The 132,636-nt window shown below is 42.1% G+C and overlaps 1 protein-coding gene across 1 annotated transcript; it reads left to right on the top strand.

The window, feature by feature from the left end:
* The first annotated feature begins 23,500 nt into the window (after positions 1–23,500).
* Positions 23,501–105,681, top strand: LOC128705197 (uncharacterized). The gene is made up of 5 exons (XM_070095616.1): positions 23,501–23,842; positions 62,835–63,185; positions 65,699–65,832; positions 93,460–93,697; positions 103,864–105,681. The coding sequence occupies exons 1-5, from the start codon at positions 23,785–23,787 to the stop codon at positions 103,932–103,934; spliced, it is 852 nt and encodes a 283-aa protein (XP_069951717.1). The 5' UTR covers positions 23,501–23,784; the 3' UTR covers positions 103,935–105,681.
* Positions 105,682–132,636: the final 26,955 nt, after the last annotated feature.

Here is a 132,636-nt window from a genome sequence, read left to right as displayed (position 1 = left end):
CAGAACAAGTCATTCTGTGCACCAGAACAAGTCATTCTGTGCATCAGAACAAGTCATTCTGTGTATCAGAACAAGTCATTCTGTGCACCAGAACAAGTCATTCTGTGCACCAGAACAAGTCATTCTGTGCATCAGAACAAGTCATTCTGTGCATCAGAACAAGTCATTCTGTGCACCAGAACAAGTCATTCTGTGCATCAGAACAAGTCATTCTGTGCACCAGAACAAGTCATTCTGTGCACCACAACAAGTCATTCTGTGCACCAGAACAAGTCATTCTGTGCACTCAGAACAAGTCATTCTGTGCATCAGAACAAGTCATTCTGTGCATCAGAACAAGTCATTCTGTGCACCAGAACAAGTCATTCTGTGCATCAGAACAAGTCATTCTGTGCATCAGAACAAGTCATTCTGTGCATCAGAACAAGTCATTCTGTGCACCAGAACAAGTCATTCTGTGCATCAGAACAAGTCATTCTGTGCACCAGAACAAGTCATTCTGTGCACCACAACAAGTCATTCTGTGCACCAGAACAAGTCATTCTGTGCACTCAGAACAAGTCATTCTGTGCATCAGAACAAGTCATTCTGTGCATCAGAACAAGTCATTCTGTGCACCAGAACAAGTCATTCTGTGCATCAGAACAAGTCATTCTGTGCATCAGAACAAGTCATTCTGTGCATCAGAACAAGTCATTCTGTGCATCAGAACAAGTCATTCTGTGCACCAGAACAAGTCATTCTGTGCATCAGAACAAGTCATTCTGTGCACCAGAACAAGTCATTCTGTGCACCACAACAAGTCATTCTGTGCACCAGAACAAGTCATTCTGTGCACTCAGAACAAGTCATTCTGTGCATCAGAACAAGTCATTCTGTGCATCAGAACAAGTCATTCTGTGCACCACAACAAGTCATTCTGTGCACCAGAACAAGTCATTCTGTGCACTCAGAACTAGTCATTCTGTGCACCAGAACAAGTCATTCTGTGCATCAGAACAAGTCATTCTGTGCACCAGAACAAGTCATTCTGTGCACCAGAACAAGTCATTCTGTGCACTCAGAACAAGTCATTCTGTGCATCAGAACAAGTCATTCTGTGCATCAGAACAAGTCATTCTGTGCACCAGAACAAGTCATTCTGTGCATCAGAACAAGTCATTCTGTGCATCAGAACAAGTCATTCTGTGCATCAGAACAAGTCATTCTGTGCATCAGAACAAGTCATTCTGTGCACCAGAACAAGTCATTCTGTGCATCAGAACAAGTCATTCTGTGCACCAGAACAAGTCATTCTGTGCACCACAACAAGTCATTCTGTGCACCAGAACAAGTCATTCTGTGCACTCAGAACAAGTCATTCTGTGCATCAGAACAAGTCATTCTGTGCATCAGAACAAGTCATTCTGTGCACCAGAACAAGTCATTCTGTGCACCAGAACAAGTCATTCTGTGCACTCAGAACAAGTCATTCTGTGCACCACAACAAGTCATTCTGTGCACCAGAACAAGTCATTCTGTGCACCAGAACAAGTCATTCTGTGCACCAGAACAAGTCATTCTGTGCATCAGAACAAGTCATTCTGTGCACTCAGAACAAGTCATTCTGTGCACCACAACAAGAAATTCTGTGCACCAGAACAAGTCATTCTGTGCACCAGAACAAGTCATTCTGTGCACTCAGAACAAGTCATTCTGTGCATCAGAACAAGTCATTCTGTGCACCAGAACAAGTCATTCTGTGCACCAGAACAAGTCATTCTGTGCATCAGAACAAGTCATTCTGTGCACCAGAACAAGGCCATTCTGTGCACCAGAACAAGTCATTCTGTGCACCAGAACAAGTCATTCTGTGCACCAGAACAAGTCATTCTGTGCACCAGAACAAGTCATTCTGTGCATCAGAACAAGTCATTCTGTGCACTCAGAACAAGTCATTCTGTGCACCACAACAAGACATTCTGTGCACCAGAACAAGTCATTCTGTGCACCAGAACAAGTCATTCTGTGCACTCAGAACAAGTCATTCTGTGCATCAGAACAAGTCATTCTGTGCACCAGAACAAGTCATTCTGTGCACCAGAACAAGTCATTCTGTGCATCAGAACAAGTCATTCTGTGCACCACAACAAGTCATTCTGTGCACCACAACAAGTCATTCTGTGCATCAGAACAAGTCATTCTGTGCATCAGAACAAGTCATTCTGTGCACCAGAACAAGTCATTCTGTGCACCAGAACAAGTCATTCTGTGCATCAGAACAAGTCATTCTGTGCACTCAGAGCAAGTCATTCTGTGCATCAGAACAAGTCATTCTGTGCACCAGAACAAGTCATTCTGTGCATCAGAACAAGACATTCTGTGCACCAGAACAAGTCATTCTGTGCACGAGAACAAGTCATTCTGTGCACCAGAACAAGTCATTCTGTGCACCACAACAAGTCATTCTGTGCATCAGAACAAGTCATTCTTTGCATCAGAACAAGTCATTCTGTGCACCAGAACAAGTCATTCTGTGCACTCAGAAGAAGCCATTCTGTGCACTCAGAACAAGCCATTCTGTGCACTCAGAACAAGTCATTCTGTGCACTCAGAACAAGTCATTCTGTGCACCAGTACAAGTCATTCTGTGCACCAGTACAAGTCATTCTGTGCACTCAGAACAAGCCATTCTGTGCACTCAGAACAAGTCATTCTGTGCACTCAGAACACGTCATTCTGTGCACTCAGAACAAGCCATTCTGTGCACTCAGAACAAGCCGTTCTGTGCACCAGAACAAGCCATTCTGTGCACCAGAACAAGTCATTCTGTGCACCAGAACAAGTCATTCTGTGCACCAGAACAAGTCATTCTGTGCATCAGAACAAGTCATTCTGTGCACTCAGAACAAGTCATTCTGTGCACCACAACAAGACATTCTGTGCACCAGAACAAGTCATTCTGTGCACCAGAACAAGTCATTCTGTGCACTCAGAACAAGTCATTCTGTGTATCAGAACAAGTCATTCTGTGCACCAGAACAAGTCATTCTGTGCATCAGAACAAGTCATTCTGTGCACTCAGAACAAGTCATTCTGTGCACCACTACAAGACATTCTGTGCACCAGAACAAGTCATTCTGTGCACCAGAGCAAGTCATTCTGTGTACTCAGAACAAGTCATTCTGTGCATCAGAACAAGTCATTCTGTGCACCAGAACAAGTCATTCTGTGCACCAGAACAAGTCATTCTGTGCACCAGAACAAGTCATTCTGTGCACCAGAAAAAGTCATTCTGTGCACCAGAACAAGTCATTCTGTGCACCACAACAAGTCATTCTGTGCACCAGAACAAGTCATTCTGTGCACCAGAACAAGTCATTCTGTGCACCACAACAAGTCATTCTGTGCACTCAGAACAAGTCATTCTGTGCATCAGAACAAGTCATTCTGTGCATCAGAACAAGTCATTCTGTGCACCACAACAAGTCATTCTGTGCACCAGAACAAGTCATTCTGTGCACTCAGAACTAGTCATTCTGTGCACCAGAACAAGTCATTCTGTGCATCAGAACAAGTCATTCTGTGCACCAGAACAAGTCATTCTGTGCACCAGAACAAGTCATTCTGTGCACTCAGAACAAGTCATTCTGTGCATCAGAACAAGTCATTCTGTGCACCAGAACAAGTCATTCTGTGCATCAGAACAAGTCATTCTGTGCACCAGAACAAGTCATTCTGTGCACCAGAACAAGTCATTCTGTGCACTCAGAACAAGTCATTCTGTGCATCAGAACAAGTCATTCTGTGCACCAGAACAAGTCATTCTGTGCACCACAACAAGTCATTCTGTGCACCAGAACAAGTCATTCTGTGCACTCAGAACTAGTCATTCTGTGCACCAGAACAAGTCATTCTGTGCACCAGAACAAGTCATTCTGTGCATCAGAACAAGTCATTCTGTGCACCAGAACAAGTCATTCTGTGCACCACAAGTCATTCTGTGCACCAGAACAAGTCATTCTGTGCATCAGAACAAGTCATTCTGTGCATCAGAACAAGTCATTCTGTGCACCACAACAAGTCATTCTGTGCACCAGAACAAGTCATTCTGTGCATCAGAACAAGTCATTCTGTGCACCACAACAAGTCATTCTGTGCATCAGAACAAGTCATTCTGTGCACCACAACAAGTCATTCTGTGCACCAGAACAAGTCATTCTGTGCACCACAAGTCATTCTGTGCACCAGAACAAGTCATTCTGTGCATCAGAACAAGTCATTCTGTGCATCAGAACAAGCCATTCTGTGCACCAGAACAAGTCATTCTGTGCACCACAAGTCATTCTGTGCACCAGAACAAGTCATTCTGTGCATCAGAACAAGTCATTCTGTGCACCACAACAAGTCATTCTGTGCATCAGAACAAGTCATTCTGTGCATCAGAACAAGTCATTCTGTGCATCAGAACAAGTCATTCTGTGCATCAGAACAAGTCATTCTGTGCACCACAACAAGTCATTCTGTGCATCAGAACAAGTCATTCTGTGCACCACAACAAGTCATTCTGTGCACCAGAACAAGTCATTCTGTGCACCACAAGTCATTCTGTGCACCAGAACAAGTCATTCTGTGCATCAGAACAAGTCATTCTGTGCATCAGAACAAGCCATTCTGTGCACTCAGAACAAGCCATTCTGTGCACCAGAACAAGTCATTCTGTGCACCAGAACAAGTCATTCTGTGCACCACAACAAGTCATTCTGTGCACCACAACAAGTCATTCTGTGCATCAGAACAAGTCATTCTGTGCACCAGAACAAGTCATTCTGTGCATCAGAACAAGTCATTCTGTGCACCAGAACAAGTCATTCTGTGCACCAGAACAAGTCATTCTGTGCACCAGAACAAGTCATTCTGTGCACCAGAACAAGACATTCTGTGCACCACAACAAGTCATTCTGTGCACCAGAACAAGTCATTCTGTGCACCAGAACAAGTCATTCTGTGCATCAGAACAAGTCATTCTGTGCACCAGAACAAGTCATTCTGTGCACCAGAACAAGTCATTCTGTGCACCAGAACAAGTCATTCTGTGCACCAGAACAAGTCATTCTGTGCACCAGAACAAGCCATTCTGTGCACCAGAACAAGTCATTCTGTGCATCAGAACAAGTCATTCTGTGCACCAGAACAAGTCATTCTGTGCACCAGAACAAGTCATTCTGTGCATCAGAACAAGTCATTCTGTGCATCAGAACAAGTCATTCTGTGCACCAGAACAAGTCATTCTGTGCACCAGAACAAGTCATTCTGTGCATCAGAACAAGTCATTCTGTGTATCAGAACAAGTCATTCTGTGCACCAGAACAAGTCATTCTGTGCATCAGAACAAGTCATTCTGTGCATCAGAACAAGTCATTCTGTGCATCAGAACAAGTCATTCTGTGCACCAGAACAAGTCATTCTGTGCATCAGAACAAGTCATTCTGTGCACCAGAACAAGTCATTCTGTGCATCAGAACAAGTCATTCTGTGCATCAGAACAAGTCATTCTGTGCACCAGAACAAGTCATTCTGTGCATCAGAACAAGTCATTCTGTGTATCAGAACAAGTCATTCTGTGCACCAGAACAAGTCATTCTGTGCACCAGAACAAGTCATTCTGTGCATCAGAACAAGTCATTCTGTGCATCAGAACAAGTCATTCTGTGCACCAGAACAAGTCATTCTGTGCATCAGAACAAGTCATTCTGTGCACCAGAACAAGTCATTCTGTGCACCACAACAAGTCATTCTGTGCACCAGAACAAGTCATTCTGTGCACTCAGAACAAGTCATTCTGTGCATCAGAACAAGTCATTCTGTGCATCAGAACAAGTCATTCTGTGCACCAGAACAAGTCATTCTGTGCATCAGAACAAGTCATTCTGTGCATCAGAACAAGTCATTCTGTGCATCAGAACAAGTCATTCTGTGCACCAGAACAAGTCATTCTGTGCATCAGAACAAGTCATTCTGTGCACCAGAACAAGTCATTCTGTGCACCACAACAAGTCATTCTGTGCACCAGAACAAGTCATTCTGTGCACTCAGAACAAGTCATTCTGTGCATCAGAACAAGTCATTCTGTGCATCAGAACAAGTCATTCTGTGCACCAGAACAAGTCATTCTGTGCAACAGAACAAGTCATTCTGTGCATCAGAACAAGTCATTCTGTGCATCAGAACAAGTCATTCTGTGCATCACAACAAGTCATTCTGTGCACCAGAACAAATCATTCTGTGCATCAGAACAAGTCATTCTGTGCACCAGAACAAGTCATTCTGTGCACCACAACAAGTCATTCTGTGCACCAGAACAAGTCATTCTGTGCACTCAGAACAAGTCATTCTGTCCATCAGAACAAGTCATTTTGTGCATCAGAACAAGTCATTCTGTGCACCACAACAAGTCATTCTGTGCACCAGAACAAGTCATTCTGTGCACTCAGAACTAGTCATTCTGTGCACCAGAACAAGTCATTCTGTGCATCAGAACAAGTCATTCTGTGCACCAGAACAAGTCATTCTGTGCACCAGAACAAGTCATTCTGTGCACTCAGAACAAGTCATTCTGTGCATCAGAACAAGTCATTCTGTGCATCAGAACAAGTCATTCTGTGCACCAGAACAAGTCATTCTGTGCATCAGAACAAGTCATTCTGTGCATCAGAACAAGTCATTCTGTGCATCAGAACAAGTCATTCTGTTCATCAGAACAAGTCATTCTGTGCACCAGAACAAGTCATTCTGTGCATCAGAACAAGTCATTCTGTGCACCAGAACAAGTCATTCTGTGCACCACAACAAGTCATTCTGTGCACCAGAACAAGTCATTCTGTGCACTCAGAACAAGTCATTCTGTGCATCAGAACAAGTCATTCTGTGCATCAGAACAAGTCATTCTGTGCACCACAACAAGTCATTCTGTGCACCAGAACAAGTCATTCTGTGCACTCAGAACAAGTCATTCTGTGCACCAGAACAAGTCATTCTGTGCATCAGAACAAGTCATTCTGTGCACCAGAACAAGTCATTCTGTGCACAAGAACAAGTAATTCTGTGCACCAGAACAAGTCATTCTGTGCACCACAACAAGTCATTCTGTGCACCAGAACAAGTCATTCTGTGCACCAGAACAAGTCATTCTGTGCACCAGAACAAGTCATTCTGTGCATCAGAACAAGTCATTCTGTGCACTCAGAACAAGTCATTCTGTGCACCACAACAAGAAATTCTGTGCACCAGAACAAGTCATTCTGTGCACCAGAACAAGTCATTCTGTGCACTCAGAACAAGTCATTCTGTGCATCAGAACAAGTCATTCTGTGCACCAGAACAAGTCATTCTGTGCACCAGAACAAGTCATTCTGTGCATCAGAACAAGTCATAGTGTGCACCAGAACAAGGCCATTCTGTGCACCAGAACAAGTCATTCTGTGCACCAGAACAAGTCATTCTGTGCACCAGAACAAGTCATTCTGTGCACCAGAACAAGTCATTCTGTGCATCAGAACAAGTCATTCTGTGCACTCAGAACAAGTCATTCTGTGCACCACAACAAGACATTCTGTGCACCAGAACAAGTCATTCTGTGCACCAGAACAAGTCATTCTGTGCACTCAGAACAAGTCATTCTGTGCATCAGAACAAGTCATTCTGTGCACCAGAACAAGTCATTCTGTGCACCAGAACAAGTCATTCTGTGCATCAGAACAAGTCATTCTGTGCACCACAACAAGTCATTCTGTGCACCAGAACAAGTCATTCTGTGCATCAGAACAAGTCATTCTGTGCATCAGAACAAGTCATTCTGTGCACCAGAACAAGTCATTCTGTGCACCAGAACAAGTCATTCTGTGCATCAGAACAAGTCATTCTGTGCACTCAGAGCAAGTCATTCTGTGGATCAGAACAAGTCATTCTGTGCACCAGAACAAGTCATTCTGTGCATCAGAACAAGACATTCTGTGCACCAGAACAAGTCATTCTGTGCACGAGAACAAGTCATTCTGTGCACCAGAACAAGTCATTCTGTGCACCACAACAAGTCATTCTGTGCATCAGAACAAGTCATTCTTTGCATCAGAACAAGTCATTCTGTGCACCAGAACAAGTCATTCTGTGCACTCAGAAGAAGCCATTCTGTGCACTCAGAGCAAGCCATTCTGTGCACTCAGAACAAGTCATTCTGTGCACTCAGAACAAGTCATTCTGTGCACCAGTACAAGTCATTCTGTGCACCAGTACAAGTCATTCTGTGCACTCAGAAGAAGCCATTATGTGCACTCAGAACAAGCCATTCTGTGCACTCAGAACAAGTCATTCTGTGCACTCAGAACACGTCATTCTGTGCACTCAGAACAAGCCATTCTGTGCACTCAGAACAAGCCGTTCTGTGCACTCAGAACAAGCCATTCTGTGCACCAGAACAAGCCATTCTGTGCACCAGAACAAGTCATTCTGTGCACCAGAACAAGTCATTCTGTGCACCAGAACAAGTCATTCTGTGCACCAGAACAAGTCATTCTGTGCATCAGAACAAGTCATTCTGTGCACTCAGAACAAGTCATTCTGTGCACCACCACAAGACATTCTGTGCACCAGAACAAGTCATTCTGTGCACCAGAGCAAGTCATTCTGTGCACTCAGAACAAGTCATTCTGTGCATCAGAACAAGTCATTCTGTGCACCAGAACAAGTCATTCTGTGCACCAGAACAAGTCATTCTGTGCACCAGAACAAGTCATTCTGTGCACCAGAACAAGTCATTCTGTGCACCAGAACTAGTCATTCTGTGCACCAGAACAAGCCATTCTGTGCACCAGAACAAGTCATTCTGTGCACCAGAACAAGTCATTCTGTGCACCAGAACAAGTCATTCTGTGCACCAGAACAAGTCATTCTGTGCACCAGAACTAGTCATTCTGTGCACCAGAACAAGACATTCTGTGCACCAGAATAAGTCATTCTGTGCACCAGAACAAGTCATTCTGTGCACCAGAACAAGTCATTCTGTGCACCAGAACAAGTCATTCTGTGCATCAGAACAAGTCATTCTGTGCACCAGAACAAGCCATTCTGTGCACCAGAACAAGTCATTCTGTGCACCAGAACAAGTCATTCTGTGCATCAGAACAAGTCATTCTGTGCACCAGAACAAGTCATTCTGTGCACCAGAACAAGTCATTCTGTGCACCAGAACAAGTCATTCTGTGCACCAGAACAAGTCATTCTGTGCACCAGAACAAGTCATTCTGTGCATCAGAACAAGTCATTCTGTGCACCAGAACAAGTCATTCTGTGCACCAGAACAAGTCATTCTGTGCACCAGAACAAGTCATTCTGTGCACCAGAACAAGTCATTCTGTGCATCAGAACAAGTCATTCTGTGCACCAGAACAAGCCATTCTGTGCACCAGAACAAGTCATTCTGTGCACCAGAACAAGTCATTCTGTGCACCAGAACAAGTCATTCTGTGCATCAGAACAAGTCATTCTGTGCACTCAGAACAAGTCATTCTGTGCACTCAGAACAAGTCATTCTGTGCACCACAACAAGACATTCTGTGCACCAGAACAAGTCATTCTGTGCACCAGAACAAGTCATTCTGTGCACTCAGAACAAGTCATTCTGTGCATCAGAACAAGTCATTCTGTGCACCAGAACAAGTCATTTTGTGCACCACAACAAGTCATTCTGTGCACCAGAACAAGTCATTCTGTGCACCACAAGTCATTCTGTGCACCAGAACAAGTCATTCTGTGCATCAGAACAAGTCATTCTGTGCATCAGAACAAGTCATTCTGTGCACCAGAACAAGTCATTCTGTGCACCAGAACAAGTCATTCTGTGCATCAGAACAAGTCATTCTGTGCACCAGAACAAGTCATTCTGTGCACCAGAACAAGTCATTCTGTGCACCAGAACAAGTCATTCTGTGCACCAGAACAAGTCATTCTGTGCATCAGAACAAGTCATTCTGTGCACCAGAACAAGTCATTCTGTGCATCAGAACAAGTCATTCTGTGCACCAGAACAAGTCATTCTGTGCATCAGAACAAGCCATTCTGTGCACCAGAACAAGTCATTCTGTGCACCAGAACAAGTCATTCTGTGTATCAGAACAAGTCATTCTGTGCACCAGAACAAGTCATTCTGTGCATCAGAACAAGTCATTCTGTGCATCAGAACAAGTCATTCTGTGCACCACAACAAGTCATTCTGTACATCAGAACAAGTCATTCTGTGCACCAGAACAAGTCATTCTGTGCATCAGAACAGGTCATTCTGTGCATCAGAACAAGTCATTCTGTGCACCACAACAAGTCATTCTGTGCATCAGAACAAGTCATTCTGTGCATCAGAACAAGTCATTCTGTGCACCAGAACAAGTCATTCTGTGCACCAGAACAAGTCATTCTGTGCATCAGAACAAGTCATTCTGTGCATCAGAACAAGTCATTCTGTGCACCAGAACAAGTCATTCTGTGCATCAGAACAAGTCATTCTGTGCACCAGAACAAGTCATTCTGTGCACCACAACAAGTCATTCTGTGCACCTGAACAAGTCATTCTGTGCACTCAGAACAAGTCATTCTGTGCATCAGAACAAGTCATTCTGTGCATCAGAACAAGTCATTCTGTGCACCAGAACAAGTCATTCTGTGCATCAGAACAAGTCATTCTGTGCATCAGAACAAGTCATTCTGTGCATCAGAACAAGTCATTCTGTGCACCAGAACAAGTCATTCTGTGCATCAGAACAAGTCATTCTGTGCACCAGAACAAGTCATTCTGTGCACCACAACAAGTCATTCTGTGCACCAGAACAAGTCATTCTGTGCACTCAGAACAAGTCATTCTGTGCATCAGAACAAGTCATTCTGTGCATCAGAACAAGTCATTCTGTGCACCAGAACAAGTCATTCTGTGCATCAGAACAAGTCATTCTGTGCATCAGAACAAGTCATTCTGTGCATCAGAACAAGTCATTCTGTGCATCAGAACAAGTCATTCTGTGCACCAGAACAAGTCATTCTGTGCATCAGAACAAGTCATTCTGTGCACCAGAACAAGTCATTCTGTGCACCACAACAAGTCATTCTGTGCACCAGAACAAGTCATTCTGTGCACTCAGAACAAGTCATTCTGTGCATCAGAACAAGTCATTCTGTGCATCAGAACAAGTCATTCTGTGCACCACAACAAGTCATTCTGTGCACCAGAACAAGTCATTCTGTGCACTCAGAACTAGTCATTCTGTGCACCAGAACAAGTCATTCTGTGCATCAGAACAAGTCATTCTGTGCACCAGAACAAGTCATTCTGTGCACCAGAACAAGTCATTCTGTGCACTCAGAACAAGTCATTCTGTGCATCAGAACAAGTCATTCTGTGCATCAGAACAAGTCATTCTGTGCACCAGAACAAGTCATTCTGTGCATCAGAACAAGTCATTCTGTGCATCAGAACAAGTCATTCTGTGCATCAGAACAAGTCATTCTGTGCATCAGAACAAGTCATTCTGTGCACCAGAACAAGTCATTCTGTTCATCAGAACAAGTCATTCTGTGCACCAGAACAAGTCATTCTGTGCACCACAACAAGTCATTCTGTGCACCAGAACAAGTCATTCTGTGCACTCAGAACAAGTCATTCTGTGCATCAGAACAAGTCATTCTGTGCATCAGAACAAGTCATTCTGTGCACCACAACAAGTCATTCTGTGCACCAGAACAAGTCATTCTGTGCACTCAGAACAAGTCATTCTGTGCACCAGAACAAGTCATTCTGTGCATCAGAACAAGTCATTCTGTGCACCAGAACAAGTCATTCTGTGCACCAGAACAAGTAATTCTGTGCACCAGAACAAGTCATTCTGTGCACCACAACAAGTCATTCTGTGCACCAGAACAAGTCATTCTGTGCACCAGAACAAGTCATTCTGTGCACCAGAACAAGTCATTCTGTGCATCAGAACAAGTCATTCTGTGCACTCAGAACAAGTCATTCTGTGCACCACAACAAGAAATTCTGTGCACCAGAACAAGTCATTCTGTGCACCAGAACAAGTCATTCTGTGCACTCAGAACAAGTCATTCTGTGCATCAGAACAAGTCATTCTGTGCACCAGAACAAGTCATTCTGTGCACCAGAACAAGTCATTCTGTGCATCAGAACAAGTCATTCTGTGCACCAGAACAAGGCCATTCTGTGCACCAGAACAAGTCATTCTGTGCACCAGAACAAGTCATTCTGTGCACCAGAACAAGTCATTCTGTGCACCAGAACAAGTCATTCTGTGCATCAGAACAAGTCATTCTGTGCACTCAGAACAAGTCATTCTGTGCACCACAACAAGACATTCTGTGCACCAGAACAAGTCATTCTGTGCACCAGAACAAGTCATTCTGTGCACTCAGAACAAGTCATTCTGTGCATCAGAACAAGTCATTCTGTGCACCAGAACAAGTCATTCTGTGCACCAGAACAAGTCATTCTGTGCATCAGAACAAGTCATTCTGCGCACCACAACAAGTCATTCTGTGCACCAGAACAAGTCATTCTGTGCATCAGAACAAGTCATTCTGTGCATCAGAACAAGTCATTCTGTGCACCAGAACAAGTCATTCTGTGCACCAGAACAAATCATTCTGTGCATCAGAACAAGTCATTCTGTGCACTCAGAGCAAGTCATTCTGTGCATCAGAACAAGTCATTCTGTGCACCAGAACAAGTCATTCTGTGCATCAGAACAAGACATTCTGTGCACCAGAACAAGTCATTCTGTGCACGAGAACAAGTCATTCTGTGCACCAGAACAAGTCATTCTGTGCACCACAACAAGTCATTCTGTGCATCAGAACAAGTCATTCTTTGCATCAGAACAAGTCATTCTGTGCACCAGAACAAGTCATTCTGTGCACTCAGAAGAAGCCATTCTGTGCACTCAGAACAAGCCATTCTGTGCACTCAGAACAAGTCATTCTGTGCACTCAGAACAAGTCATTCTGTGCACCAGTACAAGTCATTCTGTGCACCAGTACAAGTCATTCTGTGCACTCAGAACAAGCCATTCTGTGCACTCAGAACAAGTCATTCTGTGCACTCAGAACACGTCATTCTGTGCACTCAGAACAAGCCATTCTGTGCACTCAGAACAAGCCGTTCTGTGCACCAGAACAAGCCATTCTGTGCACCAGAACAAGTCATTCTGTGCACCAGAACAAGTCATTCTGTGCACCAGAACAAGTCATTCTGTGCATCAGAACAAGTCATTCTGTGCACTCAGAACAAGTCATTCTGTGCACCACAACAAGACATTCTGTGCACCAGAACAAGTCATTCTGTGCACCAGAACAAGTCATTCTGTGCACTCAGAACAAGTCATTCTGTGTATCAGAACAAGTCATTCTGTGCACCAGAACAAGTCATTCTGTGCATCAGAACAAGTCATTCTGTGCACTCAGAACAAGTCATTCTGTGCACCACTACAAGACATTCTGTGCACCAGAACAAGTCATTCTGTGCACCAGAGCAAGTCATTCTGTGTACTCAGAACAAGTCATTCTGTGCATCAGAACAAGTCATTCTGTGCACCAGAACAAGTCATTCTGTGCACCAGAACAAGTCATTCTGTGCACCAGAACAAGTCATTCTGTGCACCAGAACAAGTCATTCTGTGCACCAGAACAAGTCATTCTGTGCACCACAACAAGTCATTCTGTGCACCAGAACAAGTCATTCTGTGCACCAGAACAAGTCATTCTGTGCACCACAAAAAGTCATTCTGTGCACTCAGAACAAGTCATTCTGTGCATCAGAACAAGTCATTCTGTGCATCAGAACAAGTCATTCTGTGCACCACAACAAGTCATTCTGTGCACCAGAACAAGTCATTCTGTGCACTCAGAACAAGTCATTCTGTGCACCAGAACAAGTCATTCTGTGCACCAAAACAAGTCATTCTGTGCACCAGAACAAGTCATTCTGTGCACCAGAACAAGTCATTCTGTGCACCAGAACAAGTCATTCTGTGCACCAGAACAAGTCATTCTGTGCACTCAGAACAAGTCATTCTGTGCACCAGAACAAGTCATTCTGTGCACCAGAACAAGTCATTCTGTGCACTCAGAACAAGTCATTCTGTGCATCAGAACAAGTCATTCTGTGCACCAGAACTAGTCATTCTGTGCACCAGAACAAGTCATTCTGTGCATCAGAACAAGTCATTCTGTGCACTCAGAACAAGTCATTCTGTGCACTCAGAACAAGTCATTCTGTGCATCAGAACAAGTCATTCTGTGCATCAGAACAAGTCATTCTGTGCACCAGAACAAGTCATTCTGTGCATCAGAACAAGTCATTCTGTGCACCAGAACAAGTCATTCTGTGCACCAGAACAAGTCATTCTGTGCATCAGAACAAGTCATTCTGTGCACCAGAACAAGTCATTCTGTGCACCACAACAAGTCATTCTGTGCACCAGAACAAGTCATTCTGTGCACCAGAACAAGTCATTCTGTGCATCAGAACAAGTCATTCTCTGCATTAGAACAAGTCATTCTGTGCATCAGAACAAGTCATTCTGTGCACCAGAACAAGTCATTCTGTGCATTTAGAACAAGTCATTCTGTGCACCAGAACAAGTCATTCTGTGCACCAGAACAAGTCATTGTGTGCACTCAGAACAAGTCATTCTGTGCATCAGAACAAGTCATTCTCTGCATCAGAACAAGTCATTCTGTGCATCAGAACAAGTCATTCGGTGCATCAGAACAAGTCATTCTGTGCATCAGAACAAGTCATTCTGTGCACCACAACAAGTCATTCTGTGCACCAGAACAAGTCATTCTGTGCACCACAACAATCATTCTGTGCACCAGAACAAGTCATTCTGTGCACCAGAACAAGTCATTCTGTGCATCAGAACAAGCCATTCTGTGCACTCAGAACAAGCCATTCTGTGCACTCAGAACAAGCCATTCTGTGCACTCATAACAAGCCATTCTGTGCACTCAGAACAAGCCATTCTGTGCACTCAGAACAAGCCATTCTGTGCGCTCAGAACAAGCCATTCTGTGCACTCAGAACAAGTCATTCTGTGCACTCAGAACAAGTCATTCTGTGCACTCATAACAAGCCATTCTGTGCACTCAGAACAAGTCATTCTGTGCACCAGAACAAGTCATTCTGTGCACTCAGAACAAGCCATTCTGTGCACTCATAACAAGCCATTCTGTGCACTCAGAACAAGCCATTCTGTGCACTCATAACAAGCCATTCTGTGCACTCAGAACAAGCCATTCTGTGCACCAGAACAAGCCATTCTGTGCACTCAGAACAAGCCATTCTGTGCACTCAGAACAAGCCATTCTTTGCACTCATAACAAGCCATTATGTGCACTCAGAACAAGCCATTCTGTGCACTCAGAACAAGCCATTCTGTGCACTCATAACAAGCCATTCTGTGCACTCAGAACAAGCCATTCTGTGCACTCAGAACAAGCCATTCTGTGCACTCAGAACAAGCCATTCTGTGCACTCATAACAAGCCATTCTGTGCACTCAGAACAAGCCATTCTGTGCACTCATAACAAGCCATTCTGTGCACCAGAACAAGCCATTCTGTGCACTCAGAACAAGCCATTCTGTGCACTCATAACAAGCCATTCTGTGCACTCAGAACAAGCCATTCTGTGCACTCAGAACTCATTCTGTGCACTCAGAACAAGCCATTCTGTGCACTCATAACAAGCCATTCTGTGCACTCAGAACAAGCCATTCTGTGCACTCAGAACAAGTCATTCTGTGCACTCAGAACAAGCCATTCTGTGCACTCAGAACAAGCCATTCTGTGCACTCAGAACAAGTCATTCTGTGCACTCAGAACAAGCCATTCTGTGCACTCAGAACAAGCCATTCTGTGCACTCAGAACAAGTCATTCTGTGCACTCAGAACAAGCCATTCTGTGCACTCAGAACAAGTCATTCTGTGCACTCAGAACAAGCCATTCTGTGCACTCAGAACAAGCCATTCTGTGCACTCAGAACAAGCCATTCTGTGCACTCAGAACAAGCCATTCTGTGCACTCAGAACAAGCCATTCTGTGCACTCAGAACAAGCCATTCTGTGCACTCAGAACAAGCCATTCTGTGCACTCAGAACAAGCCATTCTGTGCACTTAGAACAAGTCATTCTGTGCACTCAGAACAAGTCATTCTGTGCACTCAGAACAAGCCATTCTGTGCACTCAGAACAAGCCATTCTGTGCACTCAGAACAAGCCATTCTGTGCACTCAGAACAAGCCATTCTGTGCACTTAGAACAAGCCATTCTGTGCACTTAGAACAAGTCATTCTGTGCACTCAGAACAAGTCATTCTGTGCACTCAGAACAAGCCATTCTGTGCACTCAGAACAAGCCATTCTGTGCACTCAGAACAAGTCATTCTGTGCACTTAGAACAAGCCATTCTGTGCACTCAGAACAAGTCATTCTGTGCACTCAGAACAAGTCATTCTGTGCACTCAGAACAAGTCATTCTGTGCATCAGAACAAGTCATTCTGTGCATCAGAACAAGTCATTCTGTGCATCAGAACAAGTCATTCTGTGCATCAGAACAAGTCATTCTGTGCACTCAGAACAAGCACTTCCCTGCACTCAGAACAAGCACTTCCCTGCACTCAGAACAAGCACTTCCCTGCACTCAGAACAAGCACTTCCCTGCACTCAGAACAAGCACTTCCCTGCACTCAGAACAAGCACTTCCCTCCCATACTGAGAAAAATCTGTTGATTCAATGTTTTCGGACTCAGGTGTATTAAATACAACACGTCGTGTCTTTCAGGTCAATATTCTGGTCAAGTGTAAGAAATAGTTAACTAAGAACTGTCAGATGTACTTGTCGATAGATAATTTGCCCCTGTTTTGTACTCACCTGTTTGTTGGTACAGGGGTCGATTCACAGCTCCTGACCCTGCTTCTTCGCTGGTCGCTGCTAGGTTCACTCTCTCCCCCTTCTCCAAGGGCATGCGTGGAGTCATAGCTCCTGGACCCCACCTCTTCGATATGTATAATTTTGAGTGTGTGCGCGCTTGCTTATCCTCGTGGAACACCTGCTCACCACTGACACAGACTGATAAAGTGACAGGTGTTTTACAAGTGTCATTTAAGCTTCACCCTATTATTCCATTAAGAAACATTGAAATAATGAATGGTTTCGACACTAACGTGATAAAACTATATGAATCCAAAACTAAATGAATCCATAACTCGAAACAATAAACTGAAATTCCAAGGCAGAAGATCCATCAGGAATGTGTGCATTTTGTCTTCGCAAAAGAATCACAGAAATATGGAAAATAGTACTGGTTAATGTTGTTAGCACAAAAAAAATGGGCAGTCAGTTTGCTAGTAAAGGCTTCAAGTACAATCCCCGAGTTATAGTTCGTGGAGTTGTCTCAGCCTCCAGGACCACTTGCTTGGTATCCATCTGTCAGCCAAGACTGTTGCCTCAAACCATATTGTTTTACACGTTAGAAAAACGGATAATAAGTTACAGTGACCATTAAGGAATAAGGTACATGAGAGAAAACAGGAGCTAAATGTTGCCATGACTGAGGCTACCTCACCTAGCCAGGTACTCACGATACCCAGTCTTAAATGTTGCCATGACCGAGGCTACCTCACCTAGCTAGGCACTCACGATACCCAGTCTTAAATGTTGCCATGACCGAGGCTACCTCACCTAGCCAGGTACTCACGATACCCAGTCTTAAATGTTGCCATGACCGAGGCTACCTCACCTAGCCAGGTACTCACGATACCCAGTCTTAAATGTTGCCATGACCGAGGCTACCTCACCTAGCCAGGCACTCACGATACCCAGTCTTAAATGTTGCCATGACCGAGACTACCTCACCTAGCTAGGTACTCACGATACCCAGTCTTAAATGTTGCCATGACCGAGGCTACCTCACCTAGCCAGGTACTCACGATACCCAGTCTTAAATGTTGCCATGACCGAGGCTACCTCACCTAGCTAGGCACTCACGATACCCAGTCTTAAATGTTGCCATGACCTAGGCTACCTCACCTAGCTAGGCACTCACGATACCCAGTCTTAAATGTTGCCATGACCGAGGCTACCTCACCTAGCTAGGTACTCACGATACCCAGTCTTAAATGTTGCCATGACCGAGGCTACCTCACCTAGCTAGGCACTCACGATATCCAGTCTTAAACGTTGCCATGACCGAGGCTACCTCACCTAGCTAGGCACTCACGATACCCAGTCTTAAATGTTGCCATGATCGAGGCTACCTCACCTAACTAGGCACTCACGAACCCAACACTGAACCTACACTAACCAATGCAGATCAACACATACTCGTACGTTCAATATTTAATAAAATACCCACAAGTTGATGAGTAAGACACATGTGCAACAACTCGGTACCTTTATTCTTGAGACGTTTGGCCAACACAGTAAGCTTATTGTTGAGACGTTTGGCCAACACAGTAAGCTTATTGTTGAGACGTTTGGCCAACACAGTAAGCTTATTGTTGAGACGTTTGGCCAACACAGTAAGTTTATTGTTGAGACGTTTGGCCAACACAGTAAGCTTATTGTTGAGACGTTTGGCCAACACAGTACGTTTATTGTTGAGACGTTTGGCCAACATAGTAAGCTTATTGTTGAGACGTTTGGCCAACACAGTACGTTTATTGTTGAGACGTTTGGCCAACATAGTAAGCTTATTGTTGAGACGTTTGGCCAACACAGTACGTTTATTGTTGAGACGTTTGGCCAACACAGTACGTTTATTGTTGAGACGTTTGGCCAACACAGTAAGCTTATTGTTGAGACGTTTGGCCAACACAGTAAGCTTATTGTTGAGACGTTTGGCCAACACAGTAAGCTTATTGTTGAGACGTTTGGCCAACACAGTAAGTTTATTGTTGAGACGTTTGGCCAACACAGTAAGCTTATTGTTGAGACGTTTGGCCAACACAGTACGTTTATTGTTGAGACGTTTGGCCAACACAGTAAGCTTATTGTTGAGACGTTTGGCCAACACAGTAAGTTTATTGTTGAGACGTTTGGCCAACACAGTAAGCTTATTGTTGAGACGTTTGGCCAACACAGTACGTTTATTGTTGAGACGTTTGGCCAACATAGTAAGCTTATTGTTGAGACGTTTGGCCAACACAGTACGTTTATTGTTGAGACGTTTGGCCAACACAGTAAGCTTATTGTTGAGACGTTTGGCCAACACAGTAAGTTTATTGTTGAGACGTTTGGCCAACACAGTAAGCTTATTGTTGAGACGTTTGGCCAACACAGTAAGTTTATTGTTGAGACGTTTGGCCAACACAGTAAGCTTGTTGTTGAGACGTTTGGTCAACACAGTAAGCTTATTCGGTTAAATACAGAAGCAATCAGGTGTAGTGGTGATAATAACCACTTCAGATACTATTTCTCCAAGGTTGATGGACTGATTATATCATATTCATATCACTACTACACCTTCTGCCTCTGCATTTAACTGAAGAATCCTGCTGTGTAGGCGAAACGTTCGAAGAATGAAGGTACCCAGCTGTTGCACATGTCTTGTCAGGATACTCTTACATTCACTAGACAGAGCATGAGGAAGTGAAGAAATTACTGATGTCTGTTCAGTAACTGCATTACGATAACCAGTTGACAACAAGATAACCGAATCAGTAACAGTAGAGGTAGAGGCAGGTTGTGACAGTTATGACAGAAATGATGGTAACCAACAGACTTCACCTCCAGCTGCGTGTTAGTGCAGTATAACGTGTAGTGAAGACAGTAACAATACTAAATTAATAGAGATAGTTGTGGCCTACGTCTTCCTTCCATTTACATATCGCCTGTAAATTGTTATGTAATTTTTTTCAATACGAAGTATTTTATTTTTCTTCCCTGTCTTCATGCCGGCCGTGGTTAGAGGGCGCTGAAGGTGGTGAGATAACCTGGTTTTTTCTCCTTTTCTCACACACCAATATAATTCAAAATAGTCCTTAATCTAGTTAAATATACTTGATTCTTCTCAGCATATAGCCTCATGGTGGACTTCCAACTGATCTGCCATTACCATGTTCTCCCATATACAACACTGGTTAAAATCATGTCAAGATTCACATTAACATTATTTTCTATTTCGTATATTTAATGGGCTCTCTGTAGCACATTGTGTTACAGAGTGAAGGGTTAATTAGGTGTCCTGTAGCTCAACCGCTAGAGCACTCAGCTCACACACTGAAGTCCGGATTTCGAATTTCCAATACGGCTGGAAAACATTAGGGACGTGTTTCCGTAAGACACCTGCTGTCCATGTTCACTCATCAATATAAAATGGGTACTTGGGTGTTAGTCGACTGGTGTGGGTCGCATCTTGGGACAAAACTGACCTAATTTTCCCGAAATGCTCTGAATAAGAAGCGGGTTTCTATATAGTAGTAGTATGTTATTGATGTCAGCTGGACTTGTATACCTTGTACATGTACTAGTAGAAATTATGATATAATTATTATGTTCATTGCTCTCTCTTTCACATTGTGTTCGCTGTCCTCTAGAAAATGGTGTCCCATATCATTTTATCACATAGATTCATCTGCTCTCTCTAGTTCACAATACACTTAATCTGACAACTATCAACGCCAAATGGTTCGGATTGGAAAAGAGTCACTTTGTCTGACTTATGTGGGTTATCCTAGGTTCTCTACACATATTTTGCTATCTTTGATAATCTACGTGGCTGTATTTGTGTATATCTGAATAAACTTACTAATCTATTCGTCAATCATGTTAGGTATGGCGTAGTATCACATACTACAATAGAATTATATGCAAGTATATATGTTAGAACATACTTGTATATATACCTGCGTATCTACTCAAGAGCACCGGTGGGCAACAGCACCGGTGGTCAACAGCGCCGATGGTCAACAGCACCGCTGGTCAACAGCACCGGTGGTCAACAGCACCGGTGACTAACAGCACCGGTGACCAACAGCACCGGTGACCAACAGCACCGGTGGCCAATAGCACCGGTGATCAACAGCACCGATGGTCAACAGCTCCGATGGTCAACAGCACCGGTGGTCAACAGCACCGTTGGTCAACAGCACCGGTGATCAACAGCACCGGTGACTAACAGCACCGGTGACCAACAGCACCGGTGACCAACAGCACCGGTGGCCAACAGCACCGGTGGTTAACAGCACCGATGGTCAACAGCACCGATGGTCAACAGCACCGGTGGTCAACAGCACCGATGGTCAACAGCACCGGTGATCAACAGCACCGGTGACCAACAGCACCGGTGGTCAACAGCACCGGTGACCAACAGCACCGGTGGCTAACAACACCGGTGGTCAACAGCATCGGTGGTCAACAGCACCGGTGGTCAACAGCACCGGTGGCCAACAGCACCGGTGACCAAGAGCACCGGTGGTCAACAGCACAGGTGGTCAACAGCACCGGTGGTCAACAGCACCGGTGGTCAACAGCACCGGTGGCCAACAGCACCGGTTCTGCTAGCACCGCAAATATGAAAGACAATGGCCATCAATGCTGCTTTTGTCAGAGTACAACCGGAAACACTTGGAGTGTAGAACCAACCGTGTAACTGGAATCCTCGATGATAATGAATCCAGGCACATCGGTACTAATAGACACCAATGGTTTACTATCATCCTGTTCCAGCATCTTACTGAGGCAATCAATAGTGAGAGTGAGAGTAACACTCTTCCTTACCGCCCGATTTATGAGCTATTGAATAACCACTGTGAAAAAAGAGTGAAATTCCAGGCGCAATCATGATTTCTCACATTAATAGTGTGAGAAATCACGAAAGCACTTTAGAATTTTCCTTTTTTTTACAGTGGTTACTCTCAAAGATATAAATATATGTATGTGTCGTGCCGAATATGTAAAACTGGTCAATTAGCAAGAACTCATTTAAAATTAAGTCCTTTCCAAAATTTTCTCATATACGTTTAAAGATATATTTTTTCCATTAATGTTAATGTAAAAAATTTTAATTTTGCACCAAAAGAATCTTAGAAAACTTACCTAACCTGATCATAACAAAAATAATTTATTTTACCCTAACCCAACTAAATATATTTTAGATTTATTTACAATAATTTAATACTAAACAAACACAGTGAAATATATTTTTTTCGTTATGTTCAGAATGATTTTGGCGAAATTATTGCATACACAAATTTTCACTCATCTTATATGGCAAGATGAACGTTGCTATTTAAGCCAAAATCGCAAGTAAGTTCTGCCTATTCGGCACGACATATATATATATATATATATATATATATATATATATATATATATATATATATATATATATATATATATATATATTTATATATATATATATATATATATATATATATATATATATATATATATATATATATATATATATATATATATATATATATATATATATATATATATATATATTCAATAAGTCGGCCGTCTCCCACGGAGGCAGGATGACCCAAAAAGAAAGAAAATCCCCCCCAAAAATACTTTCATCTTTCATCATCATTCAACACTTTCACCTCACTCATACATAATCACTGTCTTTGCAGAGGTGCCCAGATACAACAGTTTAGAAGCATATAGAAAGATATGTAACATATCTCTCCAAACTGCCAATAGCACAAACCCCTTCTTTAAAGTTCAGGCATTGTACTTCCCATTCCCAGTACTCAAGTCCGGCTATGTAATAACTGGTTTTCCTGAATCCCTTCACTAAATATTACCCTGCTTACACTCCAACACCTCGTCAGGTCCCACTGTGGGTTATTAAGACGTCATGTGGCTCTGGCTTACCATGAGGAGGGCCAGTACAACATATGTAGAAAGAGAGAGAGAAAAAAATATTCACCTCCTTCATGCTTTTACAAACAGGCTTCAGTTATTGTCCGAAACATTCGATGTTTATGAACCTTCCAAAGTCTGGCTTCAAACTAATTTATATATCATAAGCTTAACTGTACGAATGTAAACACATGTATATAGTACATAAAAATAGGAAAAAAAAAATATATAAACAGACAAAAAGTAAAATTCATACAAAGAAACAATAACACTATACAAACCACCATACCACAATATACACTACAATACAGAGAACTCTGCAACAATCATGGCACCATTAACAGTGTCTCTGCACATGTGTTACTGCCAGAACCGTGTCCCTAGTGACTGTCTGACGTACGATAAATTAAAACACTTTATTTGCTGCACTGTTTCGTTGAGCAAAATTACATAAATTCTTCGTGGAAATAGTCATATGTTGATATTTCTGTTGTTAGTGCACTGTCAGAAATAAAGTAATAAATTGTTTAGTGCGAGTTTTTCATGCCACTGGGGAGTTTAAACGTGAATAAGCTTCATTCTTCAGCGGGGGGAAGTGGCACTCACAGCCAGTTGGGAGTCAGACAGTTCAGGTGGTGGGTGTGTGTTGTTCTCTCCCTCAACACACACACTTAACTTCTTCCTTGAACCTCCGCTTTGAAAAGTCAACGAACATGTTGATGTCACCGAGTGTGAAGTGTTTCTGAAAGTTACCCTCATAACCTTTACCTTAATTAGTAGCGTGTGTTATGATATATAGAACAGAATTACTATTATTCTTTTTCTAAATGTATCAACAGGTGTCATTAGTGGTTATTAGCTCATAAAGTAGTGCTAGAAATGGATCTGGCGTATACGTCAACACTTCTCTCCCTGCTTCTCCTTGGCATCACAAACGGTAGGTTGTAATCCGTCAAATGATAATATATAACTTAACACAATGCAAGCGTATCTTAAGATAAGATTTCATAACATAGTTGAACCAGACTTTATTGTGGCTGTTTCTGAACAAATTTGATGAATTTTGTCACACTTAGGTGTCAGGAAGCCTTGGAGTCGCTACAAGTGTCAAGAAACCTTGCAGTCGTTCCAAGTGTCGGAAATCTTGCAGTCGTTCAAAGTGGCTGGAAGCCTTGCAGTCGCTCCATACGTCAGAAACCTTACAGTCGTTCCAAGTGTCGGAAACATTGCAGACGTTTCAAGTGTCGGAAACCTTGCAGTCGTTCCAAGTGTCGGAAACATTGCAGACGTTTCAAGTGTCAGGAAACCTTGCAGTCGTTCCAAATGAGAGGAAGCCTTGCAGTCGTTCTAAATGAGAGGAAATCTTGCAGTCGTTCTAAATGAGAGGAAATCTTGCAGTCGTTCCAAATAAGAGGAAACCTTGCAGTCATTCCAAGTGACAGGAAACCCTGCAGTTGTTTCAAGTGTCAGGAAACCTTGCAGTCGTTCCAAATGAGAGGAAACATGCAGTCGTTCGAAATGTCCGGAAGCCATGCAGTCATTCTAAGAGTCAGGAAGCCTTGTAGTTTTTCCAAAAATCTGGAAGCAACGTAGTCGTTCTAAGAATCAGGAAGCAACACAGTCGTTCCAAGAGTCTGGAAGCAACACAGTCGTTCCTAGAGTCTGGAAGCAACACATTCGTTCAATCAGTCTGGAAGAAACACAGTCGTTCCAAGAGTCTGGAAGCAACACATTCGTTCCATCAGTCTGGAAGCAACACAGTCGTTCCAAAAGTCTGGAAACAATACAGTTGTTCCGAGCGTCTGGAAACAACACAGTCGTTCCAAGAGTCTGGAAGCAACATAGTCGTTCCAAGAGTCTGGAAACACCATAGTCGTTTTAATAATATCGATGAATTGTGTGGAATGATTAGAAAAATGTTTAATTTCTGGAGAAGTGTGAAAATTTCTCAAGGCAAAGTTAGAGCAGCGACGAAGGTCTAGGTAAAGTGAGGGGGAACAAGTGGAGTTACCACAGTTAATGCAGAGTGATGGGAAGAAGTGGACTTAACACAGCAAAGACAAAAGGAGAGGGAAACAACCGGAGTAACTATTGTCAAGACAGAGTGAGGGGAACAACTGGAGTTATCACATCCAGGACAGAATGATGGGAACAAGTGGAGTTACCACTGTCAAGACAAAGTGAAAGAATAAGTGAAGTTATCACAGTCAAGATAGCATGAGCGGAACAAGTGGAGTTAACACTGTCGAAACAGAAGGAAACAAGTGGAGTTATCACAGTCAATACAGAGTGAGAGGAGCAAGTGGAGTAACCACTCTCAAGACAGTGAGGGGAGCTTCCACCAATGAGACTGAATGAGCAGAACTTCCACACTTAGGGTAGAGTGATGGAGGCTTCCCCGCTCATTGTAGAGTAATGGAGGATTCCCCACTCATTGTAGAGTGATGGAGGCTTCCACACTCAGGGTAGAGTAATGGAGGCTTCCACACTCAGGGAAGAGTTATAGAGGCTTTCACACTAATTGTAGTAATGGAGGCTTCCGTAGTTTGGTTAATGATGCGAGATTCCACAGTCAAAGTAGTGACAGAGGCTTCCATATTCAAGAAGAGTGATAGAAGCTTCCACAGTAAGAGTAGAGTGATGGAGGATTCCAGAGTCAGGGTAGACTGATGGGAGATTCCACAGTTACGGTAGAGTAATAGAGGCTTCCACAGTCATGCTAGAATGATGGAAGTTTCCTCAGTCTAGGTGAAGTGTGAAGGCTTCCACAGTCTGGGGAAGAGTGATTGAGGCTTCCATACTCAGGGTAGAGTGATGGAGGCTTCCATAGTTGAAACTAAATGAGGAGAAATTTCCAGTTGAGACTGAGGGAAGCCTTCACAGGTGAAACAGCAAGGGGAGGTTGCACAATTATGAAAACAGCTACCACTTTGAAAACATAATAAGGGAAGCTCTCCTATCTGTGCCTTGACTGTGGAACGCTGAGCACCTTTACGCACTCTCCCTTAATTGTACAAGCTGTTCTCTGCATTTGACAGGTAGCGCACATCAGTGTGTCTTGTTTGTAATCGCTAACAGCATCTCTGGCTCTGCTTTGACAATGGTAACCACGTCCAGTTGTCCTTTCGTTCTTTTCAGACCCCCTTGACCGTAAAAATTCATTTTCAGATTTTTTTTTTTTTTTTTTTTTTTTTTTACACAGGGTTTGACAAGGTTAAGGATCCCTAGCTTTATTGACAGCTATTTACAGGTTAAGGATTCCTAACTTTATTGACAAGCTAAGAGCTGTTACCTACATCAGCTCATTTGAAAGCATTTTTATTGTTATGAGACATACAAGTAGGGAACAGGATGAAGTTGGAGCCATCTGTGGGCCAGCATTTTCATTTGATCAACTGACGTTATCTCGTTGACATCATTATGCTGTACGAATGTGTTCCATACTCGAGTCATCCTGGGTATGTAAGATCTCAGATGGAGTGATGTTCTGGAGAAGGGTACAGCCAGAGTGAAGTTGCTGCTTTCTGCCCGTCTTGTGGCATAAAAGCTTGTTTCACGCTGTCCTCGAAGTGGATCCAAGTGTGGTATTTTGACAATATTGGCCTTGTACATAACAGTAAGGCCACCCACATCCCTCCTATGTTGAAGGCTCTGCTGAAATGACAGATCTATCCAGGATGGGTCCAGGCGAGAGATGAGACGTCTTGCTCTGTTCTCTACTCTGTCAAGCAGTCGCAGATGAGAGGGGGGGCAGGCAAACCAAGAAAGTGGAGCATACTCAAGGTGTGAGCGTACTTGTGCCTCGTACAGAATCTTGCAACCCCTACTGTCAAGCAGATGCGAGATACGGCGAAGTGCTGTAAGCTTCCTGGCTGCCTTGTTTGCAAGATTTACAACATGGTTCTTCATGGTTAGTTTGGAGTCAAATTTCACCCCAAGGATATCAACTTCTTCTCCAGGTGCCAACATCGTCCCATTCATCCTTACTACTGCACCAGCATTACCATCATGGTGCCTAGAGACGATCATCATTTGCGTTTTCTCAGGTGCAAATGTTACTTGCCATCTATTTCCCCAAGCTGATATAGCTCTCAGCTGGTGATTGATGTAGCTTAGAGCAGCTGGCATTTCTTCTCTTGGATAAGTGAATGTCAGTGTATAGTCGTCTGCATATGCATGTGATTCTGGGATGAGATGAAGAAGGTCGTTGAAGTAGACATTCCATAACAGTGGACCCAGCACACTTCCTTGTGGAACGCTTGCCCCAATAGGATGCCTTGCTGATTCCGTTCCATTGAGGACTACACTTAGAGATCTACCATGAAGGTAATCACTGAGGAGACATAGCGTAGAGCCTGCAATTCCCAGTGCTTGAAGTTTTGCTAAGAGGCCCTGGTGCCACACCCGGTCGAAAGCGCCAGCAATGTCCAGTGCTACCACACAGCTGACTTTGGATTCATCCAGTGACTGGTGCCACTTAGTGGAGAGGTTTAACAACAGATCAGCAGCAGAGTAACGGACTGTCGAGGTTTGAGGATCTTTCTTCTCTCTACCTAGACTAAGCTTTACATATTTTGTCTTGGTTGCTGTACTGTAGTAGTTCTCCTTACTCTACCATGTTTATGGTAGCTCCCCTCAATTTTCCTTAACTGTGTTAGCTACAGTAAATTTTCTTACTCTGCCTAGACTGTGGTATCTCCACACGGTCTTCCTTCAACAGATTTTATGAGAAAATCGAGACTCGACCAGTAGCTATTGGCAAATAATATTTTATCCGTTGTAAGTGCTTTAAGACTGACTAAAAATCCTCAATACTCAAATATAACGGTTTAATGGAGTGACAGATTCAATCCTACGGCCTCTGATTATCACTCTGTCACCTTAGTCAACTGAATACTAACAGATATAAGAATTCCCCAACTAGTATTCTAGACAGAATGGTTTTTAGCCATCTGCTGGGATTCGATTATGTATTTCTAAAGATGAACCTTGATAAATTAGACACATGTGCAACTCTTGGGTATCTTTATTGAGGAAACGTTTCGCCACACAGTGGCTTCATCAGTCCATACAAAGGAGAATCTTGAAGAACAGGAGGAGAATGAGGTAATCAGTCCCTCAACCTTGAGTCGATGTGGTCAGTCCATCAATCTTGAATAGAATACGGCATACGTGCTGAGAAGGAGCTTATAAACCGTTGGCAGGAGAGGTGCAGCAGTCATAGGTCGTGTAACATTTGTTCAATGTTGAAGTAGGTCGTGCCCAAGAATTAGGCAAGCGAAGAATTCCCAAGTATTAAGATCCCAAGAAGTTGCAGTGTGTCACCTGTCACTCACCGGGTTACCCAACCATGACTTTCCGTGTCCGTGTCATGACAACGCTCACCGGGTTACAACACCCTGGCTTTCCAGTATACTTCCGTCCGTATCACCTGACACACAACGCTTACCAGGATATACACAGCCTGGCTTCCCACGTGCCCGTCCTCTGACACGTGAGACCTACAGGTCCCTCAGGTCTACTACAGAAGCCTAGGTCAGCAGGCGTTCACTCTGTGAGAGTCTGGTGTATACTGTCAAAGGCCAGTAGATGTCACCATCAGGTGTACTCCGTGAGGCATTCTGGTGAACTCTGTCAATCAGGCCGGCTCAGCTGTCCCCACATTGAGGACAGCTAAGTCACCATTTATACTTAATGAGGTGAGGACATTTATAGATGACAAAGAATCAGTTGCAATTAGAGTGTCAACCTTCGATACATGGACGCATTTGAGCGCAAAGAATATGGCAAACAGTTATGTTTGAAGGGTAGAGGCCCAGTTATTGATGCGTGCTCCAATTTCTTTATGAGAGCCATCACTCTGTATGACAACAGCAACACTGCCAGCTGCACCAGTTGATTGGTGAACACAACCATCAACATAAATAATTTGAGGAAGAGTGTGCGGTGTGACTAAGTTATCAATACACCTTAAGGAATTCTGTTTGGCTTCAAGGCGAAGCTTTGGTTCTGAATGAAGAAGTTTTGTGGAGAAGAAATGAAGGGATGGTAGTTTGGAATGGGTTAATATTCAGTGGAGTAGAGAAGTGCCACTGTCAACTTGATGGATATAGATTATGTATCTTGTTCATGTGGAAATCAATTCCAATTTTTTCGATCTACCTGGAGGGGTGTCAACCAGTGCTGAGGAAAGTTTGAAGGGCTTCTGTGCAAGGGTTTGAATGGTGCTGATGACTACCACTGTGAGACAGTGCATGGACGGCGAGGTCCAGTCAGAGGCAGCAGGAAAAAACATTACTAGTGAGATGGAATGGGTGGAATGCAAGAAAGGGCATAAAGGAAGTAATGATTGTGGTGAGAACAAGAGGAAAATAACAGAAGATTGTTCCTTATTGGTCACACTACTTCTTTCCAATAAACTAAAGAATGTACAAACAGTACCAATATGTTCTGGATAAACTAATACAATTTATCTTATTTTCCTTCGTATTTTTTCTAGATCATATGCTACGATATACTCAATTTTAACTCCAAGTAATAAGAAATATATTTAGATATATTTCTGGATTTATAAGTATATATGTATATACATATATTTTAAATATATCTTAAAGTTTAAATATTAGTAGTTTACCCAACCTTGATATGTCCAGGTGATGATGAGGTCCTAGTGGTAAACTCTTCCCCTCACTACTGAACCATCCTGGGTTCTATCCTGAGAGGTCCTAGTGGCAAGCTCTTCCCCTCACTACTGAACCATCCTGGGTTCTATCCTGAGAGGCCCTAGTGGCAAGTTCTTCCCATCACTACTGAACCATCCTGGGTTCTATCCTGAGAGGCCCTAGTGGCAAGTTCTTCCCCTCACTACTGAACCATCCTGGGTTCTATCCTGAGAGGCCCTAGTGGCAAGTTCTTCCCCTCACTACTGAACCATCCTGGGTTCTATCCTGACAGGCCCTAGTGGCAAGTTCTTCCCCTCACTACTGAACCATCCTGGGTTCTATCCTGAGAGGTCCTAGCGGCAAGTTCTTCCCCTCACTACTGAACCATCCTGGGTTCTATCCTGAGAGGCCCTAGTGGCAAGTTCTTCCCCTCACTACTGAACCATCCTGGGTTCTATCCTGAGAGGCCCTAGTGGCAAGTTCTTCCCCTCACTACTGAACCATCCTGGGTTCCATCCTGAGAGGCCCTAGTGGCAAGTTCTTCCCCTCACTACTGAACCATCCTGGGTTCTATCCTGAGAGGCCCTAGTGGCAAGTTCTTCCCCTCACTACTGAACCATCCTGGGTTCTATCCTGAGAGGTCCTAGTGGCAAGTTCTTCCCCTCACTACTGAACCATCCTGGGTTCTATCCTGAGAGGCCCTAGTGGCAAGTTCTTCCCCTCACCACTGAACCATCCTGGGTTCTATCCTGAGAGGCCCTAGTGGCAAGTTCTTCCCCTCACTACTGAACCATCCTGGGTTCTATCCAGAGAGGCCCTAGTGGCAAGTTCTTCCCCTCACTACTGAACCATCCTGGGTTCTATCCTGAGAGGCCCTAGTGGCAAGTTCTTGCACTCACTACAGAACCATCCTGGGTTCTATCCTGAGAGGTCCTAGTGGCAAGCTCTTCCCCTCACTACTGAACCATCCTGGGTTCTATCCTGAGAGACCCTAGTGGCAAGTTCTTCCCCTCACTACTGAACCATCCTGGGTTCTATCCTGAGAGGTCATAGTGGCAAGCTCTTCCCCTCACTACTGAACCATCCTGGGTTCTATCCTGAGAGGCCCTAGTGGCAAGTTCTTCCCCTCACTACTGAACCATCCTGGGTTCTATCCTGAGAGGTCCTAGTGGCAAGCTCTTCCCCTCACTACTGAACCATCCTGGGTTCTATCCTGAGAGGTCCTAGTGGCAAGTTCTTCCCCTCACTACTGAACCATCCTGGGTTCTATCCTGAGAGGCCCTAGTGGCAAGTTCTTCCCCTCACCACTGAACCATCCTGGGTTCTATCCTGAGAGGCCCTAGTGGCAAGTTCTTCCCCTCACTACTGAACCATCCTGGGTTCTATCCAGAGAGGCCCTAGTGGCAAGTTCTTCCCCTCACTACTGAACCATCCTGGGTTCTATCCTGAGAGGCCCTAGTGGCAAGTTCTTCCACTCACTACAGAACCATCCTGGGTTCTATCCTGAGAGGTCCTAGTGGCAAGCTCTTCCCCTCACTACTGAACCATCCTGGGTTCTATCCTGAGAGACCCTAGTGGCAAGTTCTTCCCCTCACTACTGAACCATCCTGGGTTCTATCCTGAGAGGTCATAGTGGCAAGCTCTTCCCCTCACTACTGAACCATCCTGGGTTCTATCCTGAGAGGCCCTAGTGGCAAGTTCTTCCCCTCACTACTGAACCATCCTGGGTTCTATCCTGAGAGGTCCTAGTGGCAAGCTCTTCCCCTCACTACTGAACCATCCTGGGTTCTATCCTGAGAGGTCCTAGTGGCAAGTTCTTCCCCTCACTACTGAACCATCCTGGGTTCTATCCTGAGAGGCCCTAGTGGCAAGTTCTTCCCCTCACTACTGAACCATCCTGGGTTCTATCCTGAGAGGTCCTAGTGGCAAGTTCTTCCCCTCACTACTGAACCATCCTGGGTTCTATCCTGAGAGGCCCTAGTGGCAAGTTCTTCCCCTCACTACTGAACCATCCTGGGTTCTATCCTGAGAGGCCCTAGTGGCAAGTTCTTCCCCTCACTACTGAACCATCCTGGGTTCTATCCAGAGAGGCCCTAGTGGCAAGTTCTTCCCCTCACTACTGAACCATCCTGGGTTCTATCCTGAGAGGCCCTAGTGGCAAGTTCTTCCACTCACTACAGAACCATCCTGGGTTCTATCCTGAGAGGTCCTAGTGGCAAGCTCTTCCCCTCACTACTGAACCATCCTGGGTTCTATCCTGAGAGACCCTAGTGGCAAGTTCTTCCCCTCACTACTGAACCATCCTGGGTTCTATCCTGAGAGGTCATAGTGGCAAGCTCTTCCCCTCACTACTGAACCATCCTGGGTTCTATCCTGAGAGGCCCTAGTGGCAAGTTCTTCCCCTCACTACTGAACCATCCTGGGTTCTATCCTGAGAGGTCCTAGTGGCAAGCTCTTCCCCTCACTACTGAACCATCCTGGGTTCTATCCTGAGAGGCCCTAGTGGCAAGTTCTTCCCCTCACTACTGAACCATCCTGGGTTCTATCCTGAGAGGTCCTAGTGGCAAGTTCTTCCCCTCACTACTGAACCATCCTGGGTTCTATCCTGAGAGGCCCTAGTGGCAAGTTCTTCCCCTCACTACTGAACCATCCTGGGTTCTATCCTGAGAGGCCCTAGTGGCAAGTTCTTCCCCTCACTACTGAACCATCCTGGGTTCTATCCTGAGAGGTCCTAGTGGCAAGTTCTTCCCCTCACTACTGAACCATCCTGGGTTCTATCCTGAGAGGTCCTAGTGGCAAGTTCTTCCCCTCACCACTGAACAATCCTGGGTTCTATCCTGAGAGGCCCTAGTGGCAAGTTCTTCCCCTCTCTACTGAACCATCCTGGGTTCTATCCTGAGAGGTCCTAGTGGCAAGTTCTTCCCCTCACTACTGAACCATCCTGGGTTCTATCCTGAGAGGCCCTAGTGGCAAGTTCTTCCACTCACTACAGAACCATCCTGGGTTCTATCCTGAGAGGTCCTAGTGGCAAGCTCTTCCCCTCACTACTGAACCATCCTGGGTTCTATCCTGAGAGACCCTAGTGGCAAGTTCTTCCCCTCACTACTGAACCATCCTGGGTTCTATCCTGAGAGGTCATAGTGGCAAGCTCTTCCCCTCACTACTGAACCATCCTGGGTTCTATCCTGAGAGGCCCTAGTGGCAAGTTCTTCCCCTCACTACTGAACCATCCTGGGTTCTATCCTGAGAGGTCCTAGTGGCAAGCTCTTCCCCTCACTACTGAACCATCCTGGGTTCTATCCTGAGAGGCCCTAGTGGCAAGTTCTTCCCCTCACTACTGAACCATCCTGGGTTCTATCCTGAGAGGCCCTAGTGGCAAGTTCTTCCCCTCACTACTGAACCATCCTGGGTTCTATCCTGAGAGGCCCTAGTGGCAAGTTCTTCCCCTCACTACTGAACCATCCTGGGTTCTATCCTGAGAGGCCCTAGTGGCAAGTTCTTCCCCTCACTACTGAACCATCCTGAGTTCTATCCTGAGAGGTCCTAGTGGCAAGTTCTTCCCCTCACTACTGAACCATCCTGGGTTCTATCCTGAGAGGTCCTAGTGGCAAGTTCTTCCCCTCACCACTGAACAATCCTGGGTTCTATCCTGAGAGGCCCTAGTGGCAAGTTCTTCCCCTCTCTACTGAACCATCCTGGGTTCTATCCTGAGAGGTCCTAGTGGCAAGTTCTTCCCCTCACTACTGAACCATCCTGGGTTCTATCCTGAGAGGTCCTAGTGGCAAGTTCTTCCCCTCACTACTGAACCATCCTGGGTTCTATCCTGAGAGGTCCTAGCGGCAAGTTCTTCCCCTCACTACTGAACCATCCTGGGTTCTATCCTGAGAGGTCCTAGTGGCAAGTTCTTCCCCTCACTACTGAACCATCCTGGGTTCTATCCTGAGAGGTCCTAGTGGCAAGTTCTTCCCCTCACTACTGAACCATCCTGGGTTCTATCCTGAGAGGTCCTAGTGGCAAGTTCTTCCCCTCACTACTGAACCCTCCTGGGTTCTATCCTGAGAGGTCCTAGTGGCAAGCTCTTCCCCTCACTACTGAACCATCCTGGGTTCTATCCTGAGAGGCCCTAGTGGCAAGTTCTTCCCCTCACTACTGAACCATCCTGGGTTCTATCCTGAGAGGTCATAGCGGCAAGCTCTTCCCCTCACTACTGAACCATCCTGGGTTCTATCCTGAGAGGCCCTAGTGGCAAGTTCTTCCCCTCACTACTGAACCATCCTGGGTTCTATCCTGAGAGGCCCTAGTGGCAAGTTCTTCCCCTCACTACTGAACCATCCTGGGTTCTATCCTGAGAGGTCCTAGTGGCAAGTTCTTCCCCTCACTACTGAACCATCCTGGGTTCTATCCTGAGAGGTCCTAGTGGCAAGCTCTTCCCCTCACTACTGAACCATCCTGGGTTCTATCCTGAGAGGCCCTAGTGGCAAGTTCTTCTCCTCACTACTGAACGATCCTGGGTTCTATCCTGAGAGGCCTTAGTGGCAAGTTCTTCCCCTCACTACTGAACGATCCTGGGTTATATCCTGAGAGGTCCTAGTGGCAAGTTCTTCCCCTAATTACTGAACCATCCTGGGTTCTATCCTGAGAGGTCCTAGTGGCAAGTTCTTCCCCTCACTACTGAACCATCCTGGGTTCTATCCTGAGAGGTCCTAGTGGCAAGTTCTTCCCCTCACTACTGAACCATCCTGGGTTCTATCCTGAGAGGTCCTAGTGGAAAGTTCTTCCCCTCACTTCTGAACCATCCTGGGTTCTATCCTGAGAGGTCATAGTGGCAAGCTCTTCCCCTCACTACTGAACCATCCTGGGTTCTATCCTGAGAGGTCCTAGTGGCAAGCTCTTCCCCTCACTACTGAACCATCCTGGGTTCTATCCTGAGAGGCCCTAGTGGCAAGTTCTTCCCCTCACTACTGAACCATCCTGGGTTCTATCCTGAGAGGTCATAGCGGCAAGCTCTTCCCCTCACTACTGAACCATCCTGGGTTTTATCCTGAGAGGCCCTAGTGGCAAGTTCTTCCCCTCACTACTGAACCATCCTGGGTTCTATCCTGAGAGGCCCTAGTGGCAAGTTCTTCCCCTCACTACTGAACCATCCTGGGTTCTATCCTGAGAGGTCCTAGTGGCAAGTTCTTCCCCTCACTACTGAACCATCCTGGGTTCTATCCTGAGAGGTCCTAGTGGCAAGCTCTTCCCCTCACTACTGAACCATCCTGGGTTCTATCCTGAGAGGCCCTAGTGGCAAGTTCTTCTCCTCACTACTGAACGATCCTGGGTTCTATCCTGAGAGGCCCTAGTGGCAAGTTCTTCCCCTCACTACTGAACGATCCTGGGTTATATCCTGAGAGGTCCTAGTGGCAAGTTCTTCCCCTAATTACTGAACCATCCTGGGTTCTATCCTGAGAGGTCCTAGTGGCAAGCTCTTCCCCTCACTACTGAACCATCCTGGGTTCTATCCTGAGAGGCCCTAGTGGCAAGTTCTTCTCCTCACTACTGAACGATCCTGGGTTCTATCCTGAGAGGTCCTAGTTGCAAGTTCTTCCCCTCACTACTGAACCATCCTGGGTTCTATCCTGAGAGGCCCTAGTGGCAAGTCTATGTTGAAGTCTATGTTGAAGTCTATGTTGAAGGTTATTCATATCTTATGATGTTTAACGAGAAAAAATGACCCTATTTTACGTAATAAAGTAATAAACTGGCAACAAGAGACTTTAATAACAATCCTAACTTTCTCTCTATTAGGAGCACCTTAACTTAAGGTGCTCCTAACTTGAGCGATAACTTAAGTTAAGGAGCTCCTTAACTTAAGTTATCGCATGCAAACTAAATTTCAGGAATGTGTTTCTTCATCACTTTGATCACAAGGCTCCTACATGTGTTTCTTCATCACTTTGATCACAGGGCTCCTACATGTGTTTCTTCATCACTTTGATCACAAGGCTCCTACATGTGTTTCTTCATCACTTTGATCACAGGGCTCCTACATGTGTTTCTTCATCACTTTGATCACAAGGCTCCTACATGTGTTTCTTCATCACTTTGATCACAGGGCTCCTACATGTGTTTCTTCATCACTTTGATCACAATGCTCCTACATGTATTTCTCCAACACTTTGATCACAGGGCTCCTACATGTGTTTCTTCATCACTTTGATCACAAGGCTCCTACATGTGTTTCTTCATCACTTTGATCACAAGGCTCCTACATGTGTTTCTTCATCACTTTGATCACAAGGCTCCTACATGTGTTTCTTCATCACTTTGATCACAAGGCTCCTACATGTGTTTCTTCATCACTTTGATCACAAGGCTCCTACATGTGTTTCTCCAACACTTTGATCACAAGGCTCCTACATGTGTTTCTTCATCACTTTGATCACAAGGCTCCTACATGTGTTTCTCCAACACTTTGATCACAGGGCTCCTACATGTGTTTCTTCATCACTTTGATCACAAGGCTCCTACATGTGTTTCTTCATCACTTTGATCACAGGGCTCCTACATGTGTTTCTTCATCACTTTGATCACAGGGCTCCTACATGTGTTTCTTCATCACTTTGATCACAGGGCTCCTACATGTGTTTCTTCATCACTTTGATCACAGGGCTCCTACATGTGTTTCTTCATCACTTTGATCACAGGGCTCCTACATGTACAAGTAATTGCATTAACCCTTCCACCAGTACAGTAAATCAACATTGAAAATTGAAGTTTATCTGATGAGACTTTCTCTAGTTACCTACTAAATCAAACAACCCTCAAAATGGGATATTTGTTACAATTATTTTTTCATTAACATTTTACATAATATAATTCCAGAATATTTATCTTCATATTTTCCTATTCTTTCAGTTTGTGGAAGTTTATACATATATTATTCTGTTCTCCAGCACCTGTAACGGGAGCTACTCACGACTTTCTTACTTCTTAATCGAACTGGAAAGATGTTACTTTGAAATCCCCCCGCCTTTTTTTTTAACACAGGATTTGACAAGGTTAAGTGAAGGATCCCTAGCTTTATTGACAAGCTATTTACAGGTTAAGGATTCCTAACTTTATTGACAAGCTAAGAGCTGTTACCTACATCAGCTCATTTGAAAGCATTTTTATTGTTATGAGACATCAGCCGTCTCTCACCAAGACAAGGTCACTCAAAAAAAAGGTCGATTATTTATACAGGCACATTTTCGGTTATAACCTCTTTGTTACAATGCTATATTCCTCTATCTCTCCTGGACTCTGTATGACGTATTCAATTTAAGCTTAATGTTTCCTAATTTTCTATCCATTGTTACCTCTGATTCTTCAGAGAGTCCGCTGCCTCTGTAGAACTCTGTGAGTTGCCGTGTTCTCCTATGGAGTGCACGCCTCTATCTTTCCAGCCTGAACCTTCCCTTCATCCGTCGTAACGGTCTATGTCTGGAACATACTTCTAGTGTTATTGAGCTCATCTTCTCGATATACTGGTTTAGATTATCAATTATGGTATTGTCGTCCCATCGAATTTCAGCAAACTCAAGATACATTAGCTCCCAGTTGATGTCCTTGTTTACCCATTAAATACTGAAGTTATTCGGAAGATATCAGCTTATTGATATTTGACAGAATAAAACAGGAATGAAAAATCACACCATTTTACACATAAAATGGTCAGAAATGCACCTGCTCACTCCAGTTCCATTTTCCATCATCGTCGTGTCGGGAAACACCGAACTCCGTCACTGCGGGGGTTTCGAAGTCGTCTGAGACACTGGAGGATGCTGGGAATGAGTTCAACTTCTCTGGTCTTAGGAAAACTGCACATGCAACTTGTTCCAAGAATCTGGCCTTCTTGACCTTGTACAAGTGTTGAAATTCGAAGCAGATTGCATGAGGAGTTCTCGAGTTATGTGGAAAATAAAAAGGAAAATGATAAGGTAATGTTGGAGAAAGAAAAAAGAAGAAATTCTTGCAACCTATTAAGTTCCAATTCGGGGATACCTAACAAAATATTTTTGTCACAGTTATGCATTCTTTAATTTAAAACTTATTCCACCATAAGCCAGTCTCTTCTTAAACACTGGTAATTATCTCTCTACCTAACACGTACTGTATCAGTCAGTCCTCCTCTCTAGTTAAGTATATAAATCACTGATTTTCACAGAACTTGAGCTTCCTCGTGTATCATACTGGACAATATTTTATGAAGTCCTGCTGCCATTAATGATTAATTTCCATCAGAACACTTCATCAGTAATTCTTTCAGTGCATGACAGTTTAATTTTACTGTCTTCCTTTTATCTCTTCCACTGACTCTTTCGTCAACATCATCATACTGAGGAATTTTCTGTGGAAACTGTTATTTAACTGTCTGTGATTAGCTTTCCAACTTTCGAGAGTTTTCACATATTATGTACCGTAATTTTCATTCTGTTGTAAGTGTGAATATTTTTTTTTTCTGCAGATGAGGACTTGCCTCGCATGGGTCAGTAGGCCTTCTGCAGTGTTCCTCCATTCTTATGTTCTTATGTTCTTATATGTGCAGTTCAAATTGCTTTTCCAGTCCCCTCAATTAAAGATGGTCCTTCCTGCTCCCCTTGTCTGTCTATATTTCAGTTTTATTTTTGTTCCAGAGATTAACTATTTCATATTGTTAACCGATACAAGAGTTTTGCTAGTTTCTTCTGTCTATCTGCAGTTTCTTCTGTCTATCTGCAGTTAGATACAGTCATGTCCTTCCTTGTGTATGTCCTTCCTTTGTTTCCAGCCACAAAAAAAAATCTTAAATTTCATGAGTAATTTCTTCTCTGACATCAGGGTTCTCATGTATTTTTTTATGTGATAAATGGTTTAAAACTGACAAGTTGAAGATTGAGACACTTATGCAACATATGGGAATCTTTACTGAAGAAACGCTTCGCCACACAGTGGTTTCATCAGTCAAATACAAATCAGAAGGGTGAAAGGAGAAAAGGAGTTTGAGGTAATCAGTCCCACAGCCTGGAGTCGATGTGTTCGTCCATCAACTCCTCCTCTCCTTACACTCTTCTCCTTTGTATTGGGCTGATGAAGTCACTGTGTGGCTAAACTTTTCCTCAATAAAGATTCCCATATGGAAACATAAACATATATGCAGTTTAATGTGATCCTTTATTGACAACGTTTCGCCCACACAGTGGGCTTTTTCAAGTCACACACAGATCTACCTGGGGTGGAAGGTACGGGAGTATTTATAGTCAGGTTCAGAATGTTGAGGTCAGGTGGAGAATGCCGCATCTGATGATCTACCGGGCGGGGTTATAGAGTCTTGGGTAGCTTGGCAGGGGTATTGGACAAGTTGTGAGTAGACCTTCTGCAGTGTTCTATGTTCTTATGTGGGATAGCGATGAAGAAGTTTCTTGGCAAGTGGTTCAGCTATGTTATAGAAGCCGTTGTTTTGGTTGAAATTGTTGGTTATAGAGATAAGCGATGATTCCAGGATTCTTCGGTATTGAGTGTTGTCTTCTGTGGCGATAAGTCTTGAGTTTCTGTAGTTAATTAAATGGTTGTGTGAATTGCGATGGTAGGTAAGACACATTGGCAACAGTTTGGCAACTTTATTCCGAAACGTTTCGCCTACACAGTAGGCTTCTTCAGTCGAATACAGAAAGTAGGCAGGAACAGTAGAGATGTGAAGACGATGTAATCAGTCCATCACCCTTGAAGTCGTAGAATTTGAGGTTGTCAGTCCCTCGGCCTGGAGAAGTTCAGTTCCATAGTCAGTTCCTGACTATGGAACCTGTCGGTATTGTATACCATTTTGATATGTGAATTGCGATGTTGTACACAGGCATTCCTTGTATCGTCAGTCCTGCTTGCGTATTGGTGTTCTGAAATACGTTGAAGAATTGAGACACGTATGCATCACATGGGAATCTTTATTGAAGAAACGTTTCGCCACACAGTGGCTTCATCAGTCCAATACAAAGTAGAAGTGGGTAAGGAGAGTAGAAGTTTGAGGTAATCAGTCCCTCAACCTGGAATCGATGTGTTCAGTCCATCACTCTTGTAGGAAGTGCAGCATAGGGCCAGAGAGGTGGCTTATATACTGCGGTGAGATGAGTTGAAGCAGGAGGAGGCGGGATCACAGTGGGACCTGCCACTAGTGTAAGTAGGTCGTCGTCCAAAGGTTGGGCAAGCGTTGAAGTCTTTATACCAAGATCCCATGATTACCTCAAACTTCAACTCTCCTTACCCATTTCTACTTTGTATTGGACTGATGAAGCCACTGTGTGACGAAACGTTTCTTCAATAAAGATTCCCATGTGTTGCATACGTGTCTCAATTCTTCAACTTGTCGGTTTTCAAAACCATTCATCACATCTGTCAGACACTGCAACATCATGGGATCTTGGTACAAAGACTTCAACGCTTGCCCAACCTCTGGACGACGACCTACTTACACTAGTGGCAGGTCCCACTGTGATCCAGCCTCCTCCTGCTTCAACTCATCTCACCGCAGTATATAAGCCACCTCTCTGGCCCTATGCTGCACTTCCTACAAGAGTGATGGACGGAACACATCGATTCCAGGTTGAGGGACTGATTACTTCAAACTTCTACTCTCCTTGTAATAAAGTAGGTAGAATTCTACTCTCCTTACCCACTTCTACTTTGTATTGGACTGATGAAGCCACTGTGTGGCGAAACGTTTCTTCAATAAAGATTCCCATGTGTTGCATACGTGTCTCAATTCTTCAACTTTTCGGTTTTCAAAACCATTCATCACATCTGAAATACGTGTTTGGAGGTCTCTTGATGTTTCGCCCACGTATAATTTGTTGCAGTCATTACAAGGGATTATGTATACCCCTGCAGAGGATGGAAGCTTGTCCTGTCTACTACTGGTGATGTCCTTGATGGTCGTGGTTGTGGAGGTAGATACTTGGAATGATGTATTGGAAAAGATGTTGGAAACATGTTTGGCAATGGAGTTGGTGGGGAGGACTATGTATCTCTTCTCAGCAGTGACCATCAAGGACATCACCAGTAGTAGACAGGACAAGCTTCCATCCCTTGTAATGACTACAACAAATTATACGTAGGCGAAACATCAAGAGACCTCCAAACACGTATTTCAGAACACCAATTCGCAGCAGGACTGACGATACAAGGAATGCCTGTGTACAACATCGCAATTCACACAACCATTTAATTAACTACAGAAACTCAAGACTTATCGCCACAGAAGACAACACTCAATACCGAAGAATCCTTGAATCATCGCTTATCTCTATAACCAACAATTTCAACCAGAACAACGGCTTCTATAACATAGCTGAACCACTCGCCAAGAAACTTCTTCATCGCTATCCCACATAAGAACATAGAACACTGTTGTTAGGTAAGACACATATGCAACAGTTAGGTATCTTTATTCCGAAACGTTTCGCCTACACAGTAGGCTTCTTCAGTCGAGTACAGAAAGGTTGATAGAAGCAGAAGATACTTGAAGACGATGTAATCAGTCCATCACCCTTTCTGTACTCGACTGAAGAAGCCTACTGTGTAGGCGAAACGTTTCGAAATAAAGATACCTAACTGTTGCATATGTGTCTTACCTAACAATCTGTCGGTATTTCATACCATTTTAATGTTCATTCTGTCAGACACTGCAACACAAGGGTATCTTGGTACAGACCACTTCGACAACCTCTACTAGTGAGAACGGCTGGGTTTGAGAAGGACCTGCCCTCCCAAAGCAACCTACGTCTCACCTCCTGGCACTATATAAAGGCCCCATTCTGTCACTTCAACTTCATATTGTTTCAGACAACGGAACAATGCTCTTCTCCAGACTGAGGGACTGACCACCTCAAAACTTTAAGGGTGATGGACTGATTACATCGTCTTCAAGTATCTTCTGCTTCTATCAACCTTTCTGTACTCGACTGAAGAAGCCTACTGTGTAGGCGAAACGTTTCGAAATAAAGATACCTAACTGTTGCATATGTGTCTTACCTAACAATCTGTCGGTATTTCATACCGTTTTAATGTTCAACATAGAACACTGCAGAAGGTCTACTCACAACTTGTCCAATACCCCTGCCAAGCTACCCAAGACTCTATAACCCCACCCGGTAGATCATCAGATGCAGCATTCTCCACCTGACCTCAACATTCTGAACCTGACTATAAATACTCCCGTACCTTCCACCCCAGGTAGATCTGTGTGTGACTTGAAAAAGCCCACTTTGGGCGAAACGTTGTCAATAAAGTATCACATTAAACTGCATATGTGTTTATGTTTCCATTGTGTCGGTATTTTATACCATTTATTTTCATCAAAGATTCCCATATGTTGCATAAATGTCTCAATTTTCTTTTTTGTCTTTTGTTCCTCAGTTTCATTTTTAAAAGGCAGCAAGCAGATCATCACAAATAAATAACAAAAAGGCACAATACCGTGACTGGAACGATACAAAAATAACCCGCAAGCTTCTCTCTTTTATGTACGGGTTATTTGTATAGATCATCACACAAATAGTCAGATCCTAAAGAAGCTCTTTCTAAAAACCTGTTTTGCAAGAGAATACATAGTCCAGTCATGATGGCTGGTCAGCTTCTCTGTATCGTTTCCGAAGTTCTGAACTGTAGAGTTCAAAAAGTTAAATATCCATGTCTTTAGTCTCTTATTTGCTTCGTAGTTCAATCAGTTTATTTCACTACAGACTAAATCTGGAGATGAGTTCTTTCTCTGAATTTTGTTTTACTAGTACATTGATTAGCAGTATCAATATGGGCTTGAAAGTAAAGTGTGAGAGACGGGTTAGAAAACCCATGAGGTCACGTGATTCCTGTGTTGTGAAGTAAGGCTTATCCTAGTTGAGCATAATGTGTGGCAGTGTTTTCTGTTCTGTAGATTCCAGTTATTTGGTTCTCGGTATTGATGAGGGCGATGAGTGAGGCTTCCAGGAACCTTTAACATCTAACTTCGAATAAAGCACAATTCGTCTTCAATGAGCCCGAACACAGAAGGTTCCTAGAAGTCTTACTAATTGTCCTCAGCTACTTCGTGGAAAAAAATTCCGTGAGATGCAAAATTTCTAAAACACCAGCCATGGTAAGACCAACCATGGTAAGAAAAGCCATGGTAAGACCAGCCACGGTAAGACAAGCCATGGTAAAACAAGCCATGGTAAGACCAACCATGGAAATACAAGCCATGGTAAGACCAACCATGGTAAGATCAGGCATGGTAAGACCAGCCATGGTAAGACAAGCCATGGTAAGCTCAGCCATAGTAAGACCAACCATGGTAAGACCAGCCATGGCAAGACCAACCATGGTAAGACCAGCAATGGTAAGATCAGCCATGGTAAGACCAGCCATGGTAAGACAAGGTATGGTAAGATAAGCCATGGTAAGATCAGCCATGGTAAGCTCAGCCATGGTAAGACCAGCTATGGTAAGAGCAACCAAGGTAAGACCAGCCATGGTAAGACAAGCTATGGTAACACAAGCCATGGTAAGGTCAGCCATGGTAAGACCAGCCATGGTAAGACAAGCTATGGTAAGACCAGCCATGGTAAGACAAGCTATGGTAAGATAAGCCATGGTAAGATCACCCATGGTAAGATCAGCCATGGTAAGATCAGCCATGGTAAGACCAGCCATGGTAAGACTAGCCATGGTAAGACAAGCTATGGAAAGACAAGCCATGGTAAGACCAACCATGGTAATACAAGCAATGGTAAGACCAACCATGGTAATGCAAGCCATGGTAAGACAAGTCATTGTAAGATCACCCATGGTAAGACCAACCACGGTAAGACCAACCATGGTAAGACAAGGCATGGTAAGACAAGCCATGGTAAGACAAGCCATGGTAAGATCAGCCATGGTAAGACCAACCATGGTAAGACCAACCATGTTAAAACCAGCCATGGTAAGACCAGCCATGGTAAGGCCAGCCATGGTAAGACCAGCCATGGTAAGGCCAGCCATGGTAAGACCAACCATGGTAATACAAGCCATGGTAAGACAAGCCATGGTAAGATCAGCCATGGTAATACAAGCCATGGTAAGACAAGCCATGGTAAGCTCAGCCATAGTAAGACCAACCATGGTAAGACCAGCCATGGCAAGACCAACCATGGTAAGACCAACCATGGTAAGATCAGCCATGGTAAGACCAGCCATGGTAAGACAAGGTATGGTAAGACAAGCCATGGTAAGATCAGCCATGGTAAGATAAGCCATGGTAAGACAAGCTATGGTAAGACCAGCCATGGTAAGACAAGCTATGGTAAGATAAGCCATGGTAAGATCAGCCATGGTAAGATCAGCCATGATAAGATCAGCCATTGTAAGACCAGCCATGGTAAGACCAACCATAGTAATACAAGTCATGGAAAGACAAGCCATGGTAAGACAAGCCATGGTAAGATCAGCCATGGTAAGATCAGCCATGGTAAGATCAGCCATGGTAATACAAGCCATGGTAAGACAAGCCATGGTAAGATCAGTCATGGAAAGATCAGACATGGTAAGACCAGCCATGGTAAGACCAACCATGGTAATACAAGCCATGGTAAGACAAGCCATGGTAAGACCTGTCATGGTAAGACCAACCATGGTAAGACAAGCCATGATAAGACCAACCATGGTAAGACAAACCATGGTAAGACCAACCATGGTAAGACAAGCCATGGTAAGACAAGCCATGGCAAGAGCAGCCAAGGTAAGACCAGCCATGGTAAGACCAACCATGGCAAAACCAACCATGGTAAGACCAACCATGGTAAGACCAGCCATGGTAAGACCAACCATAGTAAGACCAGCCATGGTAAGAACAACCATGGTAAGATCAGCCATAGTAAGACCAACCATGGTAAGACCAACCATGGTAAGACCAGCCATGGTAAGACCAACCATGGTAAGACCAACCAAGGTAAAACCAACCATGGTAAGGCCAACCATAGTAAGACCAGCCATGGTAAGAACAACCACGGTAAGATCAGCCATAGTAAGACAAACCATGGTAAGACCAACCATGGTAAGACCAACTATGGTAAAACCAACCATGGTAAGACCAACCATGGTAAGACCAAACAAGGTAAGACCAACCATGGTAAGATCAGCCATAGTAAGACCAACCATGGTAAGACCAACCATGGTAAAACCAACCATGGTAAGACCAACCATGGTAAAACCAACCATGGTAAGATAAACCATGGTCAGACCAGCCATGATAAGACCAACCATGGTAAAACCAACAAAGGTAAGACCAACCATGGTAAGACAAGCCATGGTAAGACCAACCATGGTAAGACAAACCATAGCAAGACCAACCATGGTAAGACAAGCCATGGTAAGACAAGCCATGGTAAGATCAGCCATGGTAAGACCAGCCATGGTAAAATCAACCATGATAAGACCAACCATGGTAAGACCAGCCATGGTAAGACCAACCATGGTAAGACCAACCATGGTAAGATCAGCCATAGTTAGATCAGCCACAGTAAGACCAACCATGGTAAAACCAACCATCGTAAGACCAACCATGGTAAGACCAACCACTGTAAGACCAACCATGGTAAGATCAGCCACAGTAAGACCAACCATGGTAAAACCAACCATCGTAAGACCAACCATGGTAAGACCAACCATTGTAAGACCAACCGTGGTAAGATCAGCCACAGTAAGACCAACCATGGTAAAACCAACCATGGTAAGACCAACCATGGTAAGACAAGCCATGGTAAGACCAACCATGGTAAGACCAACCATGGTAAAACCAACCGTGGTAAGACCAACCATGGTATGACCAACCATGGTAAGATCAACCATGGTAAGACCAACAAAGGTAAGACCTACCATGGTAAGACAAGCCATGGTAAGACCAACCATGGTAAGACAAGCCATGGTAAGACCATCCACGGTAAGACCAACCATGGTAAAACCAACCATGGTAAGACCAACCATGGTAAAACCAACCATGGTAAGATAAACCATGGTAAGACCAGCCATAAGACCAACCATGGTAAAACCAACAAAGGTAAGACCATCCATGGTAAGACAAGAAATGGTAAGACCAATCATGGTAAGACAAGCCATGGTAAGACAAGCCATGGTAAGATCAGCCATGGTAAGACCAGCCATGGTAAGACCAACGTTGGTAAGACCAACCATGGTAAGACCAACCATTGGAAGACCAACCATGGTAAGATTAGCCATAGTTAGACCAACCATGGTAAGATCAACCATGGTAAAACCAACCATGGTAAGACCAACCATGGTAAGACCAACCATGGTAAGATCAACCATGGTAAGACCAACCATGGTAAGATCAACCATGGTAAGACCAGCCATGGTAAGATCAACCATGGTAAGACCAACCATGGTAAGATCAACCATGGTAAGACCAGCCATGCTAGGACCAACCATGGTAAGACCAACCATGGTAAGATCAACCATGGTAAGACCAACCATGGTAAGATCAACCATGGTAAGACCAACCATGGTAAGATCAACCATGGTAAGACCAGCCATGCTAGGACCAACCATGGTAAAACCAACCATGGTAAGACCAACCATGGTAAAACCAACCATGGTAAGACCAACCATGGTAAGACCAACCATGGTAAGATCAACCATGGTAAGACCAACCATGGTAAGATCAACCATGGTAAGACCAGCCATGGTAAGACCAACCATGGTAAGACCAACCATGGTAAGACCAACCATGGTAAGACCAACCATGGTAAGATCAACCATGGTAAGACCAACCATGGTAAGATCAACCATGGTAAGACCAACCATGGTAAGATCAACCATGGTAAGACCAGCCATGCTAGGACCAACCATGGTAAAACCAACCATGGTAAGACCAACCATGGTAAAACCAGCCATGGTAAGACCAACCTTGGTAAGACCAACCATGGTAAGACCAACCATGGTAAGACCAACCATGGTAAGATCAACCATGGTAAGACCAGCCATGGTAAGACCAACCATGGTAAAACCAACCATGGTAAGACCAACCATGGTAAGACAAGCCATGGTAAGACCAACCATGGTAAGACCAACCATGGTAAGACCAGCCATGGTAAGACCAACCATGGCAAGACCAATCAATGTAAGACTAACCATGGTAAGATCAGCCATAGTAAGACCAACGATGGTAAGACCAACCATGGTAAAACCAACCATGGTAAGACCAACCATGGTAAGACCAACCATGGTAAGATCAACCATGGTAAGACCAGCCATGGTAAAACCAACAAAGGTAAGACCTACCATGGTAAGACAAGCCATGGTAAGACCAACCATGGTAAGACAAGCCATGGTAAGACCAACCATGGTAAGACAAACCATGGTAAGACCAACCATGGTAAGACAAGCCATGGTAAGACAAGCCATGGTAAGATCAGCCATGGTAAGACCAGCCATGGTAAGACCAACCATGGTAATACCATCCATGGTAAGACCAACCATGGTAAGACCAGCCATGGTAAGACCAACCATGGTAAGACCAACCATGGTAAGACCAACCATGGTAAGACCAACCATGGTAAAACCAGCCATGGTAAGGCCAACCATAGTAAGACCAGCAATGGTAAGATCAGCAATAGTTAGATCAGCCACAGTAAGACCAACCATGGTAAAACCAACCATGGTAAGACCAACCATGGTAAGACCAACCATTGTAAGACCAACCATGGTAAGATCAGCCACAGTAAGACCAACCATGGTAAAACCAACCATGGTAAGACCAACCATGGTAAGACAAGCCATGGTAAGACCAACCATGGTAAGACCAACCATGGTAAAACCAACCGTGGTAAGACCAACCATGGTATGACCAACCATGGTAAGATCAACCATGGTAAGACCAACAAAGGTAAGACCTACCATGGTAAGACAAGCCATGGTAAGACCAACCATGGTAAGACAAGCCATGGTAAGACCATCCACGGTAAGACCAACCATGGTAAAACCAACCATGGTAAGACCATCCATGGTAAAACCAACCATGGTAAGATAAACCATGGTAAGACCAACCATGGTAAGACAAGAAATGGTAAGACCAATCATGGTAAGACAAGCCATGGTAAGATCAGCCATAGTTAGACCAACCATGGTAAGACCAACGTTGGTAAGACCAACCATGGTAAGACCAACCATGGTAAAACCAACCATGGTAAGACCAACCATGGTAAGACCAACCATTTTAAGACCAACCATGGTAAGATAAGCCATAGTAAAACCAACCATGGTAAGACCAACCATGGTAAGACCAACCATGGTAAGACCAACCATTGGAAGACCAACCATGGTAAGGTAAGCCATAGTTAGACCAACCATGGTAAGATCAACCATGGTAAAACCAACCATGGTAAGACCAACCATGGTAAGACCAACCATGGTAAGATCAACCATGGAAAGACCAACCATGGTAAGATCAACCATGGTAAGACCAGCCATGCTAGGACCAACCATGGTAAAACCAACCATGGTAAGACCAACCATGGTAAGACAAGCCATGGTAAGACCAACCATGGTAAGACCAACCATGGTAAGACCAGCCATGGTAAGACCAACCATGGTAAGACCAATCAATGTAAGACTAACCATGGTAAGATCAGCCATAGTAAGACCAACGATGGTAAGACCAACCATGGTAAAACCAACCATGGTAAGACCAACCATGGTAAGACCAACCATGGTAAGATCAACCATGGTAAGACAAGCCATGGTAAGACCAACCATGGTAAGACCAACCATGGTAAGACCAGCCATGGTAAGACCAACCATGGTAAGACCAATCAATGTAAGACTAACCATGGTAAGATCAGCCATAGTAAGACCAACGATGGTAAGACCAACCATGGTAAAACCAACCATGGTAAGACCAACCATGGTAAGACCAACCATGGTAAGATCAACCATGGTAAGACCAGCCATGGTAAAACCAACAAAGGTAAGACCTACCATGGTAAGACAAGCCATGGTAAGACCAACCATGGTAAGACAAGCCATGGTAAGACCAACCATGGTAAGACAAACCATAGTAAGACCAACCATGGTAAGACAAGCCATGGTAAGACAAGCCATGGTAAGATCAGCCATGGTAAGACCAGCCATGGTAAGACCAACCATGGTAATACCATCCATGGTAAGACCAACCATGGTAAGACCAATCATGGTAAAACCAGCCATGGTAAGGCCAACCATAGTAAGACCAGCAATGGTAAGACCAACCATGGTAAGATCAGCCATAGTAAGACCTACCATGGTAAGACCAACCATAGTAAGACCAACCATGGTAAGACCAACCATGGTAAAACTAACCATGGTAAGACCAACCATTGTAAGACCAACCATTGTAAGATCAGCCATAGTAAGACCAACCATGGTAAGACCAACCATGGTAAAAACAACCATAGTAAGACCAACCATGGTAAGACCAAATATGGTAAGATCAACCATGGTAAGACCAGTAATTGTAAGACCAACCATGGTAAAACCAACCATGGTAAGACCAACCATGGTAAGACAAGCCATGGTAAGACCAACCATGGTAAGACCAACCATGGTATGACCAGCCATGGTAAGACCAACCATGGTAAGACCAACCATGGTAAGACCAACCATGGTAAGACCAGCCATGGTAAGACCAACCATGGTAAAACCAACCATGATAAGGCCAACCATAGTAAGATCAGCCATGGTAAGACCAACCATGGTAAGATCAGCCATAGTAAGACCAACTATGGTAAGACCAACGATGGTAAGATCAACCATGGTAAGACCAACCATTGTAAAACCAACCATGGTACGACCAACCATGGTAAGACCAACCATGGTAAGACCAACCATGGTAAGATCAGCCATAGTAAGACCAACCATGGTAAGACCAACCATGGTAAAACCAACCATGGTAAGACCAACCATGGTAAGACCAACCATGGTAAGATCAACCATGGTAAGACCTGCCATGGTAAGACTAACCATGGTAAAACCAACTAAGGTAAGACCAACCATGGTAAAACAAGCCATGGTAAGACCAACCATGGTAAGACCAACCATGGTAAGACCAACCATGGTAAGACAAGCCATGGTAAGACCAACCATGGTAAGACAAGCCATGGTAAGACCAACCATGGTAAGACAAGCCATGGTAAGACAAGCCTTGGTAAGATCAGCCATGGTAAGACCAGCATGGTAAGACCAACCATGGTAAAAGGAACCATGGTAAGACCAACCATATTAAGACCAACCAAGGTAAGACCAACCATGGTAAGACCAACCATGGTAAGACCAACCATGGTAAGACCAACCATGGTAAAACCAACCATGGTAAGGCCAACCATATTAAGACCAGCCATGGTAAGACCAACCATGGTAAGATCAGCCATAGTAAGACCAACCATGGTAAGACCAACCATGGTAAGACCAACCATGGTAAGACCAACCATGGTAAAACCAACCATGGTAAGACCAACCATGGTAAGACCAACCATTGTAAGACCAACCATGGTAAGATCAGCCATAGTTAGACCAACCATGGTAAGATCAACCATGGTAAAACCAACCATGGTAAGACCAACCATGGCAAAACCAACCATGGTAAGACCAACCATGTTAAGATCAACCATGGTAAGACCAACCATGGTAAGACCAACCATGGTAAAACCAACCATGGCAAGACCAACCATGGTAAGACCAATCATGGTAAGACCAACCATGGTAAAACCAACCATGGTAGAACCAACCATGTTAAGATCAAGTATGGTAGAACCATCCATTGTGAGACCAACCATGGTATAACCAATCATGGTTAGACCAACCATGGTAAGATCAGTCATGGTAAGACCAACCTTCATAAGACCAACCATGGTAGAACCAACCATGGTAAGACCAACCATGGTAAGACCAACCATGGTAGAACCACCCATGGTAAGACCAACCGTGGTAAGACCAACCATGGTAGAACCACCCATGGTAAGACCAACCATGGTAAGACCAACCATGGTAAAACTATCATCAGGTTACCACCCATATCTCACACCTCACTGTTTAAAATATAATATGAATGGTTATAATCGTAACATTAATTGACCAGAAAGCCAGTGTAAGGCTTCCGTCTGATTACCAGAGCCTCCAGCATACTAAAACCTTCGTCAGGGCACAATAATCTAGTTTTCTGTCAAATCCTACCTAACCCAGCCTCACTTTTAAGCCTATATATATTGTTATCCTTGACCTTCGCATATTAGAAGTGTTCAGGGTCACTGAACCCAATGTGTTGCTTAAGAAATATATCCTAGTGTTTGGTTTCTTGTCTTGTTAAACCACCTTCAGTATCTGCTCTGACGGTTTGTACTTTAATACTAGTTTGTGTTTTCAGTTTGTTAGCGAGTTTTGAATAAGAGTTTTCAATATATAAATGTTAAAGTCTGGTATTGATATTTCTTCAACACTTGTTCCCCAGCCTTAAGAATATTATATTACCACGTTTTAGTATCATTCTGATTAACTGACATCATTGAATTTCCATGTAAATGTAATATGGAAAACTATAGTATAGTGAGTTATCTATCAATGCGATAGATGAAATAAATTAAAATCCATTACTCTGAAGATAATAACTCTCTGGCAAAGTTTTCCTGATACTCTTGTTTGTTCATTGTTCGATGTTATCACTACTTAACTTTTGTACAGTGAAGCAGCATTCACACTTTCTCGTTTTAAGAAAGGGTGATGTAATCAAATTATTTTATGTATATAATCGAATATAATCGTATATGTAGTAGGTTGGTAGACAGCAACCACCCAGGGAGGTACTACCGTCCTGCCAATTGAATGTAAAACGAAAGTCTGTAATTATTTTACATGATGGTAGGATTGCTGGTGTCTTTTGTCTGTCTCATAAATATGTAAGATTACAGGTACGTCTTGCTACTTCTACTTACACTTAGGTCACACTACACATACATGTACATGTTTATTTATACACACTCATCTGAGTTTTCTTTGATTTTATCTTAATAGTTCTTGGTCTTATTACTTTTCCTTTTATATCCATGGGGAAGTGGAATAAGAATCTTTCCTCCGTAAGCCATGCGTGTTGTAAAAGTCAACTAAAATACCGGAACAATGGGCTAGTAAGCCCTTTTCCTGTAATAATTACTAAAAAGAATAAGAAGAAAATTGTCGAAGTGGGAAGTCAGAATGTGCGTGGATGTTGTGTGAATAATAAGAAAGAGATGATTGTGGATATTATGAATGAAAAGAAGCTGGATGTCCTGGCTTTAAGTGAAACAAAGCTGAAGGGGGTGGGAGAGTTTCAGTGGAGAGGAATAAATGGGATTAGGCCAGGGGTTTCAAATAGAGTTAGAACTAAAGAAGGAGTAACAGTAATGTTGAAGGATAAGCTATGGCAGGAAAAGAGGGACTATAAATGTATTAATTCAAGGATTATGTGGATTAAAATAAAGGTTGGATGTGAAAAGTGGGTTATAGTAAGCGTATATGCACCTGGAGAAGAGAGAAGTGTAGAGGAGAGAGAGAGATTTTGGGAAATGTTGAGTGAATGCGTGGGGAGTTTTGAACCAAGTGTGAGAGTACTTGTGGTTGGAGATTTCAATGCTAAAGTGGGTAAAAATGTTGTGGAGGGAGTAGTAGGTAAATTTGGGGTGCCAGGGGTAAATGTAAATGGGGAGCCTTTAATTGAGCTATGTGTAGAAAGAAATTTGATAATAAGTAATACATATTTTATGAAAAAGAAGATAAATAAATATACAAGGTATGATGTAGCACGCAATGAAAGTAGTTTGTTAGATTATGTATTGGTGGATAAAAGGTTGATGGGTAGGCTCCAGGATGTACATGTTTATAGAGGGGCAACTGATATATCGGATCATTATTTAGTTGTAGCTACAGTTAGAGTAAGAGGTAGATGGGACAAGAGGAAGTTGGCAACAACAAGTAGGAGGGAAGTGAAAGTGTATAAACTAAGGGAGGAGGAAGTTCGGGTGAGATATAAGCGACTATTGGCAGAAAGATGGGCTAGTGCAAAGATGAGTAGTGGGGGGGTTGAAGAGGGTTGGAATAGTTTTAAAAATGCAGTATTACAATGTGGGGCAGAAGTTTGTTGTTATAGGAGGGTGGGTGCAGGAGGAAAGAGGAGTGATTGGTGGAATGATGAAGTAAAGGGTGTGATAAAAGAGAAAAAGTTAGCTTATGAGAGGATTTTACAAAGCAGAAGTGTTATAAGAAGAGCAGAGTATATGAAGAGTAAAAGAAAGGTGAAGAGAATGGTGAGAGAGTGCAAAAGGAGAGCGGATGATAGAGTGGGAGAGACACTGTCAAGAAATTTTAATGAAAATAAGAAAAATTTTTGGAGTGAGTTAAACAAGTTAAGAAAGTCTAGGGAAAGTATGGATTTGTCATTTAAAAACAGTAGGGGAGTTAGTAGATGGGGAGAGGGAGGTATTAGGTAGATGGCGAGAATATTTTGAGGAACTTTTAAATGTTGAGGAAGAAAGGGAGGCGGTAATTTCATGCACTGGCCAGGGAGGTATACCATCTTTTAGGAGTGAAGAAGAACAGGATGTAAGTATGGGGGAGGTACGTGAGGCATTACGTAGAATGAAAGGGGGTAAAGCAGCTGGAACTGATGGGATCATGACAGAAATGTTAAAAGTAGGGGGGGGGGGATTTATAGTGTTGGAGTGGTTGGTACTTTTGTTTAATAAATGTATGAAAAAGGGGAAGGTACCTAGGGATTGGCAGAGAGTGAGTGTAGTTCCTTTATATAAAGGGAAGGGAGACAAAAGAGATTGTAAAAATTATAGAGGAATAAGTTTACTGAGTATACCAGAAAAAGTGTAAGGTAGGGTTATTATTGAACGAATTACATGTAAGACAGAATGTAGGATTGCGGATGAGCAAGGAGGTTTTAGAGTGGGTAGGGGATGTGTAGATCAAGTGTTTACATTGAAGCATATATGTGAACAGTATTTAGATAAAGGTAGGGAAGTTTTTATTGTATTTATGGATTTAGAAAAGGCATATGATAGAGTGGATGAGGGAGCAATGTGGCAGATGTTGCTAGTATATGGAATAGGTGGTAAGTTACTAAATGCTGTAAAGAGTTTTTATGAGGATAGTGAGGCTCAGGTTAGGGTGTGTAGAAGAGAGGGAGAATACTTCCCGGTAAAAGTAGGTCTTAGACAGGGATGTGTAATGTCACCATGGTTGTTTAATATATTTATAGATGGGGTTGTAAAAAAAGTAAATGCTAGGGTGTTCGGGAGAGGGGTGGGATTAAATTATGGGGAATCAAATACAAAATGGGAATTGACACAGTTACTTTTTGCTGATGATACTGTGCTTATGGGAGATTCTAAAGAAAAATTGCAAAGGTTAGTAGATGAGTTTGGGAGTGTGTGTAAAGGTAGAAAGTTGAAAGAGAGAACCCGCAGTAATGGATTTAAATTAGATAAGTTTAGATTTAGAAAGGACATAGGAAAGTATTGGTTTGGAAATAGGGTAGTTGATGAGTGGAACAGTCTACCTAGTTGGGTTATTGAGGCTGGGACTTTGGGTAGTTTCAAATCTAGGTTGGATAAGTACATGAGTGGGAGGGGTTGGATTTGAGTGGGACTTTCACATCAGAGCTTATTTCTTGGGTGGCATTGAAAATTGGGTTGGGCAAATGTTTTGTTAGTGGGATGAATTGTAAAGGACGTGCCTAGTATGGGCCAGCAGGCCTCCTGCAGTGTTCCTCCTTTCTTATGTTCTTATGTTCTTATGAGTAAGGTGATGAGGGTATCAAATGATTTAGATAAAGAATAATTGGATATCAAATTGGGGAGGTGTATGGAAGATGTGAATGTTTTCAGATACTTGGGAGTTGACGTGTCGGCGGATGGATTTATGAAGGATGAGGTTAATCATAGAATTGATGAGGGAAAAAAGGTGAGTGGTGCGTTGAGGTATATGTGGAGTCCAAAAACGTTATCTATGGAGGCAAAGAAGGGAATGTATGAAAGTATAGTAGTACCAACACTCTTATATGGGTGTGAAGCTTGGATTGTGAATGCAGCAGCTAGGAGGCGGTTGGAGGCAGTGGAGATGTCCTGTCAAAGGGCAATGTGTGGTGTAAATATTATGCAGAAAATTTGGAGTGTGGAAATTAGGAGATGGTGTGGAGTTAATAAAAGTATTGGTCAGAGGGCTGAAGAGGGGTTGTTGAGGTGGTTTGGTCATTTAGAGAGAATGGATCAAAGTAGAATGACATGGAGAGCATATAAATCTGTAGGAGAAGGCGGGGTAGAGGTCGTCCTTGAAAAGGTTGGAAGGAAGGGATAAGGGAAGTTTTGTGGGCGAAGGGCTTGGACTTCCAGTAGGCGTGCATAGGCTTGTTCGATAGGAGTGAATGGAGACGAGTGGTATTTGGGACCTGACGATCTGTTGGAGTGTGAGCAGGGTAATATTTAGTGAAGGGATTCAGAGAAACCGGTTATTTTTATATAGTCGGACTTGAGTCCTGGAAATGGGAAGTACAATGCCTGCACTTTAAAGGAGGGGTTCGGGATATTAGCAGTTTGGAGGGATATGTCGTGTATCTTTATACGTATATGCTTCTAAACTGTTGTGTTCTGAGCACCTCTGCAAAAACAGTGATTATGTGTGAGTGAGGTGAAAGTGTTGAATGATGAAAGTATTTTCTTTTTGGGGATTTTCTTTATTTTTTGGGTCACCCTGCCTCGGTGGGAGACTGCCGACTTGTTAAAAAAAAAATCGTATACCTGTTAATCGGTACATGTATCCAATCATTTATCACTCTAGCAACTGCTCCACGAACTAGTTAACATAGTTAATTATAGAACTTATCCTTGTAAACATCGTTCAAACGAACCAAAACATATTTAACAATTCTCTCTCATACAATCCACTAGCTCCTCCACTAAATATATGTCAACAGTAAAAATAAAATGATAGCATCTGTTGTGCTGTAACACGTCAAATATCATGACATGTCGCTTTGTACAGATGTGACATAACGTTTAATCCATGACTAATAACAAATCGAAATGAAATGACGCATTCGTTTCAGGTTATAATCAGTAACCTGAAACATGCTTTCAGTGAGAGTGTTTCAGATAGCTGCACATTCATTTGGCTTAGAGTGTGTAATGACTATTTTTCTCTGATTACATTCCCTTCCAGCCTAGAAAAAGTGTTTTCAAGTATTATTGAATATACAGGTTTTGTATTAATTTATTCTTATTGTATTAATAGATCCATGCTCGTAGTTTCCCCTCAACATATTCTGTCGAATAAGCAGAACGAAAATTTTCATTTATGTTAATGTAAAAACTAATAATTTTGTACCAAAAGAACCTTAGAAAACTTTCCTAACCTTATTATAACAATTGCAATTTAATTTAGCCTAATCCAACTAAATATATTTTAGATAATTTGCAATAATTTCATAAACAAACACAATGAAATATATTTTTTTTCGTTAGGCTCAGAATGATTTTCTCGAAATTTTTGGATTCATAAAATTAAGCTTGCCTTATTAGGCAAAAAGATTATTACTACTTACTACTACGATTATTACTTACTTATTACTACGTACTTCCCATCTCCAGGACTCAAGTCTGGCCTGCCAGTTTCAAATGTTACTTTGCTCACACTCCAACAGCACGTCAAGTATTAAAAACCATTTGTCTCCATTCACTCCTATCAAATACGCTCATGCACACTTGCTGGAAGTTCAAGCCCCTCGCACACAAAACCTCCTTTACCCCCTCCTTCCAACCCTTCCAAGGACGACCCCTACCCCACCTTCCCTCCACTACAGATTTATACACTCTCGAAGTCATTCTGTTTTGTTACATTCTCTCTACATGTCCGAACCACCTCAACATCCCCTCCTCAGCCCTCTGGATACTAGTTTTGGTAATCCCACACCTTCTCCTAATTTCCGAACTACGATTTCTCTGCATTATATTCACACCACACATTGCCCTTAGACATGACATCTCCACTGCCTCCAGCCTTCTCCTCGCAACATTCATCACCCACGCTTCACACCCATACAAGAGTGTTGGTACAACTATACTCTCATACATTCCCCTTTTTGCTTCAACGGACAAAGTTCTTTGTCTTCGCAGACTCTTAAGTGCACCACTCACCCTTTTCCCCTCATCAATTCTATGATTCACCTCATCCTTCATAGACCAATCTGCTGATACGTCCACTCCTAAATATCTGAATACATTCACCTCCTCCATATTCTCTCCTTCCAATCTGATATCCAGTCTTTCGTCACCTAATCTTTATGTTAGCCTCATAACCTTATCTTTCCTATATTCACTTTTAATTTTCTTCTTTTACATACCCTACCAAATTCATCCACCAACCTCTGCAACTTCTCTTCAGAATCTCTCAAAAGCACAGTGTCATCAGCAAAGAGTAACTGTGACAACACTCACTTTGTGTTTAATTCTTTATCTTTTAATTCCACACTTCTTGCCAAGACCCTAGCATTCACTTCTCTTACAGTCCCATCTATAAATATATTGAACAACCACGGTGACATCACTCATCCTTTTCTAAGGCCTACTTTTACTGGGAAATAATCTCCCTCTCTCCTGCATACTCTAACCTGAGCTTCACTATCCTCGTAAAAATTCTTCACTGCTTTCAGTAACCTACCTCCTACACCATACACCTGCGACATCTGCCACATTGCCCCCCTATCCACTCTGTCATATGCCTTTTCTAAATTCATAAATGCCACAAAAACCTCTTTACCCTAATCTAAATACTGTTCACTTGTATGTTTCACTGTAAACACTTGGTCTACACACCCCCTACCTTTCCTAAACCCTCCTTGTTCATCTGCTATCCTACTCTCTGTCTTACTCTTAATTCTTTCAATAATAACTCTACCATACTCTTTACCAGGTATACTCAACAGGCTTATTCCCCAATAATTTTTGCACTCTCTTTTGTCCCCTTTACCTTTATACAAAGGAACTATGCATGCTCTCTGCCAATCCCTAGGTACCTTACCCTCTTCCATTCATTTATTAAATAATAGCACCAACCACTCCAAAACTATATCCCCTCCTGCTTTTAACATTTCTATTTTTATCCCATCAATCCCAGCTGCCTTACCCCTTTTCATTTTACCTACTGCCTCACGAACTTTCCCTGCACTCACAACTGGCTCCTTACTCCTACAAGATGTTATTCCTCCTTCCCCTATACACGAAATCACAGTTCCCCTATCTTCATCAACATTTAACAATTCCTCAAAATATTCCCTCCATCTTCCCGATACCTCTATCTCTCTATTTAATAACTCTCCTCTCCTATTTTTAACTGACAAATCCATTTGTTCCCTAGGCTTCCTCAACTTATTAATCTCACTCCAAAACTTTTTCTTATTTTCAACAATATTTGTTGATAACATCTCACCTACTCTCTCATTTGCTCTCTTTTTACGTTGCTTCACCACTCTCTTAACCTCTCTCTTTTTCTCCATATACTCTTCCCTTCTTGTATCAGTTCTACTTCGTAAAAACCTCTCATATGCTAACTTTTTCTCCCTTACTACTCTCTTTACATCATCATTCCACCAATCGCTCTTCTTCCTTCCCGCACCCACTTTCCCGTAACCACAAACTTCCGCTGAACACTCTAACACTACATTCTTAAACCTACCCCATACCTCTTCGACCCCATTGCTTATACTCTCATTAGCCCATCTATCCTCCAATAGCTGTTTATATTTTACCCTAACTGCCTCCTCTTTTAGTTTGTACACCTTCACCTCTCTCTTACTTGCTGCTTCTATTTTCCTTGTATCCCATCTACCTTTTACTCTCACTGTAGCTACATCTAGAATGTGATCTGATATATCTGTGGCCCCTCTATAAACATGTACATCCTGAAGTCTACTCAACAGTCTTTTATCTACCAATACATAGTCCAACAAACTATTGTTATTATGCCCTACATCATATCTTGTATACTTATTTATCCTCTTTTCTTAAAATACATATTTATAACTAAACCTCTTTTTATACAAAGTTCAATTAAAGGGCTCCCATTATCATTTGCACCTGGCACCCCAAACTTACCTACCACACCCTCTCTAAATGTTTCTCCTACTTTAGCATTCAGGTCCCCTACTAAAATTACTCTCTCACTTGGTTCAAAGATTCCTATACATTAGCTTAACATCTCCCAAAATCTCTCTCTCTCCTCTACACTCCTCTCTTCTCCAGGTGCATACACGCTTGTTATGACCCACTTTTCACATCCACATAATCATTGAATTTACACATTTATATTCCCTCTTCTCCTTCCATAACTGGTTCTTCAACATTATTGCTATCCCTTCCTTAGCTCTAACTCTTTCAGCTACTCCTGACTTAATCCCATTTATTTCTCCCTACTGAAATTCGCCTACCCCCTTCAGCTTTGTTTCGCTTAGGGCCAAGACATCCAACTTCTTTTCATTCATAACATCAGCAATCATCTGTTTCTTATCATCCGCACTACATCCACGCACATTCAAGCATCCCAGTTTTATAAAGTTTTTCTTCTTCTGATTTTTAGTAAAGGTGTACAGGAGAAGGGGTTACTAGCCCATTATTTTAGTCGCCTCATGCGACACACATGGCTTACGAAGTAAAGATTCTTTTCCACTTCCCCATGGACAATAGAGACAGAAAAAAAACAAGAACAAGAGCTATTAAGAAAAAGAAGAAAAACCCTAGATGTATATATATATATATATATATATATATATATATATATATATATATATATATATATATATATATATATATATATATATATATATATATATATATATACATATATGCTTGTGCGTGCCTGTGTAGTGTGACCTAAGTTTAAGGAGAAGTAGCAAGATATACCTGTTATCCACCGTGTTTATGAGACAGAAAAGAGACACCAGCAATCCTACCGTCATGTAAAACAGTTACAGGTTTCTGTTTCACAGTCACCTGGCAAGACGGTAGTACCTCCCTGGGTGGTTGCTGTCTACCAACATATAATTAAATATATATATATATATATATATATATATATATATATATATATATATATATATATATATATATATATATATATATATATATTCCCAAACACTAATCTCGGGTCGACGGAGACTCGAACCTATGAACCTATCGTCGTGCCGAATAGGTAAAACTTACGATTTTGGCTTAAATAGGAACTTACAGTTTTATCCTAAGTAAGAACTTTAGAACACACTTGTCCCACATTCCAAGGGTGTCCAACCTTACTGTGATGAAGTTACAGTAACTGAGCAGCAAGTCATATTTGCAGATCTTCTGGGTCTCCCTGTAACTGGCGGCTCCACCCCCTTCAACTTCAGAGTATGGCAAGTAAATGTCTGCCAACGTGACAGCAAACATATAGCCGCCCCAGGCAATCTTCTTACCATCCTTCCAGGGTAGCATAGTGACTCCATCTGGATGCTTTTAACTTCCGTCGGACCCCCATCCTTGGGGATCCCGTTGAGCTGGGCAACGGGCTGTGTGTGAGACCTTTACCTATCCTGCCTGTTGTATCTTCTCTTTATGATGTCGTTGACCTCCTCGTGTCTAGCATACTTCTCTTCTGATATATGACACACGAGACCATGAAGTCCGAATTGCTCTGCTGACGTCCTTCCACAAATGCATCTATGTTCAGTGAGTATAGGGGCGGCTAGGCGAAGAGCAACACCAATCCGAATGGCCTGTGGGTCGATTCGCGCGCCTAGGGAGAGCTGGGAATAACTAAATGGTAATCTCCTGAATGTTGTGCCTTCACCGCTAGGAGACGAATTTTATCCTCTCCTGAAGTGTTCTTCAGCATTGCGTTGACAATTTTTTTCATGATTTATTTGTCCCAGTGGGACTGTTCGTGGTCTTTGGGAGGAGCTGGTCTGCTTGGATACTTCAATGAACCTCAGCTCTTGAGCGTTCCTGGATAATATCCTTGACTAATCCACTGGAAGCCATACACGAGAACAGAAATGCAGGTAAAGCTACCTGCGTTGCTTTGCTCACCACTGTACCTCCCAGTCACACTGGGAGAGTTTCTTGATCCCATTGCTGATCCTCCACTGACAGATTTAGTGCCTTTTTAAAGATAGCGCTCAGAAGTGAGTCATATTTGCGAAGTGTTGGGTTGTCGAAAGAGGTTGCACACCTCAAGAAGTAAGTCTTGGCAAGATAAGACACCTTATAAGGAGATACAGGGCATCAAGATCACTTGATGCCCATTCTCTTCAGGTCATTCAATTTGTCCTTGACTACTGTGTCGATGTCCTGATGTATTCTTGAGCTTTAAGCACAGACTGTCATCCACGTACCTGTATCACTTAGCTGTATCAGGAATCATTCTGTTAAACATACACAAATAACCCGCACATAAAAGAGAGAAGCTTACGATGACGTTTCGGTCCGACTTGGACCATTTACAAAGTCACACTAACCAGAAGTGGAGCAGGACGGCTATATATAGGTGGTCCAAGTCGGACCGAAACGTCGTCGTAAGCTTCTCTCTTTTATGTGCGGGTTATTTGTGTATCGTTCCAGTCACGGTATTGTGCCTTTTTTTGTTATTCTGTTAAACAGTCTGGTTTCAAAAAAATACCATATATAAATTGCTAAGGACTTGTGAGAGAAAATTTTCCATAGTTATACCAAACTTTTGAGTATAAAACTCGCTATTAATTTCAGACTTTGCATGAACAATGCATAGTATAATAAGCTGAATGATTGTTAACACAGGCAATAGAATATCGTTATTTCAAAGGTCTTCAGTTAGGAAACTTAATAAATCATCAACTGGATATTTAGTAAAGAATAACGTGACGTCAGAACTAACCACACTGTAGTAATTTAAGTCAATCATGTATTTAATCAATTATTAATTCGTGTACGCTCTAACTTGCTAATTTTATTAAATGTTTAATTTCCTCTTCAATAATTGAAGGCTTTTCTGATAGGCTTCAGTCCCTCAGCGCCAGAATATTGTAATTATGTAAGTGTTTTTTGCTTTATCTTGGACCGTGTAGGTGACAGTTTGCTAACATAATTAAACCAATTTTGAGGTATATTTTTCTGTGTGATTCCTTAAGATTACCATCACTTCCATTGCTTCTCAGCAACTTCAAACAGAGAAAATGGTGTATGTTGCTCCTAGGAAGGTTTACCTTTTAAGAGGACTGAGTAAGTTCCAATTTGCCAATTTTATAAACAAATGTCGGTTCTCTGAACCATTCATCTACAAACCTGTCAGACACTGCAACTTCTTGGGATCTTAATACTTGGGAATTCTTCGCTTGCCTAATTCTTGGGCACGACCTACTTCAACATTGAACAAATGTTACACGACCTATGACTGCTGCACCTCTCCTGCCAACGGTTTATAAGCTCCTTCTCAGCACGTATGCCGTATTCTATTCAAGATTGATGGGCTGACCACATCGACTCAAGGTTGAGGGACTGATTACCTCATTCTCCTCCTGTTCTTCAAGATTCTCCTATGTATGGACTGATGAAGCCACTGTGTGGCGAAACGTTTCCTCAATAAAGATACCCAAGAGTTGCACATGTGTCTAATTTATCAACAAACAAATATTACTTAGTGGCAAGCTCAGATTGATATCTAGGCTTTGTAGGTGCCAATTTGCCGAGTATATTGATGAATTTGAGGTATTAGTTTCCATGCAGCAACTCTTGAATGCTTCTTATCAGCTTCAAATCATTAACGCTCACATGAATCATATATATACTTATGCTGCAATCTGTATTCTTCCTTTTGCAAGCATTACTGCACAAGAGGTGATTCCATGGAATGCAAGGCATATCTTGCTGGGTTGCACAACGTCCAAAACTAGTTTATACGGAAGCCTTGATATGACTCATCATTATAACATGCAACGAATATTTCCCTTTACCATTTTTCTGCTATGTTGGGATGGTCTTAAACACTGAAATTCATATTATACATACTATATAATGAATAATATAATAATTCTGTAAATAAAGAATAGGGTAAATACAATATTTTCTACAAAGAAGTCAAGCTTAATAACTTTTATACGTTATTGTAGAAACTTGAACAAATCACACACAGTAATATCTCCACCTCAAAAATCCTATGTTCACTATTATCTTCCAGATGTTGTTGCTGGTTTGCATATCACCAAGGTGACAGTGCCGACTCCCGTTGAGGTGGGAAATGGTGGGTGGCTGGACTGTGAGTTTGTGGACGAGGGAGAGAGCATATACGCCCTCAAGTGGTATTTGGGTCTGGACGAGATCTACCGTTGGACGCCGGCAGAAAACCCGCCCATCAAAACATTTCCAGTGAAGGGCGATCCTTTAACGGTAGACACAACACTTTCAAACAAAGGCAAAGTAAAAATCAACGATCTAACTCTTGGGGCGTCAGGAGTCTTCCGCTGTGAGGTGTCTGCTGAGGCTCCAGATTTTCACACTGAGTCTGACGTTGCCACTATTACTGTTGTAGGTGAGTATCATACACATGACTCAGGTGTGTACTATACCTATGTGAATGTTGTGATTGACTGTAGTGTCTCCTTGATATGTGAAGGAGTGCAACCTTCGACAGGATGTAGGTGCCTGACCCTTGTCTTTCAACATAAACTGTCACTGAGGTAATTCTCTGCACAATATTGATAGGAAACACTCACCTCACCAGTAGACACATACTAACAGGGAATCCCTCTCCTATCTGCGAAGTCTCTGTTATGTTGTTATAATGCATATCTTGATAAGAGCTCTTTGATTACTAATATTTGGTTTTGGAACGAGTTTTATAATTAGCTAAGCATCTGAAGGGACCTAGTTGACATTTTAGGGAAATCTCTTAATACGTACAGCAGTGTGAAAATTAACAAGAACACAAGAACATTAGTCTCCTGCTTAATGTAGTTTGTGTTCTTTTCATAAGAGTTTGCTACTAACTCCTAGCAACCATCTAACTGTGGTGTTACCCTGTCACTTTCGTCAGTGCTACAACAGCTGTTGTTCTGTAATGCTTTTCCTGAAGGCGTGTTCCATGAGTGAATGTGGTTTCGCCAAATTCCCCCCTTCATTTCATGATTCATGATGGATGTTACAACTAGGAAGAGTGCATGTTTTGTAGCTCTTAGAAAACATGCTGATTTGAGTAAAAGACATATAGCCGAAAATCGGAGCCTAAGAAAGTCAACTGTTGGTCGGATTCTGAAGAGAGCTGACGACACTGGTAATTGTGGAGTGCTACGTCTAGAGAGATGTGGAAGAAAATGCAAGACAACACCTCACTATTGTAAGAAATAGTGTGAAGGATCCCAAGAAAACCAGCAAAGATCTACTGAGAGAGCTGGCTTCAGCTGGCAAAAATGTTGATTCTTCAGTAATCCGACGAAAACTTCTTGAAGTTGGCAGAAATGCCGGAAAGCCGGTATGGAAACAGTCATTGACTGCTGCTATGAAGAGAAAACGGCTGCGGTGGAAACTGCATCATAAGGGACAGACAGGCGAATTGAGAAAAGTTATATTTTCAGATGTGGTGCATTTTGAAGTACATGGATACAGATCAGTGATAATGAGCCTAAGCAAAGGCGAACCTCTTCGGAATGAGCACATTCAACAAGCGCCAAAACACCCACATAAGAAGATGTTTTGGGGTAGTTTTATTGCTAAAAGCCCTGGACAGCTTGTTGTTGTTGAGGGAACGATGAACAGTGACAGATACGAGGCAATCCTGGCAACTCATTTGTTTCCCATTATGGGTAGAGACTTTCGTGATGGAGAAGACATTTTCCAGCAGGATCTTGCTCCATGCCACACTTCCAGAAAATTGCTTACATTCTCCAAAGAGAGTGGGCTAAGCGTTCTAAATTTGCCTGGAAACTCTCAGGACTGCCTAACCGTGGAGAAGCTAATTGCTGCTGCTATTAGGACCTGGTACCGCTACGAAGAACTTGCCGGAAGGTGTTCATCATGGTCGAGTCTATGTCAAAGCGTGTAGAAGTGCTTATAAAAGCAATGGGTAGTCAATTAAACACCTGTGTAACATCTGGATATCTTTACCATGTAGACGTTCCGCCAACCAGTGGCTTTATCAACACCTAACTCTGCTTGGTGGTTCACATACACGATGGTCTCTCAGCCGTCTGTAAATGTGTATAAAGATTTTAACAACACTTCTGCATTTGTTAAGAATACACACGTTTCTGATTTATGTGAATGCAACTTATGATAATAACAACAACCAGGGACAAGGTATACATCTACTACTATTACTGATAATAATAATAATAATAATAATAATAATAATAATAATAATAATAATAATAATAATAATAATAATAATAATAATAATAATAACATCCTAGGAATGAGCCTAGAAGAAAAATGACAATTTATAAGAAAGTTGGCATGTGGGGGGACGTCCTCTACTTTTATATATAGTTTTATATATATAATTTCAGATTTTGTTTACACTCAATAAGTTAAGAAAATCTTTTCTGATCTATTTCAAAGTTTCAGTGTTGACATTTTCTACTTAGAACGTTGCTAGGTTTAATTCACTTCATAAATGTTATGTTGATAATTGTATTTTTAAAATGGTATAACATTATTTTTAATGAAATAAGTAGTATGGCTTTTCTGGTCAACTTCAGTCATTTATGGCTGATGCTTCTTATGAAATGGTTGAAATATTTTTTTGATTTAGGCTGTGTAGTTAAAATATTTGCCAATTTACCAGTATATTTAATAAACTTGTTCGTAGTATGATACGTTGGGCAGGCCCAGGCAACCCCTTACCCAGTTAATTAACGTGTGCCCCGGGCATCAGGCTCTGTTTATGTTTATTGCTTAGGGTAGATAACTTGTTAATAAATTTCCTGTTTTGGTCACTGATGTTGCATCCATCAATTGGCATATTCATTATTTTCATTCGTCCCATTGGTATTCCTAATGATTTATCTCAGTATCTCTGGGTAATTTATCATGACGTCCTCCTCACAGACCTACCGGACGAAGAGCCTCGCATCAGTGGTGCGAGGTCCAGCTACCAGCTGCACGATGACGTGATGATTAACTGTTCATCCCAGAGATCCCAGCCTCCAGCATCCCTCACCTTCTACATCAACCAGGAGCTGGTAGCCTCTGCGTGTTACATATTGTTTTGTCTCCCCGTGACCTTGTCTGTTTCACCAATTGTGATTTATCCCAAGGCTGACCTAAGGGTGATCGTTTGCCTTATATCTGAGAGTTTTTTGTATAGATGATAAAGGCCGATGTTGGATCAAACATCGTAACAAAAGTTTCGCTACAAGCTTAATGTCTTTCTAACTGCTTCTCAGTTTACGTCGTCGTGAATCCATTAAGACGGTTAGGTAAGATTCGTCAGAAAACAGGACAATTCTTTCCTGATGAGGCCTTAGTGATATGATGACCTACCACTGGAAATATAAACACATATGCAGTATAATGTGATCCTTTATTGACAACGTTTCACCCACACAGTGGGCTTTTTCAAGTCACACACGGATCTACCTGGGGTGGAAGGTACGGGAGTATTTATAGTCAGGTTCAGAATGTTGAGGTCAGGTGGAGAATGCTGCATCTGATGATCTACCGGGTGGGGCTATAGAGTCTTGGGTAGCTTGGCAGGGGTATAGGACAAGTTGTGAGTAGACCTTCTGCAGTGTTCTACGTTCTTATGTGGGATAGCGATGAAGAAGTTTCTTGGCAAGTGGTTCAGCTATGTTATAGAAGTCGTTGTTCTGGGTTGAAATTGTTGGTTATAGAGATAAGCGATGATTCCAGGATTCTTCGGTATTGAGTGTTGTCTTCTGTGGCGATAAGTCTTGAGTTTCTGTAGTTAATTAAATGGTTGTGTGAATTGCGATGTTGTACACAGGCATTCCTTGTATCGTCAGTCCTGCTTGCATATTGGTGTTCTGAAATACGTGTTTGGAGGTCTCTTGATGTGGAGAAATTTTCTCCAGGAGGGGGGTATCAGCCCCCTTCAGCCCCTTCAGCCCCTTTCAGCCCTGAGGGGCCCAGCCCTCTCAGAAGGGGCAAGTGTCTTGTTTACTGCTACAGTGAGTAATTGATCACAGATGCTGTACGAGTATGCGTGGTCAAATGACCTCTGCTCCTTGCAGTCCAGTGTTGCAAAGTGTATTTTTATAAGAGACAGTGCATTCTTACTTTAGCAGGACAATTAAGGAAAATCCTGCTCCCACTTTATTACCATAGTAAAGATAGTAGACGTTGTTGTCTATGCTTAAGACAGCAAGAATCAAACATTCTGCTTTGCTTCATCGAGGAGGTGGCAGGGAAGCAAGGTACTAGGTCAGCCTTTTTTTGTGTGTGCTAGGGGAGCAACGGCTTGGGGCGGTGTGGCGTCGGCAGATTACTTTTGACTCTACTACGAGTGACACTGACGCCAGGATAACCAACAAAGAACACTGATCTGTGCGTTAGTGTGGACAAAGTGTCTCACAAAACACGATAAACACTTACAGAGAAGTGTGATCAACTTCTTAGTGATATTGTGTGAACAATTATTGATGAACAGTGTAACAACGAGTGTTGCGATCCAACAGAGTGTAGTGCGACATTCTTCAAAGAACACTATTCTTCAATCAACTCAACGGATATCCGGGCGTAATTACGGGTCAGATACATATACCCAGGTAAGTGTTCTAACTCGTGATGTACTACTATTGACTGCGCAGTTGAGTATAAAATCGTGAGTTAGTCACTTATTATAAACCCCGGTGATATGCGGACCATTGAGTCCAAACAAGTACGTACATCGTCAGCCACCAGTGTATGAAATATGCTGACATAACACCCCCTAGGGGTAATTTATAATCATACAAATTATATTTCTTGACAGCCCATGTTGAGATGGTTTCGACAGCTTCTAGACCTCGTCTGCAGGGGCGGCTGTGCAGGCGATGAGTTGTCCTTTTAAGTTAAGTATAAGTCTTTAAACTTAACTGGTAATGCCATTTCTCAACAGAATTGGTCGTGCTCGAACCGGATAAAGACCACACTGTGGTCCAAATATGTTGTACTACAGTGTACAAATAACCTATGAGCCAAGGTCCTTCGAAAAAAGCTGTAAAACTAGTGTTTTACAATATAAATCAGTATAAATGAGTCCCTCCAGACTCAATCACAGAGAATGGGCAGTCAAAAGAAAACGGGCGCTCACCCAGCGTTCACCCAAAGAAAACGGGAGCTTGGTGACTCACCCAACGAAAATGGGAGCTGGGTGACTCACCCACACCCTGCACCCACTGCTCCAATCTCGAGAAGTGCTGACCAAGACAACAACCCAACAGGTGTTCAGTTTGTCTATGTGTGTATATACACAGTGTTTATAATGTTTATAGACAGAAATTAAGAGACAAGATTGTGTTAAAGTTTGTTTCTTATAGATCTACCTGTTATATTAAAGGAACTTATATATAAAGTGTAAGCTCTCAAATATATATTAACAGTGATATTTATATATGTGTAAGTAATATTCATGTGTGATTACAGTTATACAGTGACATTTATAGTGTATAGTGAATGAAGTGTATAATATCGTTATTTACGATTAATCATCGTGGTCAGGCTGACACAGCAAACTCAAGCCATAAACCCCAGACACATGTACCCTGTACCCTTCATGGTCATTGACCCTGAGGTTAAGCTTAGTGGGTCAGTAGTGTCTGACTCGATTATTGCTGACTTAAGCATAACAAAAACTCAGCTGTCTATAGCAGTACAGTGTTTTTTAAACACTCTAAGTGTGGTGCTAGAATTTTCAATATACCATTAAAATGGCTTGTTTGAAAACTCAGTTTCAGTCTTTACAGACTAAGATTACACAATTAGAAAATCTAATTTCAGTCTGTATAGGATTAACTCAAGATACAAACATAGATTTTGATGATCTTGAGGTCAAGTTTGAATTATTTACACAACGTATGGAAATAATTAATTCAGACTATACACATTATGAAAATAAATTTCTTGAATCAGATCCATCTGAGGATGAAATTAAAAATGTTTTGGATACTTTTAGTGATCAACAATTAAGGTGGACAGGAGTACAGGCTATCTGCCGTAAAACTCTGTCACAGAGACCTACTACTAGTGGTCAAACACCTGTTACACCTGTAACAACAACAAGTGTCCCATTACCAAGCTTACCTACATTGTCATTACCTATTTTCCAAGGTCATAATTATGAAGAATTCATTAGTGGTTTTCAATCCATAGTAAATTCACGAACTGACATAGATGAGATTGCTAAGTTCAATTACCTTAAATGTCTTGTGAAGGGAGAACCCTATGAACTGATTAAGTCATTTCCAGTGGTCAAAGGCAATTATCAAATAGCCTTACGTGTCTTAGCAGACAATTACTTCAATGCTGACAAGGCTAGAGTTAGACATGCAGTCTTAATATCAAGCTTGAAGCCACCCAAACATTGTTTTTTAGACTTACAGGCATTTAGAATCACATTAGACAATAGTCTCAGATCTCTAGGTGCTAAATATGACCTAAGACATTGTGATTGGTTTATCAGTGGTATTGTACAAGATAAGTTGTCACCACAAACTATTGAACGATTAAATATTATGTTCAATAAACGCTATTTCACTTGTGAGGAAATTAGCAATGGTTTACAAACAATAGTTTCATGCATGCAAGCAACGAGACAAGATGAAAAATCCACAAATCCAGTGGATAATAAACCTTCAACTCAGTATAAAAAGAGTATAACTACTCCCACTAAACCACATAATGGGAAATCCCATATAGGCATTTATCAAGCTGTGAATACAACAGACAGTAAACAGACTGTCATACATAAACGTACTCCAAAATGTGTACTTTGTGACGGAACACATTGGGCACAGTATTGTAGTCAATACACATCAATGGAGGCACGTAAACAACGTGTTCATCAGCTGAAAAGGTGCATCAAGTGTTTAGGTGAACACAAGGGAGGTAAAAGCTCACTGAAGAAGTGTTTTAAATGCAAGGGTATGTATCATACAGCATTAGGCCCAAATACTTTTGCTGAACAGCAGAAGACTTCCACAGAATCAGGAAGTCAACAAGCAACAGCATTAAATGTGAGAGATAAGTTTAAAGCAACTGCTCTCCCGATAGCTCGAGTTGAGTTATCTAATAAATTACACAAAACCAATGTGCTAACACTATTTGATCAAGGCTCACAAAGGTCCTTCATGAGAAGAACAGTGTTGCAGAAACTAAATAAACAACCCTATGCCAAAATACAGTTAGATATAGCTGGTTTTTTCCACAATTCTGGTAAACAGACATATGACCTAGCCAGAATCACTGTTGGTCTAGGAAACAGGAAAAAGACAGTAGAAGCTGTGGTAGTAGATGATTTGCCTAAGTCTGTGCAGATCCAGGGATTAAAAGAAACAGTTGCAGCACTGAAAGCAGCTAAGGTCAAGTTAGCCTGTCCTGACATACAGACGGACACAATTAGTCCAATTGATTTAATCATTGGAAGTGATTATTATCGCTGTTTTGTGCAAAATATAGTAAGTAAACATGATGTTCACTTGCTGAAAACAGCAGGAGGCCACATGATATGTGGTCCCATTCCCTCTCAAAGTGGGAAAGAAGCTGATATTGATTCAGTGGAAAATGTACTAGTTACGAGAATAACCGCTGATCATGTACCACAACAAAAATTGTCATTACTGGAAGAAATGAATGAACCAGTTGATAAGTTGTGGGATTTAGATGCGATAGGTAATGATGTAAATAAACCAAGCCCACAAGAGTCTCAGATTTATAACCAATATTTGAACAGTGTCAAATATAAAGATGGACAGTATTGGGTTAGGTTACCATGGAAATTAAATCCACCACATCTGCCTAGCAATTATCGCATGGCTTTCGGACAGATGAAAGCACAAATACATGAGCTCAGGAAGAATCCAGAGCTACTGACTGTCTATGATAATATCATACAAGAACAGTTGGACAATAAATTCATTGAGGAAATAGTCGAAGATAAGTTGAAGACAAACGCTCATTATCTCCCGCACCATGGAGTCAGAAAAGATTCTGAAACCACTCCACTACGTGTTGTATATAATTGCAGCGCACGTGCAAATAAAGATGTAGCAAGTCTTAATGACTGTCTGATGACCGGACCCTCACTAACTGAGAAGCTTGGAGACGTGCTTATGAAATTTCGCACAAACCCATATGCCTACACGGCTGATATTTCCAAAGCTTTCTTAAGAGTAGGACTACAAGAAATAGTTAGAGATTATACTCGATTCTTGTGGCCTGAAAATCCACATGATCCTCAAAGTCCTGTGAAAACTTATCGTTTCAAATCAGTATTATTTGGTGCAACATCCTCTCCATTCTTACTAGAAGCTACTCTAAATACACATTTGAAGAAATCTGAAAGTCCCTTCAAAGAAATCTTAAAGAAAAGTTTCTATGTGGACAATCTTCAAGGTACTGTGAATAAAGAGGAGGATTTGAAATCCTTATACAGAGAAGCTAACAAGGAAATGAAAGAAGCAAATATGTCTCTAAGGATGTGGAATACAAATTCAAAGCAATTAAGGGAACTTATCAAAGAAGATTTCCCTGAAACTGAAATTCCTGATTGCAACAATATGCTGGGACTTAATTGGAACACACAGGAAGATACTTTTAGTCTCAAAAAGATAAACAATAAATCATGCAGTACACTCACTAAACGTAGTTTACTGTCAGAGGTATCACAATGTTTTGATCCTCTAGGACTCGTCTCACCAATTACCATAAAGGGTAAAATGCTTATGCAAGATGCATGGAAGCTCAAAATTGGATGGGATGAGAACTTGCCTCTAGAAATGAGTCAAGCATGGGATGAAATATCCAAGGAGTTTAAACAACTTCATCAAATTAAATTTCCCAGACAAATAGGTCAAGAGGGAAACAAGTACACATTACATGTGTTCTGAACATTAAAATGGTATAAAATACCGACAGGTTGTTAGGTAAGACACATATGCAACAGTTAGGTATCTTTATTATGAAACGTTTCGCCTACACAGTAGGCTTCTTCAGTCAAGTACAGAAAAGTTGATAGAAGCAGAAGATACTTGAAGACGATGTAATCAGTCCATCACCCTTAAAGTTTTGAGGTGGTCAGTCCCTCAGTCTGGAGAAGAGCATTGTTCCATAGTATGAAACAATATGGAGAAGAAGTGACAGGATGGAGCTTTTTATAGCGCCAAGAGGTGAGACGTAGGCCACTAGGAGAGGTAAGAACTCAGATGTTGAGAGGTCAGGTCCCTCTCAAATCCAGCCCCTCTCACTAGTGGAAGTTGTCGAAGTTGATTGCAGGTCTGTACCAAGATACCCTTGTGTTGCAGTGTCTGACAGATTGAACATTAAAATGGTTTAAAATACCGACAGGTTGTTATGTAAGACACATATGCAACAGTTAGGTATCTTTATTATGAAACGTTTCGCCTACACAGTAGGCTATAAAAGGCTCCATCCTGTCACTTCTTCTCCATATTGTTTCATACTATGGAACAATGCTCTTCTCCAGACTGAGGGACTGACCACCTCAAAACTTTAAGGGTGATGGACTGATTACATCGTCTTCAAGTATCTTCTGCTTCTATCAACTTTTCTGTACTTGACTGAAGAAGCCTACTGTGTAGGCGAAACGTTTCATAATAAAGATACCTAACTGTTGCATATGTGTCTTACCTAACAACCTGTCGGTATTTTATACCATTTTAATGTTCAATCTGTCAGACACTGCAACACAAGGGTATCTTGGTACAGACCTGCAATCAACTTCGACAACTTCCACTAGTGAGAGGGGCTGGATTTGAGAGGGACCTGACCTCTCAACATCTGAGTTCTTACCTCTCCTAGTGGCCTACGTCTCACCTCTTGGTGCTATAAAAAGCTCCATCCTGTCACTTCTTCTCCATATTGTTTCATACTATGGAACAATGCTCTTCTCCAGACTGAGGGACTGACCACCTCAAAACTTTAAGGGTGATGGACTGATTACATCGTCTTCAAGTATCTTCTGCTTCTATCAACTTTTCTGTACTTGACTGAAGAAGCCTACTGTGTAGGCGAAACGTTTCATAATAAAGATACCTAACTGTTGCATATGTGTCTTACCTAACAACATGTATTCTGTGATGCGTCAACCAGAGGTTATGACGCTGTAGCTTACATGAGTAATGCTGAAGGAAGTACACTAATTACTTCAAAGGCCAGGGTCGCACCCTTGAAGTTCAGAACAGTACCACAATTGGAACTGACAGCACTCTATGTAGGTACAAAATTAGCTGTCTATCTCAACAAAGTACTTGATCATCTCACTATTGAAAAAACCGTGATCTGGAGTGATAATGAAGCAGTTCTCCAGTGGTTAAGAAATAATAAGAGTAAGTTGGTCTATGTACAGAACAGAGTAGCAGAAATAAAAGAGATGCAGAGAGATTATCTCTTTCTCCACGTCTCTACCCAAGAGAATCCAGCTGACATGTTGTCACGTGGTGTCCCACTCAAGAAATTTGTGGATAATAAATTATGGCTCCACGGACCGAACTGGCTCTCTAATGAAAATAACTGGCCTCAGCAAAAAGCTCACATTATGCCAGAAGAAACAGTCTGCTTGAACACAGCAGAAATAAGTTGTGTAAATACTGCAGACACAACAGAAAGAGTCATTGATGGATCTAAATACTCATCTTTGGGTAAACTCTTAAGAGTTACAGCTCTTGTCTTTAAATTCATTAAAGGAATAAAACCTGATTATGAATGTCTTGAACCCATTAAATACTGGGTGAAACTAATACAGAAAGATGTTTTCTCTACAGAATATAAATTTCTAGAAACACAAGATAAATCCCCAAAGAAACCTGTCATGATTAATTCTTTAGGACTTTATCTCGACTCAGAAAAGATTATAAGATGTCGAGGAAGAATTCATAATTCTTCACTACCTAAAGAAGCCATACATTCAATATTGATCCCCAAGAATCATTGGCTAACAAAACTGATTGTGCAAAACGCCCACAGTAACGTGTTACATGGTGGGGTAGCTGACACACTTTGTCATATACGACAATCCTACTGGATACCTCAAGGTCGACAAAGTGTGAAAAAACAAATAAAGGACTGTATTACTTGTCGTCACTACGATATGCGAGTATGTCAGTATCCAGGTCCTCCTCCATATCCCTCTGAAAGAGTTTGTCATATCACTCCACTTGAGGTGACAGGTGTAGATTACGCTGGACCAATAATTTTAACCAAAACAGTTGACAAAGTTCCCATCAAGGTGTACATCTGTTTGTTTACTTGTGCTACAACTAGAGCAGTACATCTAGAAGTAGCCACTGACATGTCTGCTGAAACTTTTATCAAATTATTCAGAAGGTTTGCAGCCAGAAGGGCATGTCCCAGACTGATGATTTCAGATAATGCAACGAATTTTGTTGCTGGTGCTGCTTATATAAGCAAGATCTTTGATCAACCAGAAGTACAACAGATGCTGAATCAACGCAGGTGTCGTTGGAGATACATTCCTCCTAAATCTCCATGGCACGGCGGATTTTATGAAAGAATGATCGGCATTGTAAAACGTTGTTTAAGGAAGACTCTTCATCGTCATAGAATCGACTTAGAAGAATTCCGTACAGTTGTGACTGAAATAGAAAATAGAGTCAACAACAGACCTCTAACTTATGTTACCGATGATCTGGACAATTTAGAAGTGTTAAGTCCATCTCATTTACTCCATGGCAGAAGGCTCGAACCTGTTCCTCCCATGAATGATAAAGAAATCATAGAGGATCCTACTTATTTCGAACCTGAGCAACTCAGACGTAAATTCAAACACCTTAATAAAGTGATTGAACGTTGGGAGAAAATTTGGCGAGAAGACTATCTCACCTCATTGAGAGAACACTTCTATGGAGCTGGTGTTCCTGAAAATCATAAGTCCTTAAGACCTGGTGACATAGTGATTATTGACAATGTTTGTCCGAGGTCCCAATGGCCACTTGGAAAAATTGTGACCATATATCCTGATGCAAATGGAATCATCAGGACAGTTGATGTTTTAAGCATAGGTAGTGAATAAGCGGACAATAAATAAACTAGTGCCGTTAGAATTACACAGTGTTGAAAACAAAATTAGTGATTCTCCAGAAACCACACAGACTAAAGCTGTTCAGAAAAGACAAGCAGCAGTGGTGGCGAGTGAGAAAATTAAATTAATGTTAAGTGATGAATAGTTCACCTGCAGCGAACCTTCGCCGCCCCCCAGTGTGGAGAAATTTTCTCCAGTAGGGGGGTATCAGCCCCCTTCAGCCCCTTCAGCCCCTTTCAGCCCTGAGGGGCCCAGCCCTCTCAGAAGGGGCAAGCATCTTGTTTACTGCTACAGTGAGTAATTGATCACAGATGCTGTACGAGTATGCGTGGTCAAATGACCTCTGCTCCTTGCAGTCCAGTGTTGCAAAGTGTATTTTTATAAGAGACAGTGCATTCTTACTTTAGCAGGACAATTAAGGAAAATCCTGCTCCCACTTTATTACCATAGTAAAGATAGTGGACGTTGTTGTCTATGCTTAAGACAGCAAGAATCAAACATTCTGCTTTGCTTCATCGAGGAGGTGGCAGGGAAGCAAGGTACTAGGTCAGCGTTTTTTTTTTGTGTGTGCTAGGGGAGCAACGGCTTGGGGCGGTGTGGCGTCGGCAGATTACTTTTGACTCTACTACGAGTGACACTGATGCCAGGATAACCAACAAAGAACACTGATCTGTGCGTTAGTGTGGACAAAGTGTCTCACAAAACACGATAAACACTTACAGAGAAGTGTGATCAACTTCTTAGTGATATTGTGTAAACAATTATTGATGAACAGTGTAACAACGAGTGTTGCGATCCAACAGAGTGTAGTGCGACATTCTTCAAAGAACACTATTCTTCAAACAACTCAACGGATATCCGGGCGTAATTACGGGTCAGATACATATACCCAGGTAAGTGTTCTAACTCGTGATGTACTACTATTGACTGCGCAGTTGAGTATAAAATCGTGAGTTAGTCACTTATCATAAACCCCGGTGATATGCGGACCATTGAGTCCAAACAAGTACGTACATAGTCAGCCACCAGTGTATGAAATATGCTGACATAACACCCCCTAGGGGTAATTTATAATCATACAAATTATATTTCTTGACAGCCCATGTTGAGATGGCTTCGACAGCTTCTAGACCTCGTCTGCAGGGGCGGCTGTGCAGGCGATGAGTTGTCCTTTTAAGTTAAGTATAAGTCTTTAAACTTAACTGGTAATGCCATTTCTCAACACTTGATGTTTCGCCCACATATAATTTGTTGCAGTCATTACAAGGGATTATGTATACCCCTGCAGAGGATGGAGGTTTGTCCTGTGTACTACTGGAGATGTCCTTGATGGTCGTGGTTGTGGAGGTAGATACTTGGAATGATGTATTGGAAAAGATGTTGGAAACATGTTTGGCAATGGAGTTGGTGGGGAGGACTATGTATCTCTTCTCGGCAGTGTCTTCTCTGGGTGTGTTGAAGATGTTTAATGCCCGTCGTCTGCAGTCTCTGATGAAGTGACGAGGATAGTGGAGTTTAGAAAATGAGACACTTATGCAGCAAATGGGAATCTTTATTCAGGAAACGTTTCGCCACACAGTGGCTTCATCAGTCCAATACAAAGAGGACACTGTCAGACACTGTCAGACACTGTAGCATCATGGGATCTTGAAAGTTAAGACACATGTACAACATCTGGATATCTTTATTGTAGACGTTTCGCCATCCAGTGGCTTTATCAATACAAATTCTAGGACATAATAGGAAGGCAGTAGAACTATATACAAAAGATGAGGTAATCAGTCCCTGAGGCTTGGAGTTAGTGTTCACAGCATCGTGGTGGAGGAGAATCTGGAGCAAAGGCAAGAAGACTGGCGGTTATATAGGCGTCATTGGATAAGGACGGGCAGCAGACGAGGGCATAGTCACTGGTATGCAGGATTCCCCAGTGGAAGTAGATCCCTCCCAAAGAGATGGGTTAGTTGCAGCAGCCGTGAAGAAGGTCTTGTAGATGTCCTCTGAACCAAGATTCCATGTCTGAGGGACTGATTACCTCATCTTTTGTATATAGTTCTACTGTCTTCCTATTATGTCCTAGAATCTGTATTGATAAAGCCATTGGATGGCGAAACGTCTACAATAAAGATATCCAGATGTTGCACATGTGTCTTAACTTTCATATTGTCGGTATGTTATACCTTTCTTGCACATCATGGGATCTTGTTACAAAGAATTCTTCAACACTTGTTCAACCTTTGGACGAAGACCTACTTCGACTAGTGGATGGTACCACTATGACCCCGCCTCCGCCTGCTTCACCTCACCTCACTACAGTATATAAGCCACGTCTACGGCCCTATGCTGTACTTTCTACAAGACTGATGGACTGAACACATCGACTCCAGGCTGAGGGACTGATTACCTCATACTCCTCCTTTCCTTACGCCTTCCTCTTTGGAAATATAAACACATATGCAGTATAATGTGATCCTTTATTGACTACGTTTCGCCCACACAGTGGGCTTTTTCAAGTCACAAACAGATCTACCTGGGGTGGAAGGGACGTGGGTATTTATAGTCAGGTTCAGAAGGCTGAGGTCAGGTGGAGAATACTGCATCTGATGATGTACCGAGTGGGGTTATAGAGTCTAAAATCTTGGGTAGCTTGGAAATGAGATTGATAAGTTTGTGAGCAGACCGTCTACAGTGTTCTTCCATTCCTGTGTTCTTATGTGGGATAGCGATGAAGAAGTTTCTTGGCAAGTGGTTCAGCTATTGGGTGTTGTCTTCTGTGGCGATAAGTCTTGAGTTTCTGTAGTTTATCAAGTGCTTGTGTGAATTACGATGTTGTACACAGGCATTCCTTATGTCGTCAGACCTGCTTGCGTATTGGTGTTCTGAAATACGTGTTTGGAGGTCCCTTGATGTTTCGCCCACGTATAACTTGTTGCAGTCATTACAAGGGATTATGTATACTCCTGCAGAGGGTGGAAGCTTGTCCTGTCTATCACTGGTAATGTCCTTGATGGTCGTAGTTGTGGAGGTAGATACTTGGAATGAGGTATTGGAAAAGATGTTGGAAACGTGTTTGGCAACGGAGTTGGTAGGGAGGACTATGTATCTCTTCTCGGCAGTGTCTTCTCTGGGTGTGTTGAAGATGTTTAATGCCCGTCGTCTGCAGTCTCTGATGAAGTGACGAGGATAGTGGAGTTTAGAAAATACTTGTTCAATTATCGTGCATTCTTCTTCAAGAAACTCATTGCTGCAGATTCTGAGTGCACGCAGGAAGAAGCCTATAATTACACCACGTTTGGTTTTGGTGTCGTGGTGAGAGTAAAAGTGGCGAAGATCGTTTTCGTTGGTGGGTTTTCGATAGACTTTAAAACGAAGTTCGTGGTCAGCTTTGCAGAGCAGAACATCAAGGAAAGGAAGAGTGTTGTCGACTTCTTCTTCTAGTGTGAACTGGATTGAAGGCTCGACCTGGTTGAGCTTGTCTTCCAGAGCTTGAACGTTGAAGCGTTTAGGAGTTATGAGGAGAATGTCGTCAACATAACGGAGCCAGGTGACAGACGAAGGAATAATGGTGGAGAAACGTTCGGCTTCTAGATGTTCCATGTATAGGTTCGCCAGGACCGCACTGAGTGGCGAACCCATGGGTAGTCCAAAAGTCTGCTGAAAGAGGTGATTTTCGAAAGAGAAACAAGTAAAGCCAACACATAGTTCAACAAGGTCGATGAAATCGCTGGCTGGAATATGAAGATCAAGTGAATCGTCAATTTTCCTGCGCAAGAGATCGATGGCTTGTGTAGTAGGTACTTTTGTGAATAAGGAAGTCACGTCAAGGCTGGAAAGTTTCTTGTTCCTGATGTTGATGTTTCGAATTCGATTGAGAAGATCACCTGAGTGTTTGAGATGTGCTGGACTGATAGTGCCCAAGAGTTTAGAGAGGTGTTTTGCGAGAATTCCTGAGAGCTGGTGGGGAGCACTGCCTATTCCCGAGGATATGGGCCTCAGTGGGATACCAGGCTTGTGAGTTTTTGGCAGGCCGTACATTCTGGCAGGTCTGGGGTTGCTGGGCATGGTGTGCAGAAGTTTCTTCCCTTGTTCTGAGCCCCTCAGAATGCGGCGAGTCCTTTGAAGAAAAGTTTTATTAAGGTTGTCCACTTGGTTAGTTGTGAGAGGTTTGTAGGTATCTGGGTCATTAAGTAGATTGAGCATTTTGTTCCTGTAATCGTCAGTGTTCATGATAACAACACCACCTCCTTTATCAGCGGTGGTGACCCTGATGGTCGTGTCTTCTGCTAAACCTTTGAGTGCATTGATGTAACGTCGAGGTATGACTGGGGAGCTGCGTGTTGAGATGGCTGCTGAGATGATGCCTTGAAGATAGCCTTTTTGGAAGTCGGAGTCACTGTGTCTGTAGTTTTTGGCGATGAAATTGAGGTCTTGTTTTGGTTTCGTAATTCCTGTTGCGAATTTGAGGCCTAAACTGAGGGCTTCAGTTTCTGTGGTTGACAGTGGACGAGATGAAAGATTTTGAATAATTTCAGGTCTTCCTAAACTTTTCCAATTACTATTATCGCAGAGTGTTTGTAGTTTCCTAGTAAGTCTGATCTTCTGTTGAACATTCGCTGTGGTAACTCTGCTGCGAATGATTTCGGCGGTGCGTCTGTTCATGTTGTCTCGGAGTGTTGTGCCTAGTGTTCTGGCTTGGAGAAAAGCTTCCTTTGTAGCATTGTTCAAGTCATCTGCACACTCTTCAAGGTACGTCCGAGCTGTAGCGGAGAAAGGTGGTTTGATGTTGGCAATTTGAGGAGGAGTAGATCTTGGTAAGACCATTTCTTGGATGCAATCACGAAGAAAATTGTGTCTGTTGCGGAGTAAGCTTTTAGAAGAAGGTCCAGGTATTCTCTATGTGAAGGATCCATTTCTACTGCAGTGTTTGACACGATGGAAATAAATGGTATAAAATACCGACACAATGGAAATATAAACACATATGCAGTATAAAGTGATCCTTTATTGACTACGTTTCGCCCACACAGTGGGTTTTTCAAGTCACAAACAGATCTACCTGGGCTGGAAGGGACGCGAGTATTTATAGTCAGGTTCAGAAGGCTGAGGTCAGGTGGAGAATGCTGCATCTGATGATGTACCGAGTGGGGTTATAGAGTCTAAAATCTTGGGTAGCTTGGAAATGAGATTGGATAAGTTTGTGAGCAGACCTTCTACAGTATTCTTCCATTCCGGTGTTCTTATGTTGGATAGCGATGAAGAAGTTTCTTGGCAAGTGGTTCAGCTATGTTATAGAAGCCACTATTCTGGTTGAAGTTGTCGGACGTAGAAATAAGTGATGATTCCAGGATTCTTCGGTATTGGGTGTTGTCTTCTGTGGCGATAAGTCTTGAGTTTCTGTAGTTTATCAAGTGGTTGTGTGAATTACGATGTTGTACACAGGCATTCCTTGTGTCATCAGACCTGCTTGCGTATTGGTGTTCTGAAATACGTGTTTGGAGGTCCCTTGATGTTTCGCCTACGTATAACTTGTTGCAGTCATAACAAGGTATTATGTATACTCCTGCAGAGGGTGGAAGCTTGTCCTGTCTATCACTGGTAATGTCCTTGATGGTCGTGGTTGTGGAGGTAGATACTTGGAATGAGGTATTGGAAAAGATGTTGGAAACGTGTTTGGCAATGGAGTTGGTAGGGAGGACTATGTATCTCTTCTCGGCAGTGTCTTCTCTGGGTGTGTTGAAGATGTTTAATGCCCGTCGTCTGCAGTCTCTGATGAAGTGACGAGGATAGTGGAGTTTAGAAAATACTTGTTCAATTATCGTGCATTCTTCTTCAAGAAACTCATTACTGCAGATTCTGAGTGCACGCAGGAAGAAGCCTATAATTACACCACGTTTCATCGACCTTGTTGAACTATGTGTTGGCTTTACTTGTTTCTCTTTCGAAAATCACCTCTTTCAGCAGACTTTTGGACTACCCATGGGTTCGCCACTCAGTGCGGTCCTGGCGAACCTATACATGGAACATCTAGAAGCCGAACGTTTCTCCACCATTATTCCTTCGTCTGTCACCTGGCTCCGTTATGTTGACGACATTCTCCTCATAACTCCTAAACGCTTCAATGTTCAAGCTCTCCAAGACAAGCTCAACCAGGTCGAGCCTTCAATCCAGTTCACACTTGAAGAAGAAGTCGACAACACTCTTCCTTTCCTTGATGTTCTGCTCTGCAAAGCTGACCACGAACTTCGTTTTAAAGTCTATCGAAAACCCACCAACCAAAACGATCTTCGCCACTTTTACTCTCACCACGACACCAAAACCAAACGTGGTGTAATTATAGGCTTCTTCCTGCGTGCACTCAGAATCTGCAGCAATGAGTTTCTTGAAGAAGAATGCACGATAATTGAACAAGTATTTTCTAAACTCCACTATCCTCATCACTTCATCAGAGACTGCAGACGACGGGCATTAAACATCTTCAACACACCCAAAACTTTAAGGGTGATGGACTGATTACATCGTCTTCAAGTCTCTTCTACTTCTTTCAACTCTTCCGTACTCGACTGAAGAAGCCTACTGTGTAGGCGAAACGTTTCGAAATAAAGATGTCTAACTGTTGTATATGTGTCTTACCTAATAACACACCCAGAGAAGACACTGACGAGAAGAGATACATAGTCCTCCCTACCAACTCCATTGCCAAACACGTTTCCAACATCTTTTCCAATACCTCATTCCAAGTATCTACCTCCACAACCACGACCATCAAGGACATTACCAGTGATAGACAGGACAAGCTTCCACCCTCTGCAGGAGTATACATAATCCCTTGTAATGACTGCAACAAGTTATACGTGGGCGAAACATCAAGGGACCTCCAAACACGTATTTCAGAACACCAATACGCAAGCAGGTCTGACGACATAAGGAATGCCTGTGTACAACATCGTAATTCACACAACCACTTGATAAACTACAGAAACTCAAGACTTATCGCCACAGAAGACAACACCCAATACCGAAGAATCCTGGAATCATCACTTATTTCTATATCCGACAACTTCAACCAGAATAGTGGCTTCTATAACATAGCTGAACCACTTGCCAAGAAACTTCTTCATAGCTATCCAACATAAGAACACAGGAATGGAAGAACACTGTAGAAGGTCTGCTCACAAACTTATCCAATCTCATTTCCAAGCTACCCAAGATTTTAGACTCTATAACCCCACTCGGTACATCATCAGATGCAGCATTCTCCACCTGACCTCAGCCTTCTGAACCTGACTATAAATACTCGCGTCCCTTCCACCCCAGGTAGATCTGTTTGTGACTTGAAAATGCCCACTGTGTGGGAGAAACGTAGTCAATAAAGGATCACATTATACTGCATATGTGTTTATATTTCCATTGTGTCGGTATTTTATACCATTTATTTCCGCCTTCCTCTTTGTATTGGACTGATGAAGCCACTGTGTGGCGAAACGTTTCCTGAATAAAGATTCCCATATGCTGCATAAGTGTCTCAATCTTCAACTTGTCAGTTTTTCAAACCATTCATCACAACTGTCAGACACTGTAGCATCATGGGATCTTGTTACAAAGAATTCTTCAACACTTGTTCAACCTTTGGACGAAGACCTACTTCGACTAGTGGATGGTACCACTATGACCCCGCCTCCGCCTGCTTCACCTCACCTCACTACAGTATATAAGCCACGTCTACGGCCCTTTGCTGTACTTTCTACAAGACTGATGGACTGAACACATCGACTCCAGGCTGAGGGACTGATTACCTCATACTCCTCCTCTCCTTACGCCTTCCTCTTTGTATTGGACTGATGAAGCCACTGTGTGGCGAAACGTTTCCTGAATAAAGATTCCCATATGCTGCATAAGTGTCTCAATCTTCAACTTGTCAGTTTTTCAAACCATTCATCACAACTGTCAGACACTGTAGCATCATGGGATCTTGTTACAAAGAATTCTTCAACACTTGTTCAACCTTTGGACGAAGACCTACTTCGACTAGTGGATGGTACCACTATGACCCCGCCTCCGCCTGATTCACCTCACCTCACTACGGCCCTATGCTTCCAGAGGAACCTCCACTCAGCTCCCACAGGACATCCGGAATATACAGATGGATCTTCTGCCACAGCGCCAGCTAACGATACAAGCTGAATGTGAGTCGCAAGATGTGACTGATGAAGACCTCACGGACTTGGAACTCCGACGTGCCATTAAGAACACAGGTGACACTGCCCCAGGCATTGATGGTGTTACATACTCCATGATTGCACGGGCTGGGCAGAGTGGATGGGAGGCCATACTAGACGTCATTAACAAGTCGTGGAGGGCCAGGACACTCCCAGCAGCTTGGAAGAAAGCTACCATCGTACCCATTCCAAAGCCCAAGGACGCAGGCAGTATGAGACCCATATCGCTGACCAGCTGCTTAGCCAAGACTGCTGAGAGGATGGTGTTAAACCGCCTCCTACGGAAACTTGGACCCTCTCATCATCACATATTTGGCTTCACCAAAGGAGTGGGAACAGCAGAGTGCATAACCACTCTACTAAGCCAGATTGCTGATAGTAACAAAAAATCTAGTATTGTCGTCTACCTCGACCTTGAAAAGGCATTTGAGCTAGCCAGCTCCACAGCAATTCTGGCGATACTAGCTCGGAAGGGAATCAAAGGACGCCTCCTGGCCTGGATAGAGTCCTACCTTAGGGGCAGGCAGGCCTTTGTCAGCTTTCAGGGACACTACTCTTCCTTCAAATCCCTGGAAAACGGTACGCCACAAGGAGGTGTGCTCAGTCCTACCCTGTTTAACATCCTTATGCAGGAACTTGTGAGCCTTCCCTTTCATAGTGGTACACAGCTCCTCAGCTATGCTGATGATCTTGCACTAGTAGTGAATGGGAAAGGCAATTTAGAACGACAGGCTCAGAGAGCTTTGGACCTAATTACGCAGTCTTGCAAGGAACTAGGCCTCAAGATCTCGGCCGAGAAATCTCTTGCAATGATGTTCAAGGGACCAGATCCTGTGAATAGATTACGTATTCAGGATATAGAACTTGAGTGGACAGGCTCCTACCTGTACTTGGGAATCTACATTGATAAAAAGCTGACCTTTCAGAAACAGGCCGAGTATGTCAGGTCACGTACTCTACTCAGACTCAACGCCATGAGAGCCATGACGAGGCACCGTGCAGGGGCAGGCAAAGATGTACTTCGCTTGTACTATATACAAGCTATACGCTCGCTCATTGACTACGGTGCACCGGCGTTAGCTCATCTCTTCCCGCAGAGCAGGCAAAGGGTGGAGGTCATACAAAATCAGGCGATAAGAACTATGCTTGGGGCCCCCATCTGGACCAACACAGTGTCTTAGATCTGAGGCCCGGCTTCCTTCCTTGGCTGACAGAGTAAGATACATAAACGCCTGCAAAGTAGCCACGATTCTGCACAGGCAGCAAGGTACCCCACTAAGGAGACGGATATTGACAACCATGGCACAAGATCCCACACTCTTCACGGACTACTCCTGGATTCGTTCGTTTTGTGCTGCTGGGCGGAAGCTGCTGCCTATACAACTACTCCTTGAGAAGAGTTGTGACCTTCCTGTTGTTGGGTACCATCCACCACCTCCATGGCTCCCAGATCCAGCCGATGTTTGCATCATGCAGCTACCCATCTCTAAGCGTCTCTGCAGTCAAGACACCCTCAGCAATCATGCTGAGACAAGCATGGCACTGGCAGAGGGAGGCACATGTGCAGTGTATTTCACAGATGGTTCTGTCGACCCTGACAGGAAGAGAGCAGCAGCTGGACTGTACCACAATGGTCACACACAAGGCTGGCGACTCCCTGACCACTGCACGATCCTTCAAGCTGAGCTGGTGGCGATTCAGCAGGCATTGTCACATGCCCTACGACATCGATTCCGACCTGTCATACATGTTGATTCAACCTCTGCAATCAATGCCCTCTCCCATCCTCAACCACAGGACAATGTTCACCTCATCACATCGATCCTGAGCATAATGACAGCCTTAGAAGTTCAGGGTAACAGATCGACATTGAACTGGATTCCCAGCCATGCTGGCATCCGGGGAAATGAGGCGGCAGATGATGCAGCCAAGGCAGCAACAGACTATCCACATGTTGGGATTACTGTCCCAATCAGCCTACGACAGACCAAACTGGTGGCTGCCAGAGCCATGAAACTTATGGGGGAGGTCTTAGGTGATACCCCATCTCAACAGTGGTACCGAGCAGCGACTCAGGGAGAACCCCCTCCATATGATAGAAGCTGGTCCAGAGCGCAGTGTACCGCCATCCATCGGCTTCGTTTGGGCTTTCCCACAGCCAAGATGATGGTAGACAAGGCTGAGGAGATGTGCCAGTACTGTCAGCACGTTGTCCAGCGGCCCTTAACACACTATCTTCTGGAGTGCGAAGTTACTGAGACACTCCGCAGGCAACTAGGAGTGATATTCCCTCCTGAAGAGGACCCAGAGATGACTGCGGCCACACTAGTGTACCATGGAGTCAACGAACCAGACAAGCTGTTACCTGTGATAACGACATATCCTCCTCCTCGCTAGTGTCCATAGTTAGGAGTACATACGGTGTTGTCGCTTATGAGATGCACCAGTTGAACTGACCAGAAGAGTGCTTGAACAGCATATGTCGCATCATTGTAGAAACCTTTCTCCCTCGGGAGCCAGAGACGGGTCATCGCAAGATTGAGACCCGTGCCAGGACTACGGTCTTGGCGAACATTATACATACATACCTATGCTGTACATTCTACAAGACTGATGGACTGAACACATCGACTCCAGGCTGAGGGACTGATTACCTCATACTCCTCCTCTCCTTACGCCTTCCTCTTTGTATTGGACTGATGAAGCCACTGTGTGGCGAAACGTTTCCTGAATAAAGATTCCCATATGCTGCATAAGTGTCTCAATCTTCAACTTGTCGGTTTTTCAAACCATTCATCACAACTGTCAAACACTGTAGCATCATGGGATCTTGTTACAAAGAATTCTTCAACACTTGTTCAACCTTTGGACGAAGACCTACTTCGACTAGTGGATGGTACCACTATGACCCAGCCTCCGCCTGCTTCACCTCACCTCACTACAGTATATAAGCCACGTCTACGGCCCTATGCTGTACATTCTACAAGACTGATGGACTGAACACATCGACTCCAGGATGAGGGACTGATTACGTCATACTCCTCCTCTCCTTACGCCTTCCTCTTTGTATTGGACTGATGAAGCCACTGTGTGGCGAAACGTTTCCTGAATAAAGATTCCCATATGCTGCATAAGTGTCTCAATCTTCAACTTGTCGGTTTTTCAAACCATTCATCACATCATTCCAAGTATCTACCTCCACAACCACGACCATCAAGGACATCACCTCCATCCTCTGCAGGGGTATACATAATCCCTTGTGATGAATGGTTTGAAAAACCGGCAAGTTGAAGATTGAGACACTTATGCAGCATATGGGAATCTTTATTCAGGAAACGTTTCGCCACACAGTGGCTTCATCAGTCCAATACAAAGAGGAAGGCGTAAGGAGAGGAGGAGTATGACGTAATCAGTCCCTCATCCTGGAGTCGATGTGTTCAGTCCATCAGTCTTGTAGAATGTACAGCAAAGGGCCGTAGACGTGGCTTATATACTGTAGTGAGGTGACGTGAAGCAGGCGGAGGCTGGGTCAAGAAACTTCTTCATCGCTATCCAACATAAGAACATAGAACACTGAAATATAAACACATATGCAGTATAATGTGATCCTTTATTGACTACGTTTCCCCCACACAGTGGGCTTTATCAAGTCACAAACAGATCTCTTTGTGACTTGATAAATCCCACTGTGTAGGAAAAACGTTGCCAATAAAGGATCACATTATACTGCATATGTGTTTATATTTTCATTGTGTCGGTATTTTATACCATTTATTTCCATGACCTGCCACTCTTGGCAGAGGACTTCCGCCGGCTTACCGGTCCACCCCTTTAAAAATTAATGTAACTGAGTAGTAATCTACTAAAACTCTATTAAGTGTGTGTAATTATGTGAGCATTGAGTTTCTGGACACAGTAGTCTGTTTATTACTGTAATACTTCGTTCATCATTACTGTATCGTTACTGTATTACACTATATAATTGCTAGTACTCATCGTTGCTGTATTACACTGTATATAATTGCTAGTACTCATCGTTACTGTATTACACTGTATATAATTGCTAGTACTCATCGTTGCTGTATTACATTGTTTATCATTATTTAAGAAGTTGTGAAATATTTGTCATAACTTTGATACAAGTCAGTATTTCTTCACAATGGCTTGTTCCTTACTGAAGGTATTTTTATAAAAAGTTAAATGCTCATTGTCTATGGAAATAGATCTGTCCTTTTTTTACTCGTAGCAAATCTGGTTACCTCCCATTTTTCCCAGGTGCTTTGTGGTTCCTACAGGTTAAGCGCTAACCCATAATTACAAATGATGTTGGATAAGAATATCGTCCACACAGTTTGGTTTATATCCCTCTCCTTTAGTGTTAACAGTCTCTCTAAGTGAGAGGGGTTGGATCTGAGTGGGACCTGCACCTGAGTAAATAGAAATATCAAAGCTAATTGCTTGGATAGCGTTTATTCTAATAAAGTTGGTAGAATTACCGACAATATGTAAAGTAAAAGGACACAAGTGCAACTAATGTGACATTTATTGTGGCAACGTTTCGCTCTCCAGGAGCTTTATCAAGCCATTACAAACAATACATGGACACAGAGGGTATATAAAGGCTCAGAGAGGTGCAACACTAGTGAGGTACCATTTCGATGTTCACTAGTGGTAGTGGTAGTAGTAGTAGTAGTAGTAGTAGTAGTAGTGGTAGTGACAAAAGTAATACAATATGGTAGAGCAATTAATTCGTACATGAGTAAAAGGATATAAAAGCTATTACTTGGGTAACATAAAAATAGGTTGGACAAATACAGAGTGGAAAGAGGCAGCTTGTTTCACTGTTCACTCTCTGTAATGTGCTTTGTGAAGTATAACAGGAGAGACTATGTGATGGCAGGGTTTACTGTTTTCAGGAGGATTCTTGCTAAGACTTCGGAGATGGTGAAGCTGCCGTTGTTTTGTTTAATTGTATTTGAAACAGCGATCAGTGCTGATTCGAGGCACTTTCGTCTGGGGAAATTAGTTTCTTTGATCACTAATTGGGCGTCTCTGAATTTCATGAGATGATTGGTGGAATTTCGGTGTTGTACACAGGCGTTGTTCAAGTTATCGTTCCTACATGCGTAAATGTGTTCATTGAGGCGGGTGTCGAGGTTTCTTGCTGTTTCACCTACGTAAATCTTGTCACAGCCTCCACAGGGTATAGTGTAAACTCCTGCAAGGAATATGAGGGCCAATCTTCAGATTGACTAACACACTGCTGAGCATATTCTCAGCACAGTAACCACAGCTAACCTCCAATAGAAGATCAAACTCAATCGCAAACTTCAGTACCTCTGCACTAACAGTCGATGGAAGGGAATGGGACGCAAATCCCTGATAAACAACTTATCGTCACGCACCTTAACCAACTACGAAAAACAAGCACTGAGTCTGGGACTCAAATTTACCACCAACATACGCAAACCTAACTATCAACTCAATCTAGTTACCAGGAACCATAGACACAGTGACAGCAACTTCCAGAAGGGTTACATACAGGGCCTTCTCAATGCAGCTTTATGTGAACCTTCTTCTTCTAATCTTCCTAGACGATACATCACTGCCCTTAAGGACCTCGCCAACGACCCCAACATTATCGTCACCACCGCCGACAAAGGAGGTGGAGTCGTCATACTCAACACCAGTGACTACAACACTGGTTTAGAAAGACACGTAAGCAAACACTATAACATATTTATTAGAAAACGTTTCGGTCCTGGGACCTTGATCACTTCTAACATACAGAGGTAGAAAGACATTATATATATAGGCGGAGAGTGAGATGTGACGCACGTGACCTGAGGAATGTCATAAGAACATAAGAATGGAGGAACACTGTAGAAGGCCTACTGGCCCATGCGAGGCAGGTCCTTATCAAAACAACCTCTGCCTATGATGAGGAGGGGTAGACGATGAAATCATGTGACTCCTGTGTTGTTGGGTTGGTGCTGCTTAAGTATCATGTATGCCAATGTTTTTGAAATTTTGTAGTTTCCAGTGTTGCGTTCTATAGTGTCGGTGACGGTGATTAGTGAGGCTTCTAGGCACCGTCGGCGTCTGAGGTCTGGTTCGGTGAGAACGAGTTGTGCCTCGTTCCAGTTCATCAAATGCCCCGTGGAGTCTCTGTGGAGGACACAGGCGTACCTTACATCGTCTCTGTTAGAGGCATTTCGATGCTCATTCAGGCGGACTGCAAGATCTCTGCCTGTCTCGCCTACATATTTCTTGGGACAGAACCCACAGGGGATAGTGTAGACGCCTGCTGTAGAAGTTAGAGGTGTGGGGCTGCGTTTAGTAGTGAGGTCTTTGATAGATGATGTGTTTATGGTGGAAACGTTGATGTTACTCATAGCAAGTGCCCGGCGAGTATTCGTGGCAACATCGCCACATGGGAGTACTATGAACTGTTTAGGAGGCTGTTCCATGGGCGGTTTGTTGAGGATAGCTTGTGCCTTGAGTCTGCAATCTCGGATGAAGAAAGATGGGAACTGAAGACGGGTAAAGGCTTGTGTTATGTAAGTGCATTCTTCTTCTAGAAAACAAGGGCTGGAGATGCGAAGAGCTCTCAAGAAGAAGCCAATGAGGACTCCTCTCTTGATAAGGACCTGCCTCGCATGGGCCAGTAGGCCTTCTACAGTGTTCCTCCATTCTTATGTTCTTATGACATTCCTCAGGTCACGTGCGTCACATCTCACTCTCCGCCTATATATATAATGTCTTTCTACCTCTGAATGTTAGAAGTGATCAAGGTCCCAGGACCGAAACGTTTTCTAATAAATATGTTATAGTGTTTGCTTACGTGTCTTTCTAAACCAACTTGTCGGTATTTATTACCAAGGTTTATACCACTACAACACTAAAATGATGGACCTTTTGAATGTAAAGTAAAAGGACACAAGTGCAACTAATGTGACATTTTATTGTGGCAACGTTTCGCTCTCCAGGAGCTTTATCAAGCCATTACAAACAATACATGGACACAGAGGGTATATATAGGATCAGACTGTGTCCATGTATTGTTTGTAATGGCTTGATAAAGCTCCTGGAGAGCGAAACGTTGCCACAATAAAATGTCACATTAGTTGCACTTGTGTCCTTTTACTTTACATAGTGTCGGTAATTCTACCAACTTTATTACAACCTTTTGAATGATCAATCTACATACGAACCCATCAGCACTCAACAGTGGGAGACGCTCACCAAAGATTTTCTATACAAAACCAGACAAATACTCATACTCATAGAGAAGGGAAGAAACTTCTGTACTTGTTACCAAGCAACCCTAAACCAGCACACATGTATGGTTTACCCAAGACCCATAAACACAATATTCCTCTCAGACCTATCACGTCAGGGATAGGCAGTGCTCCACACAAACTAGCCGGAGTTCTTGCCAAACATCTTTCCTGCCTTCTGGGGACCATCAGCCCCGCTCATCTTAAACACTCAGGCGACCTTCTCAACCGCATCCGTAACCTCTCCATCCGTAACAAGAAACTAAGCAGTTTGGATGTGACTTCCCTCTTCACAAAAGTACCTACCAAAAAAAAGCAATCGAGGTTCTACGACGTAAAGTCAATCAGGACCTTAAACTTCCTCTACCTCCCGGAGATTTTGTTGACTTGATTGAACTCTGTGTTAATTTCAACTGTTTTTCTTTCAATAACAAGCTCTACAAACAAACCTACGGCATGGGAATGGGGTCCCCCATAAGTGCCGTCCTAGCCAACTTATACATGGAACACCTAGAGTCCGAACACTTCCCCAACATCATCCCTTCAAGCGTCACTTGGTTACGTTACGTGGACGATGTCCTCGTAATAACTCCAAAACGTTTTGATGTACGGGATCTTCAGGCAAGGCTCAACGCAGTTGAACCGGCGATCCAGTTTACACTAGAAGAAGAGTCCAATGACAAGCTACCTTTCCTCGACGTCCTCATTCACAAAGTAGACAACAACCTAAGATTTCAAGTTTATCGGAAACCCACCAATAAAAATGATCTCACACACTTCTATTCCAGTCAAGATACCAAGACCAAAAGAGGCATCATCATCGGGTTTTTCCTAAGAGCATACCGAATTTGTAGTCCTGAGTTTCTTGACGAGGACTGTACATACATTCACCAAACATTCACTGAGTTACATTTTCCTTCTTTTTTCATCAAAGACTGCAAGAAAAGAGCTCTTCAGATCATTAATTCTCCACGCATCAACACCACTCCCAACAAAGTTATAATTCTTCCCAACAGCCAGGTTGCACTGAACGTCTCAAAAGTACTTTCACAAGCTAACACCAGAGTCGCCATCGCTTCTAGCACTTCAATAAAGGATCTAACCAGGATAAAATCCAAGCACCACGAACCAGTCAATGCAGGAGTTTACACTATACCCTGTGGAGGCTGTGACAAGATTTACGTAGGTGAAACAGCAAGAAACCTCGACACCCGCCTCAATGAACACATTTACGCATGTAGGAACGATAACTTGAACAACGCCTGTGTACAACACCGAAATTCCACCAATCATCTCATGAAATTCAGAGACGCCCAATTAGTGATCAAAGAAACTAATTTCCGCAGACGCAAGTGCCTCGAATCAGCACTGATCGATGTTTCAAATACAATTAAACAAAACAACGGCAGCTTCACCATCTCCGAAGTCTTAGCAAGAATCCTCCTGAAAAGAGTAAACCCTGCCATCACATAGTCTCTCCTGTTATACTACACAAAGCACATTACAGAGAGTGAACAGTGAAACAAGCTGCCTCTTTCCACTCTGTATTTGTCCAACCTATTGGACAAATACTCATGTACGAATTAATTGCTCTACCATACTGTATTACTTTTATCACTACCACTACTACTACTACTACTACTACTACTACTACTACTACTACTACTACTACTACTACTACTACTACTACTACTACTACTACTACCACTACCACTAGTGAACATCGAAATGGTACCTCACTAGTATTCACCTCACTCTGAGCCTTTATATACCCTCTGTGTCCGTGTATTGTTTGTAATGGCTTGATAAAGCTCCTGGAGAGCGAAACGTTGCCACAATAAATGTCACATTAGTTGCACTTGTGTCCTTTTACTTTACAGCGTTTATTCTGTTAGTGGGTTGGATTTGTGAAGGACCTGCCTAGTATGGGCCAACAGGCCTACTGCAGTGTTCCTCCTGTCTTATGTTCTTATTTTGATTTCACTCTTTCAGTCATTCTAGCACAGTTTATTAGGTCATATTTTGACTCCTTGCTTTTATTTAAAAGACTTGAATAATCTCTGTTTTGAGGGGAGAGGAAGGAGGGGGGTGAAGGGTGGTGTTAACTGCTGGGAAGAGAAGCGTCAGAAGACAGGGTAAAGGTCGGTGTGGGCTGCCTTCTTGGAGGCGAGCATGGGTGGAGGTGGCCTGTATGGGCGTAGATAAGGGCATGAACATAGATATGGGCATGAGTAGATATGGGCATGAACATAGGTTGAGGCACCTGTCCGTAGAGCTGAAATCTCTGAATGTTCGTTGTACATGGTTTGTGTTCTTACTGCCCAGCGTCAGTGTCAACGCTCTACATAAACATTATTTTTTTTTTAATATCTTGATGCAAACTTGCCTGTTAGGTGCACAAAACACAAAGTACCAACAAAGTACCTTTTCATTCTTTTTGTTTTTGTATTCTGTACATGGAAATTCCTAATACGCAAGAGAACTAGCCTCATAAGCTTCATAATATTCTAAGTACGATTTTTCTCGTGGATGGTGTATTGCTTTTCTTTGCATTATCTACCTATGACCGCTGATAAAGTATTTTAATTATAATTATTGCAATGGAGGCTACACCATTTTATTAAATTTTATACGAGAAAGGTTTGAAAGCCGCTCTTCAGGACGAAACTTACAGATGTGGCAACAAGGAAGCTGATTCTTCAGTTGATCTCATTTAGTTGAGTCAAACTGGACATCAACTTCCTTGCAACTCGCTCTCCTAATTCCTCTGTCGATTTGTTGCATACGGTTTTAAGCAAATTTCTGGATTTACGATATGTAGGTTAGGTTAAGATAGGCTAAATTTGATTGTGTCCCATTACAAGAAGAATCCAGTTACAAACTGCATAAAGGAGATTAATTGTATAACGATGTTTCGGTCTGACTTGGACCATTAACCAGTTTTGTTTGCTTAATGGTCCAAGTTGGGCCACGATATTGTGACTATTTCTCAACGAAAATACAATTATGCAAAGAATTTATGCATTAATTTAAGTGATATAGTATGCTCTCCCTGCCATACTCTCCATCTAAAGGCTAATCATTCCCATTCTTGTCTAGGCGGACCCGGGCTGGCTGATCCACTACCCTACCAAGGAAGACCCAGAGACGGGTCTCGAGACCGCGACTCTTGGTCTGCGCTTTCCACTAAGACCCAGACTACTACGGCTGGGCAGTGTCTCCATCATGTGCACAGCTTCCATCTTTAATCTCTATCTGAAGAGTACCGAGGTCTTAGTCCTTGCCGATGTACCCTTCCACGCCTCCATCATGGAGGGCAGGGCGGCCGCTGGTCCAGGTGAGTGGTGGGCTGGAGGAGGTGGGTGGTTAACTGGGCGATGTGGATGGTGGGTTGAACGGGTAGGATAGGATGCTAGGTTTGACGACCTGAGGTGGTGGTGGGCAGGAGTAGGAGGGAGTGGTGACTGGGCTAGGGGGTAATGGGCTGCATTAACAGGGGATAGATTGGACTAGGGGATCATGATAGGCTAGTGTGGAGAAAGACACTTATGTACAGTTCAGGACATTTATTAAAGGAAACGTTTCGCCACGAGTGGCTTCTTCAGTCCTAATAGGTATTAGGACTGAAGAAGCCACTCGTGGCGAAACGTTTCCTTTAATAAATGTCCTGAACTGTACATAAGTGTCTTTCTCCACATCTTGTCGGTATCACCATACCATTTCCTCATGCTAGGCTAGGGTTGGACAAAGGGTTGGTAGGCGGGTCTTGAGGTGTATGGTGGACTAAGGTGGTGGGCTGGGTTATGGAGTGGGCTGTACTAGTGAGGTGATTTGGACCAGAACTGGACTAGACTAGACTGCACTAGAAAGTTGGCAGGATCAGGTGGTGGGTTGGACTAGAAGGTGGCCTGGTCTAATGTTGAGGGGTTGAGCTGGACTGAGAGGTGAGCTGGATTGAAGGGAGGTGGACTGGACTATGGGTTGGGATAGACTAGAGGAAAAGACTGTCCTGAAGAATGGGCTGGACTGGGGATGTGGGCTGGACTTGGGGTGGTTGCTTGACTAGAAGAATGGCAAGACTAGGTGGTGGGGTGGACTAAGGAGCAGGCTGGACTCAGTGTTAGATGAAGATTAGGTCCCTAGGCTACATAATCTTCATCCAGCCTCCAGTAATATTTTCTAAAGAAAGAAAACGTAAAGAAATATTAAATTGATTTTTACATAGCTAACTATTATTAAAATTCAAAAATTTGCTTTTCGTAATTTCTTTGAAACAAGTTTTTCCAAAACATCAATAAGCTGTAAGTTATTGAGAACATCGTTTTCAGTTGTCATGAAAGCTAGTCTGTTTAGGCGCTCTTGCGCCATTATCGATCTATGTACATTCTTTAGAGGATTTATTTTAGAGAAACTACACTCTCCACTGGCATTAGTTGTCATTAAATACAGCTTGGGAAATAAAGAAGTTAATCTATTGTTTACTACAAGGTTGTAGATATCAGAAGCTTCCAGTGTTTCCTGCGTGTAGCGGAATTCATCCAACTGCCCAACAAATACCGTTGTTCGATACATACTGCACAAGAGTTGAACGCAGTTTTCAGCCACATTAGAGCTTTCAATAACCCAGCAAATTGGTTGTAAGCAAGAGGCATTATCCCTTGCTCCTCTTGGCTTCAACAGAATATTGTAGAATGAGCAATGAGCGTCCATTATACAATAACAGTGACGGCTTGTTCAAATTAGATTTATTTTTAGTTAAGATAATTGTACAAAGCAAAAATTGGACTCTTATACGAGGAATTAGGGCCACTTTTCTTGTTTTTTCTTATGATTGAATCATCGTTTGTCTCAGAATCCTGTGGGATGAATAATCATAATCGTCTTCCTTGAAATTACAAATGCTTCTCCCTTTAAATAAGTTCCTTTAAATGTACCATTTTCTTGGAGGTGCGAAAATTTCTAAGACAGTTACCAGATCTATTTATATTTGGTAAGTGAAGTCATTTATATCACATCCAGCGTCTACCTCGGAAGCTTCAGATGTCTCCCTTTAAATATGTCCATTTAAAAGAACCCATTTTCTAGAGGTGAAGAAACTCTTAAGATAATTGCCAGTGATATCTATATTTGGTATGTAAAGTTATTTATATATATCCTAGGGACACTACCCAAACCACCACAAAAACAGTAAATATACAACCATCTAAAACCGTAAATATACAACCATCATTGCACAAGACCGTGGCCCACAGTACAGATGTTGGAGAGGAGTCTCCTCCTTCTTCCTCTACTGGGGAAAGTAGATGGAATCCAGGACGGGGTGGCCCTGGCTTGGATACTGAGGATTATAGTGCAGTCCCAGAACCTGCAGAAATTGACAACACACCTCCCAACAATTCTCAACCAAAGGTGAATTTGTGCAAATATTATCCTTGTGGCATCTGTAAGCATGGAATAACAGGGGAAAAAAATGGGACATGCAACTTTGACCATCCCAAAAAATGTAGCGACCTCCTGTCTAAAGGAGTGTGTCGTTCTTCTTCCTGTACTTTCTTTCACCCAAAAATGTGCCACTCCTCGGTCCTCCAGAAGCAGTGTTACAACATCGAGTGCCCTGCATACCATCTAAAAGGGACCAGGAGGCACAGACCCCACAAGACAAACAATAGTAGCTACGACAACTCAACTCCAGGTTATTTTTTAGTGGCCGGAAACGAAAAAAGAAAATGGAAGGAAATAACAAAAATAGTCCACCACCTTGGAGCCTTGTTGGACTGGAGGCGCAGCCAGTGGCCACCCATGGCCCTCCAGAATTACAACTACTGATGCCAATACCAAAATCCCCCAACAAACACAGAATACAACCTCGTTCATATTTGCTAATATACAGGGCCTTAAGCCATCCACCAACAACAAAATACCTTTTATCAGTGGACTTCTAGTGGAGTCTAATGCAATGTTTGCAGCCTTCACAGAGACTCACACAAAAGATCACTTTGACAGTGAAATATGGATAAGTGGTTACAACCTTTTTAGATGCGACAGAAAAAACAGGCAACAAGGGGGGGTTGGCCTGTATGTCAAAGAGTCCCTTATCTGCACGGAGTTGCTGAACACCACAAATGAGGTAGTTGAAGTTCTATCAGTAAAGATCGAGAACCAAAACCTAGTCATTGTGGTTGTATACAAGCCACCAGATGCAACCTCACAACAGTTCAAGGAACAGCTACTGAAAATCGATTACTGTTTGGAAAACCTTCCAGCTCCATCCCCAAACATCTTACTGCTTGGTGATTTCAACCTAAGGCATACAAAATGGAAGAATGTAGCAAATAATGTTATAGCTGAAACAATCCTCGGAGGTAGCGCAGATGAAAGGTCACACACACATGAGCTACTAAGTCTCTGCGAAAAACACACCTTAAGCCAGCAGATAGTGGAGCCAACAAGACTAGAAAACACACTTGACCTTATCTTCACAAATAATGAGGACCTGATAAAAGACATAAGAATATCAAAAACAACTAATTCCGATCACAATCTAATGGAAGTCCAGACGTACATGCATAGGGGTCCTGAACAGCAGAATGCATGTACCTGTGAAGGTGTCTTCACAAAATACAATTTCAACAAAAAGAACATCAACTGGAACCAGGTAAACCATGTCCTAAACGAAACATGTTGGGAAGATGTCTTAAATGACATGGATCCAAACCAGTGCCTTGAAAGGATCAACTTCCTGGTAGCCGAAGCATGTTCTAGGCATATTCCCCTAAGAAAGAAGAAGAGCAGGAGTAAACTGGAGAGAAAAAGACGCTCCCTCTACAGAAGACGACGAAGAGTCACTGAGCTCCTCAGGAGTGCTAGAATATCTGATACACGAAAGGAGGCGCTCACCAGGGAAGTGGAAACTATCGAACTTAAGCTAAATGACTCTTACAGGAACCAAGAGAGGCAGGAGGAGCTTAAAGTTATTAGTGAAATTGAAAGAAATTCAAAATATTTCTTTTCATATGCCAAAAACAAGGCAAATACCACATCTAGTATCGGGCCCTTACTCAGACAGGATGGGACTTACACAGATGACAACAAGGAAATGAGTGAAATATTGAAATCCCAGTACGACTCTGTGTTTATTGAACCACTAATCGGTCTGAGGATCGACGACCCAAATGATTTCTTCATGAATGAGCCTCAAAACTCCATAAATGTATGCCAGATTTCCGACATTACCCTAACTCCTATAGATTTCGAAAAAGCCATTGACAACATGCCTATGCACTCAGCCCCGGGCCCAGACTCGTGGAACTCTGTTTTCATCAAGAACTGCAAGAAACCCCTCTCGCGTGCCCTAAGTACACTATGGAGGAGGAGCTTGGACATGGGTGAAATTCCACAGTCACTTAAAACAACGGATATAGCCCCACTCCATAAAGGTGGCAGCAAAGCATTGGCTAAGAACTATAGACCAATAGCTCTGACGTCCCACATCATAAAAATCTTTGAAAGAGTGCTAAGAAGCAGGATTGCAAATCACCTGGATTCACAAAATCTGCACAATCCAGGGCAACATGGGTTCAGGGCAGGTCGCTCCTGCCTCTCACAACTACTGGATCACTATGACATGGCCTTGGATGCACTTGAAGAAAATCAGAATGCACATGTAATATACACAGACTTTGCAAAAGCATTTGACAAATGCGATCATGGCGTAATAGCCCATAAAATACGTGCTAAAGGAATAACTGGGAAAGTGGGGAGATGGATCTTCAACTTCCTAACAAATCGAACACAAATAGTAGTGGTCAACAGAGTTAAATCGAAGGCTGCCATAGTGAAGAGCTCTGTTCCACAAGGCACAGTACTCGCCCCCATCTTATTCCTTATCCTCATATCATACATAAACAGAGATATACACCACAGCACCGTATCATCCTTTGCGGGTGATACTAGGATCTACATGAGGCTGTCATCTGCTGAGGACGCGGTTTACCTCCAAGAAGATATAAACAAAGTTTTCCAGTGGGCAACGGTAAACAATATGATGTTCAATAAGGACAAATTCCAACTACTCCGTTATGGAAAACTGGAGGAGATAATAACTAGAACAGAGTATACTTCTGACTCCGGCCATACAATAGAGCGGAAAAATAATGTAAGGGACCTGGGAGTAGTAATGTCTGAGGATCTCACTTTCAAGGATCACAACAGTGCCACGATCGCACGTGCAAAGAAAATGATAGGATGGATAATGAGAACTTTCAAAACGAGAGATGCCAAACCCATGATGATCCTTTTCAAATCACTTGTTCTCTCTAGGCTGGAATACTGCTGTACATTAACATCTCCATTCAAAGCAGGTGAAATCGCAGATCTAGAGAGTGTACAGAGATCCTTTACTGCACGTATAAGTTCTGTCAAGCACCTTAACTACTGGGAACGCTTGGAAGCACTTGACTTGTACTCGTTGGAACGCAGGAGGGAGAGATATATCATAATCTACACTTGGAAAATCTTGGAAGGAATGGTCCCAAATCTGCACACAGAAATCACTCCCTACGAAAGTAAAAGACTGGGCAGGCGATGCAAAATGCCCCCAATAAAAAATAGGGGCGCCATTGGTACACTAAGGGAAAACACTATAAGTGTCCGGGGCCCAAAACTGTTCAACAGCCTCCCATCAAGCATTAGGGGAATTGCCAATAAGCCCCTGGCTGCCTTCAAGAGAGAGCTGGACAGATACCTAAAGTCAGTGCCGGATCAGCCGGGTTGTGGCTCGTACGTTGGACTGCGTGCGGCCAGCAGTAACAGCCTAGTTGATCAGGCCCTGATCCATCGGGAGGCCTGGTCATGGACCGGGCCGCGGGGGCGTTGATCCCCGGAATAACCTCCAGGTAACCTCCAGGTAACAGCGTAGTCTGACTGAACTTTTGATAATTGCCATGTCACGTTCCTTAGGTTACTATTACAATATCAGTGCTTGTGGGCTGACTGCTTTTCTAAACCTATAATATTTAATTTTTCTGGCTAAGGGTGCTGGTATGTCTGGAGGCACTTCTTGCCGTCTGCCTACATCTTCCCTGCCGTCTGCCTACATCTTCCCTGCCGTCTGCCTACATCTTCCCTGCCGTCTGCCTACATCTTCCCTGCCGTCTGCCTACATCTTCCCTGCCGTCTGCCTACATCTTCCCTGCCGTCTGCCTACATCTTCCCTGCCGTCTGCCTACATCTTCCCTGCCGTCTGCCTACATCTTCCCTGCCGTCTGCCTACATCTTCCCTGCCGTCTGCCTACATCTTCCCTGCCGTCTGCCTACATCTTCCCTGCCGTCTGCCTACATCTTCCCTGCCGTCTGCCTACATCTTCCCTGCCGTCTGCCTACATCTTCCCTGCCGTCTGCCTACATCTTCCGTCTGCCTGTCTGCCTACATCTTCCCTGCCATCTGCCTACATCTTCCCTGCCGTCTGCCTACATCTTCCCTGCCGTCTGCCTACATCTTCCCTGCCGTCTGCCTACATCTTCCCTGCCGTCTGCCTACATCTTCCCTGCCGTCTGCCTACATCTTCCCTGCCGTCTGCCTACATCTTCCCTGCCGTCTGCCCACATCTTCCCTGCCGTCTGCCTACATCTTCCCTGCCGTCTGCCTACATCTTCCCTGCCGTCTGCCTACATCTTCCCTGCCGTCTGCCTACATCTTCCCTGCCGTCTGCCTACATCTTCCCTGCCGTCTGCCTACATCTTCCCTGCCGTCTGCCTACATCTTCCCTGCCGTCTGCCTACATCTTCCCTGCCGTCTGCCTACATCTTCCCTGCCGTCTGCCTACATCTTCCCTGCCGTCTGCCTACATCTTCCCTGCCGTCTGCCTACATCTTCCCTGCCGTCTGCCTACATCTTCCCTGCCGTCTGCCTACATCTTCCCTGCCGTCTGCCTACATCTTCCCTGCCGTCTGCCTACATCTTCCCTGCCGTCTGCCTACATCTTCCCTGCCGTCTGCCTACATCTTCCCTGCCGTCTGCCTACATCTTCCCTGCCTCACTCCAGCAACGACGTTACTTGTAATCATATTTGCTTGGACCTCCGCCCTTTTCTACAACATTGCAAGATCCCAATGTGTTGATTGCAACACGAAAGACCCAGAGCTATCATTCAACTCACCCCGTAGCTGTTTTGCATCTTCTATTGCTTGTTTGGGATTTTTGAATAATATATGTATGTCGTGTCGAATAGGTAAAACTTGCGATTTTGGTTTAAATAGCAACGCCCTTCTTGCCGAATAAGGCAAGCGAAAATTTATGTATACAGTAATTTTTCAAAAATTATTCTGAACCAAACGAAAAAAATCTATTTCATTGTGTGTGTATATTATTAAATTATTGTAAACTTATGTAAAATATATTTAGTTGAATTAAGCTAAATTGCTCTTGTTATAATAAGTTTTCAAGGTTCTTTTGGTACAAAATTATTAATTTTTACATTAACATAACCGAAAAAATATATTTTTAAATGTATATATATATTTGTTTTTTTATTAACACATCGGCCGTCTCCCACCAAGGCAGGGCGGCCCGAAAAAGACAAACTTTCGTCATCATTCACTCCACCAATGGCAGGCTAAAACAACACGGGTTCGATCCCCTGGCTAATCGCAGTGTTGTTTTTGATTAAATACCACTCGTTCGAAGTTACAATGCTACATATACTGCTTGTGGAGGCTAGAACACCAAACGGGGAGTAGAATGAAATTAACTCTGAGGCATCCACACCATCGTATGTCCTAGGATCACGGTGCAACACCTAGCTCTGCTGGATGCGTGATTTTCAGAGGAGTGGATGCTCCAGTGGGTTAGAGCGTCGTGAATTTTCTCTCACCATGATGTAGGCTAAAACAACATGGGTTCGGTTCCCCGGCTAGTTGCACTGTTGTTATTGATATATATATTATTATTTTTTTATTTTTTTTTATTAGCACACTGGCCGATTCCCACCAAGGCAGGGTGGCCCGAAAAAGAAAAACTTTCACCATCATTCACTCCATCACTGTCTTGCCAGAAGGGTGCTTTACACTACACTTCTTAAACTGCAACATTAACACCCCTCCTTCAGAGTGCAGGCACTGTACTTCCCATCTCCAGGACTCAAGTCCGACCTGCCGGTTTCCCTGAATCCCTTCATAAATATTACTTTGCTCACACTCCAACAGCACGTCAAGTATTAAAAACCATTTGTCTCCATTCACTCCTATCGAACACACTCACGCATGCCTGCAGGAAGTCCAAGCCCCTCACACACAAAACCTCCTTTACCCCCTCCCTCCAATTTTTCCTAGGCCGACCCCTACCCCGCCTTTCTTCCACTACATACTGATACACTCTTGAAGTCATTCTGTTTTGCTCCATTCTCTCTACATGTCCGAACCACCTCAACAACCCTTCCTCAGCCCTCTGGACAACAGTTTTGGTAATCCAGCACCTCCTCCTAACTTTCAAACTACGAATTCTCTGCATTATATTCACACCACACATTGCCCTCAGACATGACATCTCCACTGCCTCCAGCCTTCTCCTCGCTGCAACATTCATCACCCATGCTTCACACCCATATAAGAGCGTTGGTAAAACTATACTCTCATACATTCTCCTCTTTGCCTCCAAGGACAAAGTTCTTTGTCTCCACAGACTCCTAAGTGCACCGCTCACCCTTTTCCCCCTCATCAATTCTATGATTCATCTCATCTTTCATAGACCCATATATATATATATATATATATATATATATATATATATATATATATATATATATATATATATATATATATATATATGATATATATATATATATATATATATATATATATATATATATATATATATATATATATATATATATATATATATATATATGTCGTGCCGAATAGGCAGAACTTGCCATCTTGGCTTAAATAGCAACGCTCATCTTGCCATATAGGACAAGTGAAAATTTGTGTATGCAATAATTTCGCCAAAATCATTCGGAACCTAACGAAAAAAATATATTTCACTGTGTTTGTTTAGTATTAAATTATTGTAAACAAATCTAAAATATATTTAGTTGGGTTAGGCTAAAATAAATTGCGCTTGTTATAATAAGGTTAGGTAAGTTTTCTAAGTTCCTTTTGGTGTAAAATTATGAATTTTTACATCAACATTAATGAAAAAAATATATCTTTAAACGTATAAGAGAAAATTTGAAAAAGAACTTAATTTTAAATGAGTTCTTGCTAATTGACCAGTTTTACATATTCGGCACGACATATATATATATATATATATATATATATATATATATATATATATATATATATATATATATATATATATATATATATATATATATATATATATATATCGTGCCGAATATGTAAAACTGGTCAATTAGCAAGAACTCATTTAAAATTAAGTCCTTTCTAAAATTTTCTCTTATACGTTTAAAGATATATATTTTTCATTAATGTTAATGTAAAAAAAAATAATTTTGCACCAAAAGAAACTCAGAAAACTTACCTAATCTTTTTATAACAAGAACAATTTATTTTAGCTTAACCCAACTAAATATATTTTAGATTTGTTTACAATAATTTAATACTAAACAAACACAGTGAAATATATTTTTTTCGTTAGGTTCAGAATAATTTTGGCGAAATTATTGCATACACAAATTTTCGCTTGTCCTATATGGCAAGATGAGCGTTGCTATTTAAGCCAAGATCGCAAGTTCTGCCTATTCGGCACGACACACACACACACACACACACACACACACACACACACACACACACACACACACACACACACACATATATATATATATATATATATATATATATATATATATATATATATATATATATATATATATATAAATCGTGTCTGAGGGCAATGTGTGGTGCAAATATTATATTCGTACTGTGGAAATTAGGACGAGATATGGAGTTACTAAAAGTAATATTCTGAGGGCTGAAGTGAGGTTATTGAGGTAGCTTGGTCATTTAGAGAGAATAGAGCAAAATTGGATGACTTGGAGGATGTAGGAGTCGTCCTAGGGAAGGATGGAGGGAGGGGTAAAAGAGATTTTTTGTGCAAAGGACTTGGACATGCAGCAAGCATTTGTGAGCGTGTTAGACAGGAGTGAATGGAGACGAATGGTTTATGGGACCTGACGATCTTTTGGAGTTTGAGAAGGGTAATATATTTTTAAGGGATTCAGGGAAACCAGTTAGTCGGACTTGAGTCCTGGATGTGGGAAGTAAAGGAAAGGTTTGGGGTATTGGCTGTTTGGAGTGACATCTAAACTGTCGTATCTGGGTACCTCTTCAAAGACAGTGACTATATGTTAATGATGGTGAGAGTGATTCTTTTTTGGGTCAACATACCTCAGTGGGAGACGTGTTGAAAAAAATGCATTTATAAATGTGTAATGACTTGCCGAATACGTCAAATTTTGACATTTTTCTTGTTTCTTCTAGGTTATCCCGGGAGAGTGTCCAGTGTCCTAACCATAATGACGTCGGGTGTCTTGCTGCGTCTGAGTCACTGAGAAATCCTTCCATGCAGTTCATGAAATTCCTGCCACTACCATCAATTGAGAGATCCTCTCATTGACATTTTGATTCTCTGTTGATGTCATCTCTCAGACACTATTCTCTGGAGCTGGTTCATGCGGCAGCTTGAGCGCGCTCACCGTCTGCCAGGAGCTGAATTCTGATAAGTGGCGCCTGCACACAGCCAAGCTCTAATGATGTATATTAAATGTTTTGGTGCATTTTTAGAGCTTGAGATGCGAGCGATGAAAAAGTCTGAGTGTGTCTTGTTGCTGGAGACACTAATAATCTGCGAACTTTTGCTTTAACTATGTTATTTATATAAATATTTTGGTGTTCCATCACTTTAAATAATTTTGTAGGCCTTCAGACTGACATTTATAATTTATTTTTAATCACATTTTAATTAAGTCTTCATCGTATGTCATCAGGGTGACTTTTTTTTTTAGCTGCAAAAGTAGTTAGAATTTTGGTGCTACCTGGAATGTGATTAAGATATGCAACACTGGATACAGTTATTATGTTGACATGGATCTTGTCACGCATTTTCTGCAAGAATCCACAAGATGTCAAAAGTTACAAACGTCAAAAGACACCAGAAGTCATAGATGTCAGATGTCATACACGTTGAACTAAGCCTTTTCTTTTATCTTGTTTGAATATTTTGGTGTAAAATGGAATGTATATGTATGATGTAAATATTATGTCTGGCTTTGTAATATTATGTCTGGCTTTGTAATATTATGTCTGGCTTTGTAATATTATGTCTGGCTTTGTAATATTATGTCTGGCTTTGTAATATAAGTAATTGCTGAAGAAATAGTACATATATTACCCCTCCCCCCCCAAAAAAAAACGTAAATAATGAAAATCCAGGTCATCCGGAAGTTGCAAATATTATTAATACTGAAATTCGAGATTAAAGAATACTGTACAAAGGTCTATATCTACCATGAGCTTAAAATAACGTTGTATTCCGGTTTACTCTATTAATTATCAATAATATGTTAAACCATGAAACCTAAGACAAATATTGCAACGTTTAATTGATTATTTTGTAAAAAGTACTAAGAAGTGCAAAGTATTATGCAAATGAGCTTGAGCTTTCCAGTGTTGGAGTGAACCTAAAGCTTCTTACACATGCAGAATATTGCAGTAACGCTGTATCACAAAATTACACAGATGACAAAGTTGTGTAGATGACTCGTGTAAGAAAATATATCGAACGTATACAAAGAATGAGTAGTTATTGAAGAATATAACATAGGAATATGTTAAACAGAACTTAACACCTGGGCAATCTGAAAATAACAAATTGAGTTCTATAAGTTGCTACAGCATTTTTTTTATTATGGAAAAAACTTGGATAAAATTCAGCCAGAGAGTCATACAGTTTCTGACACGTACCGTATGATTCTGTGTATATAACTCACGTTGTTCTGGATTACATTAAAACGATTATTTACTAATAATTGCGCATGTTTTTCTCATCTCAAAAGATTTGTTTACAGATTTTCATTCTAATTTTTTTTCACGTATTTATTGAAATAACATGATAATAACAATGTTCCATCACCATGATTAGGTTTTCAAAATCACTTCAGGAGTTTGGATAGCCTCATTATCCTGCTTTCATCTTCATCATGCAAAAACTGGGCAAATAGATTATCATTTATCAAACTATTTTTCTCATTATATTCCTTTGAAAGTGTCTATAATGCAATAAAATAATTATCTGTAAAATTTCTGGACTTCATGATTATCCTCTGTTATCATGGTGTAAAAAAACACGATGATTCAGTGTCAAAAAAATAAAAATTTTGGTAGCCTAAGATATCTGAATGCAACTCGGGTATTTTGGGGTTGGTGAATAGGCTTAACTTTGTGAAATATTACCTACTTAACCTCAGTTAATGGGGAACTCAGTCATAACGCATGATATGTAGTGACAAAATTATTAAATTATTTAATATTTAACGAAAGAAGTTGTATCAACAACGACCACGTGACAAAAATTATAACCTTAAGTTTGCTATTATGGCTAAAACTCTATCCAAAAACAAGAAAAAAAAAAACTCACAGATTTCGTAAAACAAACTTTTCTTGCTTATTCTGGAGTGACGCTTGGAGAACAAGACGAGTCTTGGACTCCTAGTATAGTGTGCAGAACTTGTGCATAATGCTTACGACAGTGGAAAAATAGGCAAAGGAAAAGTTTAAATTTGGGTGTGTCTGTGGTGTGGAGAGATCCGAAAAACCACCACGATTGTTGTTTCTGTATGAAATGTATCAATCGATACAAGAATGTTAAGTGGGAGTATCTTGATTTGGAGTCAGCAAGGATCACTGTGCCACACAGTGAAGACGTTCACATACCAGTGTTTACAACATTGCCTAACCTTCCAGTGTCAGATGTTAAAGAAATTAAGGGTTTAGGATGTAACAAAAGTGACGGCAGCAGTTCTCCCAAGAACTCAATGATCTGATACATGACATCAGTCTGTCCAAACAGCCATCTGAACTTTTATCAACCAGACTAAAAGAAAAGAACTGTCTACAACAATAAGTTAAAAAAAAACAGCTTATCGGACAAGAAAGGTTAAACTCCCTCCTTACTTCAATAACAATACTGGACTTCGAATGAGACTTGAATATCGACCAGAAGACTTGTGGTTATTTATACACAGCTCCATTAGAAGATTGAAATGTGCCTTATTACACAGTGGTAACAAATATACATCTCTTCCAATTGCTTACTCAATAAAACTTAGAAAAGAATACGAAAATATCAAAACTGTCTTGCAGAAACTTTGTTATCATGAACATAAGATGTCTGTGTTGATCTGTAGATTCTTAACTTCTTCTTTGTATGATCTAAAATATAATTCCAGTACGATTTGTAATTTAGCCCTGCCTAATCAATATATTTTTTACATCTTTTGCTTTTTTAATGGAATACGAAATTTATCAAAAACTAGAGCAAATCAAGCAAATCTGATTATATATTCGGACTCAGCACCACAAACTTACCCTAAAATCGGTGTAATATCATTGACCTGAAAATGTGTTGACCAGTGAGATGGGCAATTTATTCTTAGATTATAGGAAGGTCATTTATTTACACAGTACTAGGTTAAATTTATTCTTAGATTATAGGAAGGTCATTTATTTACACAGTACTAGGTTAAGTTTATTCTTAGATTATAGGGAGGTAATTTATTTACACAGTACTAGGCTAAGTTTATTCTTAGATTATAGGGAGGTAATTTATTTACACAGCTTAAGGTTTTAGACACAGGAGATTATAGATGAGTAATATATTTGCCTCCTCCTGGTTTTGCTCTAAGAAGTCTCGTATTTCCCACTGCAATAAATTTGTCATTAGCATGACTTTCCGCCACGTCCAGCTGATAATGTGAGCTCGTCATTAAATAAAAGTATGTTTGCTAACTTTAGATACTTTTGTTTTAATATATATTTAGCAGTTTTATTATTACGTTGTTTACAGTCCTTGCTTAAAACATCTACAACGTTTCTGATAACAAAGAAGGAACGGGAAAAAGTCACTTTCTCTGACTTATTTGAGTTATCTCAGGTTCTCTACACATATGCTGCTGTGTATGATAATCTATGTAACTGTATTTGTGTATACCTGAATAAACTTACTTACTATGTAAATATTTCTTGAAACATGTTAACATGATCACAACGACAGTACTGTTCTTCCCTGCAATTTAACATCCAGGTGGAAATATAAACACATATGCAGTATAATGTGATCTTTTATTGACAACGTTTCCCCCACACAGTGAGCTTTTTCAAGTCACACACATTATACTACATATGTGTTTATATTTCCATTGTGTCGGTATTTTATACCATTTATTTCCATCCTTTAACATCCAGGTATTTAAGGATTTACTGAAACGACGAAGATTATCTGTATTTGCATGGTGATTTTTGATTATAAGTGTCAAAGTTAAATATCATTAATTTTGAAAATATTAAATATTATTAATTTTGAAATACAATATTTAATTGATTAGACAATGACTTTAAAAAATGATATTAAAAACAAAGATAATAGTGGTATTTATTAAGTTTCTTGGTTGACGAATAATAATCAGGAAAGTGGTGGATTACGTATTAAGCTTCCTTTAAAGCTTAATTAAGCTTATTTAGATTTAAAGAATGTAAGAGTGCAAAGTGCAGCATAAGTTAATAAAGCAGTTCAATATTAGCTTTGAATATTTGAAGAGAATCAGAACAGGTTTTTAACAGTTATCGAACAGTAAATAAAAAGTAAATCTTCCAGAAAAATAGTAAACTGGGACAAATGCAGATCAAGTCTAATTTACATCTTTTAGAGGTACCAAAGAGAGGTTACTGTGGTCTGTGGGGAAGGATAATAGTGTTACACTTATGAAGACAGGACACAGCAGTGCTTTTTGTGAAAAAAATGTGAAAATCCAAGTGTTTTCATGATTTCTTTAATTATCAAGGACCTCTGTTAATGTGAGAAATAACGAAAGCGTTAGAAATTTCACTATTTTTTCACAATGGTTGTTTTGCATATTGTTACATTATCTGTTTACTTGTAAAAATAATAGAACACCGCAAAACTTATAAAGGTGAGAAATCACCTTATATCGGCATTACTTCCTCTCCATCATGACGCAGCACGTTCCTTCACCACTTGCTAAATTTACCTTCAAAATTATTTGACAGTGTAAATGAATGTATTGTTAATGTAGAAAATATTTTTTTTTACCAAAAGAACCTTAGAAAATTTACCTAACCTTATTATAACAAGTGCAATTTAATTTAGCCTAACCCAACAAATGTATTTTAGATAAGTTAACAATAATTTATTAATAAACAAACACAGTGAAATATTTTTTTCGTTTGGTTCAGAATTAATTTTGCGAAATTATTACACACACAAATTTTAGAGAGAACTTAATTTTAAATGAGCTCCTGCTAATTGATCATTTTAACTTATTCGGCACGATATATATATATATATATATATATATATATATATATATATATATATATATATATATATATATATATATATATATATATATATATATATATATACATATGTCGTGCCGAATATGCATAACTTGCGATCTTGGCTTAAACAGCAACGTTCATCTTGCCATATAGGACAAGTGAAAATTTGTGTATGCAATAATTTCGCCAAAACCATTCTGAACCTAACGAAAAAAATATATTTCACTGTGTTTGTTTAGTATTAAATTATTGTAAACAAATCTAAAATATATTTAGTTGGGTTAGGCTAAAATAAATTGCGCTTGTTATAATAAGGTTAGGTAAGTTTTCTAAGTTCCTTTTGGTGCAAAATTATAAATTTTTACATCAGCATTAATGAAAAAAATATATCTTTAAATGCATAAGAGTAAATTTTAGAAAGGACTAAATTTTAAATGAGTTCTTGCTAATTGACCAGTTTTACATATTCGGCACGACATATATATATATATTATATATATATATGTATATATATTATATATATATATGTATATATATTATATATATATATATGTATATATATTATATATATTATGGATGGGGTCCACCTCTGGTGTAAATTGTGAGATCCATATATATATATATATATATATATATATATATATATATATATATATATATATATATATATATATATATATATATATATATAATTATAAATATATATATATATATATATATATATATATATATATATATATATATATATATATATATATATATATATATATATATATATCGTGCCGAATATGTAAAACTGGTCAATTAGCAAGAACTCATTTAAAATTAAGTCCTTTCTAAAATTTGCTATTATACGTTTAAAGATATATTTTTTTCATTAATGTTAATGTAAAAATTTTAAATTTTGCACCAAAAGAATGTTAGAAAACTTATATATATAACAAAAGCAATTTATTTTAGCCTAACCCAATTAAATATATTTTATATATATATATATATATATATATTTTGGCGAAATTATTGCATACACAAATTTTCGCTTGTCCTATATATACTATTTAAGCCAAGATCGCAAATTCTGCCTATTATATATATATATATATCAATAACAACACTGCGACTAACCGAGAATTCGAACCCATGTCGCTTTGGCCCGCCTTATGGTGAGCAAAATCACATGACACTTTATCTCACGGAACCACGGAATCTTACAAGAATCAAGCACCCAGCAAAGCTAAATGTTTTACCTTGATCCGAGGATATATGGTGGGGTGGGTGCCTCTGAGCTAATTTCATTCTACTCCCCATTTGGTGTACTAGCCTCCACGAGTAGTATATATATAATAGTGTGACCAAGAACGCGTGGTATTTAATCAATAACAACGCTGTGACTACGCGAGGATTCGAACCCATGTCGTTTTGTCTCGCCTCATGGTGGGACAAAAACTCTTTCATCATCATTCACTTCATCACTGTCTTGCCAGAGGTGCGCTTACACTACAGTTATAAAACTGTCTGAGAGCAATGTGTGGTGTGAATGTAATGCAGAGACTTCGTAGTTTGGAAATTACGATATGCAGGATAACCACAACTAAATAACAAAAAAAAAAGGCACAATACCGTGACTGAAACGATACGCAAATAGCCCGCACATAGAAGAGAGGAGCTTACGACGACGTTTCGGTCCGACTTGGACTATTTACAAAGTTTTTAAGACTTGACGCGCTGTTGGAGTGTGAGCAAGGTAACATTTATGAAGGGATACAGGGTAACCGGCTGGCCGGACTTGAGACATGGAGATGGGAAGTACAGTGTCTGCACTCTGAAGGAAGGGTATTAATGATGCAGTTTTATAACTGTAGTGTAAGCGTGCCTCTGACAAACCAGTGATGGAATGAATGATGATGAAAAAGTTTTCTTTTCTGGGCCACCCTGCCTTGGTGGGAGACGGCCAATGTTTATAGAAACTTCCCTGCCCTCTATCCCTTCATAGAATCGTGTTATAATGTGACTTCTAAACTATTGTTTGGGGACCATGAAACTGACTCATGTGAGGGCGTGCAACAGGGACACCCTCTCGCCCCCTTTCTATTCTGTTTGGTCATCAAGGAAGTCACAGAAACAATCTCCAGCGAGCTCAATATCTGGTTATTGGATGATGGTACCCTAGCTGGTACTACAGAATCTCTCCTAGAAGACATCAGAAAAATTAAAGACAAGAGAGAAAGCCTGGACCTATCTTTAAACCCCACCAAATGTGAAATAGTTTCTACCGATCCACAGATGATGCAGAATATTAGTGCCGTTTTACCAGGAGCACGAGCCATTGATCCAGCCAATAGCACTCTCCTTGGTGCTCCTATTGGGTCTAATGTAATTGATCTGATCCTAGAAAAAAAAATCTCAGACCTCCTTACGATGGAAGGCAGGATGAAAGACATTGATACACGTGATGCCTTCTACCTACTCACCAGGTGCCTGTCAATCCCAAAACTTACCTACTTTCTGAGATGCTCCCCAGCCTTCAGCAGTCCAAAACTCAAGGAATATGACTCTCTCCTTAAGACCATGCCAGAGAGTGTCTTGAATCTTTCCATGGAAGATGGACAGTGGCTGCAAGCCTCACTTCCGGTCAGGCTTGGGGGGCTGGGAGTACGCAGATCTCCCAGATTGCTCTACCAGCTTTCCTAACCTCTTCCATAGCATCAAACGAGTTAATAAAACAAATTCTTCCTGAAAACCTCAGTGACTCAGCAGAAATACAGGATCCTAACTTTACCAGTGCCATCGCTGAATGGGAGACTCTTGCGGATCCAGCACGAAACCCTAGTGCAGCACTGGCTCACAAACAGTCAAGCTGGGATGGCCCCATCGCTGAAAAGGTGCTTGCCAACATGCTCAAGGCTGTAACATCAGTCAGGGAGACTGCCCGACTCCAGGCTTTGAGCGCACATCACTCCGGGGACTTCCTCCAAACAGTTCACATATCGGCAATGGGAGCGCGACTAGACCCTTAGACCCTCCGTATTGCAGTGGCTCTGCGTCTGACTGCCCCAATTCACGTGGAATATACGTGTATCTGCAGCGAAGCGCACGGCAACCAATATGGTCTACATGGTCTTAACTGTTCCAAAACCAAGGGCTGACATGCAAGACACAATGAGGTCAACATCATAAAGAGAACCCTTGCTACAACTGGATGCCCAGCCGAGAGGGAGCCCCGATCACTAGCAGCCAACAATACCCACAACCCAGCAAACCACCCCAACGGGATCACCATCTATCCTTGGAAGAATTGCGAACTCTTAGCATGGGACTATACCTATGTGTCCACACTGGCTGACACCTATATCTGTCACAGTGTCGGACGACAGGGAGGAGCTGCTGACCACAGGGAGAAGTACAAGATCAGCAAGTACAGGGACATAAGCCAACAGTATCAATGTCTCAGTGGGATCAGAGACCTTGGGATCATGGGAAAAACATGCCACATGTTTCCTAAAAGAATTGGGTTCCAGACTCATCGACACCACCAGGGACCCAAGGGCAACCACTTTCATGTTCCAGCGCCTCAGCATGGCCATTAAGAGGGTAAATGCTTGCTGCATACTTGGCTCGCGTCTGGCTTCAGAGGAGCTGGAATAAATCCATAATTTTTAACATATTGTACCATTGAATTCATGTTTGTGTTTCCTGTAAATGTATTCTGTCTATTAATAAATTTTTCCATAGAATATAAAACATAGGGGTTGGTAGGAGAAGAAAATATTCAAACAGCTCCGGGGAGAACCTTGAGTTTTCCCTGAGGTACGTTTATTGTCTTCTCTGAGGATGAGGATCCCCATTCCAGTTATAGAGGTGGTACTTCCCTATATATATATATATATATATATATATATATATATATATATATATATATATATATATATATATATATATATATATATATATATATATATATATATATATATATATATATATATATATATATGTATATTCAACAAGTCGGCCGTCTCCCACCGAGGCAGGGTGACCCAGAAAGAAAGAAAATCCCCAAAACGAAAATACTTTCATCATTTAACGCTTTCACCTCACTTATACATAATCACTGTCTTTGCAGAGGTGCTCAGACACAACAGTTTAGAAGCATATACGTATATACACAACATATCCCTCCAAACTGCTAATATCCCGAACCCCTCCTTTAGAGTGCAGGCATTGTACTTCCTATTTCCAGTACTCAAGTCCGGCTATATAAAAATAACCGGTTTTCCTGAATCCTTTCATTAAATATTACCCTGGTCACACTCCAACAGCTCGTCAGGTCCCAAAAAACTATTCGTCTCCATTTATTCCTATCTAACACACTCAAGTACGCTTGCTGGAAGTCCAAGCCCCTCGCCCACAAAACTTTCTTTACCCCCTCCCTCCAACCTTTTCGAGGACGACCCCTACCCCGCCTTCCTTTCCTTACAGATTTTGCACTCGCCATGTCATTCTACTTTGATCCATTCTCTCTAAATGACCAAACCACCTCAACAACCCCTCTTCAGCCCTCTGACTAATACTTTTATTAACTTTACACCTTCTCCTAATTTCCACACTTTGTGTGGAAATAGATAACGTTTTTTTGTCTCCACATATACCTTAACGCACCACTCGCCTTTTTTCCTTCATCAGTTCTATGATTAACCTCATCCTTCATAAATCCATCCACTGACACGTCAACTCCCTAATATCTGAAAACATTCACTTCTTCCATACTTCTTCTCTCAAATGTGATATCCAGTTTTTCTTTATCTAAATAATTTGATACCCTCATCACTTTACTCTTATCTATGTTCACTTTCAACATTTATACTCCCTCTTTTCCTGCCATAGTTTATCCTTCAAAATTATTGCTACTCCTTCTTTAGCTCTAACTCTATTTGAAACCCCTGGCCACTGTCTGGAAAATCTTCCAGCTCCTGCACCCAACATCTTGCTCCTGGGGGATTTCAACTTAAGGCACCTAAAATGGAGGAATATAGCAAATAATATTGTTGCAGTAAAAACACCAGGAGGCAGCTCTGATGAAAACTCACACTCACGCGAGCTTTTAAATCTCTGCACAAAATTCAATTTAAACCAGCAAATAATAGAGCCTACTAGACTGGAGAATACACTAGACCTCATCTTCACTAACAATGATGATCTGATAAGAAATGTCACCATATAAAAAACAATATACTCAGATCGCAACATAATTGAGGTTCAGTCAAGTATGCGCGGAGCCCCAGACCGACATAATGAGATTAGTCACGAGGGAGCATTCACCAAATTCAACTTCAATAACAAAAACATAAAGTGGGACCAAGTAAACCAAGTCCTAACCGATATAAGCTGGGAAGATATACTAAGCAACACAGACCCCAACTTATGCCTAGAACAGATTAACTCGGTGGCACTCGATGAATGCACAAGGCTTATTCCTCTAAGAAAAAGGAGGAGTAGATGTAAAATAGAAAGAGACAGGCGCTCCCTTTACAGGTGACGGAAAAGAATAACAGAGCGGCTAAAAGAGGTCAATATATCTGAAATGCGTAGGGAGACACTGGTCAGAGAAATAGCAAGCATCGAACTTAAGCTAAAAGAATCCTTTAGGAGTCAGGAATCGCGGGAAGAACTAAAAGCCATAAATGAAATCGAAAGAAACCCAAAGTATTTCTTCTCCAATGCCAAATCAAAATCGAGAACAACGTCCAGTATTGGGCCCCTACTTAAACAAGATGGGTCTTACACAGATGACAGCAAGGAAATGAGTGAGCTACTCAAGTCCCAATATGACTCAGTTTTTAGCAAGCCGCTAACCAGACTGAGAGTCGAAGATCAAAATGAATTTTTTATGAGCCACAAAATTTGATTAACACAAGCCTATCCGATGTTATCCTGACGCCAAATGACTTCGAACAGGCGATAAATGACATGCCCATGCACTCTGCCCCAGGGCCAGACTCATGGAACTCTGTGTTCATCAAGAACTGCAAGAAGCCCCTATCACGAGCCTTTTCCATCCTATGGAGAGGGAGCATGGACACGGGGGTCGTCCCTCAGTTACTAAAAACAACAGACATAGCCCCACTCCACAAAGGGGGCAGTAAAGCAACAGCAAAGAACTACAGACCAATAGCACTAACATCCCATATCATAAAAATCTTTGAAAGGGTCCTAAGAAGCAAGATCACCACCCATCTAGAAACCCATCAGTTACACAACCCAGGGCAACATGGGTTTAGAACAGGTCGCTCCTGTCTGTCTCAACTATTGGATCACTACGACAAGGTCCTAAATGCACTAGAAGACAAAAAGAATGCAGATGTAATATATACAGACTTTGCAAAAGCCTTCGACAAGTGTGACCATGGCGTAATAGCGCACAAAATGCGTGCTAAAGGAATAACAGGAAAAGTCGGTCGATGGATCTATAATTTCCTCACTAACAGAACACAGAGAGTAGTCGTCAACAGAGTAAAGTCCGAGGCAGCTACGGTGAAAAGCTCTGTTCCACAAGGCACAGTACTCGCTCCCATCTTGTTCCTCATCCTCATATCCGACATAGACAAGGATGTCAGCCACAGCACCGTGTCTTCCTTTGCAGATGACACCCAAATCTGCATGACAGTGTCTTCCATTGCAGACACTGCAAAGCTCCAGGCGGACATCAACCAAATCTTTCAGTGGGCTGCAGAAAACAATATGAAGTTCAACGATGAGAAATTTCAATTACTCAGATATGGTAAACATGAGGAAATTAAATCTTCATCAGAGTACAAAACAAATTCTGGCCACAAAATAGAGCGAAACACCAACGTCAAAGACCTGGGAGTGATCATGTCGGAGGATCTCACCTTCAAGGACCATAACATTGTATCAATCGCATCTTCTAGAAAAATGACAGGATGGATAATGAGAACCTTCAAAACTAGGGAGGCCAAGCCCATGATGACACTCTTCAGGTCACTTGTTCTATCTAGGCTGGAATATTGCTGCACACTAACAGCACCTTTCAAGGCAGGTGAAATTGCCGACCTAGAAAATGTACAGAGAACTTTCACGGTGCGCATAACGGAGATAAAACACCTCAATTATTGGGAGCGCTTGAGGTTCCTAAACCTGTATTCCCTGGAACGCAGGAGGGAGAGATACATGATTATATACACCTGGAAAATCCTAGAGGGACTAGTACCGAAATTGCACACGAAAATCACTCACTACGAAAGCAAAAGACTTGGCAGACGATGCACCATCCCCCCAATGAAAAGCAGGGGTGTCACTAGCATGTTAAGAGACCATACAATAAGTGCCAGGGGCCCGAGACTGTTCAACTGCCTCCCAGCACACATAAGGGGGATTACCAACAGACCCCTGGCAGTCTTCAAGCTGGCACTGGACAAGCACCTAAAGTCAGTTCCGGATCAGCCGGGCTGTGGCTCGTACGTTGGTTTGCGTGCAGCCAGCAGCAACAGCCTGGTTGATCAGGCTCTGATCCACCAGGAGGCCTGGTCACAGACCGGGCCGCGGGGGCGTTGACCCCCGGAACTCTCTCCAGGTAAACTCCAGGTAATCCCATTTATTCCTCTCCATTGAAACTCTCCCACCCCCTTCAGCTTTGTTTCACTTAAAGCCAGGACATCCAGTTTCTTCTCATTCATAACATCCACAATCATCTCTTTCTTATCATTCACACAACATCCACGCACATTCAAACATCCCACTTTGGTGATTTTTAGTAAGTTATACGGGAGAAGGAGTTACTAGCCTATTGTTCCCGGCATTTTAGTTGACTTTTACAACACACATGACCTACGGAGGAAAGATTCCTAGTCCACTTCCACCAAAATAAAAGTTTGTTTTTGCAATAAATCGATTTGAGTGTAACAACAAAAATAATCTCATAGACTTAATGTAATATTAAATATATTTAAGTTGACCAAAGATATATATGGCAGAAGTTAGCCCCCCAAAAAATGCGTTAGTTTTAGTGATGTTAGGTGAGGTTTCTAAGTTACTTTTGGTCAAAAATATAAATCATATCATTGGTAATGAAAACACAGTTAGCTATTAATGTGTAATTTTTTTTTTTTAGAAAATTTGAAATTTAATGGAGTTCGGCCTATTCACCAAGTTCAGCTGATTTTACGTATTCGTGTCGAATAGGTAAAATTAATCAATTAGAAAGACATTTAAAATTAAGCCCTTTCTAAAATTTTCTCTAATACATGTAAATATATATTTTTTCATTGATGTTAATGTAAAAATTAATAATTTTGCACCAAAAGGACCTTAGAAAACTTACCTAATCTTATTATAGCAATTGCAATTTTATTTAGCCTAAACCAACTAAATATATTTTAGATAAATTTACAATAATTTAATAGTAAATAAACACAATGAAATATATTTTATTCGCTAGGCTTAGAATGATTTTTGCGAAATTACTGCTTACTCATATTTTCGCTTCCCTTATTCGACAAGAAGAGCGTTGCTATTTATGCACAAATTCTAAGTTTTACCTATTCGGCACGACATACATATTAGGCTTTCCATCCTCTCAAAGTGATCCTGTGAGATAGGATCAATAGGCAACGAGGAGTAGGGAAATTAACGAGTCTATCTGGACGTTCCTCCCCCTCAAGGGAGGTTCCTTGACGTTGGTGAGGGGCTCTTGATCTAGGGAATTGGATCTGTGCTCCGGTTCCCTGAATTGAACCTGAATACCTTCCATCCCCCCACATGCGCTGTATAATCCTACGGGTTTAGCGCTCCCCATGATTATAATAATAATAATAGACGTTCCTCTCGACTGGCTCATAGTCCAGGCATGCCTAGAGTTTCTAAATCAAGTCTAGTATTATAGTATCTGTGGTACTAGAATGACGGTGAGTCATACTGTCTGTTACACTTTATGCTAATGTCTCAGTCATTCGAGAAAGTGCGAAAGAAAACAGAACTGCATTAGGCTCCTATACCTCCACCTTTGCTCTCACATCCTTTAATTCATCACAATACTCTGCTGACCTTGCTACTGGCAAGACACAGTCGCTCTGAACAAGTCTCCTTTGGTCCCAGTAAGCGGCGGGAATTTTTACAGTCCTCAAGTGACACTCTGTCCTACGAAGATGTCTTATTGTATCAAGATTAAACCTACAAATTCCACGGTTAACGATGCCTTGATGCTTGCACTTGCAGCTGCCTTTAAAAGAAGTCTGCAGGTCACGTTCTTTAGCATTGTGACAATGAAAGACGTCTTCCTTGTCGCCCGCATCAGCGACGAGGAGACCGAGAAAATCCTGACTTTTTTGATCTCCAGCTCTCCTTATTTGAGGGCGAAATGTTATGTTTTCGTGAAACGACTGGACAGGATCGTCACTGCCCACTCTAAAGAAGAACTCAAGTCATCTGTTGAGGAACAGAATGTCTGAGCCTCTGTGGACATGATTACGAAGATACCCAATGCCTCCTCTATGCTCAAGATCACTATTAAGGACAATTCTTTGGCTTCCCAAGCTCTATCTGACGGACAGGCCATTTCATACTGCTGCATCCACCTTTGCCACATCGAATCTGAGAACTTTAAACATCTCTACCTGCTGGACCTGCTATGCCTACGACCACACGACCAAGGACTGTCACGTCAACGACAAGAAGATCTGTTCTACTTGCGGGAAAGATGGACACGACAACAAATCCTGTACCACCACTACTGCTTCTACTTGTCTTAACTGCAAGAGTAACCACCAAACTCTTGCGGCTAAATCTCCTGTAAGACAGGAAATCTTGTCCAAGAAGATCTAAGAAGACCCAAAAAAGACCACCGTTAATTCACCTACTTATGCTGAAATAAGTAAACTAGAGAGTGACACCACCAACATTCCCCAGGCCTCACGACAGGCTCCTCAGTTTTGCAACTCACTATTTCCACTCCTGACGATGTTCCATGCAAGGTGCTGTGCTGCATGGTGTATGTACACCTTGCAAATGAAGCATATCCTGGTACTTTCAACTCAACTATAAACGAGCTCTTTCGGCTAAACAACATGCCTGCCTTCAATTTCCCTGACTCCAAACCTTCAATTTCCCTGACTCCAAACCTTCAATTTCCCTGACTCCAAACCTTCAATTTCCCTGACTCCAAACCTTCAATTTCCCTGACTCCAAACCTTCAATTTCCCTGACTCCAAACCTTCAATTTCCCTGACTCCAAACCTTCAATTTCCCTGACTCCAAACCTTCAATTTCCCTGACTCCAAACCCTCAATTTCCCTGACTCCAAATCTTCAGCCGACATCCTCAAGATTCTTCCCAACGCTGTGAACATTATTCTGTTCATTAATTATAAAATATCCTTCTTTGAATTTATTCTACCTTACAATACATTTTGCTAGTAATACCTCGTTCACATTTACAACTACAATTTATACTGATTTGAATACTGATTTGTATACTGTTTGTATACTAATTAACCTGCAGAGTAAATTATTGTACTTACGGTTTAATTCCTTACCTTTGGAAATTTACGTCATTACTAGAAATATTTATAAATTGCATGATTTGCGCTAGTTTAAAAGGTGGCAAGCACTCCTAGCTTAGATTGTTCCTACAGTACAGTATATCAGAATTAACGGGTTAGGAGTTCTGGTTAACAGTAATCTGAAACCAAGACAACAGTGCATTAGTGTTCGCAATAAAGCTAACAGAATCCTTGGCTTCATATCAAAAAGTATAAATAATAGGAGTCCTCAGGTTGTTCAACTCTATATATCCTTAAAAAAAAAAATCCACGGGTGGGGCTAGAACCCGCGGTCAGAGAATCTCTAAACTCCAGACCGTCGCGTTAGCCACTGGACCAGCTAGCCACAATAAGATTCGTCCAACTAGGTATATTTCTACACCATAGGATGGTTTGCATTGGCATCACTGTGACCACAAATGCAAGTTTTTACAGACGAATCTCCAGCTAGCGTGGCCGTGACGAACTCTAGCTCAAGTCCCCTCAAAGCCGTTAACATGACTAACGAAATCGTAATGACACGATTGCAAACAAACCATACCACGGGCGGGTTCTATCCCCGACCGTGGTATAGTTTGTTTGCAATCGTGTCATTACGATTTCGTGAGTCAAGTTACATATCCTTGGTTAGGCCTCATTCAGATTATGCTGCACAGTTCTGGTCACCATGTTACAGAATAGATATAAATGCACTGGAGAACGTACGAAGGAAGATGACAAAGTTGATCTCACGCATCAGAAATCTTCCCTATGAGGATAGACTGAGGGCCCTGACTCTGCACTCACTAGAAAGGCGTAGAATTAAGGGGGATATGATCGAGGTGTATAAATGGAAAACAGGAATAAATAAAGGGGATATAAATAGTTTGCTGAAAATATCCAGCCAAGACAGAATTCGCAGCAATGGATTTAAGTTGTAAAAGTTCAGATTCAGGAAGGATATAGGAAAGCACTGATTATGTAATAGAGTTGTGGAAGAGTTGAACAACTCCCGAGTACCGTCATAGAAGCTAAGACATTTTGTATTTTTCAAAATAGGTTGGACAAATACATGAGTGGGTGCGGGTAGGTGTGAGTTAGACCTGACTAGCTTGTGCTACCAGGTCTGATGCCGTGCTCCTTCCTTAAGTGGAAGTGACATGACTAGGTGGTCATTGCTCTAAGCCGGGAGGGTGGCATGGACCTGCTTCGCATGGGTCAGTAGGCCTGCTGCAGTGTTCCTTCTTTCTTATGTACTTAAGTCAATACTCAGGTGTAGGGAAGAGGTATGGGACCGAAAGATAAGGAATCTAGCACAAAGTGGGAGCTGTCACAGTTGCTTTTTGCTGAAGACAGTGCTTTTGGGAGATTCTGAAGAGAAGTTGCAGAAGTTGGTGGACGAATTTAGGAGGGTGTGTAAAAGAAGGAAATTGAAGGCGAACATAGGAAAGAGCAAAGTGATAAAAATAAAAAAAATTAGGTGATGGAAGATTGGATATGAGCTTGGAGATAGTGATTGTGTTCAGATATGTGGGAGTTGACTTGTCAGCAGGTTGGTCTATTAAAAACGAGGTGAACCATAGAATTGATGAAGGGAAAAAAGGTGAGCGGTGCAATCAGGAATCTGGAGACAGGACATTACCATGGAAGCGAGGGGACTGTATGAGAGTATAGTGGTACCTATGCTCTTATATGGGTGTGAAGCATGGGTGGTGAATATTGCAACAAGGAGAAGGCTGGAGGCAGTGGATGTGTTGTCTGAGGGCAGTGTGTGGTGTGAATATTATGCTTTAGTTTTAATATTAGAAGGTGCGGGGTTTCTATAGGTATTATCCAGAGGGCTGAGGAGGGGTTGTTGAGGTGGTTCGAACATTTAGAGAAGATGGAACAAAACGGAATGACTTGTAGGGTGTATAAATCTGTACTGGAAGGAAGATGGGGTTTGGGTCATCCTAGGAGAGGTTGGAGGGAGGGGGTGCAGGAAGTTTTGTGTGCGAGGGGCTTAGACATCCAGCAAGTACACATGAAAATCACTCCTTATGAAAGCAAAAGACTCGGCAGACGGTGCAACATCCCCTCAATGAAAAATAGAGGTGCCACTAGCACGATAAGAGACAACAAAATAAGTGTCAGGGGCCCAAGATTGTTCAACTGCCTCCCAGCATACTTCAGGGGGTTTACCAATAGACCGCTGCCTGTCTTCAAGCAGGTACTGGACAGACACCTAAAGTCAGTACCTGACCAGCAGGGCTGTGGTTCGTACGTCAGTTTGCGTGCGACCAGCAATAACAGCCTGGTTGATCAGGGTCTGATCCACCATGAGGCCTGGTCACAAACCAGGCCGCGGGGGAGTTGACCCACGGAACTCTCTCCAGGTATACTCTAGGTATACTCCAGGTATACTCTAGGTATACTCCAGGTATACTCTAGGTATACTCCAGGTATACTCTAGGTATACTCCAGGTATACTCTAGGTATACTCCAGGTATACTCCAGGAATACTCTAGGTATACTCCAGGTATACTCTAGGTATACTCCAGGTATACTCCAGGTATACTCCAGGTATACCCTAGGTATACTCCAGGTATACTCTAGGTATACTCCAGGTATACTCCGGGTATACTCTAGGTATACTCCAGGTATACTCCAGGTATAATCCAGGTATACTCCAGGTATACTCTAGGTATACTCCAGGTATACTCCAGGTATACTCCAGGTATACTCCAGGTATACTCTAGGTATACTCCAGGTATACTCCAGGTATACTCCAGGTGTACTCTAGGTATACTCCAGGTATACTCTAGGTATACTCCAGGTATACTCTAGGTATACTCCAGGTATACTCCAGGTATACTCCAGGTATACTCTAGGTATACTCTAGGTATACTCCAGGTATACTTCAGATATACTCCAGGTATACTCCAGGTATACTCTAGGTATACTCCAGGTATACTCCAGGTATACTCCAGGTATACTCCAGGTATACTCTAGGTATACTCCAGGTATACTCCAGGTATACTCAGTTATACTCCAGATATACTCTAGGTATACTCCAGGTATACTCAGGTATACTCCAGGTATACTCATGTATACTCTAGGTATACTCAGGTATACTCCAGGTATACTTTAGGTATACTCAGGTATACTCAGGTATACTCTAGTTATACTCAGGTATATTCTAGGTATACTCAGGTATACTCCAGGTATACTCCAGGTATACTCCAGGTATACTCTAGGTATACTCTAGGTATACTCCAGGTATACTCCAGGTATACTCTAGGTATACTCTAGGTATACTCCGGGTATACTCTAGGTATACTCCAGGTATACTCCAGGTATAATCCAGGTATACTCCAGGTATACTCCAGGTATACTCCAGGTATACTCCAGGTATACTCCAGGTATACTCTAGGTATACTCCAGGTATACTTCAGGTATACTCCAGGTATACTCCAGATATACTCTAGGTATTCTCTAGGCATACTCCAGGTATACTCCAGGTATACTCCAGGTATACTCCAGGTATACTCTAGGTATACTCCAGGTATACTCCAGGTATACTCCAGGTATACTCCAGGTATACTCTAGGTATACTCTAGGTATACTCCAGGTATACTCTAGGTATACTCCAGGTATACTCTAGGTATACTCTAGGTATACTCCAGGTATACTCCAGGTATACTCCAGGTATATACTCTAGATATACTCTAGGTATACTCCAGGTATACTCCAGGTATACTCCAGGTATACTCTAGGTATACTCCAGGTATACTCCAGGTATACTCCTGGTATACTACTCTAGGTATAGGTATACTCTAGGTATACGCCAGGTATACTCTAGGTATACTCCAGGTATACTCCAGGTATACTCCACTCCAGGTATACTCCAGGTATACTCTAGGTATACTCCAGGTATACTCCAGGTATACTCCAGGTATACTCTAGGTATACTCCAGGTATACTCCAGGTATACTCCAGGTATACTCCAGGTATACTCCAGGTATACTCTAGGTATACTCCAGGTATACTCCAGGTATACTCCAGGTATACTCTAGGTATACTCCAGGTATACTCTAGGTATACTCCAGGTATACTCCAGGTATGCTCTAGATATACTCCAGGTATACTCTAGGTATACTCCAGGTATACTCCAGGTATACTCCAGGTATACTCCATGTATACTCTAGGTACACTCCAGGTATACTCTAGGTATACTCCAGGTATACTCTAGGTATACTCAAGGTATACTCCAGGTATACTCCAGGTATACTCCAGGTATACTCCAGGTATACTCTAGGTATACTCCAGGTATACTCTAGGTATACTCCAGGTATACTCAGGTATACTCCAGGTATACTCAGGTATACTCCAGGTATACTCTAGGTATATTCCAGGTATACTCCAGGTATACTCAGGTATACTCCAGGTATACTCAGGTATACTCCAGGTACACTCCAGGTATACTCTAAATATACTCCAGGTATATTCCAGATATACTCCAGGTATACTCTAGGTATACTCTAGGTATACTCCAGGTATACTCCAGGTATACTCCAGGTATACTCTAGATATACTCCAGGTATACTCCAGGTATACTCCAGGTATACTCTAGGTATACTCCAGGTATACTCCAGGTATACTCCAGGTATACTCCAGGTATACTCCAGGTATACTCCAGGTATACGAATCTATGCAATTTCATGAATTTTGGAAAGGGAATTATTCTCTCTAGTAGTATTATTACAATGAAAAGGAAGCGCTAAACCACAAAGGTTATACAGGGCACTCTAGGGAGTACAATAATATACTCAACAGATCATTTTCCAAGACCTAACTTATATACTTAAGACATTTAAATTTTCTCAGCCCCGAACACTCTCAAGACAGATTCTCCTCCATCATTATATTAATGTTGGTAGAATTACCTACAATATGTTAGGTAAAAGGACACAAGGGCAACTAGGATGGCTCTGGTGGCCTGGTGGTTAACGCTCTCGCTTCACACGGCAAGAGCCTGGGTTCGATTCCCAGCAAATTCGAAAAATTGGCCGTGTTTCTTTACACCGGTTGTCTATGTTCCCCCTCAGTAAAATGGGTACCTGGGTGTTAGTCGACTGGTGTGGGTCGCATCCTGGGTGTTAGTCGACTGGTGTGGGTCGCATCCTGGGTGTTAGTCGACTGGTGTGGGTCGCATCCTGGGTGTTAGTCGACTGGTGTGGGTCGCATCCTGGGTGTTAGTCGACTGGTGTGGGTCGCATCCTGGGTGTTAGTCGACTGGTGTGGGTCGCATCCTGGGTGTTAGTCGACTGGTGTGGGTCGCATCCTGGGTGTTAGTCGACTGGTGTGGGTCGCATCCTGGGTGTTAGTCGACTGGTGTGGGTCGCATCCTGGGTGTTAGTCGACTGGTGTGGGTCGCATCCTGGGTGTTAGTCGACTGGTGTGGGTCGCATCCTGGGTGTTAGTCGACTGGTGTGGGTCGCATCCTGGGTGTTAGTCGACTGGTGTGGGTCGCATCCTGGGACACCAGCATAACAAGGGGTTTTCTATATAGTAGTATGTCACTGATGTCAGCTATGGTCTGTATACCTTGTACTTGTACTTGTAGTAAATAAAGATATTATTAATGTGACTTTTTATTGTGGCAACGTTTCACTCTCCAGGAGTTTAATGAAGCCGTAACGGCTTGATAAAACTCCTGGAGAGCGAAACGTTGCCACAATAAAATGTCACATTAATTCCACCTGTGTCCTTTTCCCTAACATTTGTTTATTACAGGAACTACGTTGTGAAGATCGTCTTTGATATAAATCATAGGTGACTTATTAAAGTGGTTCTCCACTCGACTCACGACTGTTCTAAAGTCTTCCACTTTTATCCTTTGGTAGTCAAAAGTCTACCTCCAGCATCATTCCGCTACACACTTTCCTCCGTAAAATCCTCTTTGCAGGGGTACATTAGATGACGTTTTTTTTCCACCCAGCTTTGTCTGACTTTTGCTTGTTAAAATATACTCTGGAGTAGTACCCAGCAAAAAGGTTTTCTCCATTTATTTAAACTATTAATTTTGGACACGGCTTTCAAGATCCAAACCTGAGAAACAATATTATAAAGATTTCAACCCTCTGTCGGCAATAGTCGCTTGGACACCTATGGACACGGTTGGTCACAGGGCAGTTGAGACGAATGAACTAGGACGGATGTAGATACGTGGTAACTACTCCAGGTAGTAAACGGTACTGAGTTACGAATGAACATGTGAGGCAACACAATTATTGAGGCATGCAACATACGGGAATCTTTATTTAGGAAACATTTCGCCACACAGTGGCTTCATCAGTCCAATACAAAGCAGAAAGGTGAAAGGAGAGGAGGAGTTTGAGGTAATCAGTCCCTCAGCCTGGAGTCGATGTGTTCAGTCCATCAATCTTGTAGAAAGTACAGCATAGGGCCGTAGACGTGGCTTATATACTGTAGTCAGGTGAGGCGAAGCAGGAGGAGGCGGGGTCATAGTGGTACCATCCACTAGACGAAGTAGATCTTGGTCCAAAGGTTGGACGAAGACCTACTGATTACCTCAATCTTCTCTCCTTACATCCTTCTGCTTTGTATTTGACTGATGAAGCCACTGTGTGGCGAAACGTTTCCTGAATAAAGATTCCCATATGTTGCATAAGTGTCTCAATCTTCAACTTGTGGGTTTTCTAAACCATTCGTCACAACATAATTATTGTTGTACAGAGGCGATAACTGGTGGATGTGTTGATTATTTCTATATTAAGAAAGTTCGATTTTTTCTGGTTTATTAAGTTAGTAATATTAAGAGTAAAAAATTTGATCTTCAAAATAGGTATAAAATTAAACTTTTTTTTTTATTTAATATACCGACAATAGAGTAAAGCGAGGGTACCGCAGGTAACCGGAGAATTATGGGTAGGGATAATAGGGATGGGAAGAGGAAGGATGGAGAGAGGGATAGGGAGAGGAGAGGGGGAATGGGGAGAATAGGTAAGGAGAAATGAGGTATAGGGAGAGGAGAGATGGGGATAGGGGGAGGGGAGGTGAGGGGTGGAAAGCAGAAGGATGGGAGAGAGGTAAGGGAGAGGGATGTGAAGCAGAGGGATGAGGAGAGATGAGGAGAGGAGGGATGGGAAGCCGAAAGATGGGGAGAGGAGGTATGGATAAAAGAGTGATGGGGAGGGGTGGTATGGGGAGAGGGAGAAATTGGAAGACTAAGGATGGAGAGAGAAGAGAATGGTAGAGGGGGACTGTTGAGAGCAGGATGAGGAGAAAAGGGATGGAGAGAGCAAGGCGAGGAGAGGAGGGATGATGGATGAGGGATGGAGGGAGGTGGATGGGTAGACGAGGCATAGGGAGAGGAGGATGGGAGACGAGGCATGGGAAGAGAGAGGGGAAGATGTTGAGTGGAAGGACGGGGAGACGAGTGATGGGGAGAGGAGGGATGGGGAGAGGAGGGATGGGGAGAGGAGGGATGGGGAGAAGGATGGGGAGAGACATTAACACCAGCTGCCCACTCACTCACCCACAAAACTATTATTGTCAAGTAGGATGACTCACGAAATCGTAATGACACGACTGCAAACAAACCATACCACGGGCGGGGATAGAACCCGCGATCAGAGAGTCTCAAAACTCCAGACCGTCGCGTTAGCCACTGGACCAGCTAGCCACAATAAGATTCGTTGGACGAATCTTATTGTGGCTAGCTGCTCCAGTGGCTAACGAGACGGTCTGGAGTTTTGAGAATCTTTGATCGCGGGTTCTATCCCCGCCCGTGGTATGGTTTGTCAAGTAGGAACTCCATACTTGCTTTCTTTTGTGATTTAATCTATAAGGGAGCTGCCGAATTGGCTCGACTTACCCTACATCTATATCATGGAGCTCTAAATTACTCTAGGAGTATCGAAAGCAATTCCTCAAAATCTGAGAGAAGATTAACTATCTCTGTAGCCATTTCCTTACTATAGTCTATCATACATAGCGTAGAGTCCTTTAAGAAGACCCTGTTACCAAGATGTACATCTGCTGTCGCCTGTAAATCACTGTCCAATCCCTGAATCACCTATGTTAACACTGGTCACACCAAATCTTTGATGATATGTGCACATCACATTCAGACTTCCACCGTCCAGGAGTCTGAATTCTATATTATCGGCCAGACACCTTTTTCATCACCTTGTACGGCCCACTTGCTTTTAAAGCATCACCAGGGACCAGCTCCAGCACTAGCACCTCCTCTCACACTTCAAGAGTACGGGTCATTCTTGCGGTCAAATATTCTCTTTATCTTGGTCTGGCTGGTGTTCAGGTCCTCAGATGCCAGGTACTTCATATGAGCCAGTCTTTGAAAGTGATCATCACATAGCCAGTGATCTTTTAAGACAGTCAATGGCCCCTTGGTGACTATAGATCAGTTCAAAGGGACTATAGCCTAATGATTCCTGTGTGCTGTCCCCAGGGCCTGCCTTAAATAGATTGGACCGATTGCTCCCAACTGGGCCCCGTGCCTAAGGGGGCCCCATGCTACAGTGTAATCTACTCTCGGCTTGTCAAGTACACAACAACACGAAGAAAAAAAAAAGGGGGGGCTTTGGATATAATACGTTGGCGATTATGTCCATTGAACCTGAAATTAGCAGAAGTTTAAACTTCGACAAAATTCTAAAAGATTGCAGATAAAAAAAGCAAGAAAAATAATTTTCTCATAATAAAAGGCAATAATAATATGACTCGTTTATAGTTTATGAATGTTAAGTGATTTTTAGAAGTCCAAAAAAGATCATTTGTTTCCAACAGTGCACTTAAATTCTGATTTTTTTTTCTGACCAAAAATAAATAAATATTTTTAATAAATCATTTCACAGTAACTAAAGGAAGTGGCATTGTGACTCGGTTAGGTTAGGTTAGGTTAGGTTAGGTTAGGTTAGGTTAGGTTAGGTTAGGTTAGGTGATATACAAATTTTGTTTGTTACTTGTAGGCTTTCATATATGCAGTTTTACATTAAAACGCCGCTTACATCTGTTTGGTCTATTAACTCCCATGTATTTTTTAAGCGCACCTTTTGACTGCTTCCCATACATGGGGGCCCACCAAAATGTTCCCACTTGGGCCCAGCACCTCCTGAGGTCGGCTCTGGCAGTCCCTGATGGCAAATAAAAGAAGGGAAATACCCTCATCCCAGTCCTTCTGGTACTTGTAGATGGATGGTTATTTTACTCAAGATTGATGGACTGAACACATCGACTCAAGGTTGAGGGACTGATTACCTCATTCTCCTCCTGTTCTTCAAGTTTCTCCTACGTATGGACTGATGGAGCCACTGTGTGGCGAAACGTTTCCTCAATAAAGATACCCAAGAGTTGCACATGTGTCTAATTTATCATCCTTCTGGTACTGGGTACAATAAGCGTGAACATAGTCTTGAGAGACTGGTGAAGCCGCTCCACCATCCAATGACTCTCAGGGCTGTACAGGTTGTCCTTTTAATATTAGATTCCCCCAAAACTGTGTGAAAATGTTTGGATGTAAAATTTGACCCATGTTCTGTGAATTTCATTAGGGGTCCCTACTTGATTAAAACTTGCACCAGTACTCTCATGACCACACTTGTAGTAATTTTATGAAGTGGAATGGGTGCTCCCATACCTGGTGCCAGTAAAAATGTTTGTAAATTTTACCCATGATGTTTTAAACACCTAAATGTCCTCCTCTGGGAACATCATGGGCCAAACTGAAGACTTGACACCTAGATAACTCTGGCACCACCACTTGGTAGACTGCCTCTCTTGCTCCATCACAAAATACTTCATCAGATAGAGTATTTCTCATTAAAACAACTTCGGGGAAAAAAATAATTAGTTGGGAGGCTTCCCCCTCAGTAACTGCCGATGACCGATATAGCTCTAAAGGTGTCGTCACACTCCTGGACCACGATCAGTTATTCTCGAGTAGGATTACCCCCCCCCCTCCCTCCCCAGTACAAGCTTCCAGACCACCCACTCAAACCGGATCGTGCCTGGATTGGTTCATCACTACCCTGAGTCTCCGGGAGCCTAGACTCCAGGAGCAGGTTTCCCAAATCCAAATTTTTTCCAGCACCAGAAGAATCAAGGAGAGGCACAGAAACCTTTCCTTTTGACATTTGTCAAGTTACAGCACACACTGGAAACAGCTCATGCACAGAAGCCATAGCTTTTTACTCCCAAACTTGTGATTCTGGATCCCTCCTGACTAAGGGTTCCTCACTTTCGAGAAGGCCCATCACATTATTACCTAACAGAAGGTCAACACCTTCATAAGATATATCCTCTGTAATATCTATAGGTAGGTAACCACACTGGTAAAGAGACTCCACCCACAACCTATGCACTGGAGTCCTAACAGTAAATCCTTAAATCTCTTTGAGAAAAATGTCCAACCCTGTGTAGGTAATTCTAACACTGGTAATATACCCTTGGCTAACAAGGGTATATTATCAGGCCCTCATGTTACGAAAATACTGGAGCCTAGGGGAGGTTAAAAGTTTAGTCTAGGGGCATATAAAGAATAATAGAAAATAAACCACCCCGTGGCTACGTTACTAATTTCACAAAGCAATAAGCCAGGATTATCAGTAAGGTCAGGTAAAACTTGGAGCAATAATCTGTGCGCAGCAAAAACGTAAAATGCACGAAATAATGAGGATCACAATTTTACAGATTAACACCCAGCATTTCTTCATCAGCTGCTATCTCCTTGAAGGTGACTATGCAGTCACAATCCAGACATCATCCTGCTGAATGAGACAGCTGCCAGACCAGACAAACATATATAGATACGTGGTTACTCTGCTGTCGAGAAATTGAGAGGTCCCTTTAGTGGTGTGGCCGACCTAGTAACATCCTTGTTGACGAATACAGCTTTATAGGAATAGAACTGACGACCTCATATGGTTAGTTAATATTTAGAATTGGATATTTTCCTCCATGTTTGCATAAATGGGGAGAAATGTGAATGGGGGCTTGTCACAAGCGGTGTTCCGCAGGGGTCAGTGTTGGGCCCCCTGTTGTTCAAATTTTACATAAACGACTTAGATGAGGGAATAAATAGCGACAAAAGCAAATTTGCTGATGGCACCAAAATAGGCCGTCCAGCTCTTTCTAATGAGCATATTAGAGCACTCCAGGATAATTTGAATAGACTGACGCAATGGTCGAAGTGGCAGATGCAGTTTAATATAGACAAATGCAAAGTTCTAAATGTTGGACAGGAAAATAACCATGCGACATATAAACTAAATAATGTAGATCTTAATACTACTGATTGCGAAAAGGATTTAGGAGTTCTGGTTAGAAGTAACCTAAAACCAAGACAACAGTGCATTAGTGTTCGCAATAAAGCTAACAGAATTCTTGGCTTCATATCAAGAAGTATAAATAATAGAAGTCCTCAGGTCGTTCTTCAACTCTATATATCCTTGGTTAGGCCTCATCCAGATTATGCTGCTCAGTTCTGGTCACCGTATTACAGAATGGATACAAATGCTCTGGAAAACGTACAGAGGAAGATGACAAAGTTGATCCCATATATCAGAAATCTTCCCTATGAGGATAGACTGAGGGCCCTGAATCTGCACTCTCTAGAAAAGCGTAAAATTAAGGGGGATATGACTGAGGTGTATAAATGGAAAATAGGAATAAATAAAGGGGATGTAAATAGCGTGCTAAAAGTATCTAGCCAAGACAGGACTCACAGCAATGGTTTTAAGTTGGAAAAAATCAGATTCAGGAAAGATATAGGAAAACACTGGTTTGGTAACAGAGTTATGGATGAGTGGAACAAACTCCCGAGTGACCTGACTAGGTGGGTCATTGGTCTAAGTCGGGGGGTGACATGGACCTGCTTCGCATGGGTCAGTAGGCCTACTGCAGTGTTCCTTCTTTCTTATGTTCTTACCGTTCCAAGGCCTATTCCTCAAGTCATACGTAGGCCTTCATCCGGGGACACCTGATATAGTCTTAACCAACAGAGATTGTGACCTATACCACTGCAGAGTCTCCCCTGGTGGAAACGTCGGATTAGACCGTATTCCTGTTATGATAAAACTCCAGACTTCGCCATTTAGAATACCCAATCCTCCGATACGCAGCCTAGAAACTCTAGGCTTTGACCCCTTCAGGGACTACCTAGGCAATGACATTACTGTAGATGAATGGTTCAGAGAACCGACATGTTGATAAATTGGACACGTGTGCGGCTCTTGGGTATCTTTATTGAGGACAACTTCCTCAATAAAGATACCCAAGAGTTGCACATGTGTCTAATTTATCAACATGTCGGTTCTCTGAACCATTCATCTACAAACCTGTCAGACACTGCAACTTCTTGGGATCTTAATACTTGGGAATTCTTCGCTTGCCTAATTCTTGGGCACGACCTACTTCAACATTGAACAAATGTTACACGACCTATGACTTCTGCACCTCTCCTGCCAACGGTTTATAAGCTCCTTCTCAGCACGCATGCCGTATTCTATTCAAGATTGATGGACTGACCACATCGACTCAAGGTTGAGGGACCGATTACCTCATTCTCCTCCTGTTCTTCAAGATTCTCCTTTGTATGGACTGATGAAGCCACTGTGTGGCGAAACGTTTCCTCAATAAAGATACCCAAGAGTTGCACATGTGTCTAATTTATCAACATGTTGTGAATTAAATACATCAAAGATCTATCGGCAATATAAACCAACCAGGGAAATTAGGGACTGCATGAAAAATATCAAGCAGAGTGCAGTAGGTACCACCAAACGCGACAACCCACACGGGCTAAACTGCAGAGGCTCGGAAGGGAATTAATGACCCAGATCACAAAACACAAACGTGAAATATGGAAATATCTTGTTCTTTACGCAAACGAATACAAACATCGAACTGAAATGTTCAGGCATAAAATTCGCCAGCTTATGGGGGCCAAACATAAGCCTACCTATTACAAAATAAACTCCTTCACTGATGATAATGATGATGATGATGAGGAAGTTGATATCAAAGTTGATGACCCACAAGACGTAGCCAATCTTATGGGTGATGTGTGGGAGAAAATTCTCTCACACAACGATAATAGAAGATTTAACAAGAAACAGTACCAGTGG

Source organism: Cherax quadricarinatus, chromosome 50 (genome assembly GCF_038502225.1).
Source record: "Cherax quadricarinatus isolate ZL_2023a chromosome 50, ASM3850222v1, whole genome shotgun sequence".
Lineage (NCBI taxonomy): Eukaryota > Metazoa > Arthropoda > Malacostraca > Decapoda > Parastacidae > Cherax > Cherax quadricarinatus.
This window is presented reverse-complemented; position numbering and strand designations above follow the sequence as displayed.

Excerpts from the sequence above, each read along its gene's own strand:
- LOC128705197 (XM_070095616.1), top strand. The coding sequence starts at position 23,785 with ATGGATCTGGCGTATACGTCAACACTTCTCTCCCTGCTTCTCCTTGGC. Across the intron at positions 65,833-93,459 it reads TCTACATCAACCAGGAGCTG|GCGGACCCGGGCTGGCTGAT; the intron begins GTAGCCTCTGCG and ends ATTCTTGTCTAG. Across the intron at positions 93,698-103,863 it reads CAGGGCGGCCGCTGGTCCAG|GTTATCCCGGGAGAGTGTCC; the intron begins GTGAGTGGTGGG and ends TGTTTCTTCTAG.